This window comes from Lygodium microphyllum, chromosome 27 (assembly GCF_053477565.2).
Source record: "Lygodium microphyllum isolate KBCC chromosome 27, Lygodium_microphyllum_v1.1.10, whole genome shotgun sequence".
Taxonomy (NCBI): Eukaryota; Viridiplantae; Streptophyta; class Polypodiopsida; order Schizaeales; family Lygodiaceae; genus Lygodium; species Lygodium microphyllum.
In genome coordinates this window covers 69,405,837-69,550,015 of record NC_141161.1, presented here as the reverse complement: position 1 = coordinate 69,550,015, position 144,179 = coordinate 69,405,837, and the positions used below count along the sequence as shown (strand labels likewise).

General features: G+C 40.2%; 1 protein-coding gene across 1 annotated transcript; it reads left to right on the top strand.

Annotated features, from left to right (window-relative positions):
* Positions 1-65,365: 65,365 nt before the first annotated feature.
* LOC148012435 (uncharacterized protein At2g27730, mitochondrial-like) lies at positions 65,366-125,951 on the top strand. Its single transcript, XM_087669575.1, has 3 exons — positions 65,366-65,623; positions 125,267-125,302; positions 125,458-125,951. The coding sequence occupies exons 1-3, from the start codon at positions 65,480-65,482 to the stop codon at positions 125,626-125,628; spliced, it is 351 nt and encodes a 116-aa protein (XP_087525701.1). The 5' UTR covers positions 65,366-65,479; the 3' UTR covers positions 125,629-125,951.
* The last annotated feature ends 18,228 nt before the right edge of the window (positions 125,952-144,179 follow it).

Here is a 144,179-nt window from a genome sequence, read left to right as displayed (position 1 = left end):
AAAGGACACGGAGTAAAAAGAAAAAATGTCAAGGAGAAAGTGATTGTCAAGGCTATGATGTCAGATCATGGTTCCGAAGCAAGCAAAGCACGTTCACATGGAAAACCATCCAAGTTATGCAAAATGCTTCAAAAATTAATAACTTGAAAACCATGCACCAGAATAGGGGTAGGTAAAAAGGAAAAATGGTCTGGTCAAAGGGAGGAACATGGCTATAAAGTTGGATGTGGATTTCGGTGAACTTAGGATACGTTCACATGAAAACACAGCAAAATAAGGGAAAAAGAGAAATGGAAAAGGAACAGCCCCAAGGGAGGGGTGACAGAGGATGCGTGGGTGGGAAGGAACCCCATTAGGGTAAAAGCAAGTCATGGCATAGAGGCATTAGCAGGTGGAGGCATATGCAGAAGGGTATGCAATGTAGACGCGCAGGGACGCGTCCCCACACTTAAAACCTTAACGGACAGGGTTAACCGAGCAACAGGGACCTAGGACTACACAACAGACCATCCACTAACGTCCCCACACTTAAAACATGAACGTCACTGAGAAACAGAAGGTGTAGGGTTAGAAAAACTTGGCCCATATTGTCGAGAATCAAGGTTGATTGTCGATGGCACGTCCTGTGTTGTTGTCGGCTGCTGCAGGAGGTACCAAGGTATCGTCACAACACACGTCCTTCGAGGCAAGGACCACGCGGTAGTACCCAGAAAGGTAGCTGGTTGAAGGAATCGTAGGAAATTCATCGATGGCGAGGGATATTACACTCAACTCACAATCACTCATATGGAATGAAAGAACAGTCACTCGCCCCATGACTAATATCACTCGAGGAATAATGATTGAAACCTATATCTCATACGCAGTTTAGAAATCGACAGGGGAATGGTGCAGAGGGAGTATGCCAGGGTGCACAGTTGATGGTGCATTAGTGCGTCCAACCCGTCTTGCATAAGTGCAAGGAGGAAGGCAAGGGAGCCTTACAGTGCAGTGTACAGAACAGGGTGATGTGTCCTGTGCCGATGGCAGAGACCTACCCCGTGGGTGTATAGGAAAATGGGAACATACCTGACTCCAAGTGTCGTAACGTCCCTCAATCTCACCTCTCGGTAATTGATTGAAGAAACTTCAGTCACACTCAACCCACCCTCTGTCTCACGCTCTGTTGATAGATAGAGGAGGGCAACCATGTCCTGAAACCCATTAATGTTATCCTCACGGTCACTTGTGCAAAGATCGTATGCCTTGTGCGCATTTGATGGTGCAACTGTGCATCCCGCCCTGTGCCCGCATACCGTGCGAGAAGGAAGGCCAGGGAGCCTTATAGTGCAGTGCACAGAAACAGATCGTGCTTTGTGCATTGAGAGGCCCATCCCGTGCATACAACACTCCATTCACACATCTTACCTCTCATTTGATTGGAAGGGAAAAGACTGGTCACTCGCCCCACCCTCTATCTCACTCTCTGTTGATAGTTACAGAGGGCAACCCATACTCACTTCCCCATCCGGTTAGGATGAAAGCTCACATCACTCGATTGTTTGTCGATGGAGATCGCGTCGTCAATTGTGGTCATCATGGTGTTGAAGATGAGGCATACCCAGTGAGGTAGCCATCAAATCGAACGTTGTGTTGCATAGGACATGTCATCTGCTTAGAGGATAGTTAGACACTCTGCAGAAAAACCCAGGACACAATGTACCAAGGGAGGCAGTTTCGGAACTGGATCCTGGGGATATCAATTGATGAATCCACTTTCTGGACTGCTGGGTGTTGCCACCTTTTCCACAGCCAGCTTCCCGCCCTTTGCCACCTTTGCCACCTTTTCTTGGAGCGAGGCCTGCTATGACAGGGAATTTCTTCCTTTTCTCCCATAACATATTCTTTTTCGTTTTTCTTATCTTGTTTTTTTTTTCTCATTTTTTTTTCTTGTTTTCCCCTATTCCCGAGGGTGTCTCCACCTTTTCTCGAAGAATAGGTCAGCATGACAGGGACCGAAGTCCTTTTCTCCCATGACCGATATGTTTTTTTTTTCTTTTTTTTTTCTTTCGAATTAAGCAAGGGAATGGTGGAAATACCATTTGTCAGAACCCACCTCGCCACTGTCGCTGGTGGAAAATAGAGAATAAGAGATCAAGGCTGGAAGGTGGGGCTAAGGGGACAGAGGGTTGCATCCACCTCATCAGAAGTGGCTAAAGAACGGCTATCAGAAGTAGCATCATAAGAGTGAGAGTACCACGCCAACGAGGGAAAGGATCAGGTGACCATGATTATCAAGATCCCCAAGGAGGGAAGTACTTCTTCAAGCGATATCCATTGATCAGGAAGGGATCATCAGAGGCATCAACGGTCTGCACTTGGACAGAGCCATTAGGATTGATAGCAAGTACCTTATATGGGCCCATCCACCGTTGTTGGAGCTTGCCAGGAAACTTGCCAAATCGTGAATCATAGGCTAGGACCAAATCACCTTCTTTGAACTCCTTGTGCTTGATGAAGCTGTCATGGTAAGCCTTACGTCGAGCTTGCATGGCTTCCATGCACTGTAGAGCCATCTTGTGAGTTTCATCCAAACATTCCAGGTGCAGGAGACAGCGTTGCAATGAATCATCATCCCCCAAATGCTCTTTGATAGCCACTCTCAAAGAGGGTAATTCCAGTTCAACAGGGAAAACAGGTTTTGTACCATACACCAGCTGGAAGGGTGTTTATCCTGTTGCTGCTTTATGGGAGGTTCTGTACACCCAGAGGACCTCTGTAAGTCGATCGTCCCAATCACGACGATGTGCGGCAATTGTTCTTGTCAAGATCGAGCAGAGGATGCGATTCGTGACTTCGACTTGGCCGTTGGCTCTGGGGTAATAAGGAGTGGACTTGCGATGGCGGATCTTATACAGCTCTGTCAACTCTTCCATGACTTAATTAATGAAATGAGTGCCTCTGTCACTTACCAGCTCTAAGGGACTACCAAAACGGGTGATGATATTCTCGTACATGAACAGGGCCATGTTGTTACCATCGTCCCGCTTTAGGGCTTTAGCTTCACACCACTTTGTGACATAATCCGTACATACGAGGATGTATCGGTTCTGCTTCCTTCTGGTGGGAGGATCGATCGGGCCTACAAAGTCGATGCCCTAGTTCTCGAAAGGCTTCAAAGGAAGGATAGGTTGTAGTGGCATGGCACTGGTCTTGGTGGGTTTCCCCATCCTCTGACAAGCATCACATCTTTGACAGTAATCATACGCATCCTTATGAATGGTAGGCCCCCAGTATCCTGCTAGCAGAGCCTTCCTGGCTGTGGCTTCTCCTGCAAAGTGGCCTCCACATGGCTCGTCATGGCAAGCCTTCAAAACAATCCCAATCTCATCTCCTGCAACACATCTTCTGAGCACTTCATCTTTGCCCTTCTTGTACAATGCACCGCCTAACAGGGTGTAGGGGGCTAATTCCAACATAAGCTTCTTCCTTTCCCGACTAGAGATGCCATGAGGGTACTGTTGGGTTGCCAGTAGATTGGCAAAAATGCATATCAGGGGGTTACAGTTTCTACCAGGAATAGGGAAGCATCAGGGAGGTCTGGATCATCCTGCTCCTCGTTTGCAGTTTGTGGGATACGTGACAGATGATCAGCCAGAACATGGAAACGACCAGGTTTGGTAATTACCTCAAAGTCAAACTCCTGAAATAGAAGGAGCCATCTCATCATTCGTCCTTTCACGTCTGCTTTGTTCATCGGGAAAGATAAGGCCTCGTGATCCACATAAAATTTAAAGTGGGTAGATAGGAGGTAGTGGCGGAACTTCTATAGGGCAAACACCATTGCCAAGCACTCAAGCTCTGTCACTGTATAGTTCCGTTCCCTATCAGTGAATTTTCGGCTTGCATAATAGATCGGTTGATCCAGCTTCGAGGAGCCCTTCTGGCAAAGAACTATGCCTAAGCCTTCAATAGATGCATTAGTGTGTACATGGAACTCCTTCATCCAATCAGGAGGTTGCAGAATGGGTGCCTCAATCAGACACTGCTTCAGAGTGTTGAAGGCTTTGTCACATTCTTCCGTCCAAATAAACTCTGCATCTTTCCTCAGAAGCTTGTGCAAGGAGGTTGCCTTTGTTGCAAAATGGGCTATGAACCTTCTGTAGTAACCCACGTGGCCTAGGAATCCCCTCAACTATTTGAGGTTGGTGGGTGCTGTTAGAGCTGCAATCTTTTCGATCTTTGCAGGGTCTGTTGATATCCCTTGTGCAGAGACAATGTGACCCAACAGAACTCCAGAAGAGACCCCAAAGATGCATTTGTCGGTGTTGAGGAAAATCCCATACTCCCGGCATCGATCAAAGCATTGTTCCAGGTGTCCCCAGTGTTCACGAATCAAACTATAGACACAGAAGTTGTCCAAATATACCTCAATAAAGTCGTGCAGATGATTTTGGAATACGGCCATCATGACTCGCTGGAAGGTAGCAGGGGCATTGCAGAGCCCAAACGGCATCTCTCGGTAAGCATAGGTCCCCCATTCTATGGTGAAGGTTGTTTTGGATTGGTCTTCTTCTGCTATCTGCACTTGGTTATACCCACTAAATCCATCCAGAAGGGAATAAAGCTCATGTCCTGCCACTGTGTCCAACAGTTGGTCTGTGAAAGGGATAGGAAAGTGATCCTTCTTCGTCTTCGAATTCAACTTCCGGAAGTCAACACATATACGAAGCTTGCCATTCTTCTTGGGTACAACCACGATGGGTGAGACCCATTCACTATTTGCCATTGGATAGATGAACTCGGCTTCCAGAAGCTTCAGCAGCTCTGCTTTCACCAATGTGGAATAATTCGGGTTCATTCGCCTCTGTCGTTGCCGTACTAGCTTGGCATCAGGCTCCAAGTCAATATGATGCTGACATATTATGGGATCAATCCCCTTTAGGTCTTTGTAGGACCACGCAAACACGTCCAAATTCTCTTTCGACAAGTTGTACAAAATTGACAACTCCTCTTCCGGGGGGCTGCTACCCACCTTCAAGTGGCGTTCAGTGCCATCTACATCCACAAAGGTTAACTGCCTTTCACCTTCTACTTCACGGATGAAGGTCCCGTGGACTGCTTCTGGAGAACATCACTCCTTCAAGGGAGTGATGTCCTCATCTGATGTCCCACTAGAACCAACTTCTTCTCTTGGTGGAGACTTAGGTTGCCTCTTGAGATGTTGAAATGGGATTAGAGCCGTTTCGGGTTTGGTTTCAAGATTAATTACCTCTAGGCTTGAAGACTCATCTTCTGATGACGCATCCAGGAACATCACATAACAGGGACCCTCTGATTTCTATTGGAATCGTGAGACTGGTGCTTGTTGGCACGGTGCATCATCATCATCTTTCTTTGGCAAGGATGGTTGCGGACGGCAAGAGCCACTGCTGAAAGACGGCTTGTTCTTCTTAATCCATTTCTTATAAAGATTTTGCACATGAGCAGTACATCCATGCTTCTATCTCACTGTCAGAAGTGATTTCAGAAATCGTTCCTGGTTCAGGCAGGAAGTATTCACCCATTGATAATGGCTTTGCATCTTTTGGGAGTCGGCTTACAGTATCCACTGTTAAGGAACGTGCCACTATTTTCTTGGGAAGGATCTATTTGACAGCATCTTCATCTGCTGATGTTCCATCTGTAGCCTCATTAGGGGAGTCAGAAGATAACTCCAAGGAGGTGGATCCATGTCCTTTTTTAGCACCATATAGCTTCAGCACCACTTTATTAGGTCCTCTACCCAAGGTCAAGGTTCCTTTGAACCAATCCGTCCTTGCTCTGGCTTCAAAAAGCCATGGTCTGCCCAGTAACAGAGGGTAGGATGTACCATAAGAGTTTGGCTTCACCACCAGATAGGTTAGCCAATAATCTTTTCCAGTCACTGTAGTCTTCACATATGGGAGAATGCCCAAAGGCTTGATTCTACTCTGATCCGCCAGTCTGATGAGCCATTGGGTTGGTTGCACACCTTGTAGGCCTAGATCCTTCATTGTCACATCCGTCATAATGTTCACTGATGACCCACCATCAATCAGTGCATTTGCAATGAAGCAGCCTTCTATCCACATGCCAGTCTCTGGGGTACCCGGATCTAGGAAGGCGTTAGCCACATCCACTTCTTTTACAGGCTCTGGAGCTTTGTTGGACTTTGTTGATGTTGAGGGAGCAATCCTTAATCTACGTCTTCTTGTCAATATACTTTTGAACCTTTTTCGGCAAAACTGGGAGACAGCATCAATAATTGTCAGAATGTGAGGTTTGGTTTAAAGGTATCTAGATCTTTGACCAGATCATATTCCTTAATAAGATCCACTGGCTTCTCTAACCGGTTAGGGAATGGGGCAATACCCATTTTTATTTTCCTTTTTTCTTCCAACAGGGGCATGCTGGGGACTTCTTCTGCCATTTGTGGCACTTCCTCCTCTCCTATCTCCTGGATCTCTGGTCCTGTCTCTGGAACTGTCTCTATAACTCTTTGTGGCACTGTGGTGCTCTGTACGGCACTGTAAGGCTCTGTTCTGTTCTGTTCTTCTGGTGGAAGATTGAACTTCACTGTTCTGGCAGGAGGATTATTTTCTTTCTGGATAGGTGGTTCCTTCTTCTTTGCACGTGTGATGGTAGCAACTTCCAATTCCACTAAATTGGAGGTAGGCTCTTGGGCCTTGGCCGGACTATTAGTAGCACTGTTTTTCACTGGGGCTGGGCTTGGACAGTCTTTTGCAGTGTGGCCTTCTCCTTTGCATCGACTGCATAAGGGCTTGTAATCCACTGACCTTCTGGGATTTGGACAATTTGGTGAAATGTGTCCCTTTTCTCCGCATCTGTAACACTCTACTTCTGATCTCTGACCACCGCCAGACTGTCTTCCTCTGTAACTTTGTGAGGGAAGCCTCCTTGGACCGAAATTACGACCAAACTCCCTAGGCTTGGGTCAAATATCATGTGTTGTCATTTTGGATTCCAGCAAGTTGAATCTTGCGTCCTCTTCCTTCCTTCTCCTATCATGCATCTCCTTCAGAGAGCAAATGTCCTTTGTATGGTTCTTCCGCAAACAGTAGGAACAGAAGGCTCCAGGAATGGTTGGTTTCCGTATACATTTAGTGGCTAAATGGCCTACTTGATGACACTTACCACACCAAGTATTTGACCGCATCACATCTCTTCATGTTCCTGCAACGTTGGATATGCTAGCAGTATTCACTTTCAGCGTCTGTAACTGCTCTGTAATCACATCCATCAACTCCTTTTTGATATTTGCAACTGAGTTGGATAAGTAATCCTTCAAGATTTCTCCTCCTGAGGTACTGGCAGTAGGGTTTTGAGGAGTCTCTGTAATCACTGCATAAACAGGTTGGGCTGGCGCAGAGGGATCTCTGTTCTGATTCTGATTCTGAGCTCCTATTTGAACTATTGGCTGTTGGCTCCAGTTGGCAGGGTTCCACTGTTGCTGCTGATTTGGCATTGGGAAAATTGGTTGGGACCATTGTTGTTGTGGTTGAACCATTATTTGAGGCATGGATTGTGGCCACTATGGATTTGGTGCACTATACTGTGATACTAGGGGAATCTATTGGTAGGGGTAGGGGACTGTCCCTGGGACTGCATTTGGTGGGTACATCATTCCTGGCATCAGAGGAGGTAGGACTCCTCTTCCTGGATTCATCGCCAATCTAGCTTACACTTCATCGTACAGTCTTGCACCTTCTGTTGCAGCTTGCAATGTGGCTAGTCTTTGCAGCTCCACAAACTTACGGACTTCTGGTTGTAATCCTCTGAGAAACACCCCCTTCTGAATGCCATCATCTAGATTATGGTTAGTCCATCTCTTCAGGATGGATTCCATTCGTGAGACATAAGCTTCTACTCTTTCTCCAGATGACTGACTTAGGTTCATAAATTCCTCTCGCATCCGCTCTTCAAAACCTTCACGCCTGAATTTAGTGAGGAAGGCCAACTTCAGGTCGTCCAATGTGCCAAAAGTTTCTGCTGCTTGTCTCTCATACCACTGAAATGTCGCGCCCTTGAAAGTGGCGGGGAATATTTCTAACCAATGCTCACGGGTTCTGGTATTGTTAGCCACACATGCTACCATAAACTCTACTACATGAAGATCAGGGTCTTCATTGTACTCTCCCTTAAAAACTGGAATGGAACTACATTCGCTGGCCTGTCATCAATATTTCCAGGACGGATCTGGCTTGGAAGTGAATCAACCATATTCTTCAACATCTTCACAAAATCTATCAATAGAATAAAGAAAGCAAAGGAATACACCATCTTTGAATGGAAATACATCACATAGTATTCATCTTCAATATCTTCATAGTCTTCTCTCTCAATCTCTCATATACAATCACTCTGTTTTGATAGAATTGACTATCTCTGACTCTCTCTCTCTCTCTCCATCAATAATACATCATCTCCTCACTACAATCTCTCATAATCACTCACAATAATCCTTCTTAGGTAGTGGATACCCCTCCCAAGAGGTATGTCCGATATGAAGAGGTACCAGAGCCACTACAGTGTCCTTTCGTAGCTCACCACTGTCACTTCACTCCAGTCTTTACTTGAGTCTTCAGCAGCTACTTCTTTCACTTCTTTTAGCTCTTTTTCACTTGTATTCACCTCTTTCCAAGGTTAGAAAACTTTCCCAAGCTACACTCTCATCCATCAGAACACATACAGAAGGTCTACAGAAGCTCACCAGAGAGTTACAGAAGGTCAACAGAAAGCATCAGAACCACATAACTCATACCAAAACCATTCCAAACCATCAAAAATCACTCAATAAGCTTTCAAACAATCTCAAACCCTATCAATCAATACTCCATCTCCCCTTACAGAGAGAAAACAGAACAAAAAAGAACAAAAACAGAAGCAATCAGGACCAAACAGAATATATCAGAACATCATCAGAACTTCATATCTCTACTAATATGGCATCATGAGCTTAATAAAACCATTCCAACCTATCCAAAACACTCTCAAAACACTTCCAAACCAATCAACCATTCAGCTCTCAAAAACAACAAAAATTAGCCAAAAAATAGGTCAACACTCAACAAAATTGTTATTAATATGAATACAAATTTTTTGGCGCGTCTTATTTTTGTTTAGTCGCTTGTTATTTATTTTATTTACGTCGTTGAGTTATCATTACATGCGTTCGAACAAATAAATATTGCACACGAATTTGATAAAGCACTGCATATTAAATTTAGGATATGAATCGTGTTGCATATAAATTCGACAAATAAACGTAACATTCAAGTAAAAAACAACAGTAAACGGCACGTATCACAAACTACATTGCACGTGAATCCAACAAACATCGGTTTTCATTACTTGAAGAGAAGATTACAAAGTGCATTACATCGGTGATGCAATATCACTAGGCAATAAGTACATCTAGTCTCTCCTAGGCTTCTTCGAGCTAGGCTCCCCATGGTCAGAGCTATTCTTGATCATAGGCAACAATACATTTTGCCCCAATAGTTCTTGTCTAATGACAGTGGGGTCTTCAACATCGGCAACCATGCCACGGGCCACCATGGAGAAAAGTGGACCATACCTAGTACTTGTGAATAAGTAGAGCAACTTCGAACGTCGAAGCAACACTACTTTCTCCCTCTGGAGTTGGTCGGGATGGTCTTGAAGAGCCCAGCCTTTGTTAGTGCCCTCAACTTCAAGAAGTTCTCAGCAAAAGCAGGGGAGCATGTCTTATGAAATACAATAATGTCTTTGACAAGCTGCCCAACGTACTCCTTCAATGCCGAGTCTTGCACCCTTCCTTGGCTACCAGATCGGCTACCCTACCTACATGAAAACTCGTCTATATAGACAATCTCTTGCATCACACAAGTTCAGTATCAGACTCACTATGCATGGAGTGTGTTGAAGATATATATATCATATTTATATGAAACTTAACCAGTAGAGCCTCTAGGGCATCGGGAGCCAACACAACAGTTTTTGTCGAGATCAAGCCCCCAGATGTGCCCTGGCCGAAGGATCGCGTCTGGGGGCCTGAATCTGCAAAATTAACCAGTAGGGCCTCTAGGGCATCAGGAGCCAACACAACAGTTTTTGTCGGGATCGGGCCCCCAGATGTGCCCTGGTCGGAGGCTCACGTCTGGGGGCCTGTCCGGCCAGGGCACATCTAGGGGCCCAATCCTGACAAAAACTGTTGTGTTAGCTCCCGATGCCCTAGAGGCCCTACTAGTTAAGTTTCATAAGAAACTAAGAACATTACCTTCTCTACATCATCTATCTGCCGCTGTAATGGAGCATCCATGTCTGCTCTTGCCACTCGGTCACCCTCGTCTCTCTCTTGGGTAGGCACTACATAGTCGGGTCGAGGACCAAAAAGGCTTTCCTGCAATCGCTCAAACTCCTCATCAGAGATTTGATACTGTGGCGCCGCATCCTCAATCTACTCTTGGATGCTCACAATGGCAGATGTCATTGATGCTTGTGCCATCATAACGAGCCACCTCATCAACATGTGCTGGGGCATCCTGTAAATCAAAATCTATGAAATCACTAGGTGCATCACGCACCATGATACAATATCGTTCTTCTTCCCTTAGCTCCAACAACTATAGCACATCCTGCATGAGTAGATATTCCACCCCCTCGATGGTGATAGCATGGACAGAAGCGAGGGGTGGCTCTTCGCTTGTGGGCATCTCATCAGAGCAGGGAGGTGGGTGTACAATGGCCAAGCTCTATGCTGCCTCAACACTCGGATCAAGAGTGATCTTCTCAGGCTCCCTCTCAAAATACTCTAGTTGTGGTTGAGAGGGTACATCTATGTCCTCGTCACTGTCCTCTTGCACCTCAGTGCACATAACATATATGGCAAAGGCAGCATCCCTCTCAATGAGATCCATCGTGACGTGGTCCTGTGATGAGGTGGGCACTGCTCTAGCGCAGAGATGTTGCCCCACAGGCACCAGGGCTTGACTTATCACCTTTGCATGGTTGGATCCGGCACGCAAACTATACAAAAAATCCATGGGAACCCACCTGAGAGTGGAGTCGGGAATAGAGCAAGTGAGAGGGTTCACTGCATCACAAAACGATGCTAGTATACTAGAGTCAGGGTCTACAGCGGAAAGCGAGCTCTCTAGACTCAAGGTCACGCAAAACCTAGGGTATATCTGGTCTCTTATGTGCGCGTAGCGTGTGGAGCTAATCCATGCAGCGAAGGTGGGAGTGGTAGCCATGGCACACAAAGAGAGAAGGAAGGAGAGCACAAGTGTAGGGAAGTGGAGAATGAAAGTGAAAATGAGTTTGGAGTCATAGCTTTTATGTGTCTAGGGTTTTAAATAAAGGTTCTTTATAAAGTTATTAATCCTAAAGTTTCAAATTAAAACTCTTGCCTTAGTTTCTTTATTTCAGTACTTTAAAGTCACTGTTACAATTACTAATATAGACAAATGCTTCTTTCTACATTATTATATCCTCGAATATGTTTGGATCACTGAGTATATTCAAGTCTAACGAGAGAAAATATATAATTTTTTAAAGAAAATAAATCTAAAAGACCTTCAAAATCCCTTTGGATCCAATTTAATATTAAAATTTAAGAAACGAGCAGCAGAGATGTGCTACAGTATATCATTGTGCAAAGACAATATTCTATAGATTATAGACCTCTAGCCTGTAATTTAATTATGATTTTTACTTGCACGATTGAGTAATTACATTATGTATTATCACACGCTTGGATCACAATAAACTAAAATTTAAAGTACTCATAAGTTCAAAAAAGATATGTATTCGCTCTTTATAAAGTTTTTTTACAAGGATTCCACTATCTCAAGGATATGTGGAGAAGTACATTGTTTACATGTCATGGATTGCTCACTACGAGTCATGACTTTTCTATTATCTAACTTGAAATAGAAATTGCAGAGGGGCTCATTGGACATTAATTGGATTTCTTGTCTCAGAAAATTAATGGGCCAATGACTCTCTGTGCTGACTACGAAAGGATTATGACCACTCCACAAGATTACCACATCTATGAGCGTTGTATGTGTCTCATCTCGGGTATCTTGATCCAAGCTGATCCACTCCCCTCGCAAAAGTTGCCATCTTCTATATCGAAAGCGAATGCACAGAGTTTGTCTAGCAATGAAATACCTGTAATAAAAACAAAAATAATGGTAAGTGAATGCGACTAACACAACAATTCATCTAAGCGAGACCTATGTCAATTAAATCAAGGTATGCAAAGTAGTAAAAAAGTTTTACCTGAATGTACGATCAAATTGGTTGACCCTGCACTCAATCGTTTCATCAAAATGTGTTCTTTTGGCTTGCCAAGACTCATCCAATAACTGACTCATCCATTCCTCGGATGGACACTTGCATTGATAAGTAATCTTTGTTTTCTTCAAAACATCACATGAACTAAACAAATGTGCAAACAATGAGAATGGAATAAACCAACTAAGATGCACATCTTTGGAGCCTGTGGTGGGTTTCATAGCACTATTGATGTCATATTTTATCTTCGACTTGCAAGCTCCTGACAACTCCAAGCTACCAATCAACCATTCACCACTAGACAGTGGCGGCAATGGGACATGCTGCAATCTCTGGCTTTCTACCACATACAATGAATTATAAAAAAAGATATTTTGAGTGGCAAGTTGACTTGTAGAGTTCTTATCATAGATCAAAGAACCTATCTCTTCATGCCAAACATGTATCTTGCCGCTTAAACATTCCACATTCTGCCATTCATGCAAAGTCAATGGATATAGAGTTGTCAATCAAACAAGATTGAATTAGAATACTGCAAAGACTTTTAAAAACAACTCTGATACAAAAGAATAATCAATGATAAAATTTAACAACTTATTTTTTTGCTTATAATTTGCAATGTTGTTCTTGTCGTGTACAGAGATTTGTTTGTTCGTATAAACTTGTTGAATCAACACTTCTGTTACTGCACTTGTGCCATCAAACACTTTTTTGAACTCTAGAATTCTACCTTTCCAATGTTTGCTAGGGTTTGCAACATCCTTATGCTTGACCTTGAAACTCCCTCGAGTACTTGGGTGCATCAAAATCCAATCCAACTTATAATACTTATCACAAATCCAATTACCGCCATTATCTTTCCTGTTGAAGACCTCCACTGCAAGTATGCTACTGATGTTTTTCCTCCGTGAAGACATCTGTAACAACCAAATACAAAAGTTACCTATCAACATGTGTATAATTTGCAAATGTTCTCTCCAAAAGAAATTAAATTTAAATGGATCAATTTAAAAAAGAAACATTGTACCTGTAATTTCTTTCACAAAGATCCCCAGATATGTTGAACAAGAAGTTGACTTATAGCAAGACCATTGTTCCTTCACTGACAGATTCCTGCAGTACAAAAACAAAAGAAATCTTGGGTCAAAGCATACATATAACTTATATAGGCTTTGTCCAAATGCATTGAAATTTAACCATGGAACAACAGTAAAAAATGGCAATATACCTGTGTCTTTCTCTGCAAAAAAGCCCAAAGATGTTGTAGAAGTTGAGTTCTTAAAAAATCATTGTTCTTCACCCTTGGAGATTCTTGGAGTACAAAAACAAAGGGAAGCTCAGTATTATGCATATAACTTGTATACATTTTGTCCAAACAAGATAAAATTTAACAGTGGAGCAATAAAAAACAAGACAATATACCTATAACTTTGTTTACAGAGAAACCCTAAGATGTTGAAGAAGAAGTTGAGTGTTCAAAATATCACTGTTCTTGACTGTAAGAGACTCCTAGAGCACCAAAACAAAAGAAATTACATGTTAGATAATGCACATAACTTGCACAGGTTTTCTCCAAATGAGATAAAACTTTACCATAGAACATCCATGGAAGAGAAAAATATACCTGTAGAGTTTTGTGAAGAGAATCTTAGGGCTTTGGTGAAACAAGCTCTACTCTCATAAAACACGTGAAACTCTCTCTGTGCTTGTGCAGAGCAAATGAAATTTTACAGGGTTACAGATAGGGCAAGCAACAGTGAGGCTGTAAAATTTCGTCAGGAAAGAAGAAGCGGGGAAAGAGATATGACAAATTTGAGTTCCGCCTAAGAAAGAGGGGGAAACTGAAAAGGGGACAAAAGAAAAGTCAAACATAAAAAATAAGAAAATGCAAATTCGAGGCACAAACTTTCAGGAAGTGACAGCATTGTAGTCCCCACATTTCCCCTTATTTTATTGCTAAGGGAAGATTTGGGCCAAGACATGGCCAAAAAATTCATGTTACATGAATCTGGAATCCCAACTCTCTCATTGGTTAGGCCTATATTTGTTTATTCACTCCTTAAGGGGCAAAAAAGAGAGTCCATATTTCTCCTAATGTGTAGGTATTGTGTCTATACCTAATTTCTTGGCACACTTTGGTGACATGAAAGAGTGTGTGCTTCCACAGTCAATCACGATTTTAAAGGACTTACCTTCATATTCTGCTGGTGTTTGAATCACTGGAAATTGGCGATTTGGGCCTTTCTTATGGAGGGTGGCGTGAACTGATGCCCTCTCCATATCAGTTTCCATAGTTGGGTTTCCCTCTTCTTCAAGATCTTTAAGAATTATAGCAGATACTTTTCCTTTTGCAATTAAAGCTTGGTTCTAACCTCTATACTGTCCTTGGCAAGGAATTCGGCCAAGCTTTGGGCACTATCTTTTAAAGTGACCTGGCTCATTACAGTGAAAACACCTAGGTACCCTTGAATTACTTCCCGTAGGTATGAAGTTCCCGACAGCATTTGTTTTGGCCCTCTTTTCTTCACCAAGTGGGCATTGACCTTGGGCTCACTTAACATAGCCCCGTGAAGTCCCTTTGTTTTGATTCCAGAGCTTATTATTCCTTGGCTTTGATTGAATCTCCTGAATAAGAGGTGCTATGCGAATCAAAGCATCTTGTAGATTAGTTGGGTGCATAAATTCAAGGCGCATGTTCAAAGGAGCATTCAATCTGTAACAAAACTTAGACACCTGCCCAGCAATAGTCATGGAAGGCGCATATTTAAGCAGTGAGATAAACTTTGAGTAATATACTTCCAGGCTCATTCCTAGTTGTCTTAAGTTAAAGAACTCATTCATTTTTAGCGTGTGATAAGCTGGTGGCAAATATCGACCACGCACAGTTTCTTTCAACTTTTCCCAAGTGATAGCTGTCTTAGCAAGTCCCTGGTCTTTACAACATTGTTTCCACCATAGCCATGCCTCACCAATCAATTTCAACTTGGCGATCATAGCCTGATTAGCAGGGCTAGTTCCCACGGCAGTAAAGTAGTCCTCCATGGTCTCAATCCAAATCTCTACCTCAGCTTCAACATCTTTGCCCTTGCCATCGAATTCCGGTGGCTTAACCTGCTTAAGGAGATACTTCTTCTCCTGAATTTCAGTCGGACTAACGATAGTTATATTACCTTGGGTTATCATAAGTTTCACAAATTAGTTTAGTGCTTTAAACTTTTCAGTTTTGTTTCCACATTAACATATCTTACTAGTTTTGTAAAACAATGATGGGCCAAAGCGCACAATATTTTTACAAAATCTAGTCGTTGTTATCTTTTATAATCAGTAGCCATATGTTATGATTTTTACAAGTAAGGAATATTTACAAATGGCAGATGTTTACAAGTAGATATACATCAGTATCAATAGGATAGGCTAGATGCTATGTACAATTTCCAAAATAGGATATCATTATATCTTTCTTTTTCAGGGATGGATATCAGTTACATTCATGTAGAAGAAAGTAGGCCAATTGTTGTCTATGTCTAGAAACCTATACTGTGGAAATGGCAGATCTAAAAAACAATGGATACGGTAATCTCGATACTTGTGACGTCCTTGGATTATAATCCTGTCGATTGGTAATACCTTCAGTACCTTGTCATAGACAAAACGGTCTAGATGTATCTATAGACCATTGGTAATCATAAGTGGATTCCTTCTAGACAGACAAAAGATAAATACCTCAACTACTTTTAAATTTTCCATCCATTCAAGGCGTTTTAGATTAGTCTGCATGTCGAAGAATCAATCGTCCTTGATGTAACAATAACACTTATCCCATAACCATCTTCTTTCATGATTCGTGGGGGATGGATCATATAGGCGATTGAGTATCCTCGTCATTTCTCTTCTCCACTCATCATCCATGGAGTTCAACGCAGATGTGTACATTACTCAAAAAACAAGGAATTGGTTCCAGGCTTCATTATTCTGCCAAAGTTTATCCCTTAACAATCAACACACTGATTATTACTTAGAACAGTTAGATATTTTTAATTTCAATTAGGCTCTGATAACACATGTCACGTGCCTACCTAACAGTTCCCTAGTAGCACGTTTTAGTGGTCCATCGGGGAACTATCCTAGATGACTTCGCCCGGCACTCGCAAGAATGCACAGGGTCTATCGTCTAGGTTTCCCAGAGTCCACCCTGTAATGGAAGGTACCTTTCGTCCCCGTGAGGATCAACCTGCAAGCTCGAGGTCCTAATTTCACAACTAAGGTCTTTGTGCATCAGCTAGCTCCATCGGAGGTGTCCCACAAGGGCTTCTTGTCCGATTGGAGCGATCCTAGTTAACCTTGGTTCATGGAGTGCAACGCTTTTTTCCAGTAACTAGTTAGGATTCAGGGAACCTTAACGAAGTTCTGGCACAGCTGCTGCACCTTTTCCCTAAGATAATTATTGATGAAGGTTTTAAGACCCGACCCTAGGTAAGCTAATGCTCGGCTCTACCTAATTTCTCCTAATTAACGTTTCATTCAATCTCCTGAAAGAAGCTCCCAGCTTACCAGGACCACCTATCCATAGGACGGATCCATCAGGGATCTCGCCCACCCGCTTCCCACAAATGGTTTTCTTTACTTTTCTAATTAACTATCACATTAAGTGATGACATATAAAAGCAGCTTCGTTAATTAACCCATTATCATAGGTTCCTTTGCGTAATTTTACGACACAACAAAAAGACAGAGAAAAACAATCTTTTGGCAAAACATATTTATTTATTATTTTGCAAAATTTATTTACAATGCTTTTCTCCTTTTCCCTATGCAGAAGAGAAAACCTCCCTTCATCGAAAAATTCCTTCTGTCTCTGCAGAAAAGCAAACCATCCAAGATTTCCATCCCTTCACTAGTACCGAGGACTCCAGGATCCCATCCTGATTCGCGTGAGGGTCAGGCAGTTCCTAGGAGCGATCAAGAGATTTATCGCCAAACCCCCTGGCACTCCCGCCTCCTCCTGCCTAATGGATTTCTCACCAAGTGACCTCTTGCCATCGGGGCCGTTCCAAAGGTCTTCGTGGCGGTACAAAACAATCCCCCTTGGAGTAGGGTTCCACGTCTAGCCATGGGGGAGGCATAGCGCGATCTTTCCTCTTATTATCCTGATTATATATTTACAATCAGATCTAACTGCTACAAGCACAATTAACCATTCTTGCATAACCATGAATACATGCACAATTTTATTTTATTTTTAACGGTAGCAAGTGTCTTTAGCATAGGAAGTAGTCCCACCCAATTCTAGGGTTTCTCTTTTAAGGTCCCACCTTATTCTTACTTGTAACTCTTTTTTCCGGATCCGCAAGTTATTTCGTGAATCTGAAGTCTCTATTATCCTTATGAAAACTTGGTATTTTTGCCCTGAAAGATAATATGGGCATTTATATCTATGGTAGGCAATTCATGCGATGCCCTACCCTAACCTACACTTAATAGGATTTCAAATGCTTTTCCAAGTCTGTTTAGACATTAGAATTTGTATCGACAAATTCTTATCAATGTCAAATAAGTCTTACACACTTTTGATATTTATTTAATTTCTTGATACTGATAGTCTCAGGGTTGTCAAGTATTTCATAGTTGTTTTTGCTTCAACATCCTCGATATTTTAGGTAAGGTTTTCTTATTGATTCATATGTGGGTGGACTCATGATATTAACGCTCTCGCTAATATTACCATTAATATTAACATTATGTGTGTTTCAGTAAGAAAATAATTATTATTTTATTCTACTCATATTCGATGGTTTAATTGACGATGTCCGACCATTTGTCAAACTTTCAACATTATCTAGGAAGATCAATTTTCATTTAGCTATGTCATAAATGCAATGCTAATTGTTTTTTTGAAAACTTTATTCTAAGCAATGTAAAAATAATAAGTGTAATTTTTCTTTCATCTTTCAGACATCGAATTATATTACTACACACCTAATTTATGCGCGTCTAGTATATATTTTCCTATATAATTTTTTGTTGATTTAATGCATTGATTATTTCATGATATTATCTAAATGATTTTCTATAAATTATTATAAGACTCATATGTGTCTGTTTATCATTAGAAAAATGAAGTAGATATATTTACTTTCAGGGAAAATTTATAAAATATTCCCTTCCCTAACACCGTCTACCTTTTTTTAGTTATTATAATCACATGCATCATTAATAAAATAACAATAAATATCACGAAATAAACCATAATTATGATATTTTCTTCATGATAGGCATATAATCCTTTTTCAAGTGAAAGAGTCTTTTCACTGAATAGTTTATTATTATATTACTTAGCCCATTTTTCTAAGCGACATTTCATATGCATTTTCTTTAAAATGCATTTATAATCATTTAAAGCCAAATATAGCGATAAGCTTATAAAACATTATTTTTTTCCAAACCGACAAGATGTTACCTCTATCAAGTTTTTAGTAACGAGGGTTTTGCCAATTCCTACTGCGTCATTTTCTCCATCAACCGCGTTTCTTGCTTCTTTTGCTTCAAATGGACTTCTTGAATTTTTGCGACCTCGTGGAGCCATGGATGTCATGCAAAATTAATGTGGTAGCTCAGGGAGAGTTGATGGTTGTCTAGAAAAATTTTGCCAACATTTTGCTTAGCGATATGGCTGTATGGAAGAAAGGAGTAACAAGGGGTAGAAAAATAGAAATGAGGTAAAAGAGGGGTATTTTCCTTCTTTAAGACTCAAGCTAGAATGAAAAAGAGATGTAGAGAAATTTATCCATCATCAGGAGGTCTTCCTTCTTGCTTTCTTTGTGAATGAGAGGGGTTGTATTTATAGCCATGAGGGGGAAGCATGCAGTCACTCATTCTTTTGGCTACTTGTCAAGAGCTAAGTAAGCTTGATAAAAAATGCTTTTTGATTATTTACCTATTGGATGGTGGCATGGGGATGATTTTAAGATGCTTTCTCTCCCTCCAGGTGTCAAAAACGTTATGATTTTTTACCTATTTTTTCAAAAACGTCTTTGTTTCATCAAAACAACTTCATCTAGTAGTTTTTTGCCAAAGTTACCTCATGATTTATCTAGTTTATAAAGTCATGACATACTCTTTGATACTTAACTTACTCAATATCATGCTTGTTCTTGCGCGTTCTTTTTCTACCGATTAAGGCTCTTGCGATTTGTCTTGCCGTTGCAAAATCAATGCGATCTTTGATGCATTAAATGGAATCGGGAATGCTAATCAAATATAATGCGAGAATTATTATGATCAAGTCGTCATAATATTATTTACGAGTTGTATTTGCTTTTCTGTTGGCTGGGCTCATTGAGGTGTCTTCTCGTGTTGGATTGCAGAATTGATTTAATGCAAGATTTGATCTTACATGCGGCACTTATGTGATAACTCAACGAGTAATTTTTAAAACATTTCAAGCACGAATTTGTTTTATGAAGTGTTATGGTGGGAATATTACATCCTCTCCTCCTTAGAGGAATCGAGATGTCCTCATCTCGAAAATAACTGGGGAAACTATTTTTCTAGAGCTGTCTCTTCTATCCAAGTAGCATCCTCCTCATGATAGTCTTTCCACTAGATAAGATACTCTCTAATGGTTCTATTTCTAAGATGTTTCTCTTTTACATCTAGGATCTTATCAGGCTGGAGTTCAAGGGATTCTTGACTAGGCATTACAATTTGTTGGTCATCAAGAATATGATCTTCATTTGCCACATAAGATTTCAGAAGACTAACGTAAAATACATTGTGGACTTTCATATGATTAGGAAGTTGCAGTTTGTAGGCATTAGCTCCTAGGAATTTGAGAACCTTGTATGGTCCACAATACCTTGGACTCCACTTTTTGAACTTTCCCAATGACAGAGAACTCTTCTTTGGGCGTACAGGGATAAAAATCATATCTCCCTCTTGGAAGATGCGCTCTTGCCATCCTAGATCAGCATAAGCTTTCTGGCAATCTTTGGCAGCTTGGATGTCTTATCTGATAGTTTTGACTTGATCATCCATGTCTTCTAGCATTTTCTTAGAAGCCTCAACCTTTATGGTTGGATCAGAGAAATTCAATTGTGTCAAACAATCTTGTCCATACAATGCTTGAAATGGAGTCATTTGAATACTCTGGTGATATGATGCATTGTAGGAATATTCTACTAAGGGCAAATACTGTATCCACTTTGTCAGTTCTTTGGAACAGTAAGCTCTCAGTATATCTTCAATGGCTTGATTAACTGCTCTGTTTGACCATCAGTTTGGGGATGGTAAGCTGTGCTAAAGCAAAGTTGGGTTCCAATTGCTTCAAATAGGCTTTTCTAGAAATGTGACGTAAACAAAGAGTCGTGGTCGCTAACGATCCGTTTAGGCAATCCATGAAGCCTAAAGATTTCTTTCACAAACAATCGTGCAATATCTGAAGCTTTGTAGTTGGTCTTGATTGGGATAAGATCAGTGACCTTTGTCAGCATATCCACAATCACCAAGATTGAATTATACCCTCCTTGAACAGAAGGTAAGCCAACTATGAAATCCATACTGATGAACTCCCATTTCATATGTGGAATGTCAAGTGGTTGGAGCTTACCTTGCATTTCGACACACTTAGCTTTCACCCGCTTGCAACTTAGGCACTCAGTAACATATCTGACTACATCATGCTTAAGTCTTTCCCAGTAGTAACTTTTTTCTAACTGCATTAACAATTTTTGCATGGCCAAGGTGTCCTGAGAACGGGGAGTCATGGGCTTCCCATAACATCTTCTTTTTCAGCACTTGACTTGATGCCAGGAGGCATATTCCACAGTGGATTCCATGAGGTTTTGTGATGGATTCCATAAAATTATATTTATTGCCAGGGCTCATACACAAGGTGGATTCCTTGTGCGAAAAGTCGATGGGGACGCCTGTCCTTTTCAGGCGTCTTGTTAATTTAATGTGCAAGTGGGTAATTCCATAGCGGGTGATTCCCCAAAATACATATTTAAATTAATATATGTTTATGAGTTTAGAGTGCACACTCGTAATAAATTAAGGTTAGGATTGAGTTCTAGCCAATTTATTTATTTTGTAGCTGAAGACTGCTAGGTATTCACTTTTGTCAGTTTAATTTTATTATTCTCTAACAATTGTGAATGCTTCAATTGATGTATAGAGCAGGTAGCGGTGGCATTGGGAAGCACTGGGAGATAGCGTGTATTCAAGTTATTTAGAAGAAATTATCATTTTTGATGGACGTGCATCTTAGGCGATGCCATGATGTTATGAGGACACATTGTGAAAAAGTATGGAATGCATGATCATCCGACTTCTTTATTGATCTAGAGAGTCAATGTGATCTGAACCATGAGTAGTAGTGTGAGTTGCATGGATTATCCGAAAATACTAGCTTTTTTATCATTTTAGCCTATTTTTTATATTATTTATTGTAAAAATTCAAAAAAGTTAGAAAAAGCTTCTAGATTAGGATGGCATACAAAAAGCTAGTTGCTTTTTCAGCCAATTAGTAATTTTTCATAAAAAAGATAGATTGATAAAATCACATGCGTCGCGATCGTTGTAAACAGGCTGAAAACTGCAAATTGAACTAAAAGAAGAAGAAGGAGTGATTTGAGAGATCCGTGAGATCAAGCGTCCTAGGGTTTTACCCCCCTTTCGGAGCCATCGGAGCCATTAGATTTGGGTTCCGGGCAGCAGAGAAAGATCTGCTTTTTCTAATCCACGTTTTTGGTCTACAAAGGAGCTCCAGGAGAACTAATGCCTGGAGATTGCTTCTAAGTAGTGCAAAGATTTAAGGTTCTTTCAATACATATTGATTCAATTCATTGTGATTTGTTTTTGTCGTTTTTACCACTTGGGTATTCTCTATCTTCTCTTCCATCTCCTATCGCTACTTCCTTCTACTTCTGATCCCCGGTGGATTCGACCTTTCAACAAAAACCCCTCCGACATTGGTGAACCCGATGTGAAAGTCGACGGAAGGCGGGTAGACATGGGTGACTTATCACAAGGCATAGTTCCATCTTTGAGTTCTATGGCGGATTTGAAGTAGTTTATTGACAGGTGTTCTTGGATAATTGAATTTGGAGATGCAGATATTGGTTTCAAAAAGTTTTTATTGGACACATGTAGACAGTTGTATGAGCAATAGAAGCAAATAGAAGAGCAAGGACAAAGCATGCTGAAAGAGGTGAAGACTGAAAAAGAGGATTTGATCAGGGATTATTTTCAGTGGATGACACAAGAATCGGGTTTCTTTGATGGGTCATATGCAGCAACATATCTCAACTATTTTGACATAGCGATGCAAAGGCGTGATGTGCCTGAGGTACAAAGGGTTGTCTATTTTCTCCAGCTGTTCTGGTGCAGCAAAATCTTAAGGACCAAATTGAGGGTATACATCGAAGGCATGGTGCAACTTGGAAAGGGTTCAAGGATGCCTTGAAAGAAGAATTCCCTGAGTCTGACAGTGTTGATACACATGTGCATGATAGCAATGATGGACATGTCTTGCCTACTGCAGTTTCTGTTGATGTAGATGATACAGGGAGTTTATCCAGTGATACTTCTTTACATGTGAATGACCATGTGGATGAGGCACATTCCTTACTTGAGGCTGTGGTTGATGAGTGTTTGCAAGAAGATGTTACCCTGTGGAAGGCTTCTGATGAAGCTATAGTCAAGGTTGTCTATTCAAAGTTGGTGGTTGAATTGTTTGCTCCAGAAGTGAAAGTGAATGCAGCTTGTGATTCTATGATAGGTTTACAATGAAGATATAGAGATCCACAAGGAAGAGACAGAAGTATTAGACCAAAGGACTATGCAAGAAACATCAGATTCTCTGGCTACTTGTTTGCATGCAGATAACAAAGAGCATGTTGGCAACATTGAGGTATTTTATGAAGAGGCAAAGGGATCCATGTGTGGTTCATGTGAGACTCACTTGATTTCTAATGCAGGTGATGACTTTGATACTGTTGCTACAGATGAGGCTTGTGCTCAAGAGGTTCCACAATATTTGGAGCAGGGTAGTCAACAAGATGAGAAGGATGCACTAGATGATTGGACAAATGCATTGGAGGATGTCGTGGTAAGGGATGATGAGGACGCACAAGAAATTATGAATACTTTTCTTGATGTGCAAGAGGTAGAATCATTGTTTGCTATTGAGCAGTCAGTTCTTGATGCTTTATGTGTTACAGGTAACACAGGAAAAGATGCTTTGGAAAAGGAAGTATCAAAGCCAGGGGATGCTGAGGAGAGTGTGCTTCAAGGAACCATGCTTATGGCTCTTACACAGTCAGAAGACCTTGATAATGAATGCAGGATGCCATTTGATGCTTTGCCAGGAACTAAAGTGGATACCTTATTTCTGGATGCTCATGATGCTATGGATGGCTTGGATATGGATGATGTTCTGAAGATCTTGGATGTGAAAAATCAAGTAAAGTATCAACATGGGTTGCTTCCAAAGCAATGGATTCAGAAGGAGCAAGGGTGTTGTTATGTCTATGAAGATGGGCACATTGTGAGTATGTTTATGGTATCTAGAGGGTCTTCAAAAGTGAAGCTATGTGGCTTGAATACGTTGATAAAATCTTATGATCCAGGAGGGGCAAGTTTAGATGGTGAGATGTTCCTATGTTGGATGGAAGAGCATTGGATTTTTTATCCTGGAGGTGCTTTGTCTATGCGGCAGTTACTTTGGAAGATAATGTTGTGGCCCTTCAATCCAGGAGGACTATTTTGTGGTGCATACCGGAGGATGCGCAGGTTCAAAGGGGGTGGATGTCGTGATGTTATGAGGACACATTGTGAAAAAGTATGGAATGCATCATCATCCGACTTCTTTATTGATCTAGAGAGTCAATGTGATCTGAGCCATTAGTACTAGTGTGAGTTGCATGGATTATCCAAAAATACTAGATTTTTGGATAATTTTAGTCTTTTTTTATATTACTTATTGTAAAAAACCGAAAAATTTAGAAAAAGCTTCTAGATTAGCGTTGGCATGCAAAAATCTAGTTACTTTTTCAGCCAATTAGGGGATTTTCACAAAAAAAAGACAGATTGACGAAATCGTGTGCGTCGTGATCGCTGTAAACAAGCTGAAAACTACAGATTGAACTGAAAGAAGAAGAAGGTGTGATCTGGGAGATCTGTGAGCAGGTGTCCTGGGTTTTACCCCCCCTTTCGGAGCCAAACAACGGAGCCATCAGATTTGGGTTCCGGGCAGCAGAGAAAGAGCTGATTTTTCTGATCCACATTTTTGGTCTACGAAGGAGCTCCAGAAGAACTAATGCCTGGAGATTGCTTATGAGTAGTGCAAAGATTCCAGGTTCTTTCAATACATATTGAATCAATTCATTGTGATTTGTTTTTGTCGTGTTTACCACTTGGGCATTCTCTATCTTCTCTTCCATCTCCTATCTCTATTTCCTTCTACTTCTGATCCCCGGTGGATTCGACCTTTCGACAAAAATGTCGTGATGTTATGAGGACACAGTGTGAAAAAGTATGGAATGCATCATCATCCGACTTCTTTATTGATCTAGAGAGTCAATGTGATCTGAGCCATTAGTACTAGTGTGAGCTGCATGGATTATCTGAAAATACTAGATTTTTGGATAATTTTAGTCTTTTTTTATATTACTTATTGTAAAAAACCGAAAAAGTTAGAAAAAGCTTCTAGATTAGAATGGCATGCAAAAAACTAGTTACTTTTTCAGCCAATTAGGGGATTTTCACAAAAAAAAGACAGATTGATGAAATCGCGTGCGTCGCGATCGCTGTAAACAAGCTGAAAACTACAGATTGAACTGAAAGAAGAAGAAGGTGTGATCTGGGAGATCTGTGAGCAGGTGTCCTGCGTTTTACCCCCCCCCCCCCCCTTTCGGAGCCAACGGAGCCATCAGATTTGGGTTTCGGGCAGCAGAGAAAGAGCTACTTTTTCTGATCCACATTTTTGGTCTACGAAGGAGCTCCAGGAGAACTAATGCTTGGAGATTGCTTCTGAGTAGTGCAAAGATTTCAGGTACTTTCAATACATATTGATTCAATTCATTGTGATTTGTTTTTGTCGTGTTTACCACTTGGGTATTCTCTATCTTCTCTTCCATCTCCTATCTCTACTTCCTTCTACTTCTGATCCCCGGTGGATTCGACCTTTTGACAAAAATCCCTCCGACAGCATGGCGCCAATATTTATTTTGACGTGCTTATTTATTGAAGCGCCTGACATTTATTTATTATTTTGTATGTGCATGGGTGCACGATTTAAATATTTGTTATTGGACATTGTATTTGGGCACAGCCCGACTCTTTGGGCGTCCAATAGCTTTAATTCTTTAGTGGGACGAAAGCAAACAAAAAAGCTAAAGTGTGTTAATAGTAAATTGGGCTATTTTTTGAGCTTGGAGATAAATAATATATCAAATACATGCTTTATGGACCACTTACACAATGCATGGGGGAGATTGTACCCAATTAGTCTTTTGCTTCATGTCATACGAGTCTTCTCTCTTGTTTTTTGTGCAAAAGTAGAGTTCTTTTGTTCTTGGGAACCTTCCGGCGCTCACTAACGCACACATACAGCATTCGATCTGTGCACCGGTGGTATCAGAGCAAAGCTGAGATCGAGGGCTTCCAATCGCTTACCATCTTGTAAAGGCGGAGCTCTTGGAATGATCGAGCTCTACAGTTAGTCTGGTGGCAATCTGTCAATACCAACATGTTCCTCGCAGTGAAGAACCCCCTGCTACGCTGTTGGATCGCGAAGGACCGGCCTCTATAGGCAGAGGACCATGCGGGAAGCTTCTTCATCAACACGTTTTTTTTTCAAAGACCAGAGAAGCAAATAAGTCAAATTCATAAAGTTTCATTAATAAGCTTTCTAAAAAGCTTATCTTCAACAAATTTCGACGTCCCTGGCGGCAGGATGACGTACTATCTGCCATCGACGTTGTTTAAAACATAGCGTCATCTTGGTTTTTTAAAAAACAATTAAGTTAAAGCTTAAAGCTTTAAGCTTACTAAAGCTTCAAGTCTACTAAGTCACAAAGGTCAAAATCTTAAGATTCAACCTCTCCCATAGCGACTGTTTATATATAATTAGTCCTACACGGGTTTTGACTTCCATCAAAGCCCCTGTTCACACCTGTGGACTAACAGAGCCAAACTCCAGCAAAACAGATTGCTATACGCAGTCTGCACGTATGAATTATCTTCTTGGAAGATGACCGTGATATCAAATTCCGCATCCGCAAAGAAAAAATACTACAAAAAAGTCATTTTTATAAAAAAAGAAAAAATAAGCCTTGTAAAACCCAACATTGAGCTACGCTCATCCCGATAACAAGATTTTGAGTATGTGAGGTCTTTTGAAATTTTGCAAGATGTCCGATCAAGCCATGGAAGATTTTATGGCTGAAGGTGACCTACCCAAACCAACGATGGAGCAAAAACTGGATTTGATTATGATGCAGCTTCAAGAGGAACGAAGAGCACATCAAACTTGGCAAGCTCAATTCACTAATCTGCAATGATCTACCACCGACCAAGATGGACCGCAAACTGAAGATCTTATATGACATACGATTGATGCAACACTTGAAGCACAATCTATTCAAAAGAAACAAAGATAAGTAAAAGAAATTTCAAATTTTGTACTTTCAATGGGTTATGCAATGGAAAGACTGTACTTGCTTTTATCATTCAATTTGATGATTATTTCCATGAAGAACAGTATGCTGAGAAAGACAAAATTAAGTGTGTCACTAATCATCTAGTGGACAGAGCATCCCTATGGTGGACTATTGTCCGCAAGAGCATTGATTGTCCTACTACTTGGGAGACTTTCCAAAAGAATTTTTTGTAGAATTTCCTTCCACCCCAATTCCACGAAAAAGCAATCAAACAATGGGATCTTCTGCAACAAAGGGATCGTGAGCCTATTTCACAATATACCGAGCATTTTTGGAATGCTTTATTGCAACTACGAATGCTCAAAGATGTACCTGAGGCAATCCATAAACGCAAGTTTATGTCTGGCTTACTTGGACATTTTTATGCAGAGGTCAACATGTTTAAGCCAATGACTCTCGAAGATGCAATTTCCTTGGCCCATGACACTGAAGGTAAAATTCGAGGACGAGAGAAGTGACCACAACAATTTCAAACTAATGGTAACTTTGATTCAAAACAATTCAATTCAAATTTTTGAAGATTCAATCAAAATTGTTTCCTTCCATCTTCATTCCGTAAATCTTGGGCACGACCCCCTGCTTTACCATCAAACACAAATCCAAACCCTAAGCCATCTTTCCAGCAAAATCCCAACATTCCTAAATTTCCCACTATTACCAATGATGTGTCCAAAGCCAAACCCATAGTTTGTTACAAATGTCATCAACCTGGACATCTAGCGGCGAATTGTCAATCCAAAAAGCCAACTGTACACATCAATTATTTGGGAGTGACAGAAGATGAAGAACATGAAGAAATGCCAAATTTCACGGAAGACGATGACAATATCGGTACTACTTCAGATACTTTACCAGGTATGCCAAATCCCCATTCTTTATTAACGATGAAATGACTTGTGCATGGTAAAGAAAATACTGTTTTACATGATGATGGGAGCACACACGACTTTATTTCTGCAAAATTGGTCAAAGAATTGAATTTACATATTGTTTCTACACATTATCACATCAAGACTGCATTCCTAGGCACTAGATACAATGGAACACAAGAAGTACATGACTTAGAAATTATAATTGGTAATTATGTTAAACATAGAAATTTCTTAGTTGTGCCTTTGCAATCTAGTGACATTATCTTAGGAATTCCTTGGCGTCATCAATACAATCCTGATATAGATTATTCCACGCATTCAATGAAGATTCATTCTAATGGGAAACAAATTACATTGCATGGTATGTACACTTTCAATAATTTTCCATTGCTTAGTCATACTCAAGCTAAATGTGCATTACGAAAAGGTAGCAAATCCTATTTAATATGGGTGAATGAAATTGAATCTAAAGAAAATCAAATGCATCCTAAGCATGCACAATTTCTTTCACAATTTCAAGATTGTTTTCCTGCTGACTTACCGCCTGGCTTACCACCTATACGTCCCGAATATCACAAGATAGACCTAATTCTTGGATCACAACCACCATGTAAAGCACCAGATAGACATAACCAAATTGAACAGAAAGAAATTCAAGCCCAAGTTGAAGAATTATTAACCCGAGAACTCATTAGACCTAGTAGTTCTCCATTTGGTGCACCCGTCCTATTAGTGAAGAAGAAAAACAATACCTATCGCATGTGCATTGATTATCGTGCCCTAAATAAGATCACTGTTAAGAATAGATATTTGATTCCTAGGGTAGATGATCTTATGGACAAGCTATAAGGATCTGCAATATTTAGCAAGATAGATCTTAAATCTGGATACTATCAAGTAAGATTGGACACATCTGATATATTCAAAACTGCATTTAGAACACAATTTGGGCACTATGAATTCCTTGTATGCCTTTTGCTTTAACTAATGCACCAGTCACATTCAACCATATGATGAATCGAATATTTTTGAAGCATCAGCATTGTGTCATTTTTTTCTTTGATGACATATTGGTTTTCAGTAAGAATGAGAACGAGCATTATGAACATTTATCTTTGGTTTTCAAATTATTGAAAGAGAATCAATTATATGCTAATCCGAAAAAGAATGAATTTTTCCAAACGCAAATTGAATACCTAGGACATATTGTTTCATTTGAAGGTATTAAAGTTGACCCTAAAAAGATAGAAGCAATTTTGAAGTGACCGATACCTAAAAATGTGCACAAATTACGTTCTTTCTTAGGTCTTGCTAGCTTTTATAAAAAATTTGTGAGAAATTTTTCATTGCTTGCATTACCTTTGACAAAATTATTAAAGAAAGGCATTGTGTATCATTGGTCCGACAATCAACAAAAGTCCTTTGATTTACTGAAACATGCTTTAACTCATGCTCCTGTATTGCAATTACCTGACTTCAATAGACCATTTTTCCTAATAGTCACTGATGCTAGTGGATCTGGAATAGGAGCAGTCCTTATGCAAGATTCTCATCCCATAGCCTACTCTACCTGCAAACTTAAACCCTCTGAACTTAAGTATTCTACCTATGATAAGGAATTGCTAGCTGTAGTACAAGCTTTACGTCAATGGAAACGCTATTTAATGGGATCTGAATTCATGATCAAAACTGACCAACAAAGCATTAAACATCTCCTTAGTCAACCACAAATATCTGACCGACACATTAAATGGGCTGCTTTTATTTAAATTTTTCATCCACCCATACAATATCAACCTGGAAAAGAGAATGTTGTTGCCGATGCTTTAAGTAGAAGACCGACTATCCATAATATTTCTATGATATCTTTTGACTCTCTTCTCCCTATGAAAGATACTTATGACCAAGACCCTAGTTTTCAAGCTGATTGGAATAAATTAGTTGCAAATAACTGGATTCCCATTGATTCATTGTCTTACACTAATGGATTTATGTTTTATGAAAAAAGATTATGTGTAACTATTCCATTTCGATCATTTGTTTTACATGAAATTCATTGTCCCCCATAACAAGGCCATAGAGAAATTATTTCTACTTTGCCTACATTGATTGAAGATTTTTATTGGCCACACATGGAATCTGATGTATCTAACTTCGTATCTGAATGCTTAAGTTGCCAAAGAGTTAAACGACACCATGGTAAACAATATGGTTTATTAATCCCTTTACCAATTCCAAAATAACCATGGGAACATATCTCAATGGATTTTATCACTGGTTTGCCTAACACTAAAGCTAATCATGACATGATTTGGACTATTGTCGATAGGTTTAGCAAACAAGCATATTTCATTCCATACAAGAAAACGTTAACTGCATCTCAAGCTGCTCAATTGTTCTTGAAAATTGTTTTCACTAATCATGGTTTACCAAAAGTTATTATTTCTGACCATGATTCTAGATTCTGCAATAATTTTTGGATTACTTTGTTTGCTAATTTAGGACCAAAGATTGATTTTTCATCTACATTTCATCCTGAAACAAATGGGCAAACAGAAGCTACTAACAATACCATTTTAGATCTTTTGTGTGCATACACAATTTCAAAACCACAAACATGGGATGCACATTTACATTTACTTCAGTTTGCATACAATAACACACCACATACAGCTACACAGAAAGCACCATTTCAAATTATTTATGGATATAGATTACCTACACCTGTTACATCATTGTCAAACAAAGTTCAAGATGCTGATGATATTGCTAACATGCATGCTACCATTTTTTATAAAGTTAAAGATATGATTGCCAAAGCCCAGCAATCATACACAAAACAAGCCAACAAGAAAAGAAAAGTTATGAGTTTCAAAGTTGATGATTATGTTTGTTTACGTATTGAAAATTGAAGATTACAAAGTGTTGACAAGCACCCTATTGTAAAGTTAGCTCCTAGAATTTATGGACCTTTCAAGATCATTCACAAAATCAATGACAATGCATTTAAACTAGATTTACCACAACACTTTTCATATCAGTTTATTACGACCTTTTAGAGGCCAATTACATGACACCCTGTCTATGAAAACCCTCCTTTACTAGAAGAAGAAACTGAAATCCTTCAGCTTGAAACTATTCTAGATACTAACTTTATGACCACTAGAACTGGCCGTAGATATTCTAGATATTTAGTTAAGTTTAAAAATCATCCTATTGAAGAGGCCCAATGGATGCACGCTCGAGATCTAAGTGCTTACCCCTCACTGTTGGCTCCACATTGAGCTAATAGCAATTGAGGACAATTGCTATCCCACCCCAGGGGTATAATGCCAGGAGGCATATTCCATGGTGCATTCCGTGAGGTTTTGGGGTGGATTCCGTAAAACTATATTTATTGCTAGGGCTCATACACAAGGTGGATTCCTTGTGCAAAAAGTCGATGTGGACACTTGTCCTTTTCGGGCGTCTTGTTAATTTAATGTGCAAGTGGGTGATTCCATAGCGGGTGATTCCACAAAACACATATTCAAATTAATAGACATTTATGAGTTTAGAGTGCGCACTCATAATAAATTAAAGATAGGATTGAGTTCTAACCAATTTATTTATTTTGTAGCTGAAGACTACTAGGTATTCACTTTTGTCGGTTTAATTTTATTATTTTCTAACAATTGTAAATGCTTCAGTTGATGTGTAAAGCAGGCAACGGTGGCGTTGGGAAGCACTGGGCGATAGCAAATATTCAAGTTATTTAGAAAAAATTATCATTTTTTATGGGCGTGCATCTTAGGCATGGCATCAATATATATTTTGACACGCTTATTTATTGAAGCACCTGATATTTATTTATTATTTTGTATGCGCATGGACGCACGATTTAAATATTTGTTATTGGACATTGTATTTGGGCACAGCTCGACTCTTTGGGTGCCCAATAGCTTTGATTCTTTAGTGGGACAAAAGCAAACACAAAAGCTAAAGCGTGCTAATTGTAAATTGGGCTATTTTTTGAGCTTGGAGATGAATAATATATCAAATGCATGCTTTGTGGAGCGCTCACACAAGGCATGGGGGAGATTGTACCCAATTAGTCTTTTGCTTCATGTTGTGCAAGTCTTCTCTCTTGTTTTTTGTGCAAAAGTAGAGTTCTTTTGTTCTTGGGGACCTTCCGGCACTCACTGTGCACCATGACTGAGGGGAATGCAGAGCCTTGTCCTGGAATAGACAAGTCCATCATCCACAGTGAAATTTTGGTATTTGACTCTGAGCTTAGGATCAATGTCCTTAACTAGGAGTTCTCTAAGCATTAACTGATACTTAGTATCCTTCTCTGCTTCTTCTATGGCTAGCTCAATGACTGGGTTGCTAGGCATCAATATCATGGTAGCTAAAGTCTCTCCTTTAGATGGATCTTCCATGATAAGTGCATTCAAAAAAGCTTTACGACTTAATGCATCAGCAATTACATTCTCTTTCCCAGGTCTGAACTTGATTTCAAAATCAAATTCTTGCAAGACTTCAATCCACCGATGCTGCCTCATGTTGAGGTCTGGTTGAGTAAAGATCCATTTGAGACTTTTGTGGTCAGTGACCTCAATAAACTTGTTTCCAACAAGCAAATAGTGTCACCATAATTTGAGAGCATGGATCACACATAACAGCTCGAGATCATGGGTGGCATAATTCCTCTCATGGATTTTCAATTTCCTTGAGGAATAGCTATTGGATGACCTTGCTACATAAGCACACAACCTAGTGCAAGAGAACTTGCATCTGTTACGACTTCAAACTCTTGACTTAGGTCAGGTAGCTTTAAAATGGGTGATGTTACCAAACTTTTCTTCAGATGCTCAAAACTGGTTTGCTCAATGGGTGTCCACACAATAGCAGTTTGCTTTTTCAGCAAATCAGTGAAAGGTGCAACTATTAGGGCGTAATTTTTTATTAAAATTCTATACCATCCAGACAGTCCTAAGAAGCTTCTCACTTCCTTAACTATCGTTGGAGGTTGCCACTCTTGAACATCTCTAACTTTGCCTGGATCTACAGCAGCAGATACTATGAATCCGAGATATTCCATCTGTCTTTTGAAAAAGGCACGCTTCTTTTTCTTCGCATAGAGCTTGTGCGTCCTCATGGTTTCCAGCACAATGTGCAATTGGAGCTCATGGTCTTCGTCTCTCTTGGAGTATGTTACGATGTCATCAAAGAAGACTAGGACAAACTCATCAAGATAAGGTCGAAAAATGTCCTACATTAATCTATTAAATGTAGCAGGGGCATTAGTTAGACCAAAAGACATTACAAGAAATTCAAAATGACCATATCTGGTATTGAAGGCAATTTTGGGAATATCTTCTTCATTGATCCTTATTTGGTAGTAACCAAATCGGAGATCAATCTTGGAAAAGATTCTCGCCCCTTGCAGCCTATCAAGTAGCTCGTCTATTCTTGGGATTGGATATTTATTCTTGATTTTTACCTGGTTTAGACCTTGATAATCGATGCAAAGGCAGAGAATTCCGTCCTTTTTCTTTTGAAACAGTACTGGGGCTCCCCATGGCGAATAATTGGATCTGATGTATCCTTGATCCAGTAACTGCTTGAGTTGCTCTTTCAACTCAATTGCTTCAGGGATAGACATTGTATATGGACTCTTGGCAATTGGAGCGGCTCCTGGTTCAAGTCTGATCTCATGATCGACTTCTCTTCGAGGTGCTAATTCAGTCAGCTCTTCTGGGAAGATGTCATCATATTCCTTCAGCCAATATGGCTCTCCCTTGTCTTGTTTATTCTACTCAACCTTATTTAATTTTATGAGATACACTAGTGATCCTTTTCCTAACCCTTTTATTATGCGAGATGATTTGGCTAGTTGAATCTTGGGTTTTCCTGCCTCACCTTGGGTCATCGTTGTTTCCCCCTTTAGGTTTTGAAAAGTCACCTGGCCTTTTTTGCACTGAATATGTGCATCATTGGGGATTAACCAGTCCATACCCAATAGACATTCGTAGGCCAATAAATTCATGATCCTAAATCCCATTTCAGAGGGATTGCTTCCCAAGCTAAATGTCACTTTGCAAGTTTGCTGAGTAGACATGATTTCTTTTCCATTAGCAAGTTCCACAAGTAACCTAGATGTAGGTATTGTGTCTATACCTAATTTCTTGGCACACTTTGGTGACATGAAAGAGTGTGTACTTACACAGTCAATCAGGATTTTAAAGGACTTACCCTCATATTCTGCTGGTGTTTGAATCACTGAAAATTGGCGATTTGAGCCTTTCTTATGGAGGGTGGCATAAATTGATGCCCTCGCCATATCGGCTTCCATAGTTGGGTTTCCCTCTTCTTCAAGATCTTTAAGAATTATAGCAAATTCTTTTCCTTTTGCAATTAAAGCTTGGTTCTAACCTTTGTACTGTCCTTGGCGAGGAATTTGGCCAAGCTTTGGGCACTGTCTTTTAAAGTGACCTGGCTCATTACAGTGGAAACACCTAGGTACTCTAGAATTCCTTCCCGTAGGTATGAAGTTCCCGACTGCATTTGTTTTGGCCCTCTTTCCTTGACCAAGTGGACATTGACTTTGGGCTTGCTTAACATAGCCTCGTGAAGTCCCTTTGTTTTCATTCCAGAGCTTATTATTCCTTGGCTTTGATTGAATCTCCTGAATAAGAGGTGTTGCATGAATCAAAGCATCTTGTAAATCCGTTGGGCGCATAGATTCAAGGCATGTGTTTAGAGGAGCATTCAATCCGTGACAAAACTTAGACACCTACTGAGCAATAGTCATGGAAGGCGCATATTTAAGCAGTGAGATAAACTTTGAGTAATATGCCTCCAGGCTCATTCCCAGCTATCTTAAGTTGAAGAAATTCATTTTTAGCGTGCAATAAGCTGGTGCAAATATCGACCATGCACAACTTCTTTCAACTTTTTCCAGTTGATAGTTGTATTAGTAGGGCTTTAGAGCACTGTTTCCACCACAGTCGTGCCTCACCAGTCAATTTCAACTTGGCGATCATAGCCTGATTATTAGTAGGGCTAGTTCCCACGGCAGTAAAGTAGTCCTCCATGGTCTCAATCCAAATCTATGCCTCGACTTCAATGTCTTTGCCCTTGCCATCGAATTCCGATGGCTTAATCTGCTTAAGGAGATACTTCTTCTCCTGAATTTCAATCGGACTAGCAATAGTTGTATTACCCTGGGTTATCATAAGTTTCACAAATTAGTTTAGTGCTTTAAACTTTTGAGCTTCGTTTCCACATTAACATATCTTACTAGTTTTGTAAAACAATGATGGGCCAAAGAGCACAATATCTTTACAAAATCTTTATAATCAGTAGCCATATATTATGATTTTTACAAGTAAGGAATATTTACAAATGGCATATGTTTACAAGTGGATATACATTAGCATTAATAGGATAGGCTAGATGCTATGTACAATTTCCAAAATAGGATATCATTATATCTTTCTTTTTCAGGGATGGATATCAGTTACATTCATGTAGAAGAAAGTAGGCCAATTGTTGTCTATGTCTAGAAACCTATACTATGGAAATGGCAGATCTGGAAAACCATGGATATGGTAATCTCGATACTTGCGACGTCCTTGGATTATAATCTTATCGGCTGGGATTACCTTCAATACCTTGTCATAGACATAACGGTCTAGACGTATCTGTCGACCATTGGTAATCATAAGTGGATTCCTTTTGGACAGACAAAAGATAAATGCCTCGACTACTTTTAAATTTTCCATCCATTCAAGCCGTTTTAGATTAGTCTGCATGTCGAAGAATCGATCGGCCTCGATGTAACAATAACGCTCACCCTAGAACCATCTTCTTTCGCGATTCATGGGGGATGGATCATATAGGTGATCGAGTATCCTCATCATTTCTCGCCTCCACTCATCATCCATGGAGTTCAATGCAAATGTGTACATTGCTTAAAAAACAAGGAACTGGTTCCAAGCTTCATTATTCTGCCAAAGTTTATCCCTTAATAATCAACACACTAATTATTACTTAGAACAGTTAGTCTTAAAAACCATAGATATTTTTAATTTCAATTAGGCTCTTATACCACGTGTCACGTGCCTACCTAACAGTTCCCTAGTAGCACGTTTTAGTGGTCCATCGGGGAACTATCCTAGATGGCTTCGCCCGTCACTCGCGAGAATGCATAGTGTCTATCGTCTAGGTTTCCCAAAGTCTACCCTATAAAGGAAGGTACCTGCCGTCCCCACGAGGATCAACCTACAAGCTTGAGGTCCTAATTTGACAACTAAGGTCTTGATGCATCAACTAGCTCCATCGGAGGTGTCCCACAAGGGCTTCTTGTTCGATTGGAGCGATCATAGTTACCCTTGGTTCATGGAGTGCAACCCTTTTTTCCAGCAACTAGTTAGGATTCAGGGAACCTTAACGGAGTTCTGGCACAGCTGTTGCACCTTTCCCCTAAGATAATTATTGATCAAGGTTTTAAGACCCAACCCTAGGTAAGTCAATGCTCGGATCTACCTAATTTCTCCTAATTAACATTTCATTCAGTCTCTTGAAAGAAGCTCCCAGCTTACCGGGACCACTCATCCATAGGATAGATCCGTCCAGGGATCTCGCCCACCCACTTTCCACAAACAGTTTTCTTTAGTTTTCTAAATACCTATCACATTAAGTTATGACATATAAAAGCAGCTCCGTTAATTAACCATAGGTTCCTTTGCATAATTTTACAACATAACACAAAGATAGAGAAAAATAATCTTTTGGCAAAATATATTTATTTATTATTTTGTAAAAGTTATTTACAATGCTTTTCTCATTTTGCCTATGTAGAAGAGAAAACCTCCGTACATCAGAAAATTCCTTCCGTCTGTGTATAAGAAAGCAAACCCTCCAAGATTTTCATCCCTTCACTAGTACCGAGGACTCCAGGATCCCATCCTGATTCGCGTGAGGGTCAAGCAATTCCTAGGAGTGATCGAGAGATTTATCGCCAAACCCCCTGGCACTCCCGTCTCCTCCTACCTAATGGATTCCTCACCGAGTGACCTCTCGCCATCGGGGCCGGTCCAAAGCTCCTCGTGGCAGTACAGAACAATCCCCCTTGGAGTAGGGCTCCGCGTCTAGCCGTGGGGGAGACATAGCGCGATCTTTCCTCTTATTATCCTGATTATATATTTACAATCAGATATAACTACTACAGGCGCAATTAATTATTCTTGTGCAACCATGAATACATGCACAATTTTATTTTTCTTAAAACAGCAGCAAGTGTTTTTAGCATAGGAAGCAGCCCAACCCAATTGCAGGGTTTCTCTTTTAAGGTCCCACCTTATTCTTAGGGTTTCGCTTCCTACTTGTAACTTTTTGTATCAATGTCCCAATAAGTCTTACAGACTTTCGATATTTGTTTAATTTCCTGATACTAATAGTTTCAAGGTTGTCGAGTATTTCATAGTTGTTTTTGCTTCAACATCCTCGATATTTTAGGTAAGGTTTTCTCTTTGATTCATATGTGGGTTGACTCATGATATTGACGCTCTCGCTAATATAACCATTAATATTAACATTGTGTGGGTTTTCAGCAAGAAAATAATTGTTATTTTATTCTGCTCATATTCTATGGATTAATTGAGGATGTCTGACCATTTGTCGCACTTTCAACATTATCTAGAAAGATCAATTTTCATTTAGCTATGTCATAAATGCAATGCTAATTGTTTTTCTAAAAACTTTATTCTAAGCAATGTAAAAATCATAAGTGTAATTTTTTTTCATCTTTCAAACATTGAATTATATTATTGTGCACCTAATTTATGCGCGTCTAGTATATATTCTCTTATACAATTTTTTGTTGATTTAATGCATTGATTATTTCATGATATTATCTAACTGATTTTCTATAAATTATTATAAGACTCATATGTGTCTTTTTATCATTAGCAAAATGAAGAAGAGATAGTCATTTTCAGGGAAAAATTATAAAATATTTCCTTCCCTAACACCGTCTATCTTTTTTTAGTTATTATAATCACACGTATTATTAACGAAATAATAATAAATATCACGAAATAAACCATAATTATGATATTTTCTTCATGATAGGCATATAATCCTTTTTCAAGTGAAAGAGTCTTTTCACTGAATAGTTTATTATTATATTACTTAGGCCATTTTCCTAAGCGACATTTCATATGCATTTTCTTTAAAATACGTTTATAATCATTTAAAGCCAAATATAGCGATAAGCTTATAAAATATTATTTTTTTTCAAATTGATGAGATGTTACCTCTATCAGGTTTGTAGTAACGGGGGTTTTGCCAATTCCTCCCGCATCATTTTCTCCATCAATCGCATTTCTTGCTTCTTTTGCTTCAAATGGGCTTCTTGAATTTTTGTGATCTCGTGGAGCCATGGATGTCAGGCGAAATTAACACGGTAGCTCAAGGAGAGTTGATAGTGCGAAATTGACGTGGTAACTCAGGGAGAGTTGATAGTCGTCTAGAAAAATTTCGCCAGCGTTTTACTTAGCGATATGGCTGTATGGGAGAAAGGTGTAACAGGGGGTAGAGAAAATGGAAATGAGGTAGAATAGGGGTATTTTCCTTCTTCAAGGCTCAAGTTAGAATGGAAAAGAGATGTAGAGAAATTTTTCCATCATCAAGAGGTCTTCCTTCTTACTTTCTTTGTGAAGGAGAGGGGTTGTATTTATAGCCATGAGGGGGAAGCATGCAATCTCTCATTCTTTTGGCTACTTGTCAAAAGAGCTAAGCTTGATTAAAAATGCTTTTTATTGCCTACCTGTGTTGGATGTTGGCGTGGGGATGATTTTAAAATGCTTTCTCTCCCTCCAGGAGTCAAAAAATCATGATTTTTGGCTTATTTTTTCAAAAACGTCTTTTTTTCATCAAAATGACTTCATTTTATAGTTTTTGGCCAAGTTACCTCATGACTTATCTAGTTTATAAAGTCATGCCATACTCTTTGATACTTAAATTATTAAATATCATGCTTGTTCTTGCGCGTTCTTAGTCTACCGATTAAGGGTTTTGCGATTTGTCTTGTCGTTGCAACATCAATGCGATCTTTGATGCATTAAATGGAATCGGGAATGTTAAATCAAATATAATGTGGGAAATATTATGATGAAGCCATCGTAATATTATTTATGAGGCATATTTGCTTTTTTTATTGGTTGGGTTCATTGAGGTGTCTTCTCGTGTTGGATTGCAGAATTGATTTAATGCAAGATTTGATATTACATGCAGTCACTTATGTGATAACTCAATGAGTAATTTTTAAAACATTTCAAGCTTGAATTTGTTTTATGAAGTGTTATGGCGGGAATATTACAGGGGACAAGTCCATCTTTCAGTCCCTAGTGTGTTGTCAATTTCTCTCTCTCTCTCTCTCTCTCTCTCTCTCTCTCTCTCTCTCTCTCTCTCTCTCTCTCTCTCTCTCTCTCTCTCTCTCTCTCTCTCTCTCTCTCTCTCTCTCTCTCTCTCTCTCTCTCTACATCTTTCTTTTCTCTCATATGTTCTCTCTTTGTGCTAGTATAATATTTACCATATATATCTTTTAAGTATATAACAAAGTTGAGCATGTTTCTCGCATTCTATAACAGTGGTATCAAAGCAAGTCTCTTTGCTTTTCTCAAACTCGGGGGGTTCACTATATATATATCCTCTATATAACATGCGTTCATGGCCTATTTATAAATATCCTAATCTGTGAAATTTTTTTAAATAAGACACAACCCTTTTCTATTCAATCTGTAAGTAACCCCTTTATATGACACCCTTTTGTATGTAAAAAATGTATAAAAATGGTGTTTTAAAAACCCCTTATTTTGAACTCACGTTATGCATACATATATTCATGAGTGACCCCCCCCCCCCCCCCCCCCCCCCGAGTTCTCAAAGTAAAGGCGATCCTTGCAAGAAGAAGGTAAAGATGGAAACTATTGAAGCACCTACAAGTGAGCAATTACAAGCTCAATTGACAGAGTATCATAGCTTGTTGGAGATTCCCGAAGTACGTCAATTGATTGATAGCTTAAGGACAAGGGAAGAAGCTACTTATGAAGAACCGAATCCTCCAAAAGATGGTGATACTGGAGGAAACACCATTGCACCAATTGATGGTGAAGATGCAAAGCATCCAATTGTTGAGAAACTTCCTAGAAGGAAGAAGGATTCTCAGGTCAAGAAGAGTAGAAAGACCTCACCTCGAGTGAGGCAGATAAGGAGGGAGTCATCTCCCTCAACAACTAGCTACTCCCCTAATTACTCAAGTTTCCCCTCCTCCTCATCATCTTCTACTTTCTACTCTCTTGGTTCTAAGTCTCGTGCAATCCACAAACGGACAAAGAGGGACCATAAGAGGAGTAAGCTTAAGCAGACTAAGACTTTCAAGTCTGGGGATAAGGACATAAAGTTTGACTCTTACTCCGGTAAGAGAGATCTTGCTAAGGCATTAGCCTTTGTCATGCAATTTGAAGTTGCTTTCTCTAATGGTAATTTCTCAGAAAAGTCCATGCTCAGGCATGTAGGCATGCACTTAAAAGACACCACTAGCAATTGGTGGTTGACTCTCATTTTGGATGGAAGGAAACCTACGACTTGGAAAAAGTTCAAGAAGAAGTTTTATGCTCAGTTCTTGCCTCCTGATTTTGAGAATGATGTCAAGAAGGAGTGGGATTGGCTAGGCCAGAAAGAGCATGAAAAGGTCAATTATGTGGACAAGTTTTGGTCTACTTTTCTCAACGTTACTCCTTTCATGGAGATCAATGATGAAGGGAAGAAAAGGAAGTTTGAAGCTGGCCTACTCCCTCGTTTACACAAAACCATGAAGGTGTATCCACATAAAACCTTATCTCACATGATGGAGTCTGCCATTATAGCTGAAAGTTTGGATACACCTGGTACATCTCAAAAGTTGGAGATGAGTTCTTATAGAGCTAGACAAGAGCAGCTCTATGATCAACCAAGAGACAGGACTAATCGAATAAGATCTACCTTTACCCATGACCAATATTCAAAGCCAGAGGGCAACAAGAAGTGCAAGTATCTCTCCCCTCTGAGATACAAAAGTACAAAGAGGAAGGAAGGTGCTTTCTTTGTGGTGAGTTAGGGCATATGAAGCCTGATTGTCCTCACAAAAGGAAGGAAGCAAATGTGGTTAAGGAACCTCCTCTGCCATCCTCAAATTTTGTGCAAGCTAACACTCATTCAAATGAGAAGAAAATACAACTCTTAAAGGGTTGGGGGACACTCAACAATCAACGAGTTTTGATAATCTTTGATCCAGGGTCCACATATAATTTTGTGTCAGCAAATACTGTTGAAAGGCTACAAATTCCACCAGATCGATTGGAAACACCAATTGGATCAGGTTCTGCATTTGAAGGACTTACAACTAATTCTACTTCTATTCAAGGGAAGTTGAATCTTAGAATTGGGGATTACCATGACCAAGAATCTTTTCTACTTGCACCCATAGGTAATTGTGATGTTATCTTAGGCATGCCTTGGCATTACAAGATTAGACCTCTTCCCGATTTTGTTAAGAAGACCCTTGCATTTCAATTCAAGGGTCGAAACATAATATGCATCCCTGATGCTGGAGATTGGCATGTGCCAATGGTTAGTCATGTTAGCATTTCTAAAGAAATGAAGAAAGATATTTCTACGTACATGATTTTTGTGAGAGAGTCAAAAGAAACTAATGATTCAAGGGCACTTGGTGCCTCTAATGAACACACAATACAAACTAATGCTTCTAAGTCTAACTTTAAAAGAACCCCTCTCTTTAATTGATCAAGCTAGACATGATTTTGTTAAACAATATGAAGATTGTTTTAGTGATTCACTCCCAGGAGAGTTACCTCCTAAGCGTCCAAAAGATCACACAATTGATCTTATCCCAGGCAGTTCATCACCACCTAACCAACCACCTTACCGAGTAAGTGCAAGTCAACAAGAGGAGATCCTAACACAAGTAAACGAATTGTTGGAAAAAGGGTTAGTTCAACCTAGCTCTTCTCCATACTGCTCTCTAGTCTTACTTGTTCAAAATAAAGACAGTTCTTTCCGTATGTGCATAGACTACAGATCTATGAACAAGATCACAATCAAGAATCATTTTCCTGTCCCAAGGATAGATGATATCTTGGATAAGTTGCAAGGGGCTAGTATCTTTAGTCGCATTGATCTCAAGAGCGGCTATCACCATATACAGATAGCACCTGAAGATGTCCATAAGACAGCTTTTCGTACGACATTTGGACTATACGAGTTCTTAGTTATGCCATTTGGTTTGACTAATGCACCCACCACATTCAATCGAATGATGGAGAGAATTTTAAAATCTCACTCAATGTTCACATGTGTCTTCTTTAATGACATACTAATATTTTCATGGTTTGAAGAAGAGCATAGAAAACATATATCTATTGTTTTTCAAGAGCTTCGCAAGCATAGACTACATGTCAATGCTAAGAAGAGTGAATTTTACCTTTCGGAAATTCATTACTTAGGCCATATTGTTTCTCACAACTTGGTGAGAATAGATCTTGAGAAGATTCGGAGCCATTGTTGAATGGCCTACACCTACTTCTATACATGAAGTTAGAAGTTTCTTGGGCCTATGTTCATACTATAGGAGGTTCATACGAGGTTTTGTGTATGTTGCATCTCCTCTACATGGCCTTACTAAGAAGCGAATGCCTTTTTGCTGGGGATCAAGACAACTACAAGCCTTTGAAAGAATTAAGTTTATTGTGACTCAAGAACTAGTTCTCACAGTTTTGGATCTTCAAAAACCTTTTGAAGTTCACTACGATGCTTCTGGGAATTGCATTGGAGCTGTGTTTAACCAAGAGCATCATGCAGTAGCATTTGAGAGCCAACACCTCAAGGACCATGAGCTACATGCTCCAGTATATGAGAAAGAGCTTATGGCGGTGGTACATGCTCTTCAAGCATGGAAACACTATTTACTTGGTGCAGATTTTGATATTAAAACATATCACCAAAGTCTAAGATACTTCCTCACTCAGAAGAAGCTCTCAAAGAAACAAATGCATTGGGCAAAATTCTTATCTATGTTTCATTTTCAAATCCGTCACACATCTGGAACTAAGAATGTGGTAGCAGATGCTCTATCACGGCAACCTCGAGTGAATACAATCACAACTGTTTACCATAACGAGTTCATGGATTTACCCAAAATGTATGCAACTGATTCTAACTTCTCAACCATATGGGATCAGTTTAACTCAGGTCAGTCGATTACACCTTACTCGATTCGAGATGGTTATTTGTATCATCATCAAGCAATTTTTGTAGCATTACCATTGCGACACAAGGTAATGGATGAAGCACATGCATCTCCATATGCTGGACATATGGGTATTCTACCCACTACTCAAGCATTGAAAAGATATTTCTTTTGGCCCACTCTTAGAGCTAACATTGAAAGATATGTCCGTGAGTGCAAGATATGCCAAAATAAAAAGTATGACAGGCATAAACCATCTGCTCTACTGAAGTCATTACCTATTCCCAATGAGCCTTGGCAAAGTATAGCCATGGACTTTATCATGGAGCTTCCTCACACACAAGCAAGAAATGATGCAATCTGGACTATCATTGATAGATTCAGTAAGCAAGCTCGGTTTATACCTATGCAAAAGACAATCAAAGCCGATCATATGGCTAAGCTATTCATTGCTCATATTTTCAAGCATCATGGCATGCCTAAGTCCATTATAAGTGATCGAGATCCCCACATGACCAGCCTCTTTTGGCAAGATCTCTTCGAGAACCTCGAGACAATGTTAAAGTTTTCATCCTCTTCTCTGATAATCAAAGAGAATGGGAAAAGTATTTGCCTTTAGTAGAGTTTTCATACAATAATACGGTGCACTCTAGTACTGATGAGTTTGTTAGAGACATTGATACAACTTTCACTCAAGTAAAAAATGCTATCCAAAGGACATAAGAGAAGCATAAACGCAAAGCAGATAAGCATCGTCGTAAGTTAGATCTCAAGTTGGGATAGTATGTTCTTAAGTTTGAGAAGGCTCGCTTGAAGAAGCAAAAAGGTCAAAAGGGTAAAGTGGTTAAGCTTTCTAATCGCTATTATGGCCCTTTCAAGATCACAGATAAGATAAATGATGTGACTTTTTGTTTGGATCTACCAAGTCATTGGAACATTCATAATGATTTCCATATAAGTTTGCTACGTCTCTATATTGGAGAACCTCCAATGGAACCAATCAAAGAAGATTTACCTGATATAGAAGAAACAGAAGAGTTCCTTGTGCTTGAAAGAATTTTACACTATCAGGACAATAGTCTAAGGTCAGGTAAGGTATTACAGAAGTATCTAGTTAAGTTTAAGAATTATCCCCCATTGGACACTCAATTTATGACTAAGAGAGAACTACAAGACTTTCCAGATCTTCTTAAGGACTATGTATCCCCTCTACAGTTGAGGTCAACAGTTTAAAAGCTAGAGGGATGTCACTAAATTGATTGCTTATTAGAATTCTCTATTTAATAAATTCATGTTAATAAATTAATGACTCACTTTTATTTAAGTGTTGATGATAATCTAGCATGGCCATGAGACCATTTAGAGACCAGTATTCCTAGTGCATCACTTAATGGGGTGATCAGAGCACTGTGATGGGGATATCTAGTATAGGCAATACAATTTATGAAGGGGGAAAGAAGTGTCTGCCAAGTGTAAGAGTGTACACAAGAACCAAGGAGTTACATATAAATGAAGATGGATTGAGTTCTAAGAAGAGGAAGTGCATTAGCATTGTGTACATGTATTTATGTGTGCATCCAGGGATGCATGGGAATGTTTACTTGTGTGTAATGAGCATTGCATTCATTTGGGGTCATCCTCTCCCCTACAAGTCAAGGCTTAAGGTCTTTTCTTTCATTAAGAAAGACGAGAGAGGGAATTCTCTCACTAAGAAAGATGAGAGACGTGATCCTTTGGAAGTGAGAAGATAAGTGATTTTCTCTTTCTAAGGTCTAAAATGACACAAGCTTTTGTGTGAAATTCAATCTTAAGGTTGAAGCTCAAGGCAATCTAATGAACTCTCCTTATCTATGACTCAAGGTGGTTGCATGGACCACAAGTTAAGAGTACAGTTTAAAAAGCTGTTTTTTCGGAAAATCCATTTTTAAAACATCTCGCAATAGAAAAACAATCTCTTAAAACAGGCCGCGAAGGTTATCGAAAATAGCAAGATCTACAACTTTTGTGTTGGACGTTTTTTCATCCAAACAACACACAAAGAGATATCTCAAAAATAGTACTATAGAGTGGAACAACCACGTCTTGCATGAAGATCAACTCACCTCTCTCTCCAAGAAGAGAAGTTCTTGAAAGCCTATAAAAGAGGAGGCTCTCATTGGGTGTAAGGGGGAGGTAAAGGAAGCATCACTTTGCATGTATCCAAGAGGAGAAGAAATGGTGCAAGTGCTGCGAAAGCCCTACTGAAATCAAGTGCTACGGAAGCTCTACTGAAATCAAGTGTTGTGGAAGTTTTGATGAAATCAAGCTCCAAGAGGAGAGCCCTACACATATTGTGTAGGAGAGAAGGAGACTCAAGAAGGATCGAAAGGTGCCAACTTCCAAGTTGTGCAAGTATTAGTCGGTTGTATACCGTGCAAGGAACCATGATCTTGTTCCCAAGATCTACAAGTAAGAACTGGCTTATGTATAATGGAGGAGCTTGCTCCTTGTCAATAATATAACTCCACAAGGGGGGGAGTGGCCCATCTTCCAGTCCCTAGTGTGTTCTCTCTCTCTCTCTGTGCTAGTATAATATTTACCATATATCTTTTAAGTATATAAGAAAGTCGAGCATGTATCTCGGATTCTATAACAACTTACCAATGGACCACCCCCTTCTCAACCTAACATATCTTCCTCAAGCCACTCTAAGAGGGTTTCTCCTCAGTATCTCCACAAGAAATACCACTAAAGGCCAAGTATAGTAGCCCTAAGAGAAATCAAGAAGTATCAATGCTCTTTTGATCTCATAATTTTAAAGGCTAGTTTTATAAGACGCTAGGATTAGAAAAAAAATGAACTCACAAATAGGCCCTTAAAAATAATATAGTTTAAGATGTGGGCCTTTTGGATTGTCCAATAGGAAGGCTAAATGTTGACATCCATGGAGAGTGAATCTTCTCTCTCCAAATCTTGGGTCTTTAATTTAAAAAAGGGATAGTGGGGGATTTTTAAAAATGGAGAATAAATAATACACAAATTTTGAGTTTCTCTCACCTCGCATTTTTCTTCTTTTTTTTGAAGAATTTTTAAGTTTGGTTTTTTTCCTCTCACGAAATCAGTTTGACCCCAAAGTTGAGCAACGTACCACTTCCCCTCTCTTCTCTATACTGGTGAATCTTCGTCTCCATTGAAGCTCCCTGGTGAGAGTAATTAGAGTTTTGAGCATTCTGCTTACCTCTGCACTTTCTTTTCCATGCATCTCCAAATTTTGGGCAAAACACAGGTGCTCATCTCTCTTTACATTTTCTCTTGTTTGCTATGTTTTTAATAGGGTTTGATGTCGTTTCTTATTGTTATTGTTGTTTTATTGCAGATGTTATTTTGGGCAAGAGGTAGAGGTGCTCATCTCTCTCTCTCCTTTCTTTTTCCCTCTCTCTATGTGTTGTTTCTCTTTTATGTTGTGTTTTCAATAGAATTTGATATTGGTTCTAATTGTTGTTTTCTTGCAGAGTTTATTTGGAGCAAGAGACAAATGTGTTAGTCTCTCTCTCTGTTTTTTTTTTTTGCCGCTATCCTTTCAATACAACATGATGTTAGTTCTAACCCTTGTTGTTGTTTTATTGCAGAGATCATTTTGGGTGACATTGCATAAGTGCTCATCTCTCTCTCCCTCTCTCTTTCTCTCTCTATGTTTCCTCTTTTCTACTATTTTCTAAGTATACATTCATGTAAATACTAACTCTTGCTATTATCTTTTGCAGAGATCAATTTGGGCAAGATTGGATAGGTGCTCATTTCTTTCTCTCTCCCGCATACTCACACACTCTCTCTTTCTTCCTCTCTGCATTTTTTCTTTTCTGCTATCTTTACAATAGGGTTTGATGCTAGTTCCAACTTAAGGATCAATTGTCCTTGCATCACTTAACGCAAGGTAGAGCAAAGATTCTGTAGCTTAATTTATGGGTAAATCTGCCATATTTTGTGGTGCCAAAATTTATTCATTTAATTAGTGACTTTTATGCTTTATGGGATTGATGTTTTCTTTTGTCCATCATTTGCAATGGGTTTTGATCAGCAACGATTCAATCTTATCTTCAGCAGATCATCTTTTAGGTAAATTGGCCCTATTTTGTATTGCTTCTATTCATGCAATTATCTAGATATTTTTTGTTAAATGGGATTTATGCATGTATTTTTTTGTACATGCAGGTATTGTACAAGGTTAAGGTGAACCACATAATTCTAAATCGACTATTTTGATGTGGTGAGTGATTCCTTTGTGCTGGATGATATGGATCTGCTGTGGAAGTCGATGGTTCAAAAATCCTCTGCTTTATTGGTCCTGTGTGTCCATTTGGATCTCCATGCCATTGGCAATGATCTATGAAACTCTTGTATCATATCATCCACATACAATGTCTTGAGCCATAGAATATCTCAGGTGTCAATCCAATGTGCTTGTTAAGATTTCCATGCCATGTGGCTGCTATCCTTGTAACAACTACTCTATAATACCCACATTTCATACAATGTATTGAGTCAAATCATACTCATATTCATTATAACAAAGTTTATTTTGGAAAAGTTCTCTAATTATTCTTATGCTATTCTTTTCATTATACTTCATGTAAATGGTATAATTAAAGTGATGCTTTGAAATTGAATCTATACGTTGTGTTGATGTACATATCCACATGTGTTTTGATATCAATATTTGTGTCTATTTACAAAAGTGTAAACATCTCTTAATGCCATGTTGATTTGTATGGCATATTGGTGATTACTAGATAGACTTAAAATGCTTATTATTTAGGGATTAATACATACTTCTTTACATCTAATGCCTAGGTTATAATGCCTGAGAGAAGAACAAGCATTCTCTTGATAAAAGTACATAACAAAAAAGATGATGAAGGGAATTGGATCACTGATATGTATCATTGCTCGTCTTGGGTACATATGCATCCAAGTATGAAGGGAGCTTTCAGGCTGAAAGCATCTGCAATTGTAGATGTATCAAAGCATTGGAAGGGTATAATTTTAGCTCTCAGACAAAGGAATGTTGATTCTCACCTTGTAACAGAGGCGTTTGTACAACATGTATTCATGCAAAAACAAATACATATTGCGCGCACTGCGCCCTTTCAACAAAACATTGCAAACAGTAAGTATTTGCAACTCATTGAGAATGAGAAATTTCATGATATCTATGCAACTACTCGTCTCGTATTTACAGAAGTATACCCTTCAGATTGTTATGAGTGGCAAAATGTCGAGAGTTTCATAGATTCTTTTAAGTGTTACCACCTCGAAATTGGTAGATTGCCCTTTGAGGGGCGTACAACTAAGCAACTCACAGAGGACCCTTTTTTTTCTATGACTCCAAGTACATATTGCCTAAGGGGGGTCGAGAATATGGAACCCTTGAGTCTATGCACATATCAAATCTCAATAGCATAGAATGGCCATTGAGTAGTAGCGACATTTTGCACATGTGTAGCACAAAAATTTCAGTAGTTATATTGAACTCTATGAAGTCAAGCATCGACTCAAAGAATGTACATCTAAGATGGTTCATACCAATTGTAATTTTTGCACATATGTTCAAGGAATATAAGGGCTTGAGACATACCAAAAGCACGTACGTCATAAAAAGTGCATCATAGGATTATGTAACAAGGATTCTAAGCAAAACTTTGATATAAAAAATGATTCATAGTCCTGACATAGTGGAGTGTCAAGTCACAACAAGGGACATGGCTTTTAGGTATTAAAAAAATTCTCTTAATTGACTATTATCTTACTTTGGGATGGATTGACTAACTTTCCTTTCCAATTATAGGTACTTTGTCACACGAAAGACTTTATGCCTAGTGTTCAAGTATCATAGATGGAGGATGCTCAAGGGTAAATGATTGTGCCTTGATCAAGACACGCTTGAAAGTGTAGCTATGGATGTTACCATCATTTGTGAGGGCCGAAAGCCCCAAGTGTTGCAAATGGATGATGATTGGCCCTTGAGTACAATGCGCTAGAAAATTACAATGTTAATGCAAAATCCACCTATTAGATACTATTACCAGTGGAAAGTGTGTGGCTCCACATATTTTAGAAATTATAGAGTCTCCCTAAAAATCCACCACAAGTTGTAATATCCAACACTTGTAAATTTTTTGCTTTTTTTTGCTAATAGAATATTGTTACTTGCAAACCTGCAATATTTAAAAATTATGGTATTCATGCAAAATCATACACTTGCTATGTACTTTCCACATCAACACATTTACATATGCATGTAAACTTTACAAAGATGTAAGTAAAGCCATAACTAAATATCGTATGTGAACATCTATTAATGGTTTAAAACTTAAGGTTTTTAAGGTAGAACTAGTTTAGTTCTTGTTTCATTGTTTCATTTCACACTTTCTCTCTTCATCTCTTTATATCCACCACATCCCTCCTACCTGCTACGATGGATGCTCGCACAGTCTTTGACGAGTGGATCCATGAGACTATCTTTGCCAGCTAGGGTGACGATATATTTTAGGTTTTCTCTAAGAAATTCAACCTTGAAAGCGTGCTCTCATCCCTGGATCCCCCCCCTTCAGGTTCTGGAAGACTTTGTGAGCACGATTGCTACCTTCACATACTCCATTGAGGGATTCGACATGACTTGGGTGCCTCTGGAATAGCTCATGGTATTTCAGGTAGGAAAGAATCACCAAAAAGTGGTGAATAGGTGTCTAGCCCACATGGATCCTTCGCACAGAGTATGCACTGTTCCCATGGGCAATGCACCAAGCATAGTACCTTTGGATCTCGTGGAGTGTGATTGTGCATTGGCAATTTACCTCCTTGCATTAGATACACCCCTAGAGGAGGAAAGCAACGAAGATACAACTCCATAGATTTTTTATATCACATACATGGGAGAAGAACCAATTGAAGAGCTCATAAATGTTGAAGAGGAACATTGGGTGGTGGCAGAGCAAGGGTTGGCTCTCATGGTGCCATCTTCTTCAAAATAGCCACAAGTTGACAAACCCAACCTTGCCTTATTGATGCCCATTGAAGTAGATGGTGTACAATACTTGCTTCTATTAGATGTGCTGCAATACTTAGAAATCAAGGAAGAAGAGTTGTTTTTCATCCTAGTCACGATGGAAGACCTAATCAATTATGATTACATGGATGTGCATCCGACAATGGTAGAGATTGGAAGATATGATGGCACAAGCTTAGATACAGTGAGTGCCATCATAACATCACAAGAGCATATTACCTTGATTGAAGAAAAGATTACCTTGTGTCGAATGCTGAATTTGAAGCACTACAACATGATCTATTGTTGGACCAAGGCCCCAGCTTCCTACCAAGGAGTTTGTAGATCCCTTTGCCCAAAGAGGTGCATCGCTGACACACGAGGAAATGAAGATACAAGATGATCTGGAGAATGTGAAATTTCTAACTACCATATATTTTTATGCGACGAAACTTGACAGTAGGGTGCATCGGGTCCCCTAGAGTCCACTAGTGAAATCTTGGCAAAAAATGATGCCTACAGCTGCCCTGTCTGTCGCGCTACATGCATCATTTTTAGCCAAGATTTCACCAGTGGACTCCGAGGACCTGAAGCACCCTATCATCAAATTTCGTCGCTTTCTGATAACTCTAAGTTAGTTGCTAAATATATTGTTTGATTTGACTTTGTCATTCAAGACATACTGTATATAGATGAGTTTGCATCAAGGCAAGGAGAAGCTCAGCATGCGGATCGACGGAAGGATTCAGCTCTGAAGGAGTACATTGGCAACCTTATTGCAGACTTGGTGGTCTTCCATAAGAAGTGCTCACCACGAGGGCAAGAAACAATCATGAAAATTCGAGCTTTGACCAATTTTGGACATTTTCGAGCAATACCTATGACATCTAGCTTGGAGAAGGTGGTGCTAATCAAGCGGTCAAAGCTTCTTTACTTGTTTGACCAAACGCATGGTGGAGCAATGTGTGTGCTTGCTACATTAGGTGACCTTGCTAAAGTGTCAAATCCGCTTCTCCTAGAGAAAGAGCTAAAGGGGGAGCATTTTTTAAGCAAAGAAGGAACTTCTATTTTCATCGAAAGCTGGCCCCTCCTCTCCACCAATGAAAAAGCCAAGGAACGAATGAGAGTTCTTGTTGGCTATCAGCTTTTTGTATCTGCCATCACTATCAGCCCATCGAATGTATTTTTCTTGATAAATATAAGATATTTTACTTTGTCCCTATAAATAAATATTTATTGAATAAATGTGTGGTTCATGTAAGTGTGACGATAATGTGTGGTACATGTGAATGATGCATTTGTATACGTTAACATAATCTAATTTAATTATGTCAATGCATAACTACTTTTGATGCATGTGTACGTTAAACAAAAATTAAGAGTCATGTGTTTCAAGAAACAAAACAAAATAACTTTATTCAATTATTTCAATTCAATACACATTGCATGAGATATTATGTATATATATATAAATATTCCAATGTGGCAGAGTATACAAAATGTTTTGGCCTTCCAAGATGCTATGGTACTATAGCACTCATTACAAAACCTTGCATCATTAATCTCATAACCTATGGAGGAGTCCCCTTGCCGTGTCGAAGCCGAACAATAAAGTTCATGTCTTTATCTGTGATTGTGACGCACTTTGCATGGATGGCCGCTAGCTATGTATCATCAAAAAAGTCAATGAGAAACCCCTCTACAACCATTTGCAAGGCCTCCATAGCTGCAGCTGTCCACCTTCCTACTGGCGGGCCATCCCGCACTCGCGCCCAAAATCTTCCCATCCCTTTTAGCTCCAAGTCTTGCATGACCTCCTGAACAACCTTATGAAAAGATTTTTTTGGGATGAGAATCTCGTATCTGTGCTGGATTCTCCTTATCTCCCAAAGGCTGGATTCTCCGTGCTGGATTCTCCTTATCTCCCAAAGGCTGACAGTGCTCGGTTTTCATCTCCTCTTCTTCTACGGTGGTCGTTGTGCTCTATGGGGAGCACCTACTATTGTTGCACTAAAGGAGGCTCCACCTTGTGCTCTAGGTGTGCCAGGCCTTAGCGTGAGGCCTTTCTATGGCCGAAACGGTGACATGCTTGCTTGGTGCATGCCATGCAAGCTTGATGAGGGCAAGATGAAGAAGAGACAGAGGTTAGGGGTGTGAGAATGGAGGAAGAAAAGAAAGAAAGAAGTGAAAATGAGAAGAAGAATGAACTTTTAATCCATTTAAATCCCAAAACTGGGTTAATGTAGCTTCATACACATTGTCCATCGTGTGATCGTAAATCCATAACCTTTTATCGGAATGCGATGAAACTTCACACGTGCACTTGTTAGGTGGCCAAGAGCCCAAATTATTATCTTTTGAGAAAAAAAATGCTTGCAGTCCCCTGGTCCAAAGTCTGGCATCGTCTGGAACCACTTTCCTACCAAAAAAAAAGAGGGCTCTGGGCCACCTAACGAGTGCACGTGTGAAGTTTCGTTACATTCCGATATAGCTTAGTATTTTAAAAATTATCCTACACCAAAAGCATGGATGGATTGATAATCAAGAAATCAACCTTACGACTACTGGCCCTCAAAAACTTTGCACCACATAGACTATACAGAGGCATCAGGAGTAAAGTCTACAACAAGAAATTGTAGATTTTTGCATGTTTTTCCTATTGACATTGGCAGTGCTAGCAAAAACTGTAAGTAAGAGTTGAAAATACAATGAAGATGCGCAGTCAAAGTTGAGAGCGAAAGACAAGAGAAAAAATTTAATTCATATTTCAAGGGCGCGTACAATAGTTTTGTACTCGAACAGACATATGTCCAATGCACGAGGAGAACACTATGCGGAGAACACTATGCCAAAAAATATAACATTACAAACTGTGTTCATTCTATTAAAACGAATGCATCCTTCATTGCTTGAAGATTTCTTACAAGATGGAAGTCCTTGGGAGTTACAGTAATGTGCTTCACATGTATCGCACAACGAGCATCAGTCATCAAGTCAACTCAAAATGCCTCTACAACACACTGTAGAGCATGAAGACATTCTTTTGTGAAGTGATCAAGTCTATGTTGACCTTGTGCCAAAAACCACCTCCTTCTTTCTGTGCGGTAAAGGTGTTACACAATCTCGCGAACAAGTCTCGAGAAGCTCGCCTTCGAAATAATGAGATCAAAAGAGCTTTGATACCTCCTGATTTCTCTCAGGGCCACTGTACCTGGCTTCCACTTGTGTTTCTAGTGGGGATGCTGAGGAGGACCCTTGTGAGGTCTGCTTGAGGAAGCTAGGTTAGGTTGAGAAAGGGGTGCATCTGAGCTAGTAGATGCTCCAAGGGGCTGAACAAGATATGGGGCTTTGATCAAAAGCTTATTTGCAACTACCATAAGCTTAGCCATCTTTCTTGCAAAAGAGATGTGAGAACTCAATAAATAAGATAGAAAGTGAAACCCTTTTTTATATAACCCTAAACTGTAAGACTCATTCACATAGATGCATACTCTCTCTTTCTCTCTCAAACTATGAATTGCATTCACACTGAACACATTGTTCATCTTACTATCTTAGCTCTCTTTGAACCCATTTGCTGCTGTTATAAAATCTGAGATACACGCTTGACTTTCTTATATACTTAAAATATATATGGCGAATATTATGTTATCACAGAGGGAGAATAGATGAGAGAAAAGAAAGATGTAGAGAGATAGGTAGAGAAATTGGCAACACACTAGGGACTGTGGAAGATGGGCCAGTCCCCCCCTTATGGAGTTATATTATTGACAAGGAGCAAGCTCCTCCGTTACACATAAGCCAATTCTTACTTGTAGATCTTGGAAATAAGATCATGGTTCCTTGCACGCTATACAACTAGCTAGCACTTGCATAACTTGGAAGTTGGCACCTTTTCATTTCCTACACAATATGTGTAGGGCTCTCCTCTTGGCGCTTGATTTCAGCAGAGCTTTCGCAGCACTTGATTTCAGCAGGGCTTCCACAACACTTGCACCTTCTCTTCTCCTCTTAGATACATGCAAAGTGATGCTTCCTTCATCTCTCCCTTACACCCAAGGAGAGCCTCCTCTTTTATAAGCTTTCAACAACTCCTTTTCTTGGAGAGAGAGTTGAGTTGACCTTCGTGCAAGATGTGGTTGTTCCACTCTGCAGCACTAATTTTGAGATATCTCTTTGTGCATTGTTTGGATGAAAAAACGTCCGACACGAAAGTTGTAGATCTCACTGTTTTTGATAACCCACGCGACCCGTTTTTAGAGATAGTTTTTCTATTGTGAGATATTTTAAAAATGGATTTTTCAAAAAATAACTTTTTAAATTGTACTCTTAACTTGTGGTCCATGCAACCACCTTGAGTCATAGATAAGGAGATTTCAATAGATTGCATTGGGCCTCAATCTTAAGATTGAATTCCACACAAAAGCTTGTGTCATTTTAGACCTTAGAAATAGAAAATCACTTCTCTCCTCACTTCCAGAGGATCACGTTTCTCATCTTTCTTAGTGAGAGAATTCCCTCTCTCGTCTTTCTTAATGAAAGAAAAGACCTTAAACCTTGACTTGTAGGGGAGAGGATGACCCCAAATGAATGTAATGCTCATTACACACAAGTAAACATTCCCAGGTGTCCCTAGATGCACACATAAATACATATACACAGTGCTATCGCACTTCCTCTTCTTAGAACTCAATCCATCTTCATTTATGTGTAACTCATTGGTTCTTGTATACACTCTTACACTTGGCAGTCACTTCTTTCCCCCTTCATAACTTGTACTACTGCCTATACCAGATATCCCTGTCACAATGCTCTGATCACCCCATTAAGTGATGCACTAGGAATACTGGTCTCTAAATGGTCTCATGGCCATGCTAGATCATCATCAACACTTAAAGAAAAGCGAGTCATTAATTTATTAACATGAATTTATTAAATAGAGAATGCGTATTAAGCAATCAACTTAGTGACATCCCTCTGGCTTCTAAACAGACGACCTCAACTGTAGAGGGGATACATAGTCCTTAAGAAGACCTGGAAAGTCATGTAGTTCTCTCTCAGTCATAAACTGAGCATCCAATGGGGGACAATTCTTAAACTTAACCAGATACTTCCGTAATACCTTACCTGACCTTAGAATATTGTCGTGATGGTGTAAAATTCTTTCAAGCACAAGGAACTCTTTTGTTTCTTCTATGTCAGGTAAATCTTCCTTGATTGGTTCCATTGGAGGTTCTCCAATATATGGACATAGCAAACTTATATTGAAAGCATTATGAATGTTCCAATGACTTGGTAGATCCGAACAAAAAGTCACGTCATTTATCTTATCTGTAATCTTGAAAGGGCCATAATAGCGATTAGAAAGCTTAACCACTTTACCCTTTTAACCTTTTTGCTTCTTCAAGCAAGCCTTCTCAAACTTAAGAAGAACATATTGTTCCAACTTGAGATCTAACTTACGACAATGCTTATCTGCTCCGCGCTTATGCTTCTCTTGTGTCTTTTCGATAGCAGCTTTTACTTGAGTGAAAGTTGTATCAATGTCTCTAACAAACTCATATGTTGCAAAGATCTTATCCTTCGTAAGAAGAATGGGTGGTAAATGAGGCTTACCATAGATGATCTCAAAGGGTGCCTTACCAGTACTAGAGTGCACCGTATTATTGTATGCAAACTCTACTAAAGGCAAATACTTTTCCCATTCTCTTTGATTATCAAAGACATTGGATTTCAAAAGCTCCAAAATAGTAGAATTAGCACTTTCACTCTGCCCATCCGTTTGAGGATGATAAGAGGATGAAAACTTTAACTTTGTCCCGAGGTTCTCGAAGAGAGCTTGCCAAAAGACGTTGGTCATGTGGGGATCTCGATCACTTATAATGGACTTAGGCATGCCATGATGCTTGAAAATATGAGCAATTAATAGCTTAGCCCATATGATCGGCTTTGATTGTCTTTCACACAGGTATAAAGTGAGCTTGCTTACTGAATCTATCAATGATAGTCCAGATTGCATCATTGTCTGCTTGTGTGCGAGGAAGCTCCATGATAAAGACCATGGCTATACTTTCCCACATCTCATCGGGAATAGGTAATGGCTTCAGTAGACCATGTGGTTTATGCATGTCATACTTTACTTTTTGGAATATCTTGCACTCACTGACATATCTTTCAATGTCAGCTCTAAGAGTGGGCCAAAAGAAATATCTTTCCAATGCTTGAGTAGTGGGTAGAATACCCCTATGTCCAGCATGTGGAGATGCATGTGCTTCATCCATTACCTTGTGTCGCAATGGTAATGCTATTGCTTGATGATGATACAAATAACCATCTCGAATCGAGTAAGGTATAATCAACTAACCTGAGCTAAGTTGATCCCATATGGTTGAGAAGTCAGAATCAGTTGCACACATTTTGGGTAAATCCATGAACTTGTTATGGCACAATTGTGATTGCATTCACTCAAGGACGCCGTGATAGAGCATCTACTACCACATTCTTAGTTCTAGATGTGTGAAGGATTTGAAAATGAAATATAGATAATAAATTTTCCCAATGCATCTGTTTCTCTGAGAGCTTCTTCTGAGTGAGGAAGTATCTTAGACTTTGGTGATCTCTTTTAATAACAAAATATGTATCAAGTAAATAGTGTTTCCATACTTGAAGAGCATGTACCACCACCATAAGCTCTTTCTCATTTACTAGAGCATGTAGCTCATGGTCCTTGAGGCGTCGGCTCTCAAATGCTACTGCATGATGCTCTTGGTTAAGCACAGCTCCAATGCAATCCCCAAAAGCATCACAAAAGGTTTTTGAAGATCCTGAACTATGAGAACTGGTTCTTGAGTCATAAGAAACTTAATTCTTTCAAAGGCTTGTAGCTGCCTTGATCCCCAGCAAAAAGGCATTCGCTTCTTAGTTAGGTCATGTAGAGGAGATGCAACATATGCAAAACCTCATATGAACCTCCTATAGTATGAACATAGGCCCAAGAAACTTCTAACTTCATGTACAGAAGTAGGTGTAGGCCATTCAACAATGGCTCGAATCTTCTCAAGATCCATTTTCACCAAATTGTGAAAAAAAATATGGCCTAAGTAATGAATTTTCGAAAGGAAAAATTCACTCTTCTTAGCATTGACCTATAGTCTATGCTTGCAAAGCTCTTGCAAAACAATAGATATATGTTTTCTATGCTCTTCTTTAGACCATGAATATATTAGAATGTCATCAAAGAAGACACATGTGAACTTTGAGTGAGGTCTAAAAATTCTCTCCATCATTTGATTGAATGTGGCGGGTGCATTAGTCAAACCAAATGGCATGACTAAGAACTCATATAGTCCAAATGTCGTACGAAAAGCTGTCTTATGAATATCTTTAGGTGCTATCCGTATCTTGTGATAGCCGCTCTTGAGATCAATGCGACTAAAGATAGTAGCCCATTGCAACTTATCCAAGATATCATCTATCCTTGGGATAGGGAAACGATTCTTGATTGTGATCTTGTTCAAAGATCTGTAGTCTATGCACATATAGAAATAACCATCTTTCTTTTGAACAAGTAAGACTGGAGAGCAATATGGAGAAGAGCTAGGTTGAACTAACCCTTTTTCCAACAATTTGTTTACTTGTGTTAGGATCTCCTCTTGCTGACTTGCACTTACTCGGTAAGGCGGTTGGTTAGGTGGTGAACTGCCTGGGATAATATCAATTGTGTGATCTTCCGAGCACTTAGGATGTAACTCTCATGGGAGTGAATCACTAAAACAATCTTCATATTGTTTAACAAAATCATGTCTAGCTTGATCAATTAAAGAGAGGGGTTCTTTTAAAGTCTGAGACTTAGAAGCATTAGTTGGTATTGTGTGTTCATTAGAGGCACCAAGTGCCCTTGAATCATTAGTTTCTTTTGACTCTCTCACAAAAATTTTGACTCTCTCACAAAAATCATGTATGTAGGAACATCTTTCTTCATTTCTTTAGAAATGCTAACATGACTAACCATTGGCACATGCCGATCTCCAGCATCAGCAATGCATACTATGTTCCGACCCTTGAATTGAAATGCGAGGGTCTTCTTAACAAAATCGGGAAGAGGTCTAATCTTGTAATGCCAAGGCATGTCTAAGATAACATCACAGTTACCTATGGGTGCAAGTAGAAAAGATTCTTGGTCGCGGTAATCCCCAATTCTAAGATTCAACTTCCCTTGAATAGGAGTAGAATTGGTTGTAAGTCCTTCAAATGTCGGATCCAATTGGTGTTCCCAATCGATCCGGTGGAATTTGTAGCCTTTCAACAGTATCTGCTAACACAAAATTATCTATGGACCCTGGATCAAAGAGTATCAAAACTCGTTGATTGTTGAGTGTCTCCCAACCCTTTAAGAGTTGTATTTTCTTCTCATTTGAATGAGTGTTAGCTTGCACAGAATTTGAGGATGGCAGAGGAGGAGGATCTTTAACCACTTCTTCTTTATACTTTTGTATCTCAAAGGGTGAGAGATACTTGCACTTCTTCTTGTGACCCTCTGGCTTTGAATATTGGTCATGGGTAAAGGTAGGTCTTCTTCGATTAGTCCTATCTCTTGGTTAATCATAGAGCTGCTCTTGTCTAGCTCTATAAGAACTCATCTCCAACTTTTGAGATGTACCAGGTGTATGCAAACTTTCAGCTATAATGGCAGACTCCATCATGCGAGAAAAGGTTTTATGTGGATACACCTTCATGGTTCTGTGTAAATGAGGGAGTAGGCTAGCTTCAAACTTCCTTTTCTTCTCTTCATCACTGATCTCCATGAAAGGAGTAACCTTGAGAAAAGTAGACCAAAACTTGTCCACATAACTAGTGACCTTTTTATGCTCTTTCTGGCCTAGCCAATCCCACTCCTTCTTGACATCATTCTCAAAATCAGGAGGCAAGAACTGAGCATAAAACTTCTTCTTGAACTTTTCCCAAGTCGTAGGTTTCCTTCCCTCCAAAATGAGAGTCAACTACGAATTTCTAGTGGTGTCTTTTAAGTGCATGCCTACATGCCTGAGCATGGAGTTTTATGAGAAATTAAACTTCAAATTGCCTGACAAAGGCTAACGCCTTAGCAAGATCTGTCTTACCGGAGTAAGAGTCAAACTTTATGTCCTTATCCCCAGACTTGAAAGTTTTAGTCTGCTTAAGCTTGCTCCTCTTATGGTCCCTCTTTGTCCATTTGCGGATTGCACGAAACTTAGAACCAAGAGAGTAGAAAGTAGAAGATGATGAGGAGGAGGGGGAACTTGAGTAATTAGGGGAGTAGCTAGTTGTTGAGGGAGATGACTCCCTCCTTATCTGCCTCACTCGAGGTGAGGTCTTTCTACTCTTCTTGACCCGAGAATCCTTCTTCCTTCTAGGAAGCTTCTCAGCAATTGGATGCTTTGCATCTTTACCATCAATTGGTGCAATGGTGTTTTCTCCAGTATCACCATCTTTTGGAGGATTCGGTCCTTCATAAGTAGCTTCTTCCCTTGTCCTTAAGCTGTCAATCAATTGATGTACTTCGAGAATCTCCAACAAGCTACGATACTCTGTCAATTGAGCTTGTAATTGCTCGCTTGTAGGTGCTTCATCAGTTGCCATCTTTACCTTCTTCTTGCAAGGATCGCCTTTACTTTGAGAAAAGCAAAGAGACCTCCTCTGATACCACTGTTATAAAATCCGAGATACACGCTCGACTTTCTTATATACTTAAAATATATATGGAGAATATTATGTTGGCACAGAGGGAGAATAGATGAGAGAAAAGAAAGATGTAGAGAGATAGGTAGAGAAATTGGCAACACACTAGGGACTGTGGAAGATGGGCCAGTCCCCCCCCCTTGTGGAGTTATATTATTAACAAGGAGCAAGCTCCTCCGTTACTCGTAAGCCAGTTTTTACTTGTAGATCTTGGAAATAAGATCACGGTTCCTTGCATGCTATACAACCGGCTAACACTTGCATAACTTGGAAGTTTGCACCTTTTGATTTCCTTCTCTCCTACACAATATGTGTAGGGCTCTCCTCTTGGCGCTTGATTTCAGCAGAGCTTCCGCAGCACTTGATTTCAGCAGGGCTTCCATAGCACTTGCACCTTCTCTTCTCCTCTTAGATACATGCAAAGTGATGCTTTCTTCACCTCTCCCCTTACACCCAAGGAGAGCCTCCTCTTTTATAGGCTTTCAAGAGCTTATTTTCTTGGAGAGAGAGTTGATTTGATCTTCATGCAAGATGTGGTTGTTCCACTCTGCAGCACTAATTTCGAGATATCTCTTTGTGCGTTGTTTGGATGAAAAAACGTCCAACACGAAAGTTGTAGATCTCGTTGTTTTTGATAACCCACGCGACTCGTTTTTAGAGATAGTTTTTCTATTGTGAGATATTTTAAAAATGGATTTTCCAAAAAATAGCTTTTTAAACTGTACTCTTAATTTGTAGTCCATACAACCACCTTGAGTCATAGATAAGGAGATTTCAATAGATTGCCTTGGGCCTCAATCTTAAGATTGAATTCCACACAAAAGCTTGTGTCATTTTAGACCTTAGAAAGAGAAAATCACTTCTCTCCTCACTTCCAGAGGATTACGTCTCTCATCTTTCTTAGTGAGAGAATTCCCTCTCTCGTCTTTCTTAATGAAAGAAAAGACCTTAAACCTTGACTTGTAGGGGAGAGGATGACCCCAAATGAATGTAATGCTCATTACACACAAGTAAACATTCCCAAGAATCCCTAGATGCACACATAAATACATATACACTGTGCTAATGCACTTCCTCTTCTTAGAACTCAATCCATCTTCATTTATGTGTAACTCATTGGTTCTTGTGTACACTCTTACACTTGGCAAACACTTCTTTCCCCCTTTATAACTTGTACTACTGCCTATACCAAATATCCCCATCACAGTGCTCTGATCACCCCATTAAGTGATGCACTAGGAATACTGGTCTCTAAATGGTCTCATGGCCATGCTAGATCATCATCAACACTTAAAGAAAAGTGAGTCATTAATTTATTGACATGAATTTATTAAATAGAGAATGTGTAATAAGCAATCAATTTAGTGACAATTGCCTTGTCAAGGCCTTGTTTCTAGCCATTTGGCATGGTTTTCTTTGGTACTTGAGGCTTCATAACGCACTCTTTTAGTGACACAACGTGAATCCATCATGTCTGCAGCCGATTCATCAGCACTTTCATTTTCTCTCTTTTGCAAGATTTTAGCTTCATCCGCTACTATAATCCTATACCACCAAGATAGCAATTGGATCATTGGATTGCTACCATTCACCCCTCCACCATGATCGGCTTTTCTTTGGTATGCACAATGCGCTATTCAATGTGTATTTTCCATCCCTTATGTGGATCAAACTCCGATGCTTCCCTTTTCTACAAAGTATGGTCCATGTGCCTCAAAGATATGCTTCAAAGATACATATCACACATAAGTAAAACTATGCTCAATAATTTATACAATTCATATAATTTTAAAATATTAACTTAGTGCGTACCATGTAATGTGTGATAGAGCTTTTGCCCCACGCTTCCACTATGTTTTTGTAGAAGCTATGCACAACATCGATAAATTCTTGCTTATCTTCATTGTTAAATGCCATCTTGCGAAGCAAGGCAGCCAATTTGTTAAGACTAGCTTTGACCAACCTTGCTTTTCCTCCATTACTTTGATTAGGAACTGCAAAATGTAACTTTTTCCACCCATTGTAGTCCTGTGGCCTATGAACCATGACATTCCCTTCCTCATTGATGGGTGCTAAGAGAAACTTCCTAGAATTTGCTCCTCCAAAGCAAGGCTTTTTTGGCAAGTCACCAGATTTTCCTGATCTCTTCTCATCTTTTTCAATCGTCACTTGATGCTTGTGTAGCCCAATTTCTGATAGCACTCACTCCATATTCCTATATATTACAATAGCTTCTTTTTCTAGTTGCATCCTATAAGCAAAGTAAATGTATTCATATACAAGTTTTTTCATGATTTTGACAAAAGCATGCAATGAATAAATGTGAATACAATCCAATGGAATGTTGAAGATGGGCTTCCAAGTGGGATCTTCTCTATTGCAAGTCAGCTTTTTGGCTTTTGTGTATGCTTTTGGCCAAATAATGAATAAAGCAGTTGGGCACCCCAAAAGTTAGGCCGTGTCCAAATACAATGTCCAATAATAAAAGATTAAACCCGATCGCCTATGCGCATACAAAATAATAAATGTTTGTCAAGCACTTTAATAAATAAACACTCTTAAATAAATATTAGCACCGCACCTTTAATAATAAGACGCGCGCCCATGATAATTTCTTTTAGGTAATCTGAATACACGCCATCGCCTGATGCTTTCCAACGCCACTGCTACCTGCTCTACACATCAACTGAAGCATTCACAATTATTAGGAATATACTAAAATTAAATCGACAAAAGTGAATACCTAGCAGTCTTCAGCTACAAAATAAAAAAATAGGTTGGAACTCTGTCCTAACCTTAATTTAATACGAGTGTGCACTCTAAACTCATAAACATTCATTAATTTAATATGTATTTTGCGAAATCACCAGCTATGGAATCACCCACGTGCACATTAAATTAATATGACACCCGAAAAGGACAGGCGTCCTCGTCAACTTCTTGCACAAGGAATCCACCTTATGTACGAGCCCCGGCAAATAAATATAGTTTTACAGAATCCACCGCAAAACCTCACGGAATCCACCGTGGAATATGCCTCACGGCATCATTTGTCTCATCTTTCCATAAACATCCTTGTAGCCTACATTATAAAGGCATCCCACTGAATCATTTGGGGGGGGGGGGGGGGGGACCATTTACATGCTATGTAATCCAATGCCACCTTGGCATTGGGGGGGGGGGTATTAGAAGTATAGCATGTGAAACCTATGTAAGCAAGGATGCATATGAGGGAATGTAAGGTGTGAATGGACTGAAGGGTAGGGAAACCCTAACCCTAACCCACAATGAGGCTATATAAATAGCCTAAAGTTCACTCTCAAGTAGATGAGAGAGTGTACCTTAGTTATACTCAAGCAACTTACTAAGCAATATCTTTTTCTTGTACTTGAGGTTTCTTCTCCCTCTTGTGCACATATTTTCATACTCCCACTTTGATGTTCCAACAAATTGAACAAGCTTTATGTATTGGATATATGGTTTAAGTTGCATAATGAATTATATAGCTTAAATCTAGGATTGGGTATATGTTTTCGATTGCATGATGAAATATGTAACCTGAATCAATGAAAATGGAAGGGATTTGGCCATTGCTTTTGATTCCAAGTTTGTTTATTTGCATATTCTCTTTTTGAACTCTCACAACTAGAGACCTATGCTAGCTGCATATGCACAAAATCTTTCCAACAACACTCCACTTGAAATAGACCATCACATAAAATGTAAGATAAAGGAAACAAAAAAGTCATTGTAATTTATTCAATGCATGGAAAATCCAAACATAATTGGTAAAACATCTATTCCAATAGTAGTGGAACATTTTTCAGCCAACCAAAAGTTGAGTAATTTGTAAATTCATCAATATGCGTTTCTCTTCGAGTTCTAGACTTGTGAGCTTTGTCTCCTTGAAAGCATTAGCAAATGTACTACAACCATGTTCTACGAATGCACCCACTCCATCCAAAGGCGTTGTCTTTCTTCTCTTGTTCCTTTAGCCTCAAACTACTCCAAATGAAGGACTTGCATTGCTTTTGTTTGAAGGGTGCTCCATGTTCATGTTTGGGATGTTAGCAACCACCTCTACATCATCATTTGGAGTGTCTATCACAGGGTTTGATTGTGGGCCTTCATCGTGCCCAATATTCACATCCTTATTATCATTGAAGGATACTGCATCTCCACCAATAAACCTAGTACCTATGCGACCTTCTTGAAGGCCATTGACCATTTGTATGGTGCTCAACAAATCACTCGTACGAAGTGAAACTCCCATTTAGATGGTTTTTTCGTTGTGGTAGACTCTTTTGGCTTCTCTCACATGTATGCTTTCTTTATATTATCCCTCTTATTTTTACAATGTGTATCTATGAACTTGGTGTCACACTTGGCATTAACATCTCAAGCAACTTCACCCCAAAGTTTTGCCTGAAATTTCCATAATTCATGGAAATCCACTTATCCTCATAAAAGTCCAGCAATTTTGAATTTTGGTTAGATGACCGAATTTCCAATCTCGGCTGTTGGCATTTGATATGGAGCTTTCAGCATTGATACTAGTAGTTGCATTATTGCTAGGCATAGTTGAAGATGAGGATCTCAGATTGGTAGAAGGCATTGAAGTCCTAAGAGATTGATATAATTTGAGCAAGGGATACATCAGAACCATGTCACACCTAGGGGCAATGGGGGCTAACAAGCTTGGGGAGCATTAACGCTTTTAATGTGGCTGCACTAGTGGGGAAAAATACAATGGAAGAAGAGAGAGAGAAAATCAATCATTTATTTCAAGTCAGAGAGCTTGTCCATTGGCCATGGATCTTAATAATTTCATCCTCAACTGATGAGAAGTGATACCCCAGCTAGAGTTGCCTTACCAGGGGGTTTTCTCCAAGTGTTAGTAGGGAAGTAGAAGGGTAAGAAAACACCTCTCCCCCATTTGCACTCGGTGACATTCTCATTGAGTGCTACCCTAAGGTTGGTGTTATGGACCTTCACGGGATTTCATGATAAAACCTATCACAAGGCACAAAAAGGCACAGCGGAATGGCACACAAGATATATCAATAAGAAATCTTTGTGTTGACGATATCGAAAAGATACGACATTGAGGCACATCTCAGGACTACACCTTCATGACGCCACACATATGACAATTCACCACTGGGTACAAGGAATCACACGTAGAATGGAAACCAAGCTGAGCTCAGAGTCACAACTACTTCCTATATAGGTGTTTCTGGCTCGTACGACGCCATGATATAGCTACAAAGCCCATACCCTTAGAGTTGGGGGAGGGGGGGAAGGGAAACCGTTCTCCCTTGAGTGGCCTCCCAAGATCTCATAGAGGACAGATGGGCCACGGTCCACGTAAGCGCCAAGCAAGATCTGACAAATACGACTTTCAACGCCACGCAAGCAAAATGTAAAGTCGAGGTCTTCATTTTGTTGGACGCATCTTGCATGTGTGCAATTCAAACCCTGAGAGAGTTGAGCTCCCGTTCGTCTTCATCTTCTTTCTTTCCATCGAACATCCGACAAGTCTTCAGCGATGGCGATGCGATCAGTCTGTGTGAGGCTTGGATGCAAGCGCCTTCCCTTCTCTCGCGCAGGCGGCGTCCAGACCCGGAGCTTCAGCAGCGAAGGGCGTGTGCTTAGTGAGGAGGAGCGCGCTCAGGAGAACTTGTACATCAAGGTCATCCCCTGCATTTCTTCGTCTTGCTTTCTTTTGGAGCGTTTCTGCGTCGTTTTCCTGTCGCTCATTGACGCATCAGAAATGTCTCTAGCAAGCAGTTCATGGTACATTGCATTGTTTATTTCGAACAGTGGAAGTAAAATTGCATGGCATCATGGAATAGTTAGTATCTTCTTTGACATCGTACGAAAGCTAAGGATGACTCCGGTGCTTTCTTGTTGGTGCACCCATTTTTATTAGAAGATGGTTTATAATCCTGTTTTACCTCTTTGTATATCAGCAGTTGCATTTTGTAATGTAAGTAAGCGCTTCCAATACAAGCTATTTCTAGCAAGACCTTATCAGATAACCGTATGTTCAAGCCGAGTGGCTTTTTCATTTACGTTTGACATCATTTTAACATCAGGATTTTGGTTGAAAGTATGATCCATGTGTGACAAGCTTTCAGTCCCTCAACTGTCGTTTTGCTGGCATAGGAGTTTCATACTATGACGATCTGACTAATGGGATGCATAAGTCTATTTATGCACAATCGACTCAGGTCTAGGTTTCTGGTTCACCCTGCTCTTGAACTTTAGCATTGAGAGCCCAGGTCTCTTTTTTGACAAGCTTTCAGCCCGTCAACTGTTCTTTTGTTGGCATAGGACTTTAGAAACTCTGATAATTGACGATCTCACTAAAAGGGATGCATGAGTCTCTTTGTGCACAATCAGCTCACGTCTAGGTCTCTTGTTTAACCCTGCTCTTGAACTTTATCATTGAGAGTCCAGGTCTCTTTTCTACCCTAAGTCACCATTAAACTGGCTATAAAATCCAGTGGCTACACTTTTGATTTGTGTTCATACTTGCTCAAAAGAGGTTTGCTATGGTAGTTCTGGCAGTCTTTTGTTGGAACACAATGTATTATAGCAGTCCTTTCTTTCCTCACACTTGACAGAGTATTATTTGAAGAGATTTTGGCATATATCTACTCTACTCTTATATGATCCATTACTGACAGTTTTTATCTTTTCTACGCTTTAACTCCTTAGCGGGCAACATTCAATTTATACATCAAAGGTCAAATGTGTTTCTGTGCAGGTTTATAACTATATTTATCACTTAGGTGATCATTGGGGACTCCACTGTAGACACTAGCTTGATATAAGCATTGCACTTATAGATGAATCAGGCATAGGATTAGGAACGATTGCCTAGAAGTTTTCAACTCACTAAACAAAGCCTTGGAGAGATGGATCAGGGTCCCACCACCTAGAGTTATGCACGGTTTGTTAGTAACCTCTAGTTGGCTTCTTACCATTTAGGTGCTTGTTTTTGGTTTGAACTTTTTTGAGCAGTCTCAGTCCTGCATGCATCTCAACCAGCCTCTTTAGGTCCTTGTTTTTGGTTCAAACTTCTTTGAGCAGTCTCAGTCTTGCATCATTCTTGCAAAAGTGTTTTTCTATTGATAGGAATTAGAAAATAGAGGCTGCGTAATTAAGTAAAAGCATATTATAATGTTCCGTCTAAAGGAAAAAGCAAAGCCAAAAAGCTCCTATTCTTTTCTCTCCCTTATTATTTATTATGGTAATGAAGGTATTACCAAAAGTTGATTAAGTATAGGCAATACGGTGGTGCTGGGCCATAAGAACCTACAGGCGGGAAAAAGAGTACTCCTTCACTCCATAAGCGTGCGACCATCACGAAACAAATCTAGGTCCCAATACACCTAGATGAATGTGAACACATTCATGTCCATTTTTTCGGTCAGAGCAGGCTTACTAGACTTGATTTTAGCTTGGAATGGGATTGTTCCACTCAGACGAAGGCCTGAGATCTCCATTATGTATACAATAGCAGTAGCATATCATGTCGGGCAGCGAGGTAATCAACTTGCAGTTGTTTTCCATGATAGTACTACTAAGACATGCATTTTGTAGGGTAGTAGTTAGAATTTCAGAAATTGCATATGCAACAGAGTCATGGTTATTGAGGTTTTTTCCTTCCCCTTTTCCCCTCCCTCCTTTCCCTTGATAGTCCAACATTTGTCACAATTCCATAGAAAAAGAACTTGTATCCTTTGTATTATATTTGAGTTTTTAAATAGCCATTAAATTTGTTTCATGTTGAATCCATGCACCGTGTTAGAACAAAGCTATTGCACACTTCTACTTATTTGACTTTATCAAGCATTTGTATAGGCTTGTCCACATTTGATAGACGGGACAAGTTGTCCAATCTAGTTCAATGAGTTTGATGCCATACAAGCTCGTCCAATGGATCCTGTTGGCAGCGATTTTTGGCACCCAAAAACGTGTTTTTGCCCATTGAAGTGATTGTTTGGCAAAGTGTTTCTACCCTTTTAGGGGGTCCTTTTGATTGCTTGAGGTCTCTCTCTCTCTCTCTCTCTCTCTCTCCACCCCTCCCCCCCTGCTCGTGCAGATAAATTAATGCTAGGGAAAACACAATGAAATGCAATGTTAGAATTTGTCAATATTGGACAGTGCCCAATGTAATTCGTGTGGTGTGGACACTTATTAAAGTCTTAATGTAGTGTTTGTACACCTAGTGTCTTAGAACATTAAAGTAGTTGTTGAGCTCCGAGGCACGAGAATCGAGACACGTAGTGCTTGCTAGCAGTAGAGAGACAGAGTGCAGAGTAGGGAGTGAGAGTGAGCACGACTTATGGGTACAATGACGAGTGTACCTCTTTAGGTTTTTAGATATATATATATATATATATATATATATATGAAAGTACAAGTGTGCTAAGGATGTGTTTACACCCGAGCACATATAAAAAGGCATGAGGGCCCTTTATTCCCAACAACATTCCACCTAAAGGCAATGTGCCTTTAGAGGAGAAAAGAATCAGCTAAGTCTAAGTATGTACAAAGTTGAAATACATATATTTATCCAACTCCCATCATCTATGGGCAATGAGCAAACCGCTCTGTTGGAAGACCCTTCGTGAGAAGGTCTATAGGATTATCATCTGTATGCACTTTGACAAGCTCAATGCTCTTGCTGTCAAGTACATCTCTAATGAAGTGGTACTTTACTTGTATGTGCTTCGTCTTTGCATGAAAGACGAGATTCCGTGCTAGCATGATAGCACTCTGACTATCACAATGGAGAACAGGTAACTCTGTAATGCCAAGCTTTCCCACCAGACGTGAAAGCCATAAAGCCTCATTGCATGCCTCAGTGGCAGCCACATACTTTGCCTCTGTAGTAGACAATGCAACACACTTTTGTAGCTTGGACACACTTTTGTAGCCTGGAGATCCAAGAGATTGCTCCTCCTGTGAAGGTAAACACATACCCAGAAGTGGACTTGCTGCAATCCGCATGACCAGTATAGTCTGCATCTATAAAGCCAACGACAGATGCCTTCTACTTTCCAAAGCAGATGCACAAATCCTTTGTGCCTTTGAGGTATCTCATAATACCTTTCACTGTTTCCCAATGATTTTTACCAGGGTTTTCCATGTATTTGCTAACCACTTCCACTGCAAAGGTACTGTCAGGACGTGTAGCAATCATAGCATACATCAAATTGCCAATAGCTGAAGCATATGGTATCTTGGCCATTTCAGCCTTCTCATCATCAGATGTAGGGCTGTCCTCTGCACCGAGTTTTACATATGGAGGCAATGGAACCCCAATTGTTTTCCCCCCCTCCATATTGAAACGTTGCAAAACCTTGGAGATATACTCCTGTTGAGATAGATAGAGTAATGCTTTTGACCTATCTCTGAGTATTCGCATGCCAAGAATGTGATTTACATCACCAAGATCCTTCATATTTCAGTGAGTCCAAGGCATGAGTATCCCTGCCAGCAATTAGAATGTCATCAATATATAGAACCAAGATAATCGGGCTGTCATCTGTTGCCTTCTTGGTATACAAGCAGTGATCCACTTGACTTCTATGAAAACCTTGAGACGGCATAAATGTATCAAACTTATGATACCATTCTCTTGGTGCTTGTTTCAGCCCATACAAACTCCTTTTGAGTTTACATACCATCTTCTCTTTCCCTTTTCCACAAACCCTTCAGGCTGCTGCATATATATGTCTTCATACAGATCACCATGTAAGAATGTAGTCTTTACATCCATCTGTATGAGCTCCATATCTTCAGCTGCAACCAAGCCCAAAATGGTTCTCAATGTAGTCATCTTGACTATAGGAGAGAATATCTCATCGAAGTCAATTCCATGTTCCTGTTGTACCCCTTCGGAACCAATCTTGCTTTGTACTTTGGCGAGGAACTAGAAGTGACCATCTTGTAAACCCATTTATATGGAAGGGTTTTCTGCCCTTTAGGCAATTGCACCAAGTCCCAAGGGCCATTTTTCTTAAGAGATTCCATCTTTGACAACATGGCTTTATACAATTTCTTGTTGTCTTGTCTGTCCATTGCTTCCTTTAAGCAAGACGGTTTACCACAGTCTGTCAACATGACATAATCAGCCACATTGTTTGCATCAGGAACAAATCTATCAGGTTGTCTAGTAGCCCTAGACGATCTCCTAACCCAATGATCATTGTTTGCTGGTTGTTGAGCATTTTCAGCTTGCTGTCCTGGCATTTCAGCCTGCAAATTAGCATTAACAGCTTGTTGTCCTGGCTGTTTCTGCACATGTAGTGGCTTATTATCATGGGCAATAGCTGGCTGATCATTTCCAACATTATTTTTTGCATTTGTAGGTTCATTTGCAGCAGGTATTTGTTGTTGTACAACGGGCACATTTTGCTGTCCAAAAGGTATTTCTTCCCGGAATTCAACCCTACGGACCTCCTCAGTCTTTCGGGCTGTTTATGCATGCGATCTTCCCGGAAGATAACATCATTGCTGCGTACTCTTTCCTTTTCTTGGGATCCCATAATCTATACCCCATTTCACCCTTCTCACCATATCCTAGGAAAATGCATTTACAGGACTTTGGCTTAAGTTTGCTGCATTTTTCTTTATGAATGTGCACAAATGCTTCGCAACCAAAGACTTTCAAGTGTGCATACAAAGGTGGCTTGCCCGACTACGCTTCTTGGGGAAACCCCCCTCTCCCCCCCTCCTCCCTCCCCTAAAGACCTGTTTGGTGATCGATTAATCAAGTTTACGGCTGTCATAAGGCTTTGCCCAAAAACCATGGGGCAATGTAGCATGAGATAGCATCATACGGACCTTATCCTGTATGGTCCGATTCATACGCTCTGCAACTCCATTTTGGAGTGGATTATGAGGGGCAGTGAGTTTCCTCTTTATCCCTTTGCTGTCACAAAATGCCTCAAAGGCCTTGGACATATATTCCCCACCATTGTTAAAGCGAAGACAAGCGTTTTATCAGTCTTGATTTTCAACCAATGCCAATAATTTTTAAAACTTGTCAAGCACTTCATCCTTGCTACGAATAGGGTAAACCCATACCTTCCGTGTACCATCATCGACAAAGGTGACAAAATATTTGTTTCCCCCTAAAGATAACCCTGGCATCTGACATACATCGGAATATACTAATTCTAGAGGAGAAGATTTTAGTGAAAGAGACTTCTTATGAGACGTCTGTGTATGTTTACCATAAACACAATGATCACAATGCTCAAAATCAACATAATGAAGACAAGGCAAGTAACCCAAACGAGAAAGCACTTTCATTTCAGTTTGACTCATGTGTCCCAACCGGCCATGCCACAAAGAAACACTTGGCTACTCGGTCATGGCAACAACACGATCACTCACATTAGATACATGGAGAGGATACAAGGTATCACTTTTACAACCTTTGGCAATCACTCTAGATCCCTTACAAATCTTCCATTTCCCATCACTAAAGGTGGTATGAAATCCATTGTCATCTAGCTGCCGTACTCTAATCAAGCTCTTCTTGACTGAGGTACATGTCGTACATGCTGAAGTGTGAAGACAGAACCATGTTGAAACTGCAACTGCACATTGCCAACGTGCAATGTTACATGCATAGTTGTCCCCAAGATGGACAACACCATGTCGACCCCCTGTATAGTCAGAGAACCACTCACGATGGGGGGTGACATGAAAGGAAGCACTTGAATCTAGAATCCAAGTATGCATGTCATCATTTGTATTTGCAAGTAAAGCATGTGTATGTTAACCCCAAGACGAAGAAAGCAAAAGGAAATAAAAAAGACGCAGGGCAAAGGTGGAAAAAAGGTAGCCCGATTGAAGAAAGAATAGGAGAAAAGGCCAAAAGCGCAAGGGCAACCTTAAAGGTCCAAGCCAAATATAAAAGGGGAAAGGCGCATGTTAAAATAAAAAGGCGCACCTTGAAATCTTGTAAAAGAGCGCCAGGCTCTCACCCGTGCAATTTGTAAATGTAGACGGGCGGTGGAAAGGAATCTAGGAAGATAGAATGACAATGAGAAAAAGGGCCTAGGCTACGGCCGGCCATGTAAAAAAGGGGAAAAGGGGATGACTGCCCAAAAGGGATTTAGGGTTTTGTATATAAAGTTGAAAAGTGAATGAGAAGCTCATTCTTGTGTGTGGCCAAAAGTAGCTCTCCTCTTCTTCTTCTTCTTATTGTTCTTGCTTGCTTGAGCTTGTGCTTGAGAGAGGGAGTGTGAGTGTGAGGGAGTGAGTGTGTGAGGGTGAGGGACCGAGGAGGAGAAGCTCTCCATCTTCTCCTCTCTTCTTCTCTTCTCTTCTCTTCTCTTGTCTTGCTTGCGGCAATGGAGCTTGGAGCTTGGAGCTTGAGGATGGAGCTTGCTTGAAGCTTGCACTTGGATCGTGGAGCTACCGGAGTGCGGGGGAGAGGAGGTAACTTGAACGGCACGGAGGTAAGCTCACTACACCCGTAGATATGGATGGCGTGTCGGTTATGTGAGAGGTAGCCATTAGTGCTCGGCTTGGAACGCTTGAAACAATAAGCGGTCCGTAGGTCTTGGCGGTTGAGTGAAAGCTCCCACATTTTGGTTCCGTTGCCGGGACCAACGGATTCAAGCCTTGAGCGCTTGCGCGCTTCGAATCGAGCATCAAAATAAGGGGTTTCCCCCGAACTGGTGCTTGAGATAGGTAGGAAGTGAGGGGGTTGAAGATGGTATTCGATCTCCTTGGCAAGCAGGTTTTTTGATTTTTTAAGATTTATGTTGTGAGATGGAGTAGTGTAGGTATTTACTTTGTGATTTGGATGCATTTAGGATAGGAAAAAACAAAGAAAAAGAAGCAAACAGTAGGGTTTTTTGTTGCTGTATAACAGGCTAAAACAAGGAAATGGGGGCACAAATCCTTGGAGTGCCATTTGATTTGAGCACCATAGTGATTCCAGGCATGTCTGGTACTTACTGGTAGTGTTTTGTACCTATCTGGAAGGCGCTGGCCGATTCGGTGTAGTAGACGTCAGTCTAGAGGCATCGCGTGCAACTCGCGGGCCATCGGCCGCGTAGTCGGACCAGGCCGTCCGAGTCCCAGAATCGGGCGCTCGTCCGATCGGACCACTCGGACCGCTCGGACGCTTGGACCACTCGGACCAACCCGTCAGACTCGGACACTCGGACCACCCAGAATCGGACCAGTCAGAATCGGACTACCCTGTCCGATCCGATTCTCAAAATCGGACCACTTTGAAAATCGGACCATTTTTTTGATCCGATTCCTAGAATCGGACGTGAGCAAAATCGAACCACTGGGCCGATCGGACCACCCAGAATCGGACGTCCGATTCCGATAATCGGACTTCTGAAAATCGGACAACTGAGAATCGGACAAAAAACTGTCAAAATCAAACAGGTATCTAGAACACAAACTTTGACACATCTAAACTCCGAGATTGACCCCAAAGGCTACGTAGAGCTAAAGGCAAGTCACAAATCCATCCCCGGGCTAAAATTTAGAGCACATAGTTCAAAATTTGGCTATAAACGGTCCTCCAAATTGCTCATGGTGTTTATCGTAATGGCCCTACGGGCCGGGGGAGACTGCCCCCCCCGGACCCCCGCAAAGGGGGCTTTGCCCCTCCCCACCTCCCCCAAGTAGATTGGAGAGAAAACGCACGCTGTGACAGGTCCTCCAAATTGGACCCTAGTGTAGTAATGGCTCTACACGAGCATGGATTCTCACTTGCAAAAGAGCAGCCAAAAGCCCATACTCGAATAGAGACAAACAGAGACCCTAGAACCTCACTGGGCCCATCTAGCCAACAAGGGCAAAAAGGCCACACTGCAAAAACACATGTGTTGCATTCGGACTGCATCTAGTCAAAGCGGAAAGCAACAACATCAAGCTACAATAGTGAGAATGACTAGATATGACAGTCCTGACGATAGATGCTCCTTGAATAGCACTACACTGACGATCCAAGGCACCAGTGGAGAATCCACATCTGGTCGTACAGTTGGGGACTCAAGGGCATTTGTCGGAAGGCTTAAATTTACAAGCCAAGACCCGGAAGATGAAGACATAGTACCACCTGCTTATCTTAGGGTCAAACTCACCGCAGAAAGAGAGCAACCAGAGCTCAAACCGACCGATGCAACTCTTAACCCTTATGGGGAACACCCACAAGCACTTCTAGGGAAATGCATAATCCTTGTAACTATTGAAACAGAAAGCTTGCCAGTCCTGTTCTATGTTCCTCCAAATAGCGAGAATTGTGGAAAGGAAATCCTCCTAGAAAGGCCCTTCAAAAAGGCAACGAAGTATGAAGCCGACTATATAGCACAGAGGATACACCTAACACTACCAGGTGTGAGGATAATCACGACTTTTAGCAAGGGTGACCTCACCAAACCTCGAGGGAAGGGAAAGGAGCATTCTGACATACCAAGCAAGCCTAGTAAGGAGAGCAAGGACTTGTTGAAAAAACTAATACAAGCACAGGTCGAACAACGAGAACCAGTGAGTGAGGCCAGGCCTGAAAAAAGAAGGTTAAGAGACAATGCCAAGGACGGGCTTTGGACTTACAAATATCGTAGAAGACCCCAAAGAAGCCCAAGCCTTATAGACGGAGGCGTCGATGGAGAGCCAGCGCAATGCTACGATGGATATCCAAGGCGTTGCTTCGGGCTCAAGGGTATTATGCAGGCAATCGATGGATTTGGGTGCCAAAACCCCTTGCTAAACCTCCCTGGTCGACTGAAGGCCAGATTGTATCAAGAGCAAAGAAGCGTAGGACGAGATCTAAACGAAAAACCAAGTCTCGAGTCAACAACAGTGGAGTGACTGAGCCCCTCATGGTCGAAATCAAGAAACCAAACGGGACCAATCGGAGGGTAGATCCTCGGCCTAGTGTGCTTGACAAGCAGATGCCAGATGTAATCGTTGAGGATACGCAGAAGCCGCTAGTGCCCAAGGAGCTTTTGATTTCCCAAGAGGATAGTAAGCATCACAAGCACAACATTGCTTATGATAAGGATGATCACTCAACAAAGCTAATGACAGAATCGTCTAACAATCATGAGCAAATTCTTCAGTCAGTGCGAAGCCCACGTAGGAGTCCCAGATCTCCTACATCCTCTTCACCTAAATGGACACGGGAAGCACGGCAACAGCAGCCTTGTGCCGTTGCTCAACCTACACAAGTGAAGGTGCAAAGGGCAACAAAAGGTACGACCACTTCTGATCTGCCTAGGGACTTGACACCGCAGTCTACCAATGGTGGCCAGCCCATTGAACTAGTTGCTACTACTTCCGATCAGGGATCACAACAGTCACAGCCCTTGGCCTTGACAATGCCCCTTGTGGAAAGTGTCCTTGGAAGTTTACCTGTGGAGGAGGTGTCACAATCAACTTCCTCGACAACTCCATCACTTTCAAAGTGCTTAAACCCTAGGCTGGAGGAGTTACACACAAGGGAGTTGGCTGAAGAGCTAGACTCTCCGAAAAGGGAGGCAGTTGTGCTCTCACAACCTAGCGAGGCTATTCAGTAGGCCACGGCCATGTCCCATAAGGACACACCAGAGAATGGGAAAGTTGAGGCCCAACCAAGCACATCAACTGTTGACCTAGTCCAAAATCCTGAGTCGTTGAGAGATGCACCTTCACTGACCATGAAAAAGAGGAGAAAACAACGAAGACAACAGCAATCACAGGTGGTTGTGGACCCCAAGAGCATTGAGACCAAGAGCGATGGAGAGCTGGGGAAAAAAGCATCAAGTCCATCCACCAATGAACCCATTGATGTCTCTCCTAATAGCGGTGAAACCTCAGTCACATCCGTGTGCTCTGAAAAATCAAAGCAGCTGTTGCCATCAACAGTTGCTTTCAACACTCAATCCACCGACAATAGAACTCACATCGATCAATCAAGAGTGGATACAACGTCGTCACAATAGGGTGACAAATCTACACCAGTCACATCCGAGAAGAACCATGACAAAATAACAGTAAAACCTCAGGAGAAACGTGAGAACCCCAAGAGTATAAGAAATCCTAGCGTTGACCAATCTTGCTCATCAAGGCGTGAGCCCCCAGCTATGCTAAAGCCTAAGGAAACTCTTAGAACTTTGCATGAGATAGCAACCGAGCAAGCCCTCGGTGAACATAGAAGTGTCACGGAATGCTTAACTGAGTTGGATGCTAAGCTCAAAGTGTTTGCACGTGTCTACGTCCTTGCGGACGTGGGCACAATCCCCAAGGAGCAGCTTGGAGATTACTTGCCATTTCCCTTATCTTGGGAAGAGCAAGAACATCTTGACGAGCACTATAACAAGCTCTTACATGAACTCATGCAACTCATCTCTGACGAGGAGGCTGACGAACTGCGCTTAACCGTCACGTTCAATGAAGTGCTCTGCCGACTGAATCTCGTAGACATAGAGCAACTAAAGCGACTGTTAGCAGGCCAGAGTCAATTTGAACAGCGTTGGTGTGAAAACCGCGTTGTAATGGCCGAACTAGGGGCTCAGATCATGACAGTCTCAGAGGAGCGATTGGCCAAATGGCGGTCTCAAAGAGACCCAACCTATGTGGCACCAACTTCCCTTCGAGTGCTGACTGCCATTCGGGGTACGGACTTAGCTGGAACTAGCCAAGAGAACGCTCTGTTTGATAAGGTTCTCACTGAGGAGGAGTTACATATTGCCAGTAGACTCGGACAAGGTTCCATGCTACTCGATGTGGCAAAATATCTATCGGTATTGAGTAAGCTGCCATGAATACTAGATAGAAACCAATTGTAGAACTCAGGGTTGTACTGGAGCATGTCACACGCATCTAGTATTCATGGCAGCTTACTCAATACCGATAGATATTTTGCCACATCGAGTAGCATGGAACCTTGTCCGAGTCTACTGGCAATATGTAACTCCTCCTCAGTGAGAACCTTATCAAACAGAGCGTTCTCTTGGCTAGTTCCAGCTAAGTCCGTACCCCGAATGGCAGTCAACACTCGAAGGGAAGTTGGTGCCACATAGGTTGGGTCTCTTTGAGACCGCCATTTGGCCAATCGCTCCTCTGAGACTGTCATGATCTGAGCCCCTAGTTCGGCCATTACAACGCGGTTTTCACACCAACGCTGTTCAAATTGACTCTGGCCTGCTAACAGTCGCTTTAGTTGCTCTATGTCTACGAGATTCAGTCGGCAGAGCACTTCATTGAACGTGACGGTTAAGCGCAGTTCGTCAGCCTCCTCGTCAGAGATGAGTTGCATGAGTTCATGTAAGAGCTTGTTATAGTGCTCGTCAAGATGTTCTTGCTCTTCCCAAGATAAGGGAAATGGCAAGTAATCTCCAAGCTGCTCCTTGGGGATTGTGCCCACGTCCGCAAGGACGTAGACACGTGCAAACACTTTGAGCTTAGCATCCAACTCAGTTAAGCATTCCGTGACACTTCTATGTTCACCGAGGGCTTGCTCGGTTGCTATCTCATGCAAAGTTCTAAGAGTTTCCTTAGGCTTTAGCATAGCTGGGGGCTCACGCCTTGATGAGCAAGATTGGTCAACGCTAGGATTTCTTATACTCTTGGGGTTCTCACGTTTCTCCTGAGGTTTTACTGTTATTTTGTCATGGTTCTTCTCGGATGTGACTGGTGTAGATTTGTCACCCTATTGTGACGACGTTGTATCCACTCTTGATTGATCGATGTGAGTTCTATTGTCGGTGGATTGAGTGTTGAAAGCAACTGTTGATGGCAACAGCTGCTTTGATTTTTCAGAGCACACGGATGTGACTGAGGTTTCACCGCTATTAGGAGAGACATCAATGGGTTCATTGGTGGATGGACTTGATGCTTTTTTCCCCTGCGAGGATCTTACAGGTCCCCCTGCGAGGAAAGCATGGAGAACCAAGAACAGCTAGCTTGCAAGGACGCTCTCCGCAGCCGACGGGAACATGCAGCACACGCCCCTTCGCCAGTGCGCTACGTGCCCACTCTTAAAAGGTATGCCAAGAAACGCGGCCCCAAGCGACGCCGCCCCGGACGAGGGCTGAAGAATCCGCGGGCCAGGGGAGCGGACGCTCAGGGAGGCACACAAAATGTGGCAATGCCAGTTGCACAGACCCCCAACGCACGCTCGGGCACTAGGTGCTCACGAAGTGACAAGGCGGCCAAGGATAGGGCAGAATTTAATGAATTGTTTAAAGCATAGTTACCAGGAACGGGGAACGGGAACGGAAACGGGACCCCCCGGAACGGAGGGAACGGCACACACACACACACACACACACACACACACACACACAGATTAAGTTAGTTGGAAGATTGCAAATTGGTTTATCTAGTAGTATGATGGAAGTGAGAAGGATGGCATGATATGCTAGGTACAATATGGGACAACTAGATTATGGGTAGTAGTATGGTAGGCATTGAAAATGTCATATTCGACGTGCCAATCTAGTGACCTAAAGGATCACGCCCACTCACTCACTCAGGCGGGCAGGAGAGGCAGGAGCCGGTAGGGCCTAGGCGAGGCAGGCGGGCGAGGGAGACGGAGCAGGCGACAGAGGTGGGAGCTGGCGGGAGCTGGCGGGTTCCAGGGAACGGCCGTTCCAAACAGGGAACGGCTGTCGGAACGGCCCGGAACTGTGCGGAACGGGCAGGAACGGGGCTGGGAACGGGCAGGAACGTTCCATAGGCGTTTCGCTGGTAGACACAAGTGGGAACGCGTTAATCCGTTCCTAAGGCCCGGAACAGGTGTTCCCTGTTTCTATGGTTTAAAGACATTCTGGAAACGGTAGCGGCCCGGGACTACACTATTCATGTCCCGGCCGACATGTTCCCTGCCCAGCCTTACGGGAGCCCCGCACTAGTACCGCCCCGGTCGCCTAGCCAACCTGACTCACCCCGCCTCATACCTATCGACTAAATCCCTATGATGTGCAAGTAGCTCGACAAGTTAGCATGCCAGAACATTTTGTTTTTGGATGAGTAAAGGGGCAAGATCCCCACTTGTACACATTCCTGTTACTTCTTGTTAATGTATGCGACCTTAACAAGCAATGAAATAGGCATCCCAATAGACATCATAGAATTATGAAAAATTATGTCTTATCATGATTGCATTTGTTCGATGCACTTAACACAAGCGAGCATATACTCTCACGAAGTGACAAGTGGATGCAGGATAATACAGGTCCTTGTGCGAAAGTGTTCAATGCCCGATCACCGCAAGACCATTGACCCCACAAAGAGCCGCGACAAAGCCGCGCTGTCGAAAGCAAAAATCACCCTTGCCGATCGCCCACATCGCATGGCCCAAAGCATATTCATAGGCTACGCTCTCTTTCTGGGTCAAGCTCTACAGTTGGCTCACGGCAGTCGTTACCTCAATTGTACCAACATTGCGTGTGTCGCAAGGAGGTTTGCAATATCCCAAGTGTACCTCCCCATCTCAACAACTGCTTCTCTAACAACGAGGCTAGGGCACAATCATCACTATAATATCCGTTTCCTGAGCCTTCCAAGCTTGACATTTTCCAACCCATTGAAAGGCTGATAGCCTCAACATATTGTAATGGTTGTACTCAGGCAAGTCAAAAAAAAAAAAAGGAGAAAGAAAGAAAGAATGAATGAAAAAAGCACAAGAAAAAGTAACAAAAATGAAAACAAAAAAATAAAGAAAAAAAAAGAGAGAAAAAAAAGAAAAAAAACAAAGAAAAGAAAAGAACAAAAAAAACCACCCACAATCACAGCACAGCACCTAGGGGTTCTCAAATTAGGTACGTCTAGTGACCTTGATCGATTGGCTCCGTCCTTAGTCCCCTAGCCCTTTAGCATCACCCACAATTGTTCAGGGCACATCAAGGACAGGACATACCTAGGGAGCTTGTCTCGCCTATGGTTAGACCTGTCACCTTGACCCACTTTCACAATTCTCTCTTGCACTCTGCCTTAGTACCATTGCAATCAGTGGTGATAAGCACCGCACGATTGGCCATGAAAAGTACACCGTCCTCATCAAGCAAGTCCAATAGCTTCCCGCTATACTGAAAGTGCGGTGTCCCTGTAACCAATTATGCTCCGTTGTGCAGTCACAATGCAAAGGATGTCTCATATACCTTCACGTGTACTTCTTCTCAACATGGACAACTTTGCTTCATCCACACATTGTTACGAGAAACTAGCCCAAGGTCTTCTAACTACGTAATATCTAAGTATGCACGAGCACTTACATAATATCTGCACCGAAGTATATACACAGTTTGGGTCCTCAAGTGCAGGACAATACTCTCAGCTTGCTTAGAGTTCGATCTGTCTCCCAAACTAATCAAATATGTCTTGTGCACGATAAGAAGACTAGCACTACCCCTTAGGGAGAGACCACACGAGAGGTTTTCACATTGCAGGTATTGACGCCTCCAACGAAATTTTAAATCGCTCTTTACCGACACCTAACTGTGAATGCTTATCCCTTACCATCCGACAAGCCCGCAAAGAATCATGATGTGCAGAATCCCCAACAAACCTACGCTTGTGCTGACCATCAATGCAATCCCCAACACAGAACAGCCCTACCACCAACTCCAACAACCCTTTCACCAGCCACCTTGGCTACCAACAGGCCCCCAGGACCTTCCGCCACACTACCACCGACACTCCTCCACGGAAACCACAGGCATCCTTGTCACCCACGTCTTCGGTGCATGCTATAGCCTGCTACCTACGACGGTGAGTGCCGTGGGACTGGTACTCGTCTAGGAGGGGGGTAATGTTAACCCCAACACGAAGAAAGCAAAAGGAAATAAAAAAGACGCAGGGCAAAGGTGGAAAAAAGGTAGCCCGATTGAAGAAAGAATAGGAGAAAAGGCCAAAAGCGCAAGGGCAACCTTAAAGGTCCAAGGCAAATACAAAAGGGGAAAGGCGCATTTTAAAATAAAAAGGCGCACCCTGAAATCTTGTAAAAGAGTGCCGGGCTCTCACCCGTGCAATTTGTAAATGTAGACAGGCGGTGGAAAGGAATCTAGGAAGATAGAAGGACAATGGGAAAAAGGGCCTAGGCTACGGCCGGCCATGTAAAAAAGGGGAAAAGGGGATGACCGCCCAAAAGGGATTTAGGGTTTTGTATATAAAGTTGAAAAGTGAATGAGAAGCTCATTCTTGTGTGTGGCCAAAAGTAGCTCTCCTCTTCTTCTTCTTCTTGTTCTTGCTTGCTTGAGCTTGTGCTTGAGAGAGGGAGTGTAAGAGTGTGAGGGAGTGAGTGTGTGAGGGTGAGGGACCGAGGAGGAGAAGCTCTCCATCTTCTCCTCTCTTCTTCTCTTCTCTTGTCTTGCTCGCGGCAATGGAGCTTGGAGCTTGGAGCTTGAGGATGGAGCTTGCTTGAAGCTTGCACTTGAATCGTGGAGCTACCGGAGTGCGCGGGAGACGAGGTAACTCGAACGGCACGGAGGTAAGCTCACTACACCTGTAGATATGGATGGCGCGTCGGTTATGTGAGAGGTAGCCATTAGTGCTCGGCTTGGAACGCTTGAAACAATAAGCGGTCTGTAGGTCTTGGCGGTTGAGTGAAAGCTCCCACAGTGTACTAAAGTGTGAAGAGACCAAGAGTACGTCATTCCCACTATCACTGTTATGAGTGACTACATTCACCTCTTCAATTTTGACAGTGCTTTTCTTAGGCTGACTCTCTTTCTTCTCTACCTTGCTATTATCTGTCTTCTTGCCCTTTCCTTTCTCTTTCTTCCATTTGTAGCAATCACGTTTAAAGTGATCCTTCTTGCCACAATGATGGCATTCAACATCCTTGCCACGTGATTTACTGCATCCCTCACTATCAGATTTGCCTTTTTGCTGTGATTTGCCCCCAGTATGTAAAGCACTGGAAGATTTACTGGATGCATTGTTCTGTTGATTCATTTCTTCCATGAGTAGAGCACTCTCTACATCAGCATACAAAAGAATTACATTAGAATTGCTCATAGCAGTCCTGAATGTATCCTAACTCTTTGGCAGAGTGCAAAGCAAGGATGTAGCCTTAAATTCTTCATCAATCAAGAACTTCAAGGCAACTAGCTGGCTGAAAATGGAGTCAATCTCACTCAAGTGAGTAGACATTGCTGTACCCTCTTTCATATGCAAATCCATAAGCTTTTTCAGCCAATACACTTTGCTTGCAGCACTCTTCTTTGCATACAGTTCTTCCAGTCGAGTCCAAATAGCATAGGCAGAATCCAAACCGTCAATGTTAAATAGCAAGGCATAAAAAATCAATAGCTTGATGGTTGAGCGTGCAAGCTCGTTTAACTCATCCCAATCTTCCTGTTCCATATCTGTAGGCTTTGCCCCTTTGGTCTTGATCCGCTTTGCCTGCTTCTTCTGCAATAGGATATTGTAGCACTGTTTTTGCCAAACTGCAAAGTTATGTGCTCCTTCAAGCTTCTTAATGTGCATGAGATTACTGTTGTCACTGTTGCCAGCCATGATTTTCAGCCCAAATGTGACCAAAAAATTCAACAAATGCAGGCCGAAATTGTCACACAAGTGAATAAGGTACAAAAAAGTACCAACCAGCAATAAATAGCCACGTAGAAGCAGAAATTTCAGATTGCAAATAAATTTTCAGAAGCACTAAACCTTGTGCTACAGCACTCCATAATTGATTACAATTGTTTCAAGGGCAAATACATCACATTACATGAGAAGTCCCAAATTTTAGCTGCAATTTCTATTGTACATGTACCCACGGGCACAAAATTTGACACGCATGGTCAAAAGCCCCAAAGTTTTTTTGCTCAAAGCATCAACCATACATCTGCACTGTCTTTGACATGTATAGAATAGGCTAATTTTTTCCAAAATAGAGCAATTTCAGCAAAACCCCCAAAATTTTCAAGTGCTAGACTTCCAAATTGCGTGGAATTAAACCCCATGTACATAAAATGACCAAATGGTGCAAAATTTTACCCAAACAGCAAAAGCCCCAAATTGCATGGGGTCCAATGTGCATCAATGTCGAGAAATTGGGTAAATTTCAGCCCAATTCTTGCATGTACATGAAAAGCCCCAAATGTCGGAGGCAAAATGTCACAAATTCCTGCAATTTGTGAGACAAATGGTCTTGCTCTGCATCACAATTTGCAAATCCAAGAAAAGCCCAAAATTTCTAGGCCAAGATTGCACAAATTTGCACTCTATGCTTCCACGCGTGAAACCTTGTCAAGAAAGAGGGGTAGAAGCTGATTTTTTTTTAAAAAAGAAAAAAAAATTGTGCGAGACTTGACGTGGGTCCGTTGACCCGTCAGGTTCGTAATGTGACAACCCGTTGAAGCTTCCTGCCCGTCGCATGCCGTGGTCCCGCCGTCAGTGCTTGTGAAGTCGCCCGCTGGTCGCAATTGTTGCCCCGTCGACTTGCAGATGCTACCGTCGCTCTCGCTAGACACGCCTGCCCGTCGACTGGTCCCGTCAAGCAGGCTACGTTTGCTTGCAACTCGCCGACCTTGTCGCTTGGCGCTACACGTTTTGCAGCGTGTCGTCTGTAGCTCCGACTTGACTACTAGCCTTCGACTGTCTGCTGACGTGCCCAGTCTGCAACTTGACGTCTCCTCCTCAACTCGCCCTTTGCGCACGTGGTCTTTTGCCTCAGTTCGACACACAGGTCGCCAAGAACTCCAATTGTCTGCTAGTCTCGTCAGATCTCGAGAAGCGTGCAGAACTTGATGGCTCTGATACCAGTTTGTTAAGCTTCGAGGCGTGAGAATTGAGACACGTAGTGCTTGCTAGCAACAGAGAGAGTGCAGAGTAGGGAGCGAGAGTGAGTATGACTTATGGGTACAATGACGAGTGTACCTCTTTAGGTTTTTAGATAGATATATATATGAAAGTATAAGTGTGCTAAGGGTGTGTTCACACCCGAGCACATATAAAAAGGCACGAGGGCCCTTTATTCCCAACAGCAGTGACACTAGGCTTTAGAGTAAATAAACCTAACTCTAGTTACTTGGTGGAAGGTTGGTTAGGCCAACCCTTAACCTAAATAGGAGTTATACTTTCACTCTATCTTTCAGTTCATCAAGTACACTCTATTCTCTTGCTTCAACTTACACACGGTCATTGCCTCTTGTTCCTAAGTTTCTTAAAAAATTTGGGGCTTTTGCCCGACACGCATTCCAAGGTAGAGAACAGGTGTTACGACAGCATTATCTTGCTGCATCAATCGAAATTGGCAAAGAAATTTGGGGATTTTCAATAAAAATTGGGAAGACTCAGCATTAAATTGCTGTAAATTGTCTTTTTGGGCATGCATTTTGAGGCAAGTGTAGTGCAGTAGGTATTGCTGTAAATTGCAAGATGAGTGCTGATTTGTGCATCTTGGGCACATTTGTCAAGAATTGTGACAATTCAATAGTTTGGTATTTGCATTCCAATCTCATATGGGAATTTCGGGTACTCAATAGAGTATACTCTATACTTTGGCATGAAGTATTTAGCTATTGATTTTGTGCATCATTGTGAGCATGGCACTTAGGGGCATAATGACCAGAGTAGTATCCTTGGTGTCCTCACTAAGGAGGACAAGCACGATGGTACCAACCACCCTTTGTGGAGTTTTATGGTGCATAATCTTCGTGTGGTGAGGGATTTGTGGGACTTTTTTCACTGGTGATCTACAACGACCAGGAGGTCTTGCACCTTAGACACCTTAGCATAATGCTAGAGGACAAGCTATTGGTGTTGGTGCTGCTACACCCCCTCGTCCTCCTATAGAGGATTAGTGGAGGTGGGACTGAAAGGATGCACAGGCCCTATCTTTGATTGCCTTGCCAGCAAAAAGAGCCATTATTCTGCATGTTCAATCTTGCAAGAGCTCAAAAGTATCTTGGGATGTTCCAGAACGTATGTTTGCAGCATGTAATGAAGCCAGGATATCTTATCTACGTGCAGAGTTGGCTAATGTAAATAATGGATGAGGGTGACAGTACAATTGATCACCTCACACTTATAGAGGATTTGTGTGAGTAGTTGCTTAATGTTGATGAGGTCATTCAAGATGTAGAAATGGTAAATATCACACTGAACTCACTTCTTGAATTGTGTTTAGGATTCCATACCTCGTTGACGTTGTCTTTTTTTGGAGGGCGGGGGGGGGGGGGGGGAGGGAGCAGCCCCTTTACATTTGTGGAACTGGAAAACCTCTTGCTACAAGAGGAACAAATTCGAAAGAATGTTGCAATGCATTTGGGTGATGTAGCCATGCTCTTAACATACAAAAGCAAGGGAAAATTGTGAAAAATCAACAAATGCTGATGTAGAACAACCATTAAATAAGGCTGCCCAAGACATAGAAAAGTCCAAGAAACAGGGAAAATGTCATTATTGCAAAAAGCCCGGTCATTATATCGATGAATCTAGGAAGTGATTGGCCAAAGGTTTGGCTGTCCAGGAGACATCAGCCACCAGTAGTTCTTCTGATAGTGATGCTACTGCTAACTTTGTGGAGGCGGATTATGCATTCTTAATATACAGGTTTGATTCTTTGATGGCTGATTCAGCATTTAATGCTTTTGAGACGTAGCATACATGGTATTTTGACAATGGGGCATCCAAGCATATCACTTCTAGGAAATGTCTCTTTATATCTTTGCCTTCAGCCCTTGCAGGGAAGCATTGTTAGAGACAAATAGATGGATCATGCCCTCAAGTTATCGGGCACCTTGTATAAGGGTCTCTTTTTGTTGCATACATATGATATACAATCTCATGATGCTTTGGCTACTAGTACTCTTTTTCCCGCAATGTAGAATGTGGAGTTACGGTATGCCCACTTTGGACATATGAGTTTTGGTAGTTTGATGACCCTTCAGCAATGTCAGATGGTAGGTGCAGGGCCCCTAGTGGAGATCCCACCTCCCCATGCATGTGAAAGATGTATTTTGGGAAAAATGCACAGGTTTGCTTTCAAGAGGGATGATGCAGTGCGTGCTGTCCAAAAAATGTAGCTAATACACTCTGATGTTTGTGGCCATGAGGCACATGCACTTGGGGGTCATCTTTATGGTAGTCACTTTTATTGATGACTACTCATGGTATGCATGGGTGTATGAGTTGAAAGCAAAATCTGATGTGTTTATGCATTTTAAACATCTTGTTACAAAGCTTGAGGCTGAAACTGGCTTGAAGGTGCAAACACTTTGCACTACATGCCTCATTTTTTGCTTGAAAATGGCATCACACACATATCAAGCAACTATTAGGATGACATAGTCACGACTGAAGGGGGATGATGATGGGGACGGGGATAGGGACGTGATGGGGATGGCTGAAAATAGGGGACGGGGGATCAGAACGACATTAAAAACATTCAAAATATACTTGAAAATTAACAAATTTTTAAACTTTACCTTTGTTTAAAACGCTCATAATCAAAGTAACATACAAAAGTGTAACTTAACACTAGTTTATACAAATAACATTTAACACAATACAAATAGCCCAGGAAGCCATGCCCCAAGGCAAGTGTGAAGCTCATTAATTCTTAAGAATATAGTAAAAATAAGATGTAGAGAATGCCAAGTAAATATGTCATGACTCATTTGACAAGTTAGCATTGATAATAAAAATTCAATGAGTACACGGTTGAAAGATATAAAATTGGGATGTGATTGATGTAGATGGTCTACTTTGATAATTCAAAATGTCAAATGACTAAAAGAGTCAAGACTACTGCAAATCAAAATGACAAAATGGCATATCATAAATGCCAAGGCCCAAGATATATGGAGATTGGAGCAAATACAAATCAAAATGGGCCATTAGTCATGCCATGGTTGCAAGCATCACTTGGAAACCTCCTTGTTACAATGATCCATGTGATCATCCTCATCCTCATCCCGCTAGTGCTCCTCTGGCTCTTCCCTTTGTTGCTCTTCCCACTCCACAAAAGGATTTGCTTTTGCAATCATGCTTTTACCAAGTATACGCAAGTTGACACTCAAAAACCAAATCATTTTCCTTTTGTGTGCCAAGGCGATTTCTTTTTTTTGATGCTATATAGTTGTAGGGGCTCCATAATTGCTCCAGAAAAGATGAACTAACTGCTTGACTAAGTACATGAATGGCCAAATCCTGTAGCTCAAGCCCATGAGCACCAAAATCCTCCCACCATAATGCTGCCCCAATCTTAAAACTGTCCACAAGTGCATTTGGACAATCAAAAGGGCCCTCTTGCTCTGTATACTATACTAGCTGATTTCTAATTTTTCTCCTTATATCAACATCAAGCACCATTCTCTCCAAGATAGTCCTTCAACTAGCCTGCACTTCTTTATCTTTCGTTTGATTGCCACCTTGAAACTATGGATCCAACACAAATGTTGCTGCATGCAAGGGAGAATCGTAGGAATTCCATCTGCTAATGCACAAGTCATGGATGGACTCATACTTGTTTGTATTGGGCTCTAAATCCTTCAATCTCTCTATCATCGTGTCCATGGCCTCATAGACCTTGCCAATGCATGGTTGCATACCGTCCACAGGCCTCAACAAATGCATTATTGGCTGCACCATAACATCAATGTGCTTCGCATCCTTCCAAAACACAAGATTCTTTACCAATTCTTTGCATTCTATTCTTGCAACAGGGATAGCCAATGGTGAAGAAGTAAACTCATCTACTTATAAACAACTGTCTTAGAGTACCATTGCATGTGCTCAATTGACCCAATATAAGAAAGTTGAATGCAAATCGAGTTTTAGAATGTTTTAGCAGCATTTTGTTGCACTTCTTGCTGGTAGGTTGTATCCATGGTAACCTTCCAATATCTTTTAACAAGTTGTTCAAATAGTGCGCTATACAATAAGAAATAGTAATATGCAGATAGACATTTTGCAAAATAACACCTGCTGCCCTATTTGTGGGCTCACTATCAACAACAAATCCCACAATAAGATCTTTGCCAACAAACTCCACTCCATCTGCCCACTTGGCAGCAAGTGTATCTGCTGATTTTCTTGTTCCGGAAGCGTCATGAGATGAAATGAAGTACATCTCACCTTGAGAGTAAGCAATCACCCCATGGATAGATCTTTTGTGCGAGTCACTCCATCCATTTGCAATGAGTGACACATTCTCAACTACTTGCTCCACCACTTGCCTTTCCCTTTCAAGTAATGTGGCACGCAAGGTCTCTAATGAAGGAGGAGTATAAGTTGGGTCATACTCTCCAATATCTTTTTGCACATTGCTTTAAAATACTCTAACCTTGCAACATTGAATGCAACGTGATCATGAAAAAAGTATTGTGCAACGATAGCATCAACTTTCTCTTTTTTTAAAGGATCCCAAACAGCCTCAAGAGTGCATTGTCACTTGGGAGGATCAATCAATCCTTGCCCAATAGATGTTCCTATTTCAAATGCATCTCGAATAGATGATGTGTAACTAGCATTAGTACTAGATGGCGCACGAGATACTTGAGAGGTCGATGCTATCACAAATGCAGTAGGGTGAACGGTTGGCGGACGTGGTGCTCTTCTCGTTGAAGACTAGGCCTGTAGCCTTGCATCCTTCTCTGTGAGCTCTCCTCTCCCGGAGAGTCACGTTGGGTCAATATTGCACTTCATTCCCTTGAATGCGCAAGTGAGCTCACGAACTTTGCTTGTCTCACTTGTGCGACGATACTGACACAATTTACACGTCCATGCACGAGATCCTCCACCGCTTCTGGGACGCTCAGGACACACCTCATCCACCAAGACCATGTTGTGGGACCTCCTACTTCTTCCGCCATGATGAACACTTGAACGAGAGTGGTTATTTCATGCTTGGGATGTTAATGCCATGAGAGAGAGAGAGAGAGAGAGAGAGAGAGAGAGAGAGAGAGAGAGAGAGAGAGAGAGAGAGAGAGAGAGAGAGAGAGAGAGAGAGAGAGAGAGAGAGAGAGAGAGAGAGAGAGAGAGAGAGAGAGAGAGAGAGAGAGAGAGGCTTTGGTTGAAAATTGATGTGTAGTTGGGAATCACTATTCAGTCGCCAAGTCATAAGAAGTACCAAAACTCAGTTATCCCATCCCCTATCCAAGGTGAGTTGAGGCGAGTTGATAATGCAATAGAAAAGAGATAAGGCGATGTTTTTTTAATTGACGATTCATGATGTCTAAAGATAAGTCAGTTGGTTGTTATTTTAAAATTAATGATTCTGTAGGCATGTTTTAAAATTGATGTTTTGTTAAGCAATAAAAAAAAAGATCTATTTTTAAAATAAAAAAATTTGACTTGCCTGTTACTTTATCCGTCACTTCTCTCGTCACTCACAAACTTACTTGTCACACTTTGTGTCCTGTCCCGTCACATTGTGATGTGGATGAATGTGATGTCACTATTGAAAGTGATGCGTCCTATCATGGAAACATCTTGGGGACAGTGTCCCAGTGTCTTATAGGTTCGCCGTCCTGCCCATAACTTGTGACTATGTAGGATGACCTCTTAGCAAAATGGTGTTTTTGAAAGGAAAAGTCTAGCACTTATGAAAATGACTTGTATGCTTAAAAGCAAGGGGTTGCCACACAAGTTTTGGCTTGAGGGCTTCAATGTGTGAATCATGTCTTAAATCGTGCACCTAGCAAAGTACTAAAGACAATTACACTATTTGAAGCTTCGCATGGCAAGAAACCCAAGGTTGATTACTTTTGAGTGTTTGAATGTATAGCCTATGTATATGTTCTCTCATGGGGATGTGAAATTTTGAGATGCTTTAATCTTGCTGATAATATCTGACTAAATTATTAATCAAAAGTGCAAGGTTGTTTAAGCATAGGGTCAAAAGGGTTGATTTTAATTTTTAGAATTATTTAATTTTGAAAATTAATTATATGGTTGGATAATATTGGAAAATGGGTTTAGAAGGTTGCTACTTGCGAAAATGCCCATGTAAGACTGCTGGTCTGATTTTCCTATAGTAGGTGATCTTTTGGAGGTTGGAACAACGATAATCAACTCATCTGGTGCAAGCGACAACAACTGATGGTTGGTGATAACAATTTCTTGCATCTCTATCAGTAGATGACAGCTCCTGGCCAGTTTTTGACAGGCATCAACAAATCTGAAGGGTTTCTTTGCGAAGAAATCCTGAATTTCTCTCTCTTCTGGCATTCTCTTACCTTCTCCAGCTTGTGCTTAGTCATTCTCAACATTTCTTAGCCTTTTGGATCAAATTTTAGTCAAATTTGGTTGACAATAGAGAGATCTTTGCTGTGAACCCTAAATTTCTATAGAATTAGGGTTTGATAGCCACCTCAGCAGCCCAAAACATTAGTGGGATTTTTGCTTGATGTTGTTAGTAATCAACCCAATGATGATGCTATTGAGTTGTGTAGAGCATGGGGCAAAATTAGGGATTAGTATGTATTGATTTTCTTTGATAATGGTGCACGAGTCAACTTCATCTCTGTTGACATGGCAACGTGTCTAGGCATTAAAGAGGATGAGATGAGACCAATGGAGAAAGTTGGAATGGCGTGTAAAGGCCATGCAGAGCCTGCCACACCACTCATTGGAAAGCTTCGGTTGCATATACAAGGATAGCAAAGAGTTCTTCATTGCTTCACTTGAGGATTGTGATGTATTGCTTGGTATGCCATGGTGTCATCGTATGCATGTAGTGATTGATTCTTGTGCAAAAGAGATCCCTATTCAGCATGCAATCATACTTAATGTAAAGTTAAAAGGTGATTTTGTGCCCGTTGTATTTGCAGGTGCCATTTCTAAAGTAGCAAAAAATCATCCTTCAGTACACTTGGTTTTTACTAAGGATAAAGATGATAGGGAGAATGTTGGGTCTAAGTTAGAGAAGGATCGCATATCATTTTTGAAAATGCATGCTGATTGCTTCTCTTAGTCACTTTCAGGTTTGGTACTGCCCGAAGAGCGGGATAATCATGACATAGATCTCATCCCTAGAAGTAGGCCACCTTTACAGAGTTAGTGTAGCCTAGTAGGAGGCGATTATGAGTCAAGTAAATGAGCTGTTAGAAAAAGGGTTGATTTAGTCTAGCTCATTTCCTTTTTGTTCTCTAGTACTTTTGGTGCAAAAAAAGGATGGTTCAAGACGTATGTGCCTAATTATTGTGTTCTCAACAAAATCACAATAAAGAATCACTTTTCGATTTCTCAGATCGATGATATTATGGACAGATTGCAAGGGGCAGCCATATTTAGCCGTATAGATTTGAAAAGTGGGTATCATTAGATACGAATTAGATCGGAGGATGCGCCTAAGATAGCTTTCAGAACATATTTTGGGCTATATGAGTTTATTGTCATGCCTTTTGGGCTTAGGAATGCTCGTGCCATTTTTAATCGGATGATGGATCGCATTTTTAAGCTACATAGAGAATTTGTGGGCATTTTCTTTGATGACATGATTGTCTATTCAAAGAACGAGGGAGGGTATAGAAGCCACTTGGACATTGCATTCAATGAATTGCGTGAGCATAGACTGGTTATTAATGATAAGAAAAGTGAATTCTTTTTGCATGAAATCCACTTTTTGGGGCATATTGTATCGGCTAACGGTATTCATATGGACCGTGCAAAGGTTGAAGCAATACGATCATGGCCACCTTTGAGAAATGTGCATGAGATTGGCATCTTCTTGGGTTTATGTTCTTACTACATGAAGTATATACGCGGGTTTGCTAAATTGCATCTCCATTGCATGCTTTGCAGAAGAAGGATGTGCCATTTAGATGGATAACAATGGAAATTTCAGCACGAAAACTTGAAGGAAAAGATGACTTTAGATCCTGTGCTTGTGTTGTCTAATCTAAGGAAGTCATTCGTAGTTCAGTGTGATGCATGTAGTAACAACATTGGGGATGTTTTTATGCAGGATAGTTGAGTTGTGGCTTATGAGAGCCGAATTCTCCACGGTGAAGAAAAGAATTTGCAGGTCTATGAGAAAGAGCTTTTGGTTGTAATTCATGCACTATCTATGTGGAAACACTACTTGTTGGGGGCTGATTTTACAGTGCAGATAGACTATTAAACTTTGAGGTACGTTTTGATGCAAACAAAGTTGTCAGAGAAGCATATGAGATGGGCAAAATTTCTCTCTATGTTTCATTTTCAAATTGTACATAATGATGGTAAAAAGAATGTTGTGGCTGATGCACTGTCACGTAAGCCACAAAATTCAACCGTGAGTAGGGTTTATCACATTGAGTTGGATGCTATGAAAGAGCAATATATTGCTCATTCAAACTTTGCTAATGTTTATGATCAGCTTTGCAATGGCTAGAGGCATAAGCACTTTGTACTTAGAGACGGATTTCTAATGATGTGTGAATAACTATTTGTCACAAAGCAGTTGAGACCTAGAGTTATAATTAAAAGTTATGCTCCTCTGTATGTAGGATGCAGAGATATTGATGCCATAGTCTAGATGGAGGAGTATTTCTTTTATTGTCCAGCTTTAAGGCATGATATAGAGCATCTTGTGAGGATATGCATCTCATGTTAGAAGGTAAAACATGATAGTCAAAAGAGACTAGGCTTGTTGCAGCCCTTGCCTATTGCAAATAGGGCTTGGCAGAGCATTGCAATGGACTTTATTTTTGAGCTTTCTAGGACACCTATAGGGAATGATGGGATATGGACTATCATTTGCAAGTTTAGCAAATAGGCCCATCTCACTTTGGTGAGGAAGAAAATAAAGGTTGATCATTTGGCACACTTGTTTTTGCAGCATGTCTTTAAGTATCATGGTATGCTAGAGTTAGTGATCGAGACCCTCGGATGACCAGTTTATTTTGAAGGGAGATCTTTTGAGGTGCTTTGTCTCAAACCACAAGACACAGTGGGAGTAGTATTTGCTCTTAGTTGAGTTTGCTTACAACAATATAGTGCATAGTGTCACTGGCAAAGCTCCATTTGGGGTGGTTGAGAGTGGGAAGAAGGTAGGTAAAGTATGCACTTTAGAGATCACAGTTAAGCAAAAGAAAGTAGCTGATCGCTATAGGGTGTTTTGTAGTTTGCAGAGGGTAGTTATGTATTGCTGTGTTTTGAAAAGGCAAGGCTGAAAAATATGAAAGGAAGAGAGAGATATCCGAAGTTGAGTATGAGATACTATGGGTTCTTCCAAGTGTTGGAAAAGATCAGCGATGTGGCATATTGACTGAAATTACCTCCATATTAGCAGATTACACAATGCCTTTTAGGTTAGTTTGTTGAGGCCTTTTCATGGTGATGTACCACAGGATAAGTTTGTTGAAATTCAGCCTGAGATTGAATAGTTGGATGAGATTTTGGTACGTGAGTAAATCTTGGCACGTAAGGAAAGAAAGGTTAGAGGTAAAGTTTTTAGGAGATATTTGGTGAAGTTTCGGAATTATTTACCAATGGATGGAAAACAATGACTTAGTAGACCATCCTAGGTTGTTGTAGCTTTACCTAGATGCCTTTCAATTAGATTTGACTTCAGTTCGGACTCAGTTAGGTTTAGTCAAGTAGGGATTTGGAGTATTGCAAAATGGATGGAAGAGGATGACTTGGCAAAATCATCCTTAGCTATTGCAACTTTATCTAGATCTTTGAGTTAGAGCCGAAGATCAGTTTTGCATCGATTACAGACGAGTTTTTGCAATCGAGATCACATTTGCAGCAGTCTGTGATCAGTTCTTAGATCAACAAGCGATTAGTTTATGATCAGATTATACTCGGTTTTCAATGGTTTACAACTGATTCCATGGACAACAATATGCTAGTAAATGCCATTAATAGTTTTAGCCATAGTTTATATTGAGAATATGCTTTATTATGGTTGTGAAGTCAGAAGAGTTGAGAAACTTGAGTTATGGATGCATTTGATGGGTTTCTAGTAACAATTTTGAACTTTATATAATGGTTATGCTAGTTGGAAAATTTCAGCAGGTTTAGGACATATGATATGGTTGGACAATAGTGGCCAATGTTGTGACTATGATGCCTTGTGGAAATTCCAGTGCAATATGCTTTTCCTTTGGTACAATGCAGTGCAATTGACGACGATTGTAGGGTTTCAAGAGGGAGGGTTTTCATGGGGAGGCAATCTTTTAAGATGCTTTAATCTTGTCAATAAGATTTAATTAAGTTATTAATCAAATGTGCAAGGTTGTTTAGCACATGTGATGCGCATGGTAGTTATTTCATGGTAATAAGCTAAGGGGGAGGTTTGTTACGGGGGCGTGAACTTTTACGATGCTTTAATCTTGCCGAAGTTATTAATCAAATGTGGAAGGTTGTTTAGCACATGTGATGCACATGGTAGTTACTTTATGGTAACAGGCCAGGAACCCTGAGGATGCAGTGGTGGGTGTTAAATGCAAAAGTTGTGATAAGTTATGGTAGTTGGGCTTTGGGGGCTAGTTGGTGTCAGTTTTGACCTAGCACAGTTGTTTGGTCAATAAGTGTCAGTGGTGATACTAGGGACTAGCATTAATTAATTAATTAATGTCAATCTAAGGCTCAACAGAGGTTGGGGACCACTCTAGGTTGCAAATGGACTAGCCAATTTAATTATGGATGAGTTATATTTAATTTGGGTAGGTCAAAAGGGTTGAAATTAATTTTCACGATGATTTAATTTTGAAAATTAATTGAATGGCCGGATAATGCTGAAAAATGGATTTAGAAGGTTGCCACTTGGCAAAAATGCCCATGCAAATTGGGAAAACGTTTTTGGGGGGTGGGTCTTAGCTATTCAGTTGGTTTACAGCATAGGAGAGAGAGAGGGAGATGCTAGCCCATTTTTTGATCAGAGAACAACAATTTGTTGCAAAAGACAACCATCTAGGAGTCTCAACAGGCAAGGGACAGGAGGGAGACACCTTCTAGGGACTGGCAACACTATTGTTGATCAGGTGACAATGTTTTGGAAGTACTCGGCAGTAGGTGATTGCCTTAAATGTAGGCTAGAGCAGGCAGCAAGTAGATTTTAGGGTTTTCTTGCAAAGAAAATCAGCTCTCTCTCACATCTTGGCTCTCTCACCTTCCCTAGTATTTTCTCAAAAGATCTCAACCATTCTCAGCAAATCTCAGTCAAATTTGGTGGATAGTAGGAGGATTTTTGTTGTAAATTCTAAATTTTTGTAGAAATTGGGGTTTGACAACCAGCATGGGACCCATGTCAATCGGAATAGGCATTGTATACTAAAATCAGCACCTGAAATTTGTGAAATTTGATAAGGATTTCAGATGCCAAGTCGTAAATTGGGGCAGCATTTGGCTAATTGGTGGTTCCATTTGTGCAATTCCTAGGTGAAAATCAAAGGGCAATTAGCCCAATTTGCTTGTTGATTGTATGTATAGCAAACGGCTTTTGGATCATCAAAGGAGATTGTGGAATCTCAACTTGCACACTCTCCATTAGCAATTAAAGATACAGAAGTACCGAAAGGGGTGCCAATTTTGGGGCCAATTGAGTGTCTATTTTCCAAGATTGTTAAGGTAATGTGTGCACTTTTGTTTATGCTTAGTTATTAATTGTTGTACTTAAGTGCTTGATCAGGTTTTACCACCCTATTCGAGGAGGAAGATTGGTTTCATGGTTCCATTGCTGGGATTCCACTCAATCCCTTGATTTGGTGGGTTGGATCTGAAAAATGGGTTTAGAAAGTTGCCACTTGATTGCCCATGCAAATTGAGAACTATTTTGGGGGTTGGGTCTCAGCCACTCAATTAGTTTATAGCCTAGGAGAGAGAGGAGCTGCTGGTTCTTTTTTTGATTGCAAAGCATAGTAGGGAGATACCTTCCAAGGGCTGGCAGCAGCATTGCTGATTAGGTGATAGCATTTTGGAGGTGCCCAACAGTAGGTGATTGCATTAAATGCAGGTTGGAGTAGACAGCATGCAGGTTTTAGGGTTTTTCTCGTGAAGAAAATCAGATTTCTCTCTCATCTTGGCTTTCTCTCACCTTCTCTAGTAATTTCTCAAAAGATCTCAACATTTCTCAGCCATTCTTAGTAGATCTCAGCCAAATTTGGTGGAGAGTATGAGGATTTCTATTGTAAACCCTAAATTTATGCAGAAATTAGGGTTTGACAGCCACCATGGATCCGTGCCAATAGGAATAAGCATCGTACACTGAAATCAGCTCTTGAAATTCTAGTAATTGATAGGGATTTTAGATGCCAGGTCATCCAATGTAAATTGGGGCAGTATTTGGCTAGTTGGTGGTTCCATTTGTGCAATTCTTGGGTGGAAATCAGGGGGCAATTGGCCCAACTTGCTTGTTGATTGTATGTACAGCAAGGGTCTTTTGGATCAGCAAAGGAGATTGTGGAATCTTAACTTGTACACTGTCCATTAGCAATTAAAGATAAAGAAACACCGAAAGGGGCACTGGTTTTGGGGCCAACCGGATGTCTATTGTCCAAATTGTTAAGGTGGTGCGTGCGTTATAGTTTATGCTTAGTTATTAATTGCTATAATTAAGTGCTTGATAAGGTTTTATCACACTATCCGAGAGGGAAGGCTGGTTTCAACAAACCTATTCCGAATTGTAATTTTATTGAGGGCCATGTAATCCACACACATGCACCAAGATCCATTTGTTAGTAGTCCAGAAAGCTCATGTGTGAGTTTGGGCATGGCTTTGTTATTTAGGCACTTTATTATGGTTATTATGATTCATATTTGGGGCATTTAATGCTGGCCAACTTGCCCCTATTTTGGCATTGTTTTCTTTGTTATATATTAGGCTCCCTCTTCATTCAGACACATCATCACCTCAGGTTCTGTGGAGAGAGGGAGCTGGTGCCAGTGACTCATTGTTGTACGCGCCATTCTCGTGTTTGGTATATGGATTTCATTTCCAAAGCATTCTTCTAAGTTCTCTTCTTTGCAGTGTTCTTTTGTGTTTTTCTCTTTTGTCCTTGTGTTCAACAGTTTATTACATCATCTGTTTATGCTTCCATTGCTGCATCCAGTTCTGATCTCTACCTTTTGCAGCTGGGCGACCAGTTTCGGAGCAGTTTCCAGCCATCCATATTTGTGTTTTGCTGATGCGCTTCTCCTACAGGCTATGTTTTCTGCATTTACTGCCTTGCTGCCTGCGTCTTTGATTTCATGATTGTCTTCCAGCTGGCTACTGCAATTAATGCATTTTCTAATTGTGTTTTGATATGCAGCCCGTGTTTACAGCCTTTTGGGATCTTGAAGGTTAGGCGATAGCATTTTCAGCTTCTATTTTACTTCTTCTGGCCGATTCTTCCCCTTATTTTGCAAATTTTTCTGATTCCAGCATTGGGATTTTTGTGATGAGCTCGTCTCCACTACGGGTGAACTCTGTCATATAGTCTGTGCTCTTAGTTTGGGTATACTCTCTCTCTCTCTCTCTCTCTCTCTCTCCATTTGTCTGTCTCCTCTTCTTTCCTTTATTTTCTATTTCTATCCTCTCCAATGGTTCCCTCCTATTTTTCCACTGATGACAAATTACATGGCCTTGATTATCTCACATGGAGTGCTGTTATGAAAGCTTGGTTTAATGGTACATTGTATCTGGAGCTTGCGAGTGTCTTGTGCATCCTAATCCTCTTCCAATTGATTTTGATGAGGATAATTATGAAGAAGTTGTGCTTACACGGGATACTAATGATGCCCATGCATATTTCGCTATTCTTTGCTGCATCTCCAAAGAAGTTATTCTAGCAGTCACTGCTTGAAGGACTTCTCCCGTGATTTGGGCAAAGCTTCAGATGTTGTATGAGGCTCCTTCGCCTATGTGTGTTGTTACTCTTTATGGACAGCTCGAGCAGATGAAGTGTGAGCCTACGGACACTATTTAGTCTTTCTTACTTTGTATCACATAGGTATAGGACTAGCTTCGGCACACGTAGTCTGCCCTTCCAGAGATCCATCTTATGGGGGTTGTGCTTTACAAGCTTTCTTTGGAGTTTGATGGAGTGGTCAATGCTTTGCGGGCTCAGACGCCATTGACACCTGTCAGTTTTCTCTAGATGTCCTCGATGTTGCTTGAGCATGATATCTTTGCGTTTATAGTGGAGGCTTCCATCACAGTTTGCTAGTTCCAGTGAGGCCTTAACAACTTCAAAGAGGGGTGACAAGAAGATGAAGTCAAAGGCCCAGTGCTATCACTATGGTAAGAAGGGACATTTGCTCAAGGATTGCAAAGAGTTAGCGGCTTCGAGAAAGAAGGAGAGGAAGAAGAAGCAGGATTCAGACTCCTCTGTTGAGTCCTCCTCTTACTCAGACTCTGGCTCGGATCGTCTAGTTAGCTACATTTTGCATATGGCACATTGAAAGCACACTTGTGCATTTAAGTTTTGGGATTGTTCAATTAGCTTAATGAAAGGTTTAATGTTAATGCGCTTTCTTTAGCTTAACAATCCCTTTTAAGCCCAAAACAAGTATCGAGAGGGATTGCTAAGTGTAGCTCACCCCCTTTTATCCCAATAGGTCTCATCCCAAAGCAATCAAGGCATTGGTCAATGTGTGTCCTTTGGCTGCCTAAGAGCCTACCAAGCTATAGAGGTGATGGTTATCTTTTTTTGAGAGTTCAAAGGGTACACATCGGCTGTCGAGTGGCTACTAAGACTCATAAAGGTGATGTACTAACTACTTTGAACACCCTTTTCTGTGGGTTAATTTGTGTCCATTGGGGGAAAGGAATGGTTGGCTCGCAAATCACATTAAATAGAGCATGTATCACTTGTAAGGGTATTGATGAAGAGGTACGTAGGTCATTGGATTATAGATGGAGATTGCTTAGGATCCAAAAGCAATGTCTCTTATGGGTAAATGCTACACTTTCCTAAGTGGCCTTTTACAAAGAGATGATATGAAAATCATGCAATGCAAAAGGGTGTTGGCTCAGGTGTAGAGTAATTGCACCATTAATCAATAGAGAATGAGAGATATTGCAAGAATTAATCGATAGTCAATCACAAAATGAGAGATGATATATTGATGATTGAAAGAGAGTACAACGCTTGAGGCAACCGCAATGAAACATGCCACTCTTACGTGCTAGTGACACACAAAGTGGCTTTTTATTGTAAATTCTAACTCTAAATGGCTTAACTGTCTTATGAAACCCTAACCCTAGTGTTTACTCTTACTTAGGGGTCTAAGACACTAGGGGAAACTCTATAAGTGATGGTGGCACAAGTTTATCCAAGTAGATATAGCAACTTATGACAATACAATGAATTACAGGTCATGGTTTAAAAGGTACCACATGTAGAGATAGCCGAATAGCTTGAAACTACGATGGAGGAATAGCCTTCATAGATCTATCAAAATAGTTTTTGAATAACGAGCCCAATCTTGATCCATGAATCGATGCATGGGTGACAAAAGGGTTGTCAATGATGAAGCTTGATTGGGCAGTTGAATACTTTGTCGGTGATGGAAGTATGTCCTCAATGGTGACAAATTGGAGAGCCAAAGGTGGATAAAGAGGATGAAGAACATTGATATAAATGACAATGGCTGTTGGAAATGATGTTGTAATGGTTGAGATGAAAAAAAGGTTATTCTTAGAGGACATATCTGCAACATTATGGTAAGTGCCATAAAAATTAGTAGCCTACACATCACCAATGGCTTCAATCGCATAAGAGGCATTGTTTGCATGCAATTGTGTCTAGAAGCCGTATGAGTGAGAGAGAAACAAGCATCATCAGTAGAAGGATTATAATGACACTTGATGAAGAAAATATATTCCTTGTGCTTGGTGAGGTTGACGGTCACATTGGTAATAGTAAAACTAGATTTCTCCTTCTCTGATGCAATGCACTTATTTCCGTATCCCACTTTCACATCATTGGGTTTGATGCATATATCCACATGGACAAGAAGAAAAGAGGGAGAAAACTCGACCCCAAGCCAAAGAAGCTTATCTTTGTGGGCTACAGCATGACCACGAAGGGCTATTGGCTCTATGACTTGGTGAAAAGAAAGATCGAGGTGACTAGGGATGTGGTCTTCAACGAGGTTGTGGCCTTTGAAGATTCGATTGATGGTTCTTCTCTTGCAGGTGGTTCTTTGCCATCAACTGATCCTCCCCCACTGCCATTACCTTTTCCCTGTCCTTCCAGTTACCCATTTGCACCCCTTCTTCGTCTGTGACTTCTCCCCCTTCTCCCCCTCCTTCCTCTACTATCTCATCTCCCTCTCCTTCTTCCCTTTGATCCTAATGGCTCCTTTTTCTACCTTGTCATTTAGTATTCTTACCGATTTCCCATCTCCTTAAGTCTCTTTTGGGGGATTGAGCCGTTAGAGGGGGAGTCTTCTTCTTCAGATGAGAGGGATTTACCTTCCCTTAAGTGAGGGGGAGTCTCTTTTACAGATAGGTGCATTATAGGTATCGGAGGCTATTTAGTCTCCTTCATGGTGACAAGATGAGCCTATCACCATTTCTAGGTGGTATTGGCGGCTCGCAATAGGAGTCAGGGATTACTCATTTCCTTGAGACACAAATTGGCCCACGTAGGTCGGCTAGGATATAGGCCCAGCGGGATAGTTTAGTTTGTGTGAACTATGATCATGAGCCTACTATAGTGGATGAGACTCTTGTAGAGGAGCTTTGACAAAGTGCAATGAGCTCGATTCTATTGAGTAAAACTAGACTTGAGAGTTAGTTCCATGTCCATGGAAGTGGAAGGTAATTGGTGTAAAGTGGGCCTTTAAGACTAAGTGTTTGGCTAATGTCACCTTGGAGAAGCATAGGCTAGGCTTGCTACCAAGAGATTTGCACAATAGGCACGATTTGATATTCAAAGACTTTCACATCTATAGCTCGAATGTCTACTATTTGAGCTATCTTGGTTCTAACCCATCACTGGTGGCTTGTCTTTTAGATGGATATGAAGTTTGCCTTTTTGAACAACGTCCTAGAGGAGGAGATTTATGTTTCACAACGTCTTGATTTTCTTGTGCAGGGGAAGGAGGACCATGTTTACAAGTTATTAGCTATCAAAGATCCCCTTTCAGATGCTACCCGTTATTGGTGTCTTGTTGGTTCATTGATTTGGCTTATTCACACATAGTTGGATATTTGTGGTGGCATTGTTGTCTTCTTTCATAAAGATTCCTATTCAAGCTCCCTGGAGAGCCACTTTGTATATTCTACACTATTTATAGGAGATTGATCTTACATGTCATGTATGGAGAGGGAGATACTCTTACTAGTTGGAGTGACTTAGCCTAATTGACATCTCAAAAGATTGTCTTTCATGATTTAGTGAAGGCCCTGCTCTTGTTAATCTCCTTGCCTGAGAGTTGGGATACTTTCAGGCTTCTATTAGTAACTCTATACCTACAAGTGGTCTTACGAGTGCTAATGTTGAGAGCAATTTGCTCACCAAGGAGGTGAACAAAAAGAACAATGCAAGGTCAAAGAGCTCTAGTGCACTTACGGTGAAGGAAGGTCAAATGCTAGGGGAAGCTCTCATGTAGCAAAAAGGATGTAGAATGCTACTTTTGTAACAAGAAAGGACACATAAAAAAGGATAGCTTCAAATGGAAGAACAAGCAAAAAGGTGAGAAGTCAAATGAGGATGATGAATAACAAAAAAGCAAGGCAAAGATTGAGGTGATAGTGATGTTTTGTTTGTGTTGGAAAATGGCAGCCAGCTATGGAGAGAGAGAGAGGAGAGACAATGACAGCAAGAGAGTGAGCTGAAGCAAAAAGAGTGGAGTGTACTTGCTAGAATGAAAGATAGAGTGAAAGTACAACTTATGTTTAGGTCAAGGGTTGACCTAACTAGCCTTCCACCAACTAACTAGAGTTAGGTTTATTTTACTCTAGATCCTAGTGTCACTACTTTAAGTTTCTAAGACACTAGGTGTACACACCTTACATTGACACTTTAATAAGTGTCCACACCACACAAATTACATTGGGCGCTGCCCATAGAATCGGCAAATTCTAACACCCCCTTGCAGTGCCAATGTGATGAAATACAAGGATGATCAATCACCAAAGGGTAACAAGTTTAAGGACTTTCGAAAAGTCTCAAACTTCTCGCGTGGTAGTGCCTTGGTGAAAATGGCTAAAACATTTTTCTGTGTGGGTACATACATCAAGCTGATCTCTCCTGCATAGCATCTCTCTCTGACATAATGGTAATGCACCTCTATGTGTTTCGTGTGAGCACGAAACGCAGGATTTCGTGCTAGTGCAATAGCACTCTGACTATCAGAAAGAATGGGTGTAGGACCCTTCAATGGTAAATGTAGATCAATCAACAATCTGCGCAACCATACACATTCCACTGTTGCTGTGAAGGCTGCCATGTACTCACCCTCACAAGAGGAGGTAGCCACTATAGGCTGTTTTTTGCTTAGCCATAAAATGCATGAACGGCCTAGAAAGAAACATTGTCCACTAGTAGACTGCCTAGTGTTTGCATCACCAGCCCAATCTGAATCACTGTAAGCATGTAAGGGCAAGTCTTCCCCCCAGGAAATAATAATGCATGTGATTGAGTACCTTGCAAATATCTGAAGATTTGCTTAACAGCTTGCCAATGTATGGTCTGTGGGCTATGCATATACTTGCTCACCTAAGATACTGCATATTGAACGTCAGGGCGTGTGTTGCAAAGATAACTAAGACAGCCAATAGCCTGGCTGTAAATTGCAACATCAGATATCTCTTCACCATCATGCATAGACAGCTTTAAGCCTGGCTCCATAGGAGTGCACATAGGTTTGCAATCTTGCATACTAAACCAATGTAACAGCTTATCCACATATTGTGGCTGTGACACAATGATACCATGCTGATTTTGGGTGAATTGAATGATGAATCCCCAGATAATAGTGTAGGCAGTCCATATCTGACATAGCAAATGCATGTTTTAATTCAGCCTTAAAATCTGCAATTTTTTCTTTTGTAGGTCCAATGAGCAGTATGTCATCTACATAAAGAATGATAATCAGCAAGTCCCCCTCCTCATTCTTAATATATAGAGTGGGAGCAGTTGGACTATTTTTGAACCCTTTGCTAGCCAAATAAGCATCAATTTTGGAGTACCATGCACAAGGAGCCTGTTTGAGACCATAAAGAGCTTTATGCAACTTGCATACCATGTGCTCTTTCCCCTTAACCACAAACCCTGGAGGTTGTGACACATAAGCATCCTCATGCAAATCCCCATTCAAGAATGCTATCTTAATGTCCAACTGATGTACTTTCCAGCCATAATTTGCAGCCATAGTAATCACACGTTTCACCGTACTCATACAGGATGTAGGAGTAAAAGTTTCTTCATAATCTATGCCCTTCTTCTGTGTATAGCCTTTTGCTACCAACCGTGCTTTGTACTTGTTAATTGTACCATTAGCCTTGCGTTTGAGTTTAAAAACCCATTTTGTGCCAATGGCCTTCTTGCCAGGTGGTTAATCCACAAGATCCCATGCAGAGTTAGTGGCAATAGAGTCTAACTCATCTTGCATGGCCTGCATCCAATGTACATCTTGCTTCGTCCAAGGAAGTAGGCTCATCATCATCCAATAGTGAGCTCATAAACACATGCTCATCACAATCATCTACTTCCGTAAAATCAATCAAATGTGCCCCCCGTGCATCATTTGCTGCATTTCTGGCAGCCCTTCTAGTGCATTGAGGTATAGGAGCATCCATTTTACTCTCCTGGAGAGTCTGTAACAGCCATCTTGGGACTGTTTTGGCTGCAATACAGTAGCCCTTTCATACTGTACTACTTCTTCCACTGCATGTGGCAAACCATCATTGATACCTTGCTGTTCGGGAGCATATGGTGCAACAACAGCTTGCTGTATTAAGTTTTTCCTTCCATTTACAGCAGGCACAGACTCCAAAGTAAGTGGCAAAAGACCCTCAAAGACATCACCAATGTCATGGGTGGCTGGCATTTGAAACTGATCATGTGAAAATGCAGCATTTTCAGCAAATAGGACATCCCTATTGATAAAGACTTTTTTCTTGCGTGGGTCATACAAGCGATAGCCCTTACTCTCTGAATTGTAGCCAATAAATATGCATTTTACAGCCTTGTCATCAAGCTTTCCACGAAGCTCTTTCGAAACATGTGCATAGGCTATGCAACCAAACATCCAAAAGTAGTCTACTTTGGGTTTCTTGCCATGCCAAGCTTCGAACGGTGTGATCGTCTTCAGTGCCTTAGTGGGTGTATGATTGAACACATGATTTACACACTGAAGGCCTTTAGTTTCAACTTCAAGCTTTGCAACAAGATGTTTGAAATGCATGAACACATCGGATTTTGCCTTCAGCCCATACACCCATGTATACCGAGAGTAGTCATCAATAAATGTAACAAAGTACTGATGACCTCCAAGTGCACGTGTCCTCACGGGACCACAAACATCAAAGTGAATAAGCTGCATTTTTTGGACAACACGCACTGCACCATCCTTTTTGAAGGCAAACCTATGCATCTTGCGCAAAATACATCCCTCACATGATGAGGAGGTGGAGTCTCCACTGGAGGCAATGCATCTACCATATGACACCTTCGAAGGGTCATTAAACTCCCAAAGCTCATGTGTCCATGGCGGGCATGCCATAGCTCCGCATTTTGCATAGCGGGAAAAATAGTAGTGACTGCTAAAGCATCATGAGATTGTCTGTCATATGTATCCAACAAAAATAGACCCTTATGCAGGGTGCCGGACAGCCTAAGTGTATAATCCATCTCTCTGTCTCTAACAATGCATTTGTCATCCTCAAAGATGACCTGAAAGCCATGCTTATTAAAAGCAGAGATAGACAACAAGTTCTTTGTAATGCCAGGTACAAACAAGACATCTAGAAGCATGAAATTACAACCATCTGCCACATACATCATAACTGCTGCTGTTCGCACATGTAACACACTTCCTAGTAGGGGCTGAATGCAAAGAGGTAAACAAACACTTCCTGGAAGTGATGTGCTTTGATGCTCCACTGTCAAAATACCATGTTTGCTGCGTTTCAGCAACATTAAATGTTGAATCAGTCATCAAAGAATCATAATTGTATATGAGAAATGCATAGTCCTCCTCTACAAAGTTGGCTGAAGTATCATCATCAATAGATTTGTTGGCTGATGTTTCTTGGACAGCCAAACCGGAGTTCTTTTTCTTCTCTTTGGCGAATCTCTTTCTGCATTCATCGATTTAGTGACCGGGCTTCTTGCAATAATGGCATTTCCCCTTCTTTTTAGTCTTTTCTATGTCTTGAAAACCTTATTTGATGGCTGTCCAGCATCACCCTTTTGTTGATTTTTTACATTTTGCTTGACTTTTCCTTTGCCTTTGAACTTGGAAAGCATAGCCACATCACTTGAACGCAATGCCACATTCTTCTGTGTTCCTCTTGCAGCAAGAGGCTTTCTAACTCCACAAATGTAAGGGGCTGTTGCCCTCTCCTCAAAGACAATATCAAAGAGGTGTGGAAACCAAGATATGACTTTGGAAGAGAGTTCAGTGTGATGTTTGCCAATTCAGCATCCTGAATGACCTCATCAACATTGAGTAGCTGCTCACGCAAATTCTATATGTGAGTAAGGTGCTCTGTCATGCCATCACCTTCATCCATGGCCACATTAGCCAACTCTCTGGGGAGATAGGATATCCTGGCCTCATTGCGTGTTGCAAACATACGCTCAAGTACATCCCATGCTGATTTTGAGGTCTTACAAGACCGAATGTGTGGAATAATTGCCCTTTTCATTGACAAGGTAATCAAAGAAAGTGCATGTGCATCTTTTGAGTCCCATTTCCTTTGATCCTTGGTAGGAGGAGAGGAGGGACAGCAGCAGTAGTAGCACCAATACCGCCACCAGCATCACTAGCAACTTGTCCTCGAGCGTTACGCTGAGGTGTCTGAGGTGCAAGACCTCGTGGTCGTTGTAAATCACCTATAACATAGTCCCACAAGTCCTTCGCCACAAGAAGGTTACGAACCATAAAACTCCACAGTGGGTAGTTTGAGCCATCAAGTTTGTCCTCCTAAGTGAGGATACCAAGGATGTTGCTCTGATCATTATTCCCTTGACGTGCCATGCTGTCAATGATAGATAAAAATTTGCAGCCAAATACTTGCATGTTAAAGTATAGAGTATACTCCTCAGAGTACCAAAATCTCCCATGGGATTAAGAAACAAGTACCAAACTGTCACACAAATGCCAAAGTGTGCACAATGCCACCCAAATCAGCACTCAACCAGTAAATTACAGCACTATATTGTTGTATCACACCCGCCTCAAAATGTGTGCCCACAAAAGTACAAAATACAGCAACTTAATTCTGATTCTTATCAAAATTTACTGAATTTTCCCAAAATTCTTAGCCCAATCTGTCTGTAACATCAATTAAATGCTGCTGTATTGCTTGTTGCTTGCCTTGGAGTGTATGTTGGGCAAAAGCCCCAAATTTCTTTCTAAAATTTCAAAGAAATTGAAGAAATTTGTACCTTATAGCTGTGTAGAAATGTCGCCTCGGGATGCATGTCAGTAGTGAGCAACAGCTGAAATCTGCCTCATGATGCGTGCCTGATCCAAAAAATTGAAAAGCCCCAAATTTTCTTGATCCAATGTGGAAGAAATTGTGCAATGTCTATGAGTTTGGTAACAATTTGTGCAAAGGGCCTCCAATCGGGCAAAAGCCCCAAATTTTTATTGGGAATGTCCAAGAAATTGAGAAATTTCTTTGAATTGGTTGTCAATTTGAACTCTGGGAGCAAAAATTAGCAAAAGCCCCAAATTTTTGGGCAGCACAAGCTGAGATTCGAGAAGAGATGGCTGAAATAGATTGGAAATTCAAAAAATTTCAATAAAACCCCAAATCTGAAAATTAGGGTTTCTGCACTTTTTAGGGTTTGCAGAAATTGGCGGGCAGGACTGAGAAAATGGTGGGTAGAGCTGAGAAAATGGCGGGCAGAGCTGAAAACAACAGCAGCTCTTCCAAAACAGCAGCTCCTCGGGCTGCACGTGGGATTGCTCGTTGGATTGTGTGCAGGGCTGCGTGCAGGCTGAAAACAATAGATCTGGAGCAGATGACTGAGCCGGACAGATCTCGAGCAAATGGACAGATTTGGAGCTGATGGCTGAACTGGACAGATATGGAGTAGACAAGAGATAGCTACACCTCCTCCACTTCAGCAGCACCTCATAGTAGCTGAAAACTCTTCCTCGAGCTGAGAACCAAGCTGGCAGTAGTAGGACATTGGGCGGGATGGCACCGGCTGACGGTGGCTGAACAGAATCTGCGCGTACGAGCTGCTCTGATACCAAATGTTGAAAAATGGCAGCCAGCTATGTAGAGAGAGAGGAGAGACAATGACAGCAAGAGAGTGATCTGAAGCAAAAAGAGTAGAGTGTACCTGCTAGAATGAAAGATAGAGTGAAAGTACAACTTATGTTTAGGTCAAGGGTTGACCTAACCAGCCTTCCACCAACTAACTAGAGTTAGGTTTATTTTACTCTAGAGCCTAGTGCCACTACTTTAAGTTTCTAAGACACTAGGTGTACACACCTTACATTGACACTTTAATAAGTGTCCACACCACACAAATTACATTGGGCGCTGCCTATCGAATCGGCAAATTCTAACAGTTTGTAACCTCTTTTGGTGATGCATTCTTGGTTGCCATGAATAATGGCACATCTTAGAACTAGCTTATGGATTTTAGAGCATCGTATCATATTACTCCATCTAGGCAATGGTTCCCTACTTATGATGTTGGAAAGAGAGGATGCATTCATCTTTGTAACAACTTTGTATGCATCATTATTGCCATTGAAGATGTTTCAGAATACTTGGAGACCATACAGAGAAGCAAAGGAGAGTATGTGTGCTTCAAAGAAGCAAGTACAAGGTCCCAACAAAGTGGATGATGTGGATTCAAGATGATCCACTACAAGTTATGCCTTCTCCCTTGGATCTAGAGCTATCTCGTGGAGTAGTAAGAAGCAATCTACTGTGGCTCTTTCTTCTATAAAGGCAGAGTATAGTTTCCTTTGTTCTATAGCTATGGAGGCGGTTTGGCCTCGTTGGATGTTGACGGAGTTGGCTTTCCATAAATATGACCCACTTAGCTGTGTGTGAATAACCAGATTGCCCTAGCTCTAGCAAAGAACATTATGTTTCAGGCTCAGACGAAGCACATCGAGGTTCAGTATCATCATGATGGGAGTGGATTGTGGATTCCGAGTTAGTGGTGGCTTGTTGTCCTTGTTGTCAGAGGAAGTGAGTGCAGAGTTCAGAGTAGAGAGTGAGAGCACGATACTCAATGTGTGGGTACAAAACCTCGTAACACTTTAGGTTTTTGATAATATATATGAAGTACAAGTGTAAGGGTGTGTGCACACCCGAACACCATAAAAGGCACAGTGAGCCTTTATTCCCAATAACCTCCCACCTAAAGGCAATGTGCTTGAAGGTAGAAAAAAGAATCAACTAAGTCTATGTATGTACAAAGCTGAAATACACATATACTATCCAATCTCCATCATCTAGTGACAATGAGTAAATCGCTTTGCTGGAAGACCCTTTGTGAGAAGGTCTGCAGGGTTATTATCTGTATGTATTTTGACAAGCTCAATGCTCTTACTGTCAAGTATAACCCTGATAAAATGATATTTCACTTGTTTGTGCTTTGTCTTTGCATGAAAGACAGGATTCCATGCTAGCATGATAGCACTCTGGCTATCACAGTGGAGGATAGGAATCTCTGTAATGCCAAGCTCTCTTACCAAACGTGAAAGCCATAAAGCCTCCTTGCATGTCTCAGTGGCAGCCACATACTTTGCCTCTATAGTAGACAATGCAACACACTTTTGTAGCTTGGATATTTAAGAGATTGCTCCCCCTGTGAATGTGAACACATATCTTGAAGTAGACTTTCTGTAGTCAGGATGACCAACATAGTCTGCATCCGTGAAGCCAACAATAGAAGACTTCTGCTTCCCAAAGCAGATACATAAATTCTTTGTGCCCTTAAGGTATCTCATGATACCCTTCATTGCTTCCCAATGCTTTTTGCCAGGATATGCCACGTGCTTAGTAACCACTCCCACCGCAAATGCAATGTCAAGACGTGTAGCAATCATAGCATACATCAAGCTACCAACAGCTGAAGTATAAAGAATCTTTGCCATCTCAGCCTTTCCATTATCCGATGTAGGGCTGTCATCTGTACTAAGTTTCATATATGGAGGCAATGGTACATCAATGGCAAACGTTGCAAAACCTTAGTAACATACTCCTACTGTGACAGATAGAGAAGACCCTTCGATCTGTCCTTGAGTATACGCATGCCAAGAATGTGATTGGCCTCACTAAGATCCTTCATATCAAATCTACTATGTAAGCTTTGCTTTAAGGAGTGCGTACAATCAGTATGTCATCCACATACAAAACCAAGAGAATAAGATTGCCATTTGTTGCTCTCTTGGTGTATAAGCAATGATAAACTTGAGAGCGATGGAATCCTTGAGATTGCATAAATGTATCAAATTTATGATATCATTCTCGTGGTGTGTGTTTGAGCCCATACAAACTCTTGTTGAGTTTACATACCATGTGCTATTTTCCCTTTGCAACAAAACCCTCAAGTTGTTGCATATAGATCTTCTCAAGCAGATCACCATGTAAGAAGGTTGTCTTGACATCCATCTATATAAGTTCCATATCTTCAGACGCAACCAAGCCCAAAATGGTTCGCAAAGTAGTCATTTTGACTACAGGAGAAAAGATTTCATCAAAATCAATTCCATGTTCTTGCTTGTACCCTTTCAAAACTAGTCGTGTCTTGTACTTTGGCAAAGAACTAGAAGTGACTTTCATTTTGTAAACCCATTTGCATGGTAGCACTTTCCGCCCTTTAGGCAAACGCACCAAATCCCAAGTGCCATTTTTCATGAGAGATTTAATCTTTGTCAGCATTGCCTTATGCCATTTCTTGTTGTCTTTTCTGTCCATTGCTTCTTGGACCACAATTTGTCAATATGACATAATCAGCTATATAATTGACACCAAGAATAAACCTATCTCGCTGTCTCTGTACTCTAGTTGACCTATGGATTCAATGGTCAAGATTTGCTGGCTATTTAGCTTGCAAATCTGCATTAACAGTTTGTTGTTCTATAGGTACATCATGTTGTATAGTTAGTTTTGGTTGTTCCAAAGGCATTTGTTCTTACTAAATTTGTGGTACATCATGGGCAAGATCTTGCCGATCATTTTCAGCATTATTCCTTACATTTTCAGGGACAACATTCTTTGTTGTCTAACGGGTATTCTTTGTTGTCCTATTAATACATTCTCTTGGAATACAACTCTTTTGACTTCCTCTGTCTTTTCGGGCTGTTTGTGCATGCGATCTTCCCAGAAGATAACATCATTGCTGCGTACTACTTTTCTTTTCTCGGGATCCCATATTCGATACCCCATTTCACCTTTATCACCATATCCTAGGAAAATACATTTGTAGGACTTTGGCTCAAGTTTGTTGTGTTCTTCCTTTCGAATGTGCACAAATGCCTTGTTGCCAAACACTCTCAAGTGAGCATACGAAGGTGGCTTGCCCGACCATGCCTCTTGAGGGACTCCCCCCCTCCCCAACACACTCAAATACGTGTTTGGTGACCGATTAATCAAGGGTACGGCTGTTATAATAGTCTCTGTCTAAAATCCATGAGGTAAAGCAGCATGTGATAGCATGGTACGGACCCTATCTTGAATGGTCCTGTTCATACGCTCTGCTATATCATTTTGGGGTGGATTGTGATGGGCGGTGAGCTCCCTTTTAATCCCTTTGCTGTTACAAAAGTCCTGAAAGGTGTTGGACACATATTTCCCACCATTGTTAGAGTGAATACACTTTAATGTCTTATTGGTCTGATTTTCAGCAAGTGCCAAGAATTTTTTAAGTTTATCCAAGGTCTCATCTTTACAACAGATTGGATAAACCCATACTTTGTTTGTTGCATCGTCAACAAAAGTAATGAAATACTTCTTTTCCCCTAGAGATGACCTTGGCATTTGATATATATCGGAATGTACCAACTCTAAGTGTGAAGACTTTAGAGAAAGATAATTTTTATGTGACGTTTGAGCATGCTTACCATAAATACAATGATCACATTGTTCAAAATCAGCATACCTCAAAGATGGCAAATAACCCAAACGAGAAAACATTTTTATTCGAGTTTGACTTATGTGTCCCAACCGGCTATGCCACAAGGAAACACTTCGTTACTCGGTTGTGGCGACTACATGGTTACGCACGCTAGATACATGTAAAGGATACAAAGTATCACTTTTGGAGCCCCTCGCAACAATGTGAGAGTCTTTATAAATTTTCCATTTGCTATCTCCAAGGTTGTGTGATAGCCTTCATCATCTAGCTGCCCTATGCTAATCAAGCTCTTGTTGAGCTAAGGTACATGCCTCATATTATGCAAAACAAACACGGATCGATGCTGAAATTCCAATTTCACACTGCCAATGCTTGCAATTTTACATACATAGTTATCCCCTAAGTGGACAACACCATGTGCACCACCATTGTAGTTAGAAAACCACTCATGATGCGGTGTAATATGAAAAGACACACGTGAATCAAGTATCCAAGTGTGTATGTTATCCTGAGAATCTGCAATCAATGCATATGCACTTAAAGAAGAAGCAAGAAGTACATCACCATCACTGTCATTCTCATGAGTGACTACATTTACCTCTATTTTCACACAGCTCTTCTTTGCAGGGCTGGCTGTCCTTTTTCTCAGCCTTGTTGTCTTCAGTGTTTTTGTTTTTGCCTTTCTCTTTCTTCAATTGAAAAAATTCTCATTTGTAGTGCCCTTTCTTGCTACAATAATGACACTCCACATTTTTGCCATGAGACTTGCTACACGCTCTATTTTTAGAACTGCCTTGCTGTTGAAATCTGCCTCTAGTGTGTACTGCATCAGAAGAGTTTTTTGCTGAATTATTTTGCTTGTTGAGTTCTTCCATCAGCAAAGAACTCTCCACATTAGAATATAACAACTGAGCAGTTGAGTTACTCAAAGCTGTCCTAAAAGTATCCCAACTTTCAGGCAAAGTGCATAGCAAGAAAGCAATCTTGAACTCATCATCAATGTGGAAATCCAAAGCAATCAACTAACTGAAAATTGAGTTGAACTCGTTCAAATGTATAGACATGGCTGTATCTTCATTCATGTGAAGGTCCAACTTTTTCAGCCAATAAACCTTGCTAGCTGCACTTTTTTGAGCATACAATTCTTCAAGTCTTTGCCACATTGCATATGCAGAATTCAGCTTCTCAATGTTAAAGAGCAAATTGTCTGACATTGAGAGCTCTATGGTAGAGCGTGCAAGCTCATCCAAATCAACCCACTCTTCTTGTTCCACACCTGCTGGTCTTATTCCCTTCGCTTTGATGGGCTTCACTTGTTTCTTCTGCACCAAGACATCGTAGCATTGTTTTTGCCATATTGCAAAATTGTGTGCATTCTCAAGCTTCTTGATGTGCAAAAGGTTGCTGCTATCAGTGTTTCTAGCCATGATTTACAGTACTAAATTGACTCAAAAGTCAACAAATGCAAGCCCAAATGTCGGACAAATGACCACGTTACATTGCAAGTATCAACCAGTAGTGAAAAGCAAGAAATTGCAGAAATTTCGGATCTGCAAATCGATTTCCAAAATTAAAGAATGTCTTCTACTTCACTCCACAAGCAATTACAGCCAAATTTATAGGCCAATGCACCAATTACATGCGAAATCCCCAAAATTCGACTGCAAGTTTTGCTCCAAAAGCATTCTTGGGCACAAATTTGACAATTTGGGTCAAAAAACCCCAAAATTTCAAAAAAAAATCTACCAAGATTGCATCAATACATATACCCAAGTGCATATACCAAGCAATTCTTGCACAAATTGATGAAATTTTGCAAAAGCCCCAATTTTCTTGGGTCAAGTGTGCACAAATTTCAATGAAATTGATTTTTTTTCCCACTAAAATGTGAACAGCCCCAAATTTCCCAAGTAAATGTACACCAAATTTGCAATTTCTGAGTTAGATTGTCTTGTTATGTATCGAAATCTCCAAATCCAAGAAAAGCCTCAATTTTTCGGGTCAAGATTGCACACTGTGTGAGGACACGCGAATGCTCATTAGTGGGAGAGAAACAAATTTGAGAACTTTTAAAATAATGACAAAAAAAATTCTATAGAGTCGTGAGGCCATGGCCCCCGTCTGGTCATGGCTGACCTATCACGCCAATTGCAGCCCGTTGCAACTTGTCACCTGATCTGTCGCAGCTCGTAGAGCTTGCAGACGACCGCCGTGATGCGCTAGAGGTTCACCCCGTGACTCAGTGCTTGGAAGAGTCTCCACTCCTTGCAGGCCTATCCAATTTGCTTCACGAGCTGCGCCCACTTTCCTGACCACCGCAGCCTATCACTTGTTGCTAGCTTGTTGGACATGCGTGTCGACTTCCTTCGTTAGGTAGTCGCTTGCTCACGTGCTGCCCGCCTGGTCACGTCGACCTAACTGCAAAGTCGACTACTCGTGCAGCCTGCAACTGTCCAGCTTACGCCTATTCACCATGCCTTGAGAAGTGTGCACTCTTGAGCTGCCTTTTGCTAGCTATGATACCAGTTTGTTATTCGGAGGGAGTGAGTGCAGAGTTCAGAGTAGAGAATGAGAAAGAGAGTGAGAGCATGACACTCAATGTGTAGGTCCAAAATCTCGTACTACTTTAGGTTTTTGATAATCTATATAAAGTACAAGTATAAGAGTGCGTGCATACCCAAACACCGTAAAAGGCATGGTGAGTCTTTATTCCCATTAGTCTCATTACAGACAATGTCTTCGGTTGTGCACTCTCACAGCTCAATGGGTTGTATGCTTGGGAAATGGTTCCGGATGTTACTTGCTTTGTAGAAAGCTAGGAGAAATTGACTTATACTATGAAGGAAGTTAACCCCTTTGCCAAAACTTTAAGGCTACCTTATTGAATGGAGACAAAGTTTAGATGAGCACAGTGGCATGTCATAATAGCCCCAATTTTGAAGAAAAATGAGTTGCAAGGATTGTCAACTTGTAAAGCACACCATCCTGATAGTCCAGAGGATATCATGTGATGTAGCATTCTCTATTCTAACTTTCTATTGAGTGAAGACAACTTTAGTGCCAAGCCGTGTGAGGCCATAGATGGTGTTATGGGGATGTGAAATTTTAAGATGCTTTGATCTTACTGATAACATTTGATTAAGTTATTAATCAATTGATTAAGTTATTAATCAAATATGCAAGGTTGTTTAGCACATGTGATGCACATGGCAGTTATTTCATGGTAATAGGCCAAGGACCATGAGAATGCAGTGGGTATCAAGGGCAAAAGTTGTGATATGTTATGCCAGCTAGGCTTTGGGGTTTAGTTGGTGTCAGTTTCAACACTAGGATAGTTATTTTGGCCAATAAGTGTCAGTGGTGACACTAGGAACTAGCATTAATTAATTAATTTATGCCAGTCTAAGGGTCAACGGAGGTTGGGGACCTTTCTAGGTTGCAAATGGCCTAGCCAATTTAACTATGGATGGGCACATTTAATTTTGGATAGAGTTAGAAGTGCTGAAATTAATTTTCAGGATTGTTTAATTTTGAAAATTAATTAAATGGTTGGATAATGTTGAAAAATGGATTAAGAAGGCTGCCACTTGGCAAAAATGCCATGCAAATTGAGAAAACGTTTTTGGGGGCTAGGTTTGGGCCATTCAGTCAGTTTACACACACACACACACACACACACACACACACACACACACAGAGAGCTGTTGGTCCATTTTTTGATCAAGGAACATCAATTTGGTGCAAAAGATAGCTATTTGGAGGCCTTAGTAAGCAAGTGTTATGGGAGCATTAGACTGTGCTTGAGAGACTAGACTAGATGCAAGATTTGTTACAAGAATTTGGATTACAAGATAATCCCACGTAGGGGTACGAGGTATAATGATAACTTAACAAGATACATAAAATCCCATAACTTGAGACCGTAGATATAGACAAAAGGACTCGATAGGATATAAAGGGTCCCACAACCCGAGACCGTAGGTATTGATACAAGATATTAGAATTACAAGATCTTCCTCGACGAGAATGAACAAGATACAATATAATATTAGACAAGATCTTCTCGTGCTACAAGATTACAAGGCGACAAGACAACAAGAGTATAATGGAAGACAATACAAGACTAGATACCATGATTAGACAAGAACTAGAACTGGAACTCGAAGTTACTTACTTGGAGGTCTGGACTCCTTGAGCTCCCAAGATTGGCATTGGTAAGATTGAGGAGCTCTATGGTGATAGGTGTTGGAGGGCAGCTAAAGATCTTCTTGAATGTGTCATGATGACATCATTGATGATGTAGGCGATGACATCGTATATGTTCTAGAAGGTTCTATGATGACATTATTGATGATGTAAGCGATGACATGGCATATCTTCTAGAAGGTTCTATAATGATATGGCAAGGATAGATACGCATGGTTGGTCTCGAGGATGTCCTGTTAAGGGTGCGTTTGCATGGGGTGTGGATTCATATGGCATGAGCAAGAATTAATCTGTACACTTGATCATGGCATATTTGTGACCGCAAGCAATAGCAGGGAGACACCTTTCAAGGGTTGGCAACAAAATTGCTAATTAGGTAACAACATTTTGGAGGTGCCCTACAATAGATGATTGCATTGAATGTAGGATGGGACAGGCACCAGGCAGATTTTAGGATATTCTCGCAAAGAAAATTAGATCTCTCTCATCTTGGCTTTCTCTCACTCTCTAGTAAATTTCTCAATAGATCTCAATGCTTTGTAGCCATTCTCTGCATATCTTATAGCCAAATTTGGTGGACAACAGGAGGATTTCTACAGTAAACCCTAATTTTTGTAAGGGTTTGATAGCAACCTTGGGACTTGTGCCAACAGAAGGCATTGTACATTGAAACGAGCACCTGAAATTCGTGGATTTGGCAAGGATTTTAGATGCTAGCCCGTCCATTGTAAATTGGGTAGCATTTGCGGCAGTTGGTGGTTCCATTTGTGCAAATCCTAGGTGAAAATCAAGGGGCAAGTGGCCCAAATCGCTTGCTAATTGTATGTACCGCAAGGGGCTTTTGGATCAGCAAAGGAGATTGTGGAATCTTAACTTGTACATTGTCCATCAGCAATTGAAGTTAAAGAAATATCAAAAGGGGCGCAAGTTTTGGGGTCAACTGGGTGTCTATTGTCCAAGATTGTTAAGGTAGTGTGTGCATTTCAGTTTATGCTCAGTTACTAATTGCTGTAATTAAGTGCTTGATCAGGTTTTACCGCCCTATCTGAAGAGGAAGGCTGGTTGTAGATGGATAGAAAGGTTGAAGCCCAAATCTGGTTCATAAAATACTTCACTTGTTGAACATAGATCTTGTTGGTCACCGAGAAGAGGAACAGTGGCTACACATCAAACATGCATTGAAGAGCTGTCATCGATGGGGACGGAGCCTCCTCTATCATGGAAATCTTGGAGCCAATTGTGTGACTCTTGAGAAGTGATGTGACTAGGCATATCATTATCCACAAGCCAAGGCTTCTTTGACAACGATGAAGCCAATGCAGTGTTACTCACCTCATATACATGCACGAGGATAGATTTTATTATCATGGCTGGCATAGCTTTTGACTACTTTACACCGTCCTTTACCCTAGGTCAGGATGGGGGTGTTTCTTCAGGGTGGGGGTGTTTCTGCCAGCATTTTTCCTTTGGATGAGTGGTCTTTGCAAAGTGAGGGTACGTGGGATGACCTCTAAACTTCTCACCTTATCTTTCTCAACCATTTCATGTTTACCTTTCTTCTCTTTCCCTCTCTTTTGTCAATTCTCTGATTTGCCAACTATACAAAAGTGAATAGACATTGATGTAGAAAACATCATACTTGCGGGGAGAGGAGATGTGACAAGAGTCTCACAGCCTTGTCCTCTAGTTGGATGGTCTTCCCAAGGAATGCTAACTCATCTCGAATCTTCTCCATATTGTTGATGTGGTCCTTTATTATGGAGGAATGTAAGACAAATAGTTGTTTTAGCTTCAGCTCGAGGGTCATTTGATGAGCAAATGTCTTGATTGGGTAGAGAAAAGACAATTGGATGCAGATTTCAAGGGCGGTGCAGATGTATTTGACATGAATAAGGATTACACCATTGGAGTTTAAGAAAAGAGAGGAGTGGGCATAAGAGTTTAGCTGGCCCTAGACAACTGCTGACTTTGTGGAAGCACTTTAACATGGATCCATAGTAGGCAAACTGAGAGAGATGGTATTAAACTACCAAAGGTTGAAGGTGAGGATGGCACTTGCACCTAGGGTGGGTGGAAGGCACGAGGGATAGGGGGCCGATCACCATGATTTCGCTCATGATCCATGTCACAATCATGATGGGTTTCATGTTGATCATTCCTCATAATTACGACAATCGTCATGATGATGCTCACGATCTCAATAGTTCCCAATGATCCTCACAATCTTGTCGGTCCTTTCAATCCTACGGATCCTGCTTGTCATTGTGGTCCAATATGGTAAGGGGCCGGCCCGATCACCACAATTTGGTTCATGATCCATGTCACAATCATGATGGTCTTTGTGTTTGACAATTCCTCTCAATTATGGCAGTCCTGATGATCCTCACGATCTTGGTAGTTCCCCATGCTCCTCATGATCTTGGGGGTCCTATCAATCCCAACGATTCTGCTTGTCATTGTGGTCTGACATGTTGATCCTTTAAATCTATGAAGATGGTTGTGTTGAAGAAGAGGTACTGCAAATGTAACATGCCCGCTCCTCGAATCGCGGGACACGTCTTAGCAGTCTATCGAGAGATATATCTAGAAGACACCGCTCGGCACTCCCAAGGAATGACACAGGGTTTGCCAACTAGGGTCTCTCGAGTCTGGTCCGCAACGGAACTAATCCGGCCGTTCCCACTAGGATCGACCTGAAGTCCGGGTTCCTAGTCAACATTGTCTAAGGTCATAGATCGACTTTTTCCTAACATTTCCTGTTAACATCTCCTTTGAGGAAAGCTCTCGGCTGACCGAGACCACCCTTCTGTAGGATAGACCCATTGGTCACATCCATCACGCTTCCCTCGAGGGTTGTTTTAGTTATCTAATTACCTACCACGTTATGCTTGACATATAAAAGCAGCTTTCTTAATTAACCCGTTAGTCACAGGTTCCTTTACGTAATTTAGGCCACAGACACGAAGACAAGTTAAAACAAGATCAAACACTTCCTTAACTTCATAGTTACCAGGAACTGGAACGGGGGGAACGTCCAAAGTGAGGGAACGGTATATATATATATATATATATATATATATATATATATATATATATATATATATATATATATATATATATATATATATATATAGAGAGAGAGAGAGAGAGAGAGAGAGAGAGAGAGAGAGAGAGAGAGAGAGAGAGAGAGAGAGAGAGTCAACACTTGTCTTAGAATCTAGAGAGAGAGATCATATCAACCATAATTCATGAAATTAGACTCTAGAGACATAATAATCAAGTTTCAACAATAATAAAGATTCAAAACATTGTAACTAGCAATGGATTGTCGCATTCATAATTCAACATTCTAATCAACAATGTTGCATAAGTCCAACTGGCAACAAGTGTGCAATGCAAAAACACAAAATATGCACTAAACTTTAAAGCCTAAATAGTAAAGATCCAAGTTACAAGAGCTCCAATTTCCAAGTCAATACTCTAAAGTTTCAAAAGGCTAGCTACTAAGTGCTCTGATTCATGGAAGATGGCTCCACTGTGCCTGAATGCTCATCCTGCTGAACAACATCGTGCCCATCATCATCACCATCATCATCATCGTCATCTTTTTCCCAACATATAAAAGAATCAGCCTTTGCAACTGATGTACGAGCTAGCAAGCGAAGATTGGAGCTCACATAAACTAGGTCATTCGTCTTCATTGTACCAAGACGATTTCTCTTCTTTGAGTGAATGTGATTGAATGAGCTCCATAGTTGCTCTAAACAAGAAGAGCTAATTGTTTGGCTAAGAATACGAATAGCCAAACTCTGCAACTCTGGAGCTTCTGCCCCGTAGTCCTCTCACCATAAAGTAGTCCCAATATTTATCCTGTCCTCTAGTGCATCCTCTGTACCAAACATCCCTAATGTTTGCGGATATACAGAGAGCTGATTTTTAATTTTGCGTTGCATTTCACGGCTGGGATAAAGCCTTGCAAGCAATGTGTTCCAAGCCTTGACCACCTCAAGGTCTCTTTCTTGCATCTTTCCTTGAAACTCAGGATCAAGCACATATGCTGCAGCATCCATAGGAGAGTCATACTCATTCCATCTGCTGATGCATAACTCCTTGATCTGCTCATACCTATCTGCATTTGGTTCCAAACTCTCCAACCTCTCAATCATGCGATCCATACCTTCATAGATCTTCCCAATGCATGGATCCATGCCATCTGCAAGCCTCAACATGTGCATAATAGGATCAACCATTTGGTTGGTGCGATTAACCTCATCCCAAAAATCTCTATCAGAAACATATACATTACATAACACAGCAGTAGCAGTGGCAGCCCCAATCCAATTTTCATACTCATCACTAGCAAATAGCTCCCGAATTGCACCTTTGCAATAGTGCAATCGACCGAGCATAAGAAAGTTATATGCAAATCGTGTATCCGAGTATTTAAGAAGTTCTTTGTCACTTCTCTTGCGAAACTTAGTATGCAAGTACTGATGATTACATATAAATGTGATAATCTTGTTGCCTTTCGCAACAAGAGATGCAATCCATGGCAAGTTTCCAATATCCTTCAACAAGTTATTCAAGCAATGCGCCATGCATGGACTAAAGGTGATATGTGGATACATTGCCATTAAAATGTTTCCTGCTGCCCTATTTGTAGGTTCACCATCTGCCACAAACTGCACTACATTTTCTGCCCCAACAGCCTGCACTGCCTCGCACCACTCGGATACCAATACATCTGCACTCTTTCCAGTCTCTGAAGCATCATGACTACCAATGAAGTATACATCTCCACGAGAATATGCAACAACACCATGTATGGACCTATGGCGTGTGTCACTCCATCCATCTGCTATCAATGTCACTCCATTTCTTGCCCATTGATTGCGAATATTTGCTGTTGCAATCTCTATGGCTACTTTCTCCTTTTGAAGCAATGTAGTCCTGATAGTTTCTGATGAAGGGGGCTTATATGTGGGTCCATACTCTGCAATCTTTGTCACCATATTTAAAAAATAAGGTGACCTGGTTGATTTGAATGCAATATGGTCATGGTAAAAAAAGCATGCCACTGCTGCATCTGTTTCCTCTTTTTTCTTTGGTTCCCATGAAGTGTGCAATGAACTCTGTTTAACACCACGACCTGTTGCCATTGATGGCCCATGAGAAGGCTGCATAGCCACTAATCCTGGTGGTTTTCTGCATGAAGTACCATGCCCTGTTGGCCTTGGAGTCCATGTTGTTGGATCCACTGCTATATTTGGCATCCTCCTGGCATGTGAATTCCCCATAGAAGTGGCTATGCGGTCAAGTAACTCCTGCCTTTTCTCAATTGATACATTGGTGCAAAAACGCACCTCTTTCCCCTCCTCATGTAGAAGATGGGCTCTCACTTTATCAGCCCCACTAGTGCGAGCATAAGGGCAAAGTTTGCATTTCCAAGGGCGAGCCCCTCCACCTCTCAATGGCACCCCTGCATCTACCTCATCCCACGATGACCAAGTAGTGCTTCGACTTCGTCCAGTTGTTGACGAAGTACCTGCTGAGGATGATGAAGATCCCATAGATGTCAATGCTGCCATCTATATAGAAGTGACAAATAATCAGTAAACTGTAAACTTCAATGAAATTAGTAATTACAGAAATTTGCAGCCAACATTTCAACATCCATGTGTCAAAGTTCAATGAAATTGCAAAAATTTCAACCAAGGTCCAAAGTGTACCGTGTGCCGCACGCGACGTAGGCGGGAGACTCAGAGGCAGGTGGGAGAGTCAGATGCGCAGAAGTAGGCACGGCACACGCCCACGGCCTTGGCGAGGTAGGTGTGGCAGGCCGAGCAGCCTGCAGGCGGAGGAGCAGGAGCAGGCGGGGGAATAGGCGGAGGAGCAGGAGCAGGCGGGGCAGGTGCACGGAGGAGGCGGGGCAGGTGCACGAAGCAGGCGGAGGAGCACAAGCAGGCGAGGCAGGTGGACGCGTGGAATGGCAGGTGACACGCGGGCGCAGCGGCAGGCCGCAGGTGACTGGCGATAGGCGGGGGCGTGTGGAGCGACAGGCCGCAGGCGCAGGGGACAGGCGACAGGCGAGCGCGACAGGGGACAGGCGATAGGCGGGAGCAAAACGTCAAACATGAGTTTTTTTAAAAAAAAATTGAAAAATTACATGGCTGGGCTGGAACGGCCAGGGAACGGCCAAGGAACGGGCCAGGGAACAGGCTGGAACGTTTCGCCAGCGTTTCCTGGGCTTGTACCTCTCGGAACACGTTAATCCGTTCCTATGCACTGGAACGGGCGTTCGCTGTTTCTATGCTTAATTTATCTTCGGATTAATGTGTGTCTCTTGCCCATACAAGAGAATTAAGTGCTCCTTTCTTCCTCCGCAAAAAAATCCTTCTGTCTTCCGGCAATAAAACCTGAAGGCTTATCCTTCCAAGATTCTGCCTTGTAACTAGTATCAAGATCTCGAGATCCCATCTCGAGTCACATAGAACACTTGTGTAGGGCCCGGAGGCATTGGGATTTATGGCCAGAGCCTCCACTGGCACCCAAGCGTCCTCCTACGCCAAGTGATTTCCACGGAGAGACCTCTCGCGGTGGGTTCGGTCCACATTCCCGGCACGGATGCATAACCCCCTTGGTTAGGGTTTGGCGGCTTGCGGGGGGTAGCTAGCGCCATCCTTTCTTAATTATCCCTTTAGGAAATCAATCATAGCTGAAGCAACCAGCATAATAACAATTGCTAGGGAAAACATCCCTTTCGTTTTCATGGCAATCAGTCATCTCAGACCCGGCCATGAAATCATCAAACACTTCCCACTTGGGTTAACATCCAAAACCACATTAACAAACAGTTGAATGCACCACCTCTTGCTTCAAGGCATCACAATCCCATTGCATGCATAATCAAAATTTTAACTGGATGTATTAAAACACTTGCTCAAGGGATTTACAACCTTTTCAAACCGCCAAGCATAACTTGGGTCAACAATCCATTTAGGGTTAGGTCACCAGTTTCAACTAAGCTAGGGGCGTATCCATTTGCGATAATCCACAGCAAGATCGATGAAACAATTCGCATGCAACTTATACTTATTCCTAATGCCCAGATCACATGTGACTTGCATCTATGAAAGTCTAAGGTTTTGTCTAACGCAGCAAGTGTATCTCATGAACAGAAATTAACATCTCATGTGTTTCTTTTAACCATGATTGCGAAACGTGAATTCTAAATGACTATTCATGCACTAAACTGGTTAAAAAGCTATCATTTTATGTGAAGTAAGGTGATAACCTTATCATTTTATGTGTGTAAAAGCTATCATTCCGTGCCTAAAATCTTGTGCGAATTCCAACTCTACCGTTTCGCGCATGCAACTTAGCTCTTAGAGTAAACAAGACCCTATGCACGACATCAATCCTTTCATCCCTTCCACGAGAATTGATTCCTAAATTGCTTTTTAACGCTTAGAACCTAGGCTTGATTCGTGTGTGCTCCGTTGGTCATTCCGCTCACCCCTCAGCATTACCAGTGGCTTAGGCGCCTATGCTTCCCGCGACTTTCTTCTTGGGAGCCATTCGCCTCGCGGAGATTGGGCAGTCCGGACCTTGACGGGTTTCGGGTTGACAAGTTCGGAAGAAGAGACTGCTAGATGGGGTCCTTTTCCGAGAGGGTGGTTTGGACGTGGCTCCTTGCAGTTACTGACTCTCACTTCTTTCTTCCTCCCTCTCTCTCTCTCTCTCTCTCCCTCTCTTCTTTCTCCACTTATTCTCCTACTCTCTCTCTCTCTTTCCTTCTCTTCTTCTCCTCTTACTACCTCTTCTTCTTCTTCTTCTTCTTCCGCTACTTCTCTTCTCTCTCCTTCCACCCTTTCTTCTTCCTCTTCTACTTCTCCCTCTTCTTCTCCTCCTCTTACTACCTCTTCTCCTCTTCTTCTTTTCCTGCTCTTCTTCTCTCCCTCTTCTTTTCTCCTCCTCTTCTCCCTCTTCTCTTCTTATCCCTCTTCTCTCTCTCCTTACCCCTTCTTCTTCTCCTTCTCTTTCTCTTTCTCATCTCCTCTCTCCTTCTACTTCTCTCTTATTCCTCTACTCTCTCTCCCTCCTTTCTCCTCTCTCCTTCTCCTTCTCCTTCTCCTTCTCTCCCTCTTCTTTTCTCTCCTCACTCCTCCTTCTATCTCCTCACTCCTCTCCCACTACTTCTCTTTTCTCTATCACTCCTTCTTCTCTCCTTCTCCTTCTCTCCTTCTCTCCCTCTTCTCTCTTTTCCCTCTTCTTCTCCTTCTTCTTTTTCCTTCCCTCTTCTCTCTCTCCTTACCCCTTCTTCTTCTCCTTCTCTTCCTCTTTCTCCTCTCCTCTCTCCCTCTTCTTCTTATCCTCATCTTCTTCTCTCCCTCTCCCTCTTCTTCTCTCTTCCCTCTTCTTTTCACTCTCTCTCTCAGCCCGTAGCAGCATTCCCTTATGCCCCTGTAGTCCCCCTAGTGGGGAGGGGTATCCTTTTTCTTTTATAGGCTGGGGGGTGTTATATAGGTGGGGGGGGGGGGGGGAGGGAGTGTATCATTCTTTCTCACCCCGCCTGCGACTTTGCCACGTGCTCTCCATGTTGGCGCATGGACTGCCAGGACATGAGGATGATGACGCTCCACGACGGCAGGTATGTCTTTGTTTTTTTTTTTTTTTTTTTTTTTTCGAGACATTACAGCAAACCACAAACCACAAGTTCTGTTCTCAAAACAGGTGCCATGCGTCCATGGACATGAGCAGAACTGAAAGGGGGCAGAAAGGAGGGAAAACAAGGCGGCAATAAAAGGAAAAAGCAGCAGTAGAAGAGGCTCTCTCCGTGCACACTTAGTGATGATACTGTGTGAGTGTGCAAAACGGAAGCAAGCATATGTGTGCAAAGTGTGCACGCATACGCATGCATGTGCATGTGGGTTCACACACACACACACACACACCACCCAGCCACCCCACATCTTTAAACTTTGGCCTGTAGGCTGCCTCCTTTGCAAAGAAAGTGATTCCAGTTTCTTTATACTCATGTGCTGGTATGAATACAAGCATAACTTTATGCACTCTCTTGGTCCACGAGCCTGAGTGCTACGACACCTTAGCCGCCACAACTTTCTTTGCTTTCACTATCAAATCGTCATCATTCTCATCATCACTAACTTCACTGGACTAACATCACTCACCTTGTCCTCGTCTTCATTCTCCACATCCCTAGAATCAGCTTCTCTCACCTCATCTGAATCTCCTAGCAGGCAAACAAGATGTTCCTGAACAGGAAAAAGTGAATTTTTCATGGTGAACTCTAGGAATTGGGTTGTCTAGGCCCACTAGGAAGTGCCTTACAGTGCATGGTATGAAAACTTTGATGCATGTGCTCAAACGTGGTGCTTTTACTGGACTTTGCTTTCATTGTGGGCAGATGCAACAGTTCCTTTTCAAAGTCTCCTCAGGATGAGGATATTCAGTGGGAGGCATGCCAATCCTTTATGATCATATATTATTTCTTTTTTACTACGTTTGAATCCTGTAAAGTTGGATCTTGACTACAGCCGATAGAATCTTGTCTCCGCATTTCTGTGTGATTGTGGATACCTGCCTACCTTGGACTGTTGATGCACGTGTCAGTCCCTGATATTTCTTCACTATATATGAATCTTTTTAAGTTGGATCATGAATACATGGATCGTCTCTGACTTTTTGTGGGATAGTGGACACCTGCATAAATTAGCCTCCAACTGCATAGCATCTTTCAAACTCTTTACAGCTGTCATTATTCTCATCTCAATTATTCTACTGATGGGTTGGCCTGGGCACCGTACCATTGTGTTTGATTGAGAAGCCTGGGCACTGTAATGCTGCACTAATGACTGTAATAAATGGGAGTCTCTTCACCTTGTATTTCTTTGTTGTATTTTGATTTGCAACTCTTTTGCAATCTAGTGTTTATTAATATTAATTGGGATGACTGTTTTTCTCAGAAAATGGAACGTGAGAGGCTGGAGAAGGCCAGACAGGTATGGTTGGTTGTCTAGCAGTTTGACTGTTATTTGTATTTTTCTTTCAATGTTGAGTGGATTGAAATGCTGCTAAACAGGAACTGAGGATGGTATGGGCAATAAGGAGACAATTTGGGCTCTTTTACTGGATCTAACATTTGCTTATTTTGAAGGCAATGAAGCATGAGGAAGCAACTGCTGCAACTCCTGACTCATCTGGCCCAACTTCAGCTCCTGAGTCATCATCAACTAGCAATGTTGCGTTGTATGCAGGTGTAGCAGCTGCTCTTGCTATCGGTTATTGGTTGCTCCGCCCGAAAGCGAAGGAGGAACAAAAGAACTAGTTCGAGTCTCGTTTGATAGGATGTGAGACAGCACCACCTCTTACTACAAGAATACTCCAGTCAATTACTAGCTCTATAATACGAGATGGATTGTCCTTGAGGTGGTTGGTGGTGCTGCAATAAATCATAGTATACTGATGTACATTTCTTGCTTGGTGGTGATCTCTCAAATGTCAAGCTTCCAAAGTGTGAAACTAGGGCAAGTTTGCTGTTTAATGGTGTCTGTAATCCGTTGGATGCTGCAAGGAATGTTAAATCCACAAATGTGCATTGTATGTGGCAATTCAAAGCTGTAATACATAATAATTTCACTTGAGTTTGAATTGGTAGTGTACTTCTGTTTTGTTCTCTTGGAATGTTCGTCATGAAAGTTGGGCAGAAAATTTGTGCCATGTTTGCCAGTGAATGACGTACTGCATCAGCCGTTCTCAAACACCAGTTTGTGGAGCTGTGGCTATGGTTTTTTAATCCCAAATCATCATTGAAATGGTTCATTGATATCGGCTGGTTCTGGAGGGCTGTTCTGCATGCCCCGATTTTAATTTTGATGGTATTGTATGCTTGTGCTCTAGTACAGTGATGAAAATCATTTCCACTTTAGTTGGCCTTTTAACCCTGAGTGAAAGTTCAGACGAGTAACATGCATAGGTTTTCCCATGACTTCTAGCAAGATGACTTGAACGAGAGTGGATTTTTAAAATGGATGTGGGAAAGGGAGTATAATTGATTGACCCTCTCAGATCAAGGATTTCATGCCACAATGGGGTGTAGAAGTTAGCACTCAACACAAAGCAAGATGTGTGTATGTGGCTGCCCCAATAGGGGGAATCGAATATGATAAAGAGAGATGACATGGTCCTCCCAATGTGGACACACATGATGGAGTGTGACCAAGAGCACCCTCTCTTAGCTCATAGCTGGATTTTGATGAGGCAACACCGACACAGGCCTTTGCTCGAAGAAGGAACAAGATGATCTTGGGGCAATGATTTAAATTGTAGTAAGATGGACTGTAAGCTTGCCATGCAGCAAATATGGAATTCATCTCATGAGCATGTGCATTGTAGGCATGGACAAGGCATAAAGTATAACAAGCATAGCATACATGGACTTGAAGGCCACCTCATGCAATGTGTCATCTTCCGTGTCTCTTCTTTGCAATAGAGACCTTGAAGTTGCTAGATGTACTGCTGTAATTAACGACTTACATTAGACCATAGTCCCAAAAGGAGTCATTATAATATCAAGGAACGAGGTGCTCTCTCATATGATAAGAGCATCAACATGCCTTGTTTGCAGCTCCCCACATGCCCTTTCTTGTTGAAAGCATGAACGTGCAAGTAACAATTCGTCTCAGCCCCTTTAGTTGTTGTACCTACTGCAGATAAATCTAATAAAGAACTGAACGCGTCCTTGGTAGTTGCCTTTTCTTAGGACGATGTAGGCTTATTATGGTTTTTGGAAGGGTCACACTTAATTGGTGGCAACTAGCCACTTGGTTTTCCACGTAGGAGGGACAACCAAACTTGAAGTACCACCAAACCAAGACGCGAAGATTGCTCTTGCAGCTTGCAAAATGGTTTCATTCTCAAATAGAAGGGAAACAAATGTATTAATGGAGAGTGACCTAGAGGGTGCTTTTTGAACCCACAATGTCTTTATGGCATCATCCTTATGAACCCACAATGTCGTTATGTCAAAAGAGAGCTTGAAGACGACCACTTAATTGTTGATGGATGGAGTGCTAATCTAGTTGAAGTTGGATAGCATCTCTAACAGTCTAGATAACATTGCTAATAGTTTGGTTGACATTGTTAGCCTAGCATATGCTATTACAATGGTGCACTAACGAGTTGGTGCCTCTAAAAAAAAGTACCCCTAGCTAGCTTGAGTAAAGTGGCCTAGTTTTAGACTTCTAGTATAGTTCAGTTAAGTTAAAGAGGCTTATGTGTATTTGCCTCCTGCTTTTCGGAGGAACAAAAATAAGTATTATTTCTAGGAAGCTAATCGCATGGGATACATTGAAAATTGAAACTATGGTTGCAATGCTCTGAGAATTGTAGTTGTGGAATGAAATGCAAGGAAGGAGGAACGTGGGGAGCTTAGAGCTCTGAGAAGAGGGTAGAGAATAAATGGTTAGAGCTTGCAAGTTGATTATAGTAGCAAAGAAGGTTAAGGGAGAGATCAGTGGAAGAAGAAGCCATGATGAATGGCTTTCTACTCATTGTGGAGCTCAACCCAATCCTGAAGGTGCGCTTCCTCTTTGGTGTGTAGGAACCTCCTCCTCCATCCCTACTTGCTTTGACTTGATCCTTTATAGCTTTCGTGCCCTTCACAAGGAGAGGGAGGAGTTAGCGAGGAGTTGTGCTTGTTCAAAGTTGCCTTTTGTGGGGGATGCCTACTTCAACGGTCACTTTGTTGCTGTCCAACAATTCGCATTCGGACAAAGAAATGGAGTCTCCCCATAGACTTCATGATGTAATAGGATGCCTTCATAAACCATGTTGACATTGCTTTTGAGTTCACCGAGCTTATGTATGCCATTAGCTACAAGGAAGGCCCCTTATCAATTGACTTCAAGGACTACCTTTGCTACCAAGCTGATTATGAGCACATTTACAAGCCTTGGGTCAAATCCCCCTTGTTCCCTCAATTGTACTCCTAAGTCTAAAAGTTTTTGACCTAAAGGCCTCATTCTTGGTAGCATGCCTACATAGTATAGACAATTGCAATTTTTTTTTGGGCAACATGCCTTCTATCTCCATCGGAAAAGCTTGTTATTATATGCTTTACTCAAATTTACAATGCTTATGGGATACAACCAAAACTTTTTATTGGCCCTTTCTTTGTTGAAGATGTGCTACTGTAAGTTTACGATAGATTTTGTTGTATATTCTTACATAAGTAGATTGGAAAATTTCTTACAATAAGTTCTTTAACGTTAAAAAAAAATCAAATATGGATTTTTAAACCTAAAACCACTACAAATTGTTTCTAGTCCCTTTAAATTGAATTAGGCAAGTAATACATCTCCTCAAAATGGTTAACTTGTGATTGTCTAACTTGTTTGACAGGACCATTTTTATTTTGAGAGAATCATTTGGTTTTAACAACATCCCACCTAGGATTAATGAGTATCACTCTCAACGGAGGACCAAAATAATCAAATGTATTGCCTTCATAATATCACACTCGGCTAACATCCACCATTGCCATGAATTAGTTGATCCATTGATTCTATCATAGAGCATGACTACAACCTAGGATGGAGCTTTGCTTCAATGCAAGCTTTAAAAAAAACTTTAGAAAGCAAAGTGTTACATCCTGTGTTTATTGGTTGAAAAAGCTTATTGGTCTTTGTATGGAAGAGGGGAGATCTATGTCTAACCACTTAAATGAGTTTATCATTATATTCAACTAGTTGTCAACTCAAAAGATCTATTTTTAGGACTCCATCAAAGCCATGTTTTTGCTTATGACATTTCATGAAAGTCCAAATACTTTTAGGCATGTTATTAGTAAGTCAACACTTGCTGGGGGTTTGACTAGTTTAAGTGTTGAGTGCAATTTGCTTATAGAAGAGGTCAATAAAAAGAATAATGTAGGTACTAAAGGTTCTAATGTACTTATGTGGGATGGAGGTCTAATGATAGGGGAAAAGCCCATGAAAGTGGAAATGTTATCTTCACTTACATATGATTGAATAGTGTGTACTTATGCAAGGGGTTCCTACCTAGCTAATAACCATTGGCCTTTACCCCAACAGTAAGACGATGAAATGGTTTGGGAGAGTGTTGTAAAAGTCAAACAAGAGGTCAAAGGACCCATAGTAGATTAGGGTGGAAAAGGGAAGAGTAGTTACACATTTGACTAAGTTTACATGTGGATTTTGGCACAACCCATCATTGTCGTTGGTTGAGTAGCTTCATCCAATATTTGCCACGATAGCATTGTGGCCTAGGTCATAGAACCCACTCATGCAATATCAATTATGGCATTGGCACTCAGTGAGACATTAGAGAATTTGGTGTGAAGTAACATGATTTTTATAATGCATTGGTAGCGTTCACAAATTTTTATAATCCATCGGTAGCATTCACAAAGCTTCTGTTCCTTGCAATTGCTTGAGCAATATTTGCTACCAGCTCTCAAGCCAAGTTGTGCCTCCATGTCTCTATTAGAAGGAATATTGGATGGCTAAAAACACTATCGGTGGGCAAGAGCAAGAAATTGAATAAAGCAAAATGTACAACTCTATGGTTAGAATATCCAACTTCACTACTAGCCCCTTAGCCAATGGTGAACCATCACACATTTCATGGATGTATAGTTGTATAAGTCCATGAGAAAGTCAAAAAGGTAGTCAAGTGGGTAGTGATAGATTATATGCCTACACATGAGGATGGCATAGGGGCTTTAAAATGCCAAGCTTGCCATGGTTATGCATGCAAAAATAAAAGGTCAACATAGGAATGCTCAAAGAAAAAAAGAAAGTGATAATAAGTGTTGTTGGGGTAAAGGCCAATGGCCATAGGCAATGTGGGCACCCCTTGTATATGTACACACTACAAACTCATATATATGTTAAGATAATGAAGAATAAGTGTGATGAAGAACCCTCTCTCTCTCTCTCTCTCTCTCTCTCTCTAGCTTGACTCCCAAGCCCATCACTTCCTCTTGACTTAATTAGAGCATCATCTATGGGAGCTCGTGGTTGAAATGAGGAATCAATGCTTACCCAAGACCAGCTTATGGGGGGATTCTACTTTTGTCTTACACACACATCCCCACACCCCCACACCCCCACACAAAGGATTGTGTATTCATCACCATGCATACCTTTAAATAAGATAGAATGGGGTGATTGCATAGAAAGGGGACTACCTTTTTCTTAAAGAGAAAAAAGGTGTGCTTTGACATTCATACCTAAGCATGCCAAAAAGGCACAATTGATTGTACTTAGGGAGATCAAAGTCACTATATGAATCCCAAGGTTTGAGGAGATGAGAATGTCCCAATGATTAGACTTGTGTACCTAGTTGTCAAAATTTTGGAAAATTAAGGTGTTTTAATTTATCGCAGCTTGTTTGATGGGGATTTGGGCATGATTTTCTCTTTTGACACTCTCTATTATTGCATTTAAGCCCATGCATGCCCTTAATTTTCTTTAGCCTAACGATACAATGAATTACTTCTCTAGTTAATTTTTTATGTGGCTATGGTTAAAGATTATTGGATCAAGTATCCTTGAAATGGTATTTTATTGGGTCTATTGATAAGCTATAATCTAAGTCTAAATAGGGATTCTTATGTTGCAATAATGTGATGTGAATAGATTGAACTACTTTAATTAAAACTTGTTCAAAGGGGACCATATGTTAGTGACACTAAATCCTTGACGGAATTTAGAGAGTTTATATTTTGTTTTTGAATGCATATTATTTGTTGGAAACCGGACCACTAGGGTCTTTTAGTACCATGGCAATAATGATGTCTCGTAACCTTTGGCATGATGATTAGTAAAGCAAACCAATGTAATTGAATGTATGGATGATTGTATTACGGGTCATGTTGTATACTTGGCATTATGCATTTCTGCGGCTAGTTTTTATGCATGAAACTATTCCTTAATGTTGTAAGACTACCACAAATTGAATCAATCATAGTTAATAAACACATGCCTTGGAATGATTAAGTGAATGGCTGAAAATACTCAAAATGTTTGTAGGAATCATTTACTCTACTCAATCCTTAAGTGAAGTTTTTCATGATTAGTTTTGGGGATTTGGAATTGAGACTGAAGAGCATGCCAGCGTTCTTCTTAAACAATGTGAGGACCTCCCACAATCGAGAACATCTTTAACATGGTTGAGGCATATGAGGAGAAGCAATTAGAGGTGATTGAGAAGGAGTTGGAGGAAGTTCCAATTTTATCCAATTGATTGACCATGGCCATAGACAAGGGGAATGTGAGCTTAGGGGAAGTTCACAGGGGCTACCTAGATTGCTTGGATGATAGTTGTCCTATAGCATGGTGTATGCATCATTTTGGGGGGTGGAAATAGCTGAGCACATAAAACATCTCCCCACACATTGGGGTTGGATGGTTTGCCCTACTCATTGTGTATATGTTAAGTCTATTGTGATTGGCTATGAAAATTTGGCATTAAGAGTTGATAGCTTGCTAGGGTTCTCTTCAATCAAGGCAAGGATTTCTAAGCAAGAAATCAAGCTACTCCCAATACTTTCAAGCCAAAAGAAAAAGCAAGGGCAATGATCTTGGATGCCACAATGTGCCCTTTTTTGAAATAATAAGCATAAAGACTTATCGATTTGCCTAATTGGCAAGCATGAACTATGTTTAATGCTATTTATGCCTTCAATTTTTTGCTCACGGCTTCTAGCATAGAAAAGCCAAATGAAACTTTGAGAATGAAAAGATTAAAAAATGAGTAGTTAATTAAATTGACTAGTTATTTGACATGGGGCCTATTCATCATACAATTTTGTGCACTTTCATCTTATTACATTGTCTTGTTACAAGTTAGGGCTATGCCCTATTTTAGTAAAAATCTAGGGCCATATCATATTTTAATAATTTAGGGTTTATCCACATAGATAGTGCACAAGAATGATTACAAACTTGCCTAGGCCAACACATGATGAGGTTGTATACAACCTACATAGCGTGGGTATGGCACATGATCTATTTGGTTAGACTATGTAAATATTAGAGATCTAGAAGTCAAAACCTCACATAGTAGGGTCTATACTACGTTAGTGAAGCATAACTAAGGGAACATTGGTTGGTAGTGAACCAAGGGACCAAATGGAAGTGGAAGGGCGTAATGTAAACCATGATCCACCACTAGACTACCAAAAATACACTTGAGAAAAATGTTGTGATAATGGCCAATGGCCAAATGTTAGGCAGGTACTTTGGTACTAGTGCACACTATATAATAAATATATAAGTGAACACAAGGAAGAATAAGGGTAATTGGCTACCCACAAAAATTTCTTGTGTGCTTTTCTTTCTCTCTCACCCTCTTGCTCTCTCATTCCATTCATTCCACATCCCACCATTGCTTTCTCTCAACTGGTACCAAAATTACATCTATAGGAGCTCAAGGTTGGAGTGAGGAGCACGAGAGCATGAGGATTGAAAGTTTCATGCAAGTTCAAGGAGTTTAAATTCATTGCAACATTGATGCTTCGATTAAGGGGGTCATTGAGGCTCACTTTAGGGGAAGGCATAGCCTGAGTTCAAAGTGTTTAGATGGCCAATAGTGGCTAGAAACAAGATAGATAAGTTGGTTTCTTGATTGCTAAGAAAGATATTTGGTTCATATATTTGATGTATGCAAGCACAAGGGTTCCTTAAGCACAAGGGTAGCTTAGTTCCAAGAGTAGCGGGTCAGATTAATAGGGGGACTACTGTTTAAAATCAGGGGGCTTGGTTGTATTTGGAAGCTTAGGGTTTGGTTTAAGGCTTATTAGAACAAAGAAGACAAAGAGATTCAATTATGGGTTTGTCTTGGCGTATTAACAAGCCTTTGGCATTTCCAAATTGAGCACTTGATGTTAGAGCATATTGGCATCTGATTCAAAACACCACTAGCTCATGTCATAGACATCACCCGGTTTTTTGAGTGTCCAACAATGACCACCCCTCCCACGATTTATTTCCCAAACGTACACATCCCCTTCTACCTACATTATAAGTATAGCAAAGTGCTCCCTATAAGAAATACCATGAAATAATACTCCTAAATCAAGGATTCAATCTTGTGACATACCATCATCTATAGTAATAAGGAATACATCAGTAAAAGTAGAGATATACAATACATCACTATCTTTGCCTTTAGGTTTTTCTCCTTTTTGCCATCTTAATAACTCTTTTTCTTGCCAATTAAGGTAGTCCTTTTTTATGTGACCCTTCTTGTTGCAATAAAAGCATTCCACATCTTTCCTTGTGTAAGGGTGCTTCTAAAAATTCTCTTTCATGGGATTTTCCCCTTGCATTTGACCTCCAACTTGTCGTAAATGCATTGTAGCCCTTGAAGCCTAAATTGTTGTTTTATTGGCCTCTTCTATAAGTAATCTTCTCTCAATATTAGAGCTAGAAAATCCATGAGAAAGTGTTGAACTACTAATTGCGGTCCTAAAAGTATCCCAAACTTCAAGCAATATCAAAAGCAAAAACACAATTTTGATTGAATCCTCAAAAGCAATCATTTGAGTAGATAACTTGATAAAGATAGTACTGAAGTGATTCAAATGGTTAAATATGGATGTCCTCCTCTATATGAAGTTCAATGATTTTCTTTAACCAATAAACCTATAATGCATCAATTTGCTTTTCATAGAGATTACATAACTTCTCCATTTAGGCATCACATCTTCCAATTTAATCAACTTAACTTGCTTCTTTTGTCCCTAGACATTCTAGATCTATTTCTTCCAATTAGAAAAGTTTATGGCATCCAATTTCTTAATATCGAACAATACATTTTCTAAAGTAGAAGATGGAGCCATACCCATTGCAAAATGTGCAAATCAATGAGCAAGCAAGATAATATCAACTACACAATCAAGCACACAAATATAGCTGCAACCTGTGAGCCACTACAATGGCAAACATAATGCCAAAATAGCCAAAATTTTATGCCAAAATGTTGTCCAAGCACTTTCAATGCACATTAATACTATATATGCAATTTTCTAGGCAATGCCATCTGAAGGGTTGCAGAAAAATAGGCATTTATGTCTTCCAAGATAATTGATTTCCTTACTACATTGCGAACACAATAATGCAGTTGAATCAATTTTCAAAAATAAATGTTCAACTCTTATATGGTGTGAAAACATCTTCTGCAATTTGCTCATACTTTAGTAAATGAGTTTTGTACCAAACTAGTTAAATCCTCAAGCATAATATCTAAAAGGGGATAATTATTATAAAGGTTTAATCTTTAGTAGTAAAGATTAATGCTTATTATAGTAGGAGATGTATGTTTATGACTTGCAAATGGTTCCTCTTTTGTGCTTAAGAATAATATTCATTATGTACCAAATTTTAAGGAAAACTTGATTAACAATGGAAAGTTACATGATTGGGGTTATCATGTTGTTTTTGCTAGTACCTTTAGGAAGATATGGAAAGGGTCACTTGTTCTTGCTAGAGGGTGAAAGTGTAGCACTTTGTACTCTTTGTGTGTATCTAGTGTGAATCACATTATAATTGTGCTTGAACATCCATCTTTTATCTTTTTGGCATTATACACATTGAGAAACACTAGCATAAATAATAGAATCCAACATGTATATTTAAAACATTAGGGACCCTAGAAAATTAAAATAGGATGTTTAATGTTAAAACTAATTGAGCCTATTTTCATAGATTTGTCTTAAAAAAATCAACTAGTCTACAATTTTATGTCATGTTAATTGTACAATTGGCGCACTTTAGACTACTAGCCCTACAAGGAATGGATATGAAACACTTTCATGAAATAAAATATTGAGTGTAATAAGAGAAGAAGAGTGAAAAAGAAGAAACCTCTCATTTTCTTTTGGAGAAATAAAGAAAGGGTGAAAAATAATGAGCTTTGGAGGGTGTATGTCTAAAAAGAAAAAATCAAATTGACTTTGCTAGTTTTAGAAAAAAGAGTATTTAAAAAACATGCTTTGATGATTGCACCTCTGCATCATTTAGGGAACCTTTGATGTCCTCCAAAGTATTAGGATCAAATGAATCAAAAGACAATTGGTCTTGTTCTTTGACAATATATGCATCATTTTTCTTTGTAATTTGGGTTGGTGGGCTGCATACACTTGATAGGATCTCCAAGTCAAAGGATTCAAAAGATATAGCATTAGATCCATCATAGGAATCAAAAGATAAAGTATCCATTCATACAAGAGAAAAAATACAGTTTAGGTGAGCAAGAGAATCAGAGGAAATACTTGAGGATAATACTATAACTCACGAACAATAGCAAAGTGGAATAATAGGCTCGATGGTTTTTTATGAGAGAGTAGTTGAGATAAGGGTTAGGATTAGGGTTAGGTTAGGCATAGGGTTCAGTGTAAAGGTGCCCTAAGGTTAAGGACTTGCTTAGTTGGGAAATTTTTGTTTATAAGAAGGGATGCATACCTCATTCCTCTCATTTGGAAGCATAAAATGGTTCAACAAGCTAGAGAAAAGGTGCATTGTAGAAGGAGCAAGAACAACTACACAAATCTAGCGTAATACCCTTGAAACAACAACCGAAAATGCAATGTAAGTGATTTTTTGCTAGTGTTAAAAGATTCCAAAAATTTTTCTTTTATTTAAATGATAAATTATAGAAAAATTTCAAGCAAGCAATTGAGTCGTAAGAGGTATAGATAGTTAGATTTTACAGGCCTTCTATTTAGGTAATGACTTAATTAAGAATAATGATTGATAAAAGTAGGTCAACTTGACGCAATACATCAAACTATAGTGAATATAATAAACATGTTTTATCACTCAATCAAGGAATTTTCCCAAGACTATTGAGAACTTGATGTACTATATCAATGTTCTAAGAAACTTCTAGCTTCTTAAAGACAACTTGATGAATTATATTAAAATTTTGTCAATATCTATGCCAATTTGATGCAATGCATCAAGTTTGAGTAGAGATATATTATAGTATCTAGTTTCACTTGATTTAGTACAATAAGGTTCTTAGAAATCATGTTAATAGTTTGATGTAATTGATGTAATGCATCAAGTTGCTTATTATTATTGTTAATATTTCTATTGATCCATTGTAATCTCACACAAATATTATACTAAGTTTTATTCCTACTTGATGCATTCCATCAAGTTTCCTTGTAATTTTGTTAAATGTTGTAGCTAACTTGATGAGTGCATCAAGTTGCCTAGAGTTTTTCCTAAATTTTCACTTGATTTGATGTAGTGCATTAATTTTACCCACTCTTTGTACTAGTTTTGGGTCTTAATTAGAACATTGTGTTGAGTTTTGCAAAACCTTTATTAAATTGTTTTTAAGGTCATATAGTTGCTTATTAGAAAGTTGGTTAAATTTTTGACAAAATTGATTTGGAGGTGTAGCTAATATTTTGGATGAGTTGATGCATGCATCAAGGTTACTTGAATTTTATTATCATTTTTTATCTTGCTTGATACATTGTATCAAGTTTATTAGAGAATTTACTAATTTTCTAGCCAAGTTCATGCATTGCATCAACTTTCTTAGAAATTTTGCTATTTTTTCCACCCAAGTTGATGCAATACACGAAGTGTCTTATAAACTTCGCTAGTAAATTTTTTACCGAATCGATGCAGTGCATCAAGTCTCCCGTTTTGGCTAATATTTTGGTTGAGTTGATGTCGTGCATCAAGTTTACTTAAATTTCAATATAATTATTTTGTCTTACATGATGCAATGCTTTAGGTCTCCTTGAAATCTTATTACTTTTTCAGTTAAATTACTGTAATCCATCAAGTTTTGATATAGTATATTAAGTCCACTTCAGTTTTGGATCATTTTAATTTGTCACACTTGATGAAATGTATCAAGTTTATAGCAAGCTTGATGCAACGCATCAAGTTTCCTAAAAAGTTTTCTTTCATTTTAATAACTTGGTTGTAGTGCACAAAGTTACCATGAATTAGAATGATTACATTTTCTCAATCTTACTATATTGCATTCAATCCTGTCATATACCTTTCATTTGGAGAAGTGCTTAGTGACTCTCTAAGATCCTTGGGATATAGGGATATCCTCAGAAAAAAGAAGATGAATGGAAGAATGGTAAAAGGCATCAGTCTAGAAAAGGGGGAACATCTAAGCGGATTGAGTTTTGCAAAACCTTTATTAAATTATTTTTAAGGTCATATAGTGCATCATGTTGCTTAGAGAGTTGGTTAAATTTTTGGCAAAATTGATGTAGTGCATCAAGTTTTTTGGAGTTGTGGTTAATATTTTGCATGAGTTGATGTATGCATTAAGGTCACTTGATTTTTACATCATTTTTAATCATGTTGCTTGATACGTTGTATCAAGTTTATTAGAGAATTTACTAATTTTTTAGCCAAGTTAATGCACTGTATCAACTTTCTTAGAAATTTTGCTATTTTTTCCACCCAAGTTGATGCAATACATGAACTTTCTTATAAACTTTGCTAGTTTTTTTGCCAAGTTGATACAATGTATCAAGTTTCTTATAAACTTTGCTAAATTTTTGATAAAAAATGTAATGCATCAAGTTTCTCATAATCTTTGCTAAATTTTTTACTAAATCGATTCAAGTCTCCTTGAGTTTTGGCTAATATTTTGGTTGAGTTGATGTTTTAATATAATTATTTTGTCTTACTTGATGCAATGCATGAAGTTTCCTTGAAATCTTAATACTTTTTCAACTAGATTACTATAATTCATCAAGTTTTGATATAGTATATTAAGTCCACTTCAATTTTGAATCATTTTAATTTGTCACACTTGATGAAATGCAACAAGTTTATAGCAAGCTTGATGCAAAGCATCAAGTTTCCTAAAAAGTTTTCTTTCATTTTAATAAGTTGGTTGTAGTGCACAAAGTTACCATGACTTAGTATGATTACATTCTCTCAATCTGACTATACTGCATCAAATATCTAAGTGGAGCCTAAAACTAGTTCACTAAGTTTTTCTTTTTATTCTTCTTTTATAACTATTGCCAAGGGGTAGTAATAATTTTTGCCCCCCCCCCCCCCCCCCCCCCCCCCTTTGGCAAGGGTTCAGGGATAGCGTCTTTGAAACCAAAATTTGTTGAAATTTAATTATGATATTTTGATGTGATTTTCTAAAATAGATCAAATTTATATATTTTTTCATTTCTTTTTCACTTTCGTTATGTTTCATTGTGCTTTCTTGCTTTTTTGTTACCAAGTTCAAAAATTGGTAAATCCTGTAATTTTTTTTTTGTTAAACTTGATGAAATGCATGAAGTTTGCATCACAGAGGTAAGGTTTTTGGAGAATGCTCCAAAATCACAAGTTTTTTCAAGCAAGGTGATGCAATGTATCAAGTTCTCTTCCTTGCACATTTGGTCCCTCGCTACCTGAGCAATAAAGTTTCATGCTTCTTTTCTGTCATTATTGAGATCTTCATACTCATATTCATCATGATGATCACGTCCCAACCATAATCACGATCAACACCAATTCACAACTATTGACATAATCATTTCAATTACCATGGTAGATTTGGAATGCATCATAGTTACTATCAATGCCCATAGCAATTCTCAAATACATTACATCAATCCATGCATTCTCCTTTCAATTCTAGAGCTATCACCTGGCTTGTGGGCTACCCATGGAGTTTCTCTCTTTGTTCGCGATGGATGTTGCGCTGGATATGTTGTTATCACTTTTAAGATATTGGATGCTATAGAGATAAATATACTTGTTGTATTGTAAGTAGATCACTTCTATCATGCTTTTGCTACCTATGATCCACTTGTAATTCAAGTGCTTCTAGATTTATTAAGCATCTAGATTGGAATAAATATAGTTGTTTCTACCTTCATCAATACGATTATGGTCATCACCAACTCTTAGCCTTTTTCTTTTCACGGTTTGTATTTTGATGACCATTTTATTATGAAATTGGGAACAAGTTTAAGGTTAATCATGCTATTACAGTTGTTTTGATTGTGGACTACGATGATTATGATTGTCTCGTTGATATTGGTGACCATGAGTATGATCGATATACAAACAATTGTGATCATAAGCATGATGATCTCAAGTTTAGTACATTATTGATCGTACATTAGTATTTTTTTTGAAGTTTTTGATTTGTTGCTTGTTATAGCCTTGATCATTCATGATCATCTCTCTTTTATTTATCATTGGGTTGGTTGAAATGAGTATTTCAAAGAAGCTATTTGCTTCTTGCAACTATTTTACTCTAATGTGATGTATTGTTATATGGAGCAAAGGACATAGACAACCTAGGGAAAAGTACCAAACACAAGAGCTTGGGATGAGGTACAAATGTTTTTTTTGGCTTTACCTAATTGTACTTTTCATGTAAATTTGCAAGTTGGATGTCAATAAATTTTAATAAATTTTACACATATTTTTAATGAATAGACCTTTTATCTTTATATTTTTGTAGAAAACTTTATCTTATGGATTAGTCATTGCATATTCAAGATTGCCAAGATAATAAAGATTTCTTATATAATATATTATATCATATAAAGTATTAGGTTTTTTAAGTTAGGTTTTCTATTCTAGCTTTTGAATTCTTGTAGATTTTTCATTTGAATTGATAAATTGCATTTGATACATAAGTAATCTATACATCTAGTACATGCATATTATATATTCTATCCCCAACTTGATGCATTGCATCAAGTTTTTTTAATAATTAATCTTATTAATGATATTTCATGTTCTACATCAAGTGATGTGATTTCCATTCTCCACTTGGTGAGTGTATCAAGAGGGGTTGGAAATTATGACAAAATTTTCACCTGCTTGATGCAATGCATCAAGTGGAGCTGAAAGTTGTGACAGTTCATTCTCTTCTTGGTACACTACATTAAGTTGGTATGAATTTGTGGTAAATTTTATACTAAGTTGATATATTGCATCAAGTTGGTATGATTTTTTATTTTAATTTTATACTAACTTGTTTAATTTTATACTAACTTGAGGTATTGCATCGAGTTAGTATTATTTTTTGTTTTAATTCTACACTAACTCGATGCATTAAGTTGGTATCATTTTTTGTTTTAAATCTGTTCTAACTTGATACAATGCATCAAGGTCTTTTTTATTTTGTTACATTTTTATTCTCCAATAATACAATGTATTAACTCAATATAATAACTTTATAAATTTAATATCAACTTGATGTAGTACATCAAGTAGCTAATTCTTTTACAATTGTTTACTTGTGTTTGAAGTACTACATCAAGTTTATATTCTTTGGGATAATTTTGTCTTTTACTTTTCACTAAAGTTCTTATTCAGCTAATGTAATGGATCAATTTGTTAGCCTTTTTAGTATGAGTTTGGCATCTACTTGATATGATGCATCAATTGTGTTGTATTTAGTGATAGATTTATTATTTAATTGATGCATTCTATCGAATTGGTTTGAATTTTGAGTAAATATTATATTAACTTGATGTATTATGTCAAGTTGCATTTTATTTTTAATAATTTTATTCTTCATTTGATATAATGTATCGAGTTATTACAAATACTGTGTTGACTCATAGAGTGAATCAAGCCCTATGGTAATTTTTGACACTTCGATCATCCACTTGAAGCATTGCATCAAGTTGGTATATATTTTGAGTAAACTTTCTCACCAATATAATGTAAGACTTGAAGTTTCTAGTTAGTTTGCTTTTCTTAAGATGTAGATAGTGACATTACAAATTTTAATGTTGTATTTTTTGTATGATTCATTTTTTAACTTGATGTAGTGCATCGAGCTGCTAAAACACGAAAACTAAAGCACAAATACGGAGAACATCTTCAAGTATCTAGCCATATTATGAAAACTAAAGCATGTGGATGGCAACAAGTCTATGATGAACTCGTATCAAAAGCAACAAAGGTCGATCAATAGATTGGTTGACTTATTTTTAACATAAGATGATTTAGTGCTTGATTTATTTTCAGGGACAAATGCGTATATAGTTGTTCTACTAAGAAGAAATATTTAAATAACATAACAAATATATATATAGCCCATGGTAAATAAATAATATATTTAAATTTTATATCATTAATAGGAACAACAATCACATGCACTATTAAAAAAGGAAGACATTGTATTCTTGTGGAGAAGGATGACCTTTAAATGACATTTATTAAGATGTGACTTCAAGGTGTCCTTGAATTACCAAATGAGGATCAAGAAGCAGGTACAAAGGTCATAGTAGATCTTGCAAAAGTCATGTGCATCTAAGGAGCCCGTACCTCCTCTATCTAATAAACCAAGAGAACTTGCAAAGCTTGCTAATGATGAAATTCTTGAAGTAATTGAAGAATAATGAAGAAGAAGATGATGACAATAATAATATGATGGAAAAAGGATGAAGAGAAAAAGTAATACCTTGAAGAAAAGTAAGTTGTGGATGTATAGGACAAGTTATTTATGTATTACATCATTATAGGCTTTAAAGATGAAAACAAATTTCACTTTTCTTGAAGTGAGGTCTCTCAATCTACCATACTATTTTGTATATTGCAATTAAGCATTCACCAAATTATACTAGCTCACACTTCTAGTATACTCAATAGTTTATGTTGGGATATTATGGTCTTTATATATATATACATACATATATATATATATATATATATATATATATAAAATATAAAATGTCATTAAAAATATGAACATATTTTTAATTATGTAGCATACTAAATAGTACTTATAGATTTATTAACTCATACTAGGATTTAAAAAGTTAGTTTTTATATTTTGTCATACAAGATTGTTGTGCAAATATTAAATTTTGTTTGATAATCTAAAGCTTTACTTATGTAAAAGCAAGTTGATGTTATATTTCTGAAATGATAGCATGTTAATGGTCTTTTTTATTGATAGTAGATATGAATTGGTTGATGATTGTACACTTTGGTAAATAACTATAAGAAGATCTTTCTTGTCAATTAAGCATTGAAAGTTTTAAAAATTAAAAATTTCAAGTTTTAAGATAATTATCATACACTATATCTATTTAATTATCAAGTTTTAGAAAAGAAATAAATTAATGCTATGTAAACTTTGTAATATCTAAATACCAACTTTTCTATTTTTAAAAAACTTTAAAAATGATACAATTATTAAAACAAAAACATTTCAATGTAGTAGTTTTTATTCAAACATATATAAAATTAATTTTTTCACAAAGCTATATATTATTTTTCCTTCAATTTTTGAAAAGGAATCATTTTCTTAAGTTTTTTGAGAGAATCCAAGGGAATCTCCTTAAGGAGAAACATGCAACTTGCCCAAAAGGTTTGCAATTATGTTTATGGATAATATAGGTTAGAACATCAGTGAGAGGAGGTCCCTTGAACCTATTCAACTAGAAATATGAGGCTCTTCTAATGTCTTAATGGCATGCTGTTGCTCTACATTGGTTATGATCTAAATCCTACTATTTTCTATTGCACTCGAAAAGTAAACAAATACTACAAGAATGAGGAGTCAATCTGTGCAAGATGATCAAGGTTGGCAAGTTCATTGGGGGTGGTCTCAACACAACTATGTTTGAAGGAGGCGATAAATCTTCCTTTCAAGGCTTGCTCTCGTGAAACTTGAGTTGCGATGAGCTCTTTGGCAATTGAGGTAGCCTTAATGAAGATGAATTCATATTTCTCCCATGAGCATGATAGAGATTTCATATCATTTGTGATATTTTCATTGAGGAGACCTAGGTCAAGTCATTTGGTAAAAAATGGGGTCTTGTAACCACTACTTGGACTTGGGCTTGAGAATGAGAACGGGGTACAATTCGAGTGGTCCTAGGCATTTCCTCCCATAGTGAGAGGTAACTAGTCTATGTGGGCTTGTCAACTCAATGAATTGTGATTTTTTATGGGTTGTTTGATAGCATTCAAAACCTAGGCTTTTGTAGGATTGACTAGTGGTGTGTGTGGTTCTTTCATTTTTTAAGCTTGTTGAGGTACATCATTAGGTGTAGGTGGCCGTGGTGCTTGCCTCCTTGGTTGTGGAGGCTCGGCATGCCTAGATTTCAGTGGTGGGGATATTATTTGGGGCATAATGTTTGTGCTATTACTATACTTGGTTAGGGGTCAGTTTTCACTGCTGGTAATGAGTGCATGAGTGAGCATGTTTATTTTTTCTATTCAGTATCAGTACCCACTCTTGATGCTTTGTATTGGACTGATGTACATGACTAACTAGCTAACTATAGTCTACCTAAGATTTGAGCAATTCGCCGAGGAGAGCATCATTGCTCTTTTTAAGGGGTAAATCGGGATTTGTGGGAAGCATTAGTGGCAGTGTCTTCTAAATTGAGGCATTAGTACCCTTGCTGAAAGTTGTGATGATCCTAATATTGGGCAATTGCAAATGAATACATTGTAGTTTAAGATCAACTATACACCTGGTTAGTCATTTAAATGGCCATCCCAATAGTATCTCATTACCAACTCCTTTGATATTAGGAAACACATATAAGATGGCAAGTAGACTTTCACAATCTCGAGGGCCAACATGATTTGACATTTCCCTAATAATGCATTGTTTTTTCTCATGGCTCTAGCCTCAACCCACTTTGTAATGTAATCAATAGCAACGATAATGTATCTAGCCTAAGAATATTGAGTTGCGGGACTTATAGGCCCCACAAAGTCTATCCTCCAATTTTAAAAAGGTTATCACTAGTGTTAGCTCCATCTTGTCCTTCCTGATTGAACTTTTATGCATTGTCATTCATCACAGTGCTTGACAAACCTTGTAGCATTGTGGAAAAGAGTTGACCACCACATCTCAAACAACAATATT

Excerpts from the sequence above, each read along its gene's own strand:
- LOC148012435 (XM_087669575.1), top strand. The coding sequence starts at position 65,480 with ATGGCGATGCGATCAGTCTGTGTGAGGCTTGGATGCAAGCGCCTTCCC. Across the intron at positions 65,624-125,266 it reads AGGAGAACTTGTACATCAAG|AAAATGGAACGTGAGAGGCT; the intron begins GTCATCCCCTGC and ends TGTTTTTCTCAG. Across the intron at positions 125,303-125,457 it reads GGCTGGAGAAGGCCAGACAG|GCAATGAAGCATGAGGAAGC; the intron begins GTATGGTTGGTT and ends CTTATTTTGAAG.